Source organism: Phocoena phocoena, chromosome 5 (genome assembly GCF_963924675.1).
Source record: "Phocoena phocoena chromosome 5, mPhoPho1.1, whole genome shotgun sequence".
Classification (NCBI taxonomy): Eukaryota; Metazoa; Chordata; class Mammalia; order Artiodactyla; family Phocoenidae; genus Phocoena; species Phocoena phocoena.
The window spans coordinates 12,907,103-13,051,281 of NC_089223.1; the positions used below are offsets into that span (position 1 = coordinate 12,907,103).

The 144,179-nt window shown below is 36.5% G+C and overlaps 2 protein-coding genes across 5 annotated transcripts; one reads left to right on the plus strand and one right to left on the minus strand.

Annotated features, from left to right (window-relative positions):
- Positions 1–18,103: 18,103 nt before the first annotated feature.
- Positions 18,104–85,915, plus strand: SMARCAD1 (SWI/SNF-related, matrix-associated actin-dependent regulator of chromatin, subfamily a, containing DEAD/H box 1). 4 transcript variants are annotated; one of them, XM_065877406.1, is made up of 23 exons: positions 18,104–18,293; positions 33,166–33,343; positions 40,551–40,722; positions 43,739–43,805; positions 48,548–48,651; positions 55,660–55,761; positions 56,748–56,829; positions 58,314–58,705; positions 67,397–67,596; positions 73,148–73,238; positions 75,745–75,844; positions 76,554–76,613; positions 76,724–76,799; positions 77,547–77,682; positions 78,223–78,360; positions 79,538–79,633; positions 79,730–79,847; positions 80,045–80,166; positions 81,216–81,404; positions 81,964–82,082; positions 82,975–83,157; positions 84,282–84,391; positions 85,854–85,915. In XM_065877406.1, exons 1-23 carry the CDS (start codon positions 18,104–18,106, stop codon positions 85,913–85,915), a joined length of 3,087 nt encoding a protein of 1,028 aa, XP_065733478.1. The 4 variants fall into 4 exon arrangements, with proteins under 4 accessions (XP_065733478.1, XP_065733479.1, XP_065733482.1 ...); XM_065877407.1 differs by having other exon boundaries at positions 48,551–48,651; XM_065877410.1 differs by having other exon boundaries at positions 48,551–48,651; positions 77,568–77,682.
- Positions 85,916–91,747: 5,832 nt separating this feature from the next.
- HPGDS (hematopoietic prostaglandin D synthase) lies at positions 91,748–120,390 on the minus strand. Its single transcript, XM_065878284.1, has 5 exons — positions 120,258–120,390; positions 113,506–113,598; positions 108,032–108,141; positions 103,178–103,276; positions 91,748–91,912 (listed from the first exon to the last, which is right to left on the minus strand). Exons 1-5 carry the CDS (start codon positions 120,388–120,390, stop codon positions 91,748–91,750), a joined length of 600 nt encoding a protein of 199 aa, XP_065734356.1.
- Positions 120,391–144,179: the final 23,789 nt, after the last annotated feature.

Below are 144,179 nucleotides of genomic sequence, written 5' to 3' on the forward strand. Positions count from 1 at the left end.
AATTAATATTCAGGTAGAAACTCATCTGGGACTGACATGGATTCTAGCTTACGATTTACAGCAATGCAGAACACATACTTTTAATGACGTTCAACAGACTTTGGGGACAGGTCCTAACATATGTGCTGCAAATGTTTGTTTCCAAGACAATAATGATAACTATGTCAATTTCAAACAGGAATTTGTTAGAATGAGGCTCTGCGCCAGTATCTGTTGAAAAACTTAAAACAATCATGAATCAATGACCAAAAAGATACGATTCAAAGGAAACTGGCCTGACAAAAAAAACTACTATCTCATACTGTTACATATTTTTTCTTAAATGCACTAAAATTTTTATTTTGAGTTTGTTTTAAACAAATCAGTGTATTTTAAAAATAATCCCTACATTATTAAAGCCATACTGTTTTATAGAAATCACAAGGAAGACAAACACAAAAAATTCTTAAGCAACAAATAGAAGTACAATAACTTTACAAAACTTAGAAGTCTGCAACAGAGCCCATTAGCCGCAAAATCCTGAAATGGAACACAAATATATTTTCAAGCACTACGAATCACTCAACTTAATGTTTTCATTTTCAGATAAGAACCAAAGTCATAATAATGGAAGACAGTACTTTACTGAGGGCTCATATATGCCAAACATAAGCGCTCACCTAAACACCCACCCCTCCTCCTGATCTCCTCAATCTTGCTTTACCCTTTTCTTTCGAAAAGCAATGATCACTTTCTAATATACCACACAATTTACATATCGATTAGTCTAGTGTTAAGTGATTTATCTACCTCCATGCAGCCCAAGCTGGGATTAGAAACTAGATTTCCTTATACCCATTTGAACCAATCAATCCAGTCAAATATTTGTGCACCTATCATGCACCACAACAGAATCCATCCATAGGCCCAGTTGCTCCTTATCTTATAGGGCATATAAAATGCTTTGAGGAGAAAATTGTTTTAAAAATGATCCTAGGGACTTCCCTGGTGGCGCAGCAGTTAAGAATCCGCTTGCCAATGGAGGGGACACGGGTTCGAGCCCTGGTCGGGGAAGATCCCACATGCCATGGAGCAACTAAGCCTGTGTGCCACAACTACTGAGCCTGCGCTCTAGAGCCCCCAAGCCACAGCTACTGAGCCTGTGTGCCACAACTATTGAAGCCCGTGCACCTAGAGCTCATGCTCCAAAACAAGAGAAGCCACCGCAATGAGAATCCCACATGCCGCAACGAAGAGTAGTCCCTGCTCGCCATAACTAGAGAAAGCCCGTGCGCAGCAATGAAGACCCAACGCACCCAAAAATAAATAAATAAAATAAATTTAAAAATGATTCTAAATTTTTTATTGCTTAGAGCTTCTTTAAATATGAATACATATTAATTGTGAATTATTTTGTTATTTTAACGTACCCTTATATTCTATGACTCTCTTTCCTAAGTTACAGAAATGGGTGAGATGAAATGTCCCTTGCAGAATCAGTTCTTTTATCTCAAAATGTTGTCACATTCACAGTTAACTGCATGATTAGGAACTGGAATTCAGACACAGTAAGACCTGTTTGGTTTGTGACTCACGCTATATAGATTTTGGGTGGCTTGGTGCCTCTGGCAGTTCAGACCTGTAATGACAAATCATTGCTGGAATAATGATTTTTTCCCTTCACTTCTGAAATCCTTCATCAAGTAAATAAGTACACTTAAATAGTTTCACTTATGTAGGCCGAATATGGCAAAAATAGATTTGGGATTATGCTGTTAACACACCTTTCCCAGAATTTTCACTAAAAGCTCACATTTAACCAATTACATTTTGATACCTATATTCCCCCTATAATTTAATCCCAGAACTCAACCCTAAGTGCAATATTAAAAGTGTTTGTATATCAAATTGTTAAAAGTACATTTATGTATTTCTTAACTATTTGTCATTTAATCCAATTAAACTTGGTGAGTTTCAGTCTGAGCTCAAGTCATTCATTCTTTTGTTCCCAAAATATTTATAGAGCATCTATTTCGAAGAACACTTCAACAGGCTCTGACATGCAGCTTAGAATCTATGAGCAGTGACAGAGAATTATATAAGCAATTATAATACAGTGTGATAATGACATCTGATGGGGAATCACTGTATGATCTAAGAATACTGAGAATGATTGAGGGAGGGCATGAAAGTCAGTCAGCTAAATGACGTGGGTCGAGACATCACCAGAATGCAAGGAACAGTTTTTTAGGGCAAGAGAACAGTCTGTGTAAAGGCTAGGAACGGAGAGGGAGAACGGTGCATAGGAGGAACTGAAAGTTCAGGATGACTGCAGTGAGGACAGGAGGGTCTTGGCTGAAGATGAGACTGAAGAGGAACTCAAAGGTCAAGGGCCAGAACACAGAATCTTATGAACCATGTTAAAGATGTTGTACCATTTCCTGTAGCAATGGAGAGCCACATAAGTGTGTAAAGCTGATGTGATATTTCTGGAGAATGGATTGGAGACTGGCAGACCAGGTTGTGGGGTTAAAGTAGGAGGAGGAGGGACTTCCCTGGGGGTCCAGTGGGTAAGACTCCGTGCTGCCAATGCAGGGGGCCGGGGTTTGATCCCTGCTCAGGGAACTAGATCCCACGTGCTGCAACTAAGACCCAGCACAGCCAAATAAATAAATAAATAATTTAAAATAAATAAATAAATAAAACAGGAGGAATTAAAGATGTGAGGGATATTATCCAACTGAGGCTAATAAGTGTGGCATCTGAAGTGGTGTTGAAGAATCTAATGATTTTGATAGGAAGGTATGGGAGCAGAAGAGATATTGCAGACAGAACACCCAAAATTCTTGAATTTAAGGGTAGTAATTTCCTATACTAAATAGGAATCAAAAGACTGTTGGGATGCGTGGCAAATACTGTTGATTGGCAATATAAAAGCATTTCTAGTCCCCCCACCCCCCTTTTCTTTGTCACTTTCTACTACAGAGCTAGGAAAAGCAGATTCTCATTTTCCAGGCCTCCCTTTGATCTAAGGGTAGACATGTGACCCAGTTCTGTTCAATCAACTGATCAGGGCAATCTTCTGAGTGGCTTTCTAATAAGGAGATAAGTGAAAAAAGAGAGCTCACTGCACTGCCCCTTCTCTTCTTGCTGTAAATGTGGATGTGGTGTTTGGAATTGTGCAGCCCTCTGACAAACAACCATAAGATGATAATATGTGGATGAAATCCTAAGAATGTTGGAGAAGAAGTTAGGAAAATCTGCGTCCTTGACGATATTTTGACCACTTCTGAGACCAACAACTAGCAGACTTCTTGTAAGGAAAACAATAAATGGCCTTATGATTGAAGCCATGTTAGTTTCTCTGCTTCTTACAGCAAAAGCATTCCTAACTAAAACAGGAAATAAGTGGGGGAAATGAAGACAGGAAGAATAAACTGACACCAAGTTAAGACTTCTTGTTGTTACATAAAAGTGGTCTTCAGGTATGATTTTTGTAAAAGCAAGAAATGTTCTCCAATACAAAAACTGTCTCAAACTCAAACGCTGCAAATTCAGTTAACCTCCTTACTGGTTTGCTGATGATTCAAACTCAAGGCTTTCACTATGTAATTTAAAGTCAAATTTAAACTTTAACAACATATGGCAGAAACAACCACTGACAAAGTGTTAATGATAGATTATTTCATTAACTCAGGCATCCTGGAAAGGGATGCCCGAAGCTGGGGTACAAAAGCAGGAGGATTAGAATGTTGACCCTTACGCACACCTTGAACAGATCTTTGTCAGCCACACTTATCTTCATCCCCTTTGCAGAAGACACAGAAATGTGCATAATTTAGTGTCTATGTGCAGCTATTGCTTCCGGTCATGAAGTCTTATCCCATCTTCTTTGTTTGCCCTATTCCAACTCATCTTTTCAGGACCCAAGTCAGTTTTCATCTCCTTAATGTAGCATTTTCCAGTATCCACAAAGTTAGCTGTATGTCTTCTGTGCCACCAAACTATGTCATTGGCATATTTGTAATACATTCACCCTGTGGTAATATTCTGTTGACAAGCCTGTCTCCACCACTTGACAAGATCTTTTGCTGCAGGGACTAGATCTTACTGCCTCTGTATCCCTAGCACCAGGTATTGTAAGTAGCTTATAAAACATAAAATTATTGAGAGAGAAATTAAGTCAGTGGCTGGCAGGGCCTGGGGAAGGAGGGTGAAGACTGATAACAGGAGGACAAGAGGGAGCTTCTGAGGGGTGATGAAAATGTATATCTTAGTGGTGGCGGTGGTTATATGACCACATATATTTGTCAAAACTCATCAAACAATATACCTAAAAGGAGTGAATTTCACTGTACGTAAATTATACCTCAATAAACATGCATTCTAAAAAATGATACAGGAATAAGAGAGTGAACATGAATGAATGACAAACACAATAACGCATTTACCTGAGATTTAATTTCCTTTCTAGGGATACTTACTTTTTTTAAGCACCATCTTAAACCAGGCCAATGCTTAGCACAAATAAAACTTGAACGGTGGGCATTATAGGTAAGACAATTAGATTTCTGAACAGAGGCACTTCTAGGAATTCCTTAAGTTATTCTATCTAATTTGCCTAAAGAGAAAAGTGACTGGTCAATTCTGTCATTCAAAGACAACTTTGCCATTGATTCTTATATAGTGCAAGTCATTCACAAATCATAAAAATAAAGTAATCCTTTCTAGTACACTAACTCTAAAATGCTTTTCCGATCAGTCTCAGAAGTATCTTATATTGATATTAAGAGGAGAAATCAGGTGTGCTATACAAATTTCAAATGGAGCCAAACTCTGAACTTATAAAACATATAAAATATTTTATCTATGCTGTATTTTATCACATTAGATTTCTGATCTTTTTATACGTGTTTTAAGATTATGTATCTATCTAGAGAGTTACCCTTAAATACCTTTAAAATGGTGGTAACTGACAACAAATTAAACTGATTTTGAGTTAGAGTTGTGATGGATTACTAACCTATCTTTCCCTCTATAAGGACTTAAGTTTAAATTTGTCTTAGAACATAAACTTAAACGTTTATTACTTCTAATCACCAGTGAAAGGTGGTGTGTGTCTATACAGGTGTGTACACACAGCATCCATCTCACCCCTCATGAATTTCTCTGCTCAGAAAAGGCACAAACCTAAAATTAAAAGTGAAACATGAAACCTATGTAGAGTGTCATTGTACATGAGCTGGGGCAATGTCTAGGAGCACATAAAATTCACAGTTGTTTCATTTATTCTTGCTCAGATTTTTAACTTAGCATTTTCTACGGCACCTGTGGGGCAGTAGAAAACAGCCCATGCCTGTTTTCCAGTCTTAGTTCTGCCTCCTACCAGCAAAGATGGCCTAGGTCACTTCCATTTAATCTTTCCCAAATTCTTCATTTATAAGATGCAAAAATAACATCTTCATGAATGTAATCAAGATTAAATTAATTGATATATCTTAATATGTTCCACAATTTTTATCCTGAATTCTTACTTACAGCCTGAAAAAATCAATAACTTTATTGTAACTGGTCATAGCACAAGCTTGTCTACTGGTAGAATGAGGAGTGAACATTGGGAAATTTCAGATTTGTGTTCAATTTGACATATATTTATTAAGCATTTATTATAAACATGACCATTATAGTAGGCACCTGGGATACAACACAATTTCTGCTTCCTCACATTTGTTACAACATGACTAAGTATTATCCCTGTTTTACAGTGAGGAACTAAGGCTCAAAGAAAAAATACGCCAAATAATTATTTAATTGGACTATGTGATGACTGTTAAGTATAATGTAATTTTAAGTGCCTGGCATAGTTCTTGATTTTATAATTAATTATGAACTACATTAAAATGTCATCTAGGGAAAAATGAGTGGCCTTTCAAGCAGGTCTATACCATGATGTGGTTATCATGACAGCTTTGTGGGTCCAGAAATCCTGATCGATGGCTGTCATTATCCAAAGTTGATGTCATCATTTCCCCCAAACTAGTTCCTCCTCCTTTGTTCCCTATCTCAGGGGAACCAACATCAATGTCATTGTTTATCCCAGAATTCTCCTCCCCCTGCCACCACCAATGCCCACTACATCTCCAACTATCAACAAATCCTGCCAATTATATTTTATAATTTTGTTTCAAAATCCATCCTGTTTTCTCCACCTCCACCATCACTTCTTTGGTCTAGGGTCCACCCATATGACTTCATTTTATCTTAATTACCTCTTTAAAATCCCTATCTCCAAATATAGTAACATTCTGAGATACCAGCGGTTAGGATGTCAACGTATGAATTTTTGGGAGACACAATTCAGCAGCCCATTACAACTTACTGCATTATGTCAAGAGGCACATAATGTCAAGTTCACCAGATCTCTGCATTGTAAGGATACAAACTTCCCTTTGTAATTAGCAAATCACCTGTGGGATGAAAACTTGAATACCTTGTGACTATCCTATTCCTCACCAACCTTTCACCCGTTCATTTTGCTATCATCCATTAATGATTCTTGCCTACATTATTATTTTAAGCCTGCAAAGTAGTGGTTTAACAATTTTATCGTTCCTCTACATTTATTAGCCATTTATTAGCTGTCATTCTTTTGTAAAGATAGGCCTTCATTCTTGCTGCACTCCAGCTCAATGTTTATAAACACCAGAGTCAACTTTCTTAACTGCAACTGCTTAAAAACCTTTGATCCTTTCTTCTGCCCTGGGGATTAAGTACATACTCCTTTATATGATCTCTAAAGGACTTCAGCCTTTCCCCTCCTTGTCACCACTTTATCTCCTTTACTGGTTTTTTGTACTCATCCTTCAGGACTCAGCTGTCACCTTCTCCCTAGCTTTCTCCAACAAATCATAAGAGCCCCTCTAGCACTGTATACTTTACTTTCACTATCATAGCATATACTATACTACTTTGTAATTCATGGTTAATTATCTCACTGACAGACTTTAAGCTATCTGAAAAAATATAAGAATCACATCAGTCTTGTTCATTCTCATATTTCCTAGCACCTCTCATAGTCCTTTGGTACAGAGTAGGCACACAATAATGATTAATTAATTACTGGGAGTTATGTAGTATATACAAATCTATGTACACTATAATTTATGACTAATTTATAGAATTTATAAGGATAATTTTAATTAAAAGTTATCTTTCACATAATTTGCTTACTGGAAGCCTAAGCCATTAGGCAAGATGAATTCCACTCTAAAAATAATAAATATTTACTTGGTATTAACTATTGGCCAGCTCCTGCCCTAAGCATGGATTATTTCAAATTTAATCCACAGAAATCCTCTGGTGTGGGTACTATTTTCTCTATATAACAGATAAGGAAATTGAGAGAATATCACACCGCTAGTAAACAAAAGAGATGGGATTTGAACCCAGGTGCCTTTAATTTCACAATGACTTTGTAATTTTTATTACTTTCTTATGAAGAGTTCATCTTCCCCATTATATCTGACTATAAATCTATCATCCATGACTATTTATTGAAGCCCATGTTTTTGGTTCAGTAAAGTTTCTACTTTCAAGAATACAGACATGTATGATGTAAGGCATTTATAATATTATCAAATACCTAAGTAGGAACAGTCCACAGACAACATACACTGCCCAAAAATGTAAAACATTAACATGTAATCTATTCCCAGAACTATGTTTTGACTAAGTCCAAGTAGATGTGGCAGTAAGAAGAATTTTGAATTATGTTTAATGTTTATTGAATTTGAAATGGCTGAAGGAAAGAACTTTTTTTTTTTGGAATCTCTTTGTAAAGACCAGTTCAAGAAGAAAAAAATATATGTACAGGATTGATTACAATGATCTGGTATGACTTAAATACACTGTCAGACATGACATCTGCAGAGTGGCAGATATAAAAGGATAATTTCAAGGTAAGAATTACTACAACAAAAATGAGATGCTGAAAGTACAAATATGGTAAAATTTGGACTTGGATGGGTGAGTTGAATGATTCAAAGTATCAAGCACCATCCTGACACTGTGGGTATGGACAACAACAAAACAGTTATAGAGTGTTGTGAAGAAATTGAATTGCAAGGACACTGGCAGAAAAAGTAAGGTCTTGTGTGTATGTGTGTGTGAACTCAATTTCCAGTTGAGAGTATCCTGACAGTTGTAAGACATGCATAAGTAGAAAAAAGAAGAAGAAGAAATTAGGATGAAAATAATCAAGTAAGGAAAAGTTACAACATGAGCTCTGCTCCTTAATGGGAAGTTACTGAAAAGCAAGCATTATGTACTTTATTTAGAATTTAAATCCTACCTTTTTCCAGAAAAACAATTACAATAGTTAACAAAATATAGCAGGTAATTATAAAAAAGGTGAAAATGCTTAATATTTTTAATCCCCTAAATTGGTAAATGGCAGTTACTAGAGGTTTTATGTTCTAAAAGGCACATACAGGGATGGTATCACCATGGATTCCTCCAGAGTTATTAGGATTGAGGACCTCTTTGACAGAATTTCCTAATGTGAAGACCACAGAGTACTAGGGTGTCCATGAACTTCCTGAAATTAGGTACAATCCATCATGTGCACATGCAGCTTTCTGGAAGGCATTCCATAGTTTTTTAAAACTCAGATTTTCAAAAGAGGTTCATTACCATCCCCTTCACCTCCCCAAATTAAGAATGATTAATCTAGGAAAAGAAGTATTTGCTTACAAAGTGGTAATATTTGTCTTATTTTCCTGTTACCAAGGAAGAAAAATATATTTAGTTTTATGACTTGGCATCTTGTCTTTTCCGTTTCATATTTGCATGTGGGAGGTTAATTTACACAAGTTTCCATTACCAGCCAGGTGTGGTTTACGTTTTTAAGATATCAGGTTTGCAAATCCCATTTTTAATCTCTGTTGCTGTTTATTGTTTGGTTTCTTTCTTTTTTTTTTTTTTTTTGCGGTACGCGGGCCTCTCACTGCCGTGGCCTCTCCCGCCGCGGAGCAGCAGGCTTCGGACGCGCAGGCCCAGCGGCCACGGCTCACGGGCCTAGCCGCTCCGCGGCATGTGGGATCCTCCCGGACCGGGGCACAAACCCGCATCCCCTGCATCGGCAGGCGGACTCTCAACCACTGCGCCACCAGGGAGGCCCTGTTTGGCTTCTCATTCAATTCAATTCAAATTTGGAAGGGTTGCTCCTTCCCCAAATTGCTTCATTGTTTTATTTTGGTAAATATAAAGAAAAAAGAAAAAAAATTCCAACAAAGCCTTTCCTCCTATTTAATGAAGAAATTTGAAGATTGTAGCAAACATTTTCACTGAGCCCATTTCAAAACTAACAAGTAATTGACAGGATTTTGGCAGCTGTATTACTCAGAGTTCTATGGAGAAACAGAAACGATAGGATATACATATAAGTATACAGGAAGAGATTTACTATGAGAGATTGACTCACTCAGTTTTGGAGGCTGAGAAGTCCCTCTGCAAGCTGGAAGTCCAGGAAAGCCGGTAGTGTGGTTCCAGTCCAAGACCCAAGTCTGAAGGCCTGAGAACAGGTGAGAAAGAAAGAAAGGATGGACGTCCTAGTTCAAGCAGACAGTGAATTGGCCTTTCTTCCACCATTTTGTTCGGTGCAGACCTTCAATGGATTGGATGATTGCCAAGGGCAATCTTCATTACTCAGTCTACCAATTCAAATGCTAATTTATTCCAGAAAGACCCTCACAGACACACCCAGAAATAATGTTTTACCAGCTATCTGAGCATCTTTAGCCCAGTCAAACTGACACATAAGATTAACCATCACAGCAGTCCTACAAAAATATTTATTTTAATTTAAAAGGTGAATTCTGGGACTTCCCTGGTGGTCCAGTGGTTAAGACTCTTCGCTTCCACTGCAGGGGGCACAGATTCTATCCCTGGTCGGGAGCTAAGATCCTGCATGCCACACAGTACGACCAAAGTAAACAACAACAAAAAAAAGACAAAACAATATAAAAGGTAAATTCTATTCCCATAGGGACCCCTGAAGCGATAATTTATTTCCGACATCTTAGTCACCACATTTGAGTAGTCCTGCTGACAAAACTTTATTTTATGGTCTGTATTCTAGGAACTTTATCTTAACTACCATGTTGAATCATAAAAAGCATTTTAGTGGGAAGCAGCCGCATAGCACAGGGAGATCAGCTCAGTGCTTTGTGACCACCTAGAGGGTTGGGATAGGGAGGGTGGAAGGGAGGGAGACGTGAGAGGGAGGAGATATGGGAACATATGTATACGTATAACTGATTCACTTTGTTATAAAGCAGAAACTAGCACACCATTGTAAAGCAATTATACTCCAATAAAGTTGTTAAAAAAAATAGGAGTTTAAAATCCCTAACTCATTACAGGAAACTTGAAATCCATAAGAAGAGAATTTAGCTGGTGACAAGATCGGAAAATGTTTTTGAGTGAAAGTGCCTAGCATTATATTGCGTGTATATCTCAAGTTAAAATAGAATAGAATTGAACTGACATGGAGCAATGAGTGGGCAATAAAATGTAGATAGAACGAATGTAGTTCAGATGAAGCCAAATAAAATCCATATTTTATCCCTCCCAAAAAAAAAGCATTTTAATACAAATTAGAAACGATAATGCCTTTCTATGACTAAGTATATATTTCTAAAGAAGAGGTGCCTTTAATCTCATTTATATTACTGAGAAAGAAGAATTATATACTACTGTGGGAAATAATTCTTCTGGCAAAGAACGCAGAGAGAAAAACGTGACAACACGTAAACAAAATCTATCAAGTGTTGACTTTTGGACTCAGCTACTCCAAACTTGAGGTGAATAAGAAATAAGCCTATGATTTCTAGACAGTTTCTGAATCTTGGTATTTTAAGAAGGGAAAATAAGGAATCTTTTAGTTCTAACTGAGAGAATCAGTACATTTGAGACAAAAATGTAGGAAAATGCTTGGATATGTTCCAATTATCTATTACTGCATAACAAATCCACCCCCAGATTTAGTGGTTAGCCATTTTATTATATCTTATGATTTTGTAGGTCGGAAATTTCGGCCAGGCTTACGCAGTGATTCAATTTTATCATTTCTTTCTCATTTACTAGTTCGAATACTTTTATAAAGAGACACTTTCCTTCAATCATTATTTGATTACTTAGTAGAGACCTTTATAGAGAAAAGGCAGGATAAAAGCATGATTCTTTTCCCATACTTTTTAGTTTTCATGATAATTGTCTCCTTTCATTCTCTAAAGATAACCAGTATTTTTTAATATCAGAAAAAACTCATAGATTTAAACATATTTAATGGCTTTCAAATAATTGCAATTTTTATATCTTATTGACGTTCAAATTGCACCATCTTTGGCCTGTAGTAAGAGCCTCTTCAAGTTGACTCTTGAATCTTTTCGACATGATGTTAGTGGTCTTTGATAATTTCCTTGCTTTTTGGTATATGAAGACATTCCAGGCTCATTCTGTACATTTCCTCTCCCAGACTGGAATCTGTCCCTTTTCCAAAAAGTCCTGGTTTCCTTTAGTGGTAAATGATATTTCAAGACCACAGTCTTGGAAGTAGGGATATGTATTAGCCTAATCAGTTCCTAGGCCTTTCCAGTGAACACAAATAGGAAACCTACATACAATGCATTTTTATATATATAGTGTGTATCAAAGTTCCTACAGATATTTTCAGTTCAAATAAAGGACCACTCTGCACTCTAGGATTTGCACTCTAACCTCTAACACATTTAGCTCCTTTCTTCTACTTGAGGATTCTGGTTCTCAAAGAAACAGGAAAAGATAGAGTTATTCATTTGCTTTACCCAATAATATACACATAACAGTCTAATACTAATACACTTACTGCAATACAATTACTAAAAAGCTAAGAAAGTATTTTTTTCATATGTTCCTACCATTCTCTCCCCATTTTAAGAGGTATGCATTGACAGATCATACAGCCATTAAATACTATACTCTTTGCCTTTGAAACTTCATATTGTCTTTGTTCTATAAATAACCATGTAGTTAGTGCTTGATAACTGTCCTCACTTCATTGTCTCTATTGACAGTTTGGTTTTATGAAGCTCATTTTCTAATAGATTCTTCAGGAGTGCTCAAGAGAGCAATATCCACAGAGTTCTGGCATGATGTTGATAGCTGTGTTACCTGTGTCTTTATATTTGAAAGGCACTTTTGCTGAATATAAAATTCTTGGGTCACATTTTATTTCCATGAGCATCCTAAATACAATACTCCATTTTCTTCTGGCATGAAGACTTGCTGTTAAAAGTGTGTCTATAATATAATTTTCTTTCCCTTATAGGTCACTTGCTTGCTTCTGTCTAAATGTTCAAGGAATATTTAAAATTTTTCTTTAAAGTCTAAATTTTACTAGAATATGTCTTGGTGTTGGCCATCGGGTTGATATTCTTAGGTAAATGATGTACTCTTTCAATACATAGTTTCAAATCCTTGTAATTTTCAGGAAATGTTTTTTGAATTATAGTTTTGAGTTATTTCTTCCACACCTTTGCTTTGGCTTCCTTCTGTAGTGACTTCAATTATAATTATGTTGGATCTTCTTTGTTTATCTTCAATATTTATTATTTTCTCTTGAAATATCTTTGCCTTTATATTTTTAGTTTTAATTTTTTTAATCCTTTTCACCCTCTATTTCTCTTAAGGCATTATCTGTTATGTTGTTTATCTACGTGATACAACCAGTTTAATCTACCTTTCTAATTTTTTTTTTCTTTTACTTCTCTTCCTTTCTTGAGGTATGTCACCTCTTTCCTGAGATTTGTAAACTCTGGTTCATGTTGTTCTTCCATAGCATGTATCATTTTGAAGATACTCAGCTTATTTTAAAATTTATTTCTCATTATCTGTATGCTTAGACATTTGGTCTAGTTATTAATATCTTTAACTCACTCAACAAGTATTTACTGAGTATGTACTATGTGCAGACAGTTATTGTAGCCTGAAGTTGAGCCACATTAGCCAATCAAGCTTATTGTTTTATGCAACTAAAATTTTGTAGTGGTTATGCAACAAAAAGTGGACTAGTACACCATATTTATAATTATTAAGTCCTAACTATCTTTAGTCTTAACAGAATACTTTTACACCATGAATTGTCCATTCTTGAAACCTTCATTTTTTTACCCTGTCAGCTGGATTTATGTCTTTAGGAACATTTTAAGGAAGATGTATTCCCAAGAAATAAAATTTGAAATTTTTTTCTTGCATAAATTAATAATATATATGAGATCTAGAAAATTACTGAGTCCCAATCTTTTCCCTCAAATCTTTGTAGATATTGCATAATTACCTTCAAGCATTTAGTTTAACGAACAAGCTTTTGACTGATTTTTTTTTGTCTCTTTGTAGGCTGTAGGGGGTTTTATGGTGGGAAAAAAAATGCTTGCAAGACGTTGTTTTTAATTCTTGAAATTACAAAAGAATTCTTTAGGATATTTTTAGTAGATAGTCTCTTTTAATTGCTGCTGTCTTGAACCCAATGCACTCTTTCACTTGCAGACTAATGAAAACTCCTGAACATTTTCTATTATAGTTTTCATTATTTATTCTGGTCATTTTCTTTGATTATATTAATTAATCAAAGGTTGTTTCTCAGTCTTCTGACTCCTGTATTTATCACTTCTTTAAATCTTATTGATTTCATCTCTTTGTTTTTTTCCTATGCATTCTAGGAGAGAAGGTGGTTTTCAAATTTTTCTTCCATATCAATAATTAAATGTTTACAGTCACTTTTTTAAAATTGTTATGTTTACAGAGTTATAATTTATAAACAGTAAGATTAACTTCTTTTAAGTCTATATTTGAGTAAGATTTGACACATTAGTCACCACCATAATCAGACCACTCTGGGAAAGAGCAGAGTGAGACAGGCAGAGGACCAAGGACTGAACTTTGGAGAATGACCATATTTAGGGTCAGAAGGAAGAAAAATCAGAGGACTGGTTTTCAGCCCCAACTCCTGCTATCATTCTAGAAGATTTCAGGTCCAAATAGAGAGTCCTTCCACTCTCTTGTGCCTATTACGAGATACATTGTGTCTCCATCCCCCTCCCCCCACACCAAATTCATATGTTGAAATTCTAACCCCCAGTATCTCAGAATGTGACTACACTTGGAGATAGGCTCTTTAAACCTATCTAAAGGTAATTAAGTTAAAGTATGGTCGTTAACTGGGCCCTAATCCAATAGGATGTGTCCTTCTTAAAAAAGGAAACTTGTACACAGACAAGTACAGACAGAAGACTATGTAAAGTTGGGGAGAAGACAGCCATCTATAAGCCAAAGTGAGAGGCTTAGAGCAGATCCTTCCCTCATGATCTTCAGAAGAAACCAACACTGCCAACATCTTGAAACTGGACTTCTAGCCTTCAGAGCTGTAAGAAAATAAACTTCTGCTGTGCAAGCAACCCTTTCTGTGGTACTTCGTTATGGCAGTCTGTGTTACTTTGTTATATACTCTCTTAATCTTTTGATCCATCATCAATCAAACTCCCAATCTTGGATCATCATTGTAATTCTGCCAGGTCAATGAATGCTGCAGAACCACCCCACACTTAGAACTGGGAGAGAATGCTTCCTATACTGGACCTTGTGCTTTACAGGGCTCCATTTGGCTCTTTTTCAGCTACATCCAGTCCCAAAGGGCAAGGAATCTGTGAGGGAGATGTTCACTCAGAACCTGTGCCTTGATGTTTAAAAAATGCTTTTGATAGTAGTGTGTATATGTTAATCCCAAACTCCTAATTTACCCCTCCCCCTATCTTTCCGCTTTGGTAACCATAAGTTTGCTTTCTACATCTGTGGATCTGTTTCATATATAAGTTCTTTTGTATCATATCATTTTTTTTTTAGATTCCACACGTAAGTAATATCACATGATATTTGTCTTTCTCTGTCTGGCTTACTTTACTTAGTATGATAATCTCTAGGTCCATCCATGTTGCTGTAAATGGCATTATTTCATTCTTTTTTATGGCTGAGTAATATTTCATTTTATATATATATATATATATATATATATATATATATATATACATATAAAGCTACATATAAATAGATAACCAGCAAGGACCTATTGCATAGCACAGAAAACTATACTCCACATTTTGTAATAACCTATAAGGGAAAAGAATCTGAAAAAGAATATATATATATATAAATACACACACACATACGTATAACTGAACCACTTTGCTGTACACCAGAAACTAATGCACATTATAAATCAACAATACTTCAATTAAAAATTTTAAAAAGTTTTAAAAAAAAATAAACATAAAAAATAATTAAATAGTCATGACCATAGTCAGTGAGAATGAACCAAAAACTTCAGCAAAAGTCACATACCTAATGAATATTTTATTCCTTAAAATAAACATACAGGTTTGTTAAAATAATAAAGTCAGTTCCTGGGGCAGGCGGGAATGCTTTTGAGAACCTGGCTCTCAAAATTCTCTGCTCATAAGGCTCCAAAATGGCTAACAGTGATTTTTTCCCCAGGTCTTTTCTGCTGAGGGCCAATAGTGCTTCTAGTATCTATATCCTTAGACCCAGCAAAAAGGCCCCTAGGTCAGAGAGGTGATGGAGCAGTGGGGTGGGAGTAGGTTTGCCAAATTTAATACAGGGTACTTTGTTAAATTTGAATTTCAGACAAACAACACATAACTGTCTAGTATGAATAAGTTCCAAGTATTGCATGGGACATAATTATACTAAAAAAGTATTCGTTGTTTATCTAAAATTCAAATTTAACACAGCATACATTTTTAAAAATATGCCAACCCTAGGCAGGGTCAGACTTGGACATTTGAGGCGGGTGTCCATATGCATGAACACAAGGCCTTCAATGGTATCAAACTAAGTGGGAGGAGGTGACACAGGGAAGGCAGGATACATGTGCCAACCAATGCTCTTTGAATCTCCCACATTCCGACACATAGGAATTCTAAATTCAGCCTTGCTTTCCAGGTCATTTTCAAAATAGGATGATAGAACGAACATATTATAATTTTACATTTTTTTAGCGCTTGTATTTATAATGTTTCAATATTTAGATATATGGTATGTGGGTCTCCATTTCTACTCTTATCCCAGCTCTACAAAATGTCAAGGAGTTAGGACTGCTGCAGAAAATTGCCCTAAGAGGTCAACAGTAGCATCAACCACAATTAAAAGATGGGGAAAGTGAGACTTAGAGATGTTATATACAATTTGCTCAAAGTCATTCAGCTAATGGAATCCATTTTCAATGCTAGATCTTTCTGAATATAAAGCAAATATTCCTTTTTTTCTATTACACGTACAGCATGGTGACTACAGTTAATCATACTGCATTGCATATTTGAAAGTGGCTAAGGGAGTAGATCTTAAAGCAAATATTTTTCAACACCAAAAATACTTTACTATTTATAAGTTGATGTAACCTTTGATCACATAATTTAACATGCATGTATAAATCTAGGGCATTTCATGGGATATTAAAGATAGGTACAATGGAAATCCCAATTGTTCAGTCGTTGATCCTGAATTTTATGGGCCTATACATTTAATTTTATAAGCGTGCCCACATGTGATAAAATTGTGGGTTCGTGTTCTGCAATTCAAAACACTGATTTATAAACAGAGTGCTAATTTGAGTTTACAGTGACCAATGTATTTGGCAGAATAATGACTTGTAGTAATTCTTCTTCAAGATAAATGCCAACCAGTGGATCAAATTACGACTCAGAAAATTGCCTGTTTAATGTTAGAACAAAGGGAGGAAATATTCTTAACGTAATATTTCCATTAAGATATCGGAATTAATTGTCATATTCCACTCTAGGAACAATCCAGCCAACAGTGCGGAGGCAGTTCATACGCTTTGAAGCTCAACATACCTGGGTTTTCCTCTTAACTAAATTAACTACTTAACATCTGCAGGCCTCAGTTTCCTTATTTTATAAAAACAGCCTTCTTGAGATTATACGTAAAGGCTTTAGAACAATGGTGTTATACTGTCGACATATTATGTAAATATTATAATATATCATATGTTAAATATTCTTATTAGGCTATATATTGTCATTGTGCTATTTATTATTGTTCTATTTAACAACTTTCTGGCTAACCTGAAGAAACAGGCCGCAAGCAAGCTCCCAGGGCAAAGAGGCGGGTATTGGCTACCATGACAACAGCGCGCGCCTAGACATTTTCCACTTACAAGTCGCTGAGGAAGAGAAAAGCCTAGGCTGCGTGTTGCGTCATCACTACGCGCTCATTAGGCTTCTCCGTTCCGTTTTAGGAGGTCCCGGCCCGGCTACCGTCGCTCCACGCCAGGAATTATTTTCGCTTTTCAACCTTTGTTACAGGGCACCGAGGCTGCAAGACCGTAAGTACCAAGGGAAGAGTGACACCGAGCGAGCGAGCGTTAAAAGAGGTGCCGCAGCACACTCCCCACTTCTGAACCTTCCCTGTGTTTTCTTGATCCTATCAGCTTCCTCTCAGCTGGGATCGCGCCGCGTCAACTTCCGGGCGGGTGCCCGCCAGCAGCACGGCCTCCGCCGCTCCCCTCCTTTGGCCCCTTTGTGTCCCCGCAGTGTCGAGGCACGGGCCCTGGCACGTCCTTTTTCGAGGCAGGGAGCATCGTAGTGCAGGGAGCCTCTCACTGTGGGCGGGCGCGCCGCCCGCAGGGGGTTAGCGTGGGGAACGTGTCTGCGCGTGCTGGGGTAAGAGGAGGTTGCACGAGGGTCAGCGTGTGGTTCGAGGAAGGAGGGGCGGGGTGGGGGGGGTGGGAAACGAAGGGGAGTGAAAAGAGCAATGGAAAATTTTAAAAGGATACCGCTGTCCACCTGATTGTTGTGGCCTAACAATGAGGCGCTGCCATGATAGTCATCCTGAGCCACTGGCATGTTTGCGGGCTCTTAATTGCCTTCGGAATGAACTGCTGTGGCTTTGTATTTTATATTGATTTCATGGCCTCTTTTTTCTCTTTTTATTTTCTCCCTGCAGATAGTTCATTTAAAGCTCCCATCCCCACGAGGTGGTGGTTTCTACCAATATGAATCTTTTCAACCTGGACCGTTTTCGCTTTGAGAAAAGGAATAAGATTGAGGAAGCGCCCGAAGCAACCCCTCAACCCTCCCTGCCTGGCCCTTCTTCACCAATTTCTCTTAGTGCTGAAGAGGAGAACGCTGAAGGGGAAGTTAGCAGGGCAGGCACCCCTGATTCAGATATAACTGAAAAAACAGGTGAGTTACAGTGTTGCAAATTGATTCAGCATCGAGAGAGAGAGGTTTTTTCGTTTGTTTGTTTTTTGGGGGTTTCTTTTTTGTTTTTTAAGAAGAAAGGCAGAAGAGCTTCTAATTTTTGTGCTTGATGTCATAATACTGATGCATTGTCCTTCACCATGCCCTTTTACATACAGCTTTGGGACTGCCAAAGGCACCATGTGCCTCCAACTGATTATCCTTCCATAGTTGTTCCGCTTTTATGGGAGTTCTTAGATTATGGCCCAATGATGGAAGCTAAAATCAGAATTTAGGTCAGAGTGGTAGCTAAGGGAGGAAGAACTAGGTGAGTCAGTCCTATGATAGACTTTGAGGATGTTATTGCCAGACGTTTACATTCCTTCCAGTATTTCTCGAAAAAATATTGATCATCTGCTGTGTGTTAGACTTTATTCAGGGTGCCTGAACACAGCCTCTGTGAGCAAATGAAGAGCAGATGACGTACAAATTTTGCCAACCACCTGACTTCCTGGAGCTCTCCAAAGTGCAAATGAATAATTGGTATTCTTCATTGTGAATGAACCATTTTTAACCTCTTCAGCTAATTGTTATGGAACAGTAGGATTTGAGAAGGAGCCAGAAATTAGCATTCCCATCTTAATCTATGTTCTTCGAACAGTTAGTGATTAGAACATATATGATCTTTTACCGTGTTTTAGGCATAGCGGTGAGTGCTTCACATCCTCTCATTTAATTTGTACAACAAGCTTATAAGATATTATTATCCACATTTTGCAGAAATGAGCCCCAGGGAGGTTAAATTGTTAGCAAGTTCGTAGAACCAGAGCTCAAATCCAAGCAGTCTAATTCCAAGTTATATTTTAATGTTTAATTCAGTAATACCTTTTCTTAGTGCAAAACTCAGTATTTCACAAGCAGCTTTTAAATTTCAAAATTGGTAACATATGTCTTCATCTTTGATATCCCCATTTTGTTTGCTACCCTTCTACTTAAATGTAGCAGTGAGGGCAGAGTCCCTACAAGTTATCATTAGAGTAATATTTTAAAATACTTTGGTGTAATTAGAAGTCAAATTTTGAAAGGCTTTGTTTATCTGAAGAGTTCTGAGCTTACCTGATTTCAAACCACTGGAGGATTTAAGCACTGGAGTGACATCCCTGTGTGCATTCTTTGAACAGATATTTGGTTTGCATAACGTGCTGTGGTTAATATCTAAACTTCCAGGCACTTTAATATTTTAACAGTAAATATTTTAATCTGTTTCTTATGTAGTTAGAGCAGGGAAGGCCAGGGTGTAGGCATGGGATTTTGAGTCCTTGGAAGCCTCTGCTTCTTCGTTTTAGTTAAATGGGACATTGGACAAGTCACTTAGATTATCTGAGATCCACAATTTTTTCACCTCTTAAATAAAAGCACTCTGTAAACTGGAATTCAATGAAATGTTTTAGTTATTTATCAATATTAGTAATGTGAAAATTTTAAATCCTTTTTCTAATCAGAAGGTGTTTTTCTGCTTTCCTCTTTTTTTCCTAAGGAGACTTCACTCCATCTTTCTTTATTGGGACTTTTCATACATAAATTACTCTTAAAATTGAGATTGTCTTTAGAAATCATATGGTCAGTCTTGATGACACTTGGAAATATGGAAGTCAGGTTTTTTTCAGGAATGGTGAGGGTTCATCCTACTAGGAATAGAGAGCTTTGCTTTTGGAAAAGATTATTTTAATTGATCCTGTGATTTTTGAGAATCTTGAAAACTAAGGCAAAGTTGAGACTTAACATTGTAGATCCATGCAAGAATAGAAGGGCAAAATGATGAAAGAATCTTGTTTTGTAAAAACAATCAGTCTAGCAGTCATGAGTACTATGTATTGTTAAAGGGTAGAGTTTAAAGAGAGAGAAATCATTTAGGAAGCTCTCATAGTCCAAGCTTATTGATGGCAGTACAGATAGAGAAGAACGAGGTATGAGAGATCACAGTAAGAAAGGGCAAAATTTTACAATTAGGTCGTTGTGTAGGAGTGAGATAAAAATGCATGTTAAGAATTTTAGTCTAAGTGATTGAGGGAAAAAAGGTAGTTCTGTACATTAGAATAGGTATGAAGTACCCACTGTAAGACGTTGGGCATGCCTTTAAAAATTCAAATGAGAATCAAAGGTCCTGCCCTCAATTTAGCAGTAGACCAAATGCAGCTTAACTTAGCATGGGGGAGGGAGATGCAGAATTGCGCATTGGGCCTGTGCGGAGGTCAAGACACTGAAGTTGGATTTAAGATCAGACTGGATATGGACATTGGGAAATTGTCAGTGGGATATGAATATTGACCTTACTTTCTTTATCATCAACTAATAACTTATTCTGTTATTTTGTGGGATGATGCTATATTTATTTAAAATAGTTTTAGGGTCTAAGTCAGGTTATAGGACAGAAATTGTATATGGTTAAAATTACCTGTAATCACTCTTTTTCAGTTAATCCTATTACTTTACATAATATGAGTTAAGATTTAATTTCCTACCCCTCTCCTTCAGTTACTGTGCCACAGATACACTGTTCCTTGAATATGCCAAACCCCATTCAGTCGTTCCTTCTTCCCATTTGCTCTTCCATCTGCCTGTGACTCTGCTTTGTTCCATTAGGGCCTAGTGAAGTGTTACCCTTTTTTAGAAGGTCTTTTCTTGACCACTCTCTCTGAAGTGGCAACCACCCCCCTCCCCCCTTTAACTCTACTGTATTTTTCTATATACATTGCATTATGTATACGTGTCTCCCTTATTAGAATATAAGATCTGTAAGAGCAAAGACCTTGTTCATCTATCCATCCCCATTGCTCAGAACAGTGACTGACTGGTGTATAGTAGGCCCTCAGTAAATATGTGTTGAAAGAAGGAGTTTTGGATGATGATTAGGTGGTATTAGTCCTTTGTACACATTTTAAAAATATTCCTCCTCTTTATGATCTTGAAACAGTGCCGTAGCCATCAGTCATTCTTTAGTCATGGATACTTGAAATTACTTTTGATATAGGCCAGGCTCCCTTAATCCAGCCTTTGGATATGAGGGCATACACTTAACCTGTGGTCACCTCCCCCTGCCTAGGTTTATTTTACTCTCACAGTGCCCAGAATTATCAATGGTTATTACTTACACTTTATTTCTCTTCTTTTATTTGACTTTTCTGGGAGCATAGCAGGTTTGGAGAGAATAAAGCAATGACAAATGAGTGTGAGAGGAGAGAACCTACTATGTTTTACTCGTAAAGGATAAAAAGTTGAGCTAAGCATAATCCTCAAGGGATACCAAGAAGAAAGGACATGTAAATATATATAGTTAAAATAGCACAATGTGGTAACTCATAATAAGGGAAGGTATTAAGCAGTGTAGAACCACAGTCTGATTCACAGTGATTAAATTATCCCTTCTTTCTCTAGAGGATCAGGAAAAGTCAGAGAGAGATGACTTTGAGTGGACCCTAAGCAATGACTCATTGCCTATTCAGTGAACTAGGGATGGCAATATATGTTGCCTTTGAGTGTAGTATGTAAATGGAATAGGTGAGGTTATCTAGGGAAGAAGAGGTGTAGGGCAGTATAGATGAAGCTGAAAAGATTTAGAAACAAAAACTGCTGGGTTGGGAGGGGCCTATATATGCTGTGCCAGGGAGGATGGACTTTATTTGGTACACAATATAGAGCATTTCAGTATGGGAAAAACATTAATGAAGATGTTGCCATAATTGAAGCCTAAATGTAGGGAAATGACAGTGGGGATGACAAAGGAGGCAGTTTAGGGAAGTTTTGTATGGTATTTATTTGATGGTATTTGATGATCAGTTAAATGTGGAGGATTTAAAGGTAACTCACATGTTCCTTGCTTGGACAGCTGAATGATGGGCACTGTCAACTGAATTAGGCAGTAGGATTAGGAGGAAGACACCAAAGCATGTTGAATTTGAGTTACCTCTTATATTTCAGTAGCAAGGTCTAGTAGAGGGTTGGACATTGGAGTTTGGAGCTCAGAGAGTGGTGGGAATCTGAGAAATCAACTTTGGAGTCATCCTTGTGGTAGTTACCAAAAAATGTCCTAAGCAAGATATATGGTAAGAAGCATCAATATTTAATGATGGACAGAGGAAGGGAAACCAATGAAAGATATAAAGGATGACTAGAACAGTCATAGAAAATGATAATGCCCTGGAAGTTAAAGATAGGAGAGTTTCCAGGGTGGTGTATAGTGAACAGTATCAGATGTTGCAGAGAGGTCAAGTTGGATCTCATCAGAGACCACTTTCCTTGGAAATTAAAGTTCCTGTTGACCTTTAGCAGTTTCGGTAGAAAGCTGAGGAAGTGAAGACTACTCTTCCAAGCGGGGAAAGAGAGAAACAGCTGGATGGGGAAGCAATGTCAAGAAAAGATGTTTGAGGAATGTTGAAAATTGAGCATCCAAGGGGAAGAAGCTAGGGGAGAGGAAAAGAATGAGGGAGGGGAGGTATCTGAAGACAGGCATCAAGGGGATGGGAGTGCACACACAGCTGGACTATTTAACTTGGAATAAAGACACATTTTATCCAGGGGAGGGGGAGTGAAAGAGAAAAATAGATGGGTTCATAGGTTATTTTGAGGTTGGGTTGGAGGAAGGTTTCAGTATATGCTTGAAGAATTTCTTGATAAAATATATTCAGTCTTCTAAAGTGGTTGCTCTTTAGATGTGGTTGTCATATAGAAAGTAACCATTGTTAATAAGTGAGAGAAAAAAATTTTAATTATACCTGTTATCAAAAAAGATTTCCAGAGAGCAATGCTCTGCCACTTATGGATGGTATGATCTTGAATAAGACATTATCGTTTTTGGATTTCACTTCCTTTGTCTAGATGTTCTCTGAAGTCCTTGCAAGCAGTAAAATGGATAAGATCCTTTGAATGAAGCTGAATATACCATTTTAGCCTTATGATCTGTAACCATCAGGTATTCCTTAGTCCTTTTTAAGTGTGTGTGGCCAAGATGTGAATCACCATTATATCTTTGGATAGAAATTTTGGTTTCTTAATGTCTTATTAGTGTTAGTTGAAAAGCAGTAATTGGTAAAAGGGTTAGTGCTCAGTTGTTCTAATAGAAAGTACAGTGAGTCTAAATGTCTTAAGTACATTTTAAATGTACATTTTTTGTTTGTGTTTTCCTTCTCTACCTTTTTACTTTCCATGCTTGGCTATTTTCTTCAAAATAAAATGTTATATAAAAAAATGATTACAACAGTATGTAATGAAGAGAGACTCTTCTGTAATCCTCGTTTGGTGTTGGTATTCTTTTGTATTTTTTTCCTGCCTGTATATAGTCTAGCTTTTTTTTTTTTAGATAAAATAGTATTATGTACATACATATTGTAATGCAACTCACTATTAACTAAAAAGTATATTTTTTATACTCTCCATGTCAGTTCATATAAAATATGCTGTACTTCAATTTTTTTTAGTGACCACAGTGTATCTTATTATACACAGATGTATTATAATTCATGTAGCTTCCTGTTTATAGACATCGGTTGTTTGGGTTTATTTCTTCTTCTTTTTGTTGTTAAAAGAATGCTGTAGTGACCATCCTTTTGAATAGATATTTTTGCCTCTGTACAATCTGTGGAAGAATTCTGGGAAATGGAATTGTCAAATTAGAGGGAATATGAGTAATATTTTAGTAATTGCCAAATCACCCTACACAGAAGTTTTACCAATTTGCACCACTACAGCTTGGTTTTCAGATGTCTGCTTTTTCATACCAGGCTAAAATATTGCAAACATTTTTAATTTTTAAAGGGTTAGTAAGCAATTAAATTGCATTATTTTTATTCTTTATTTTTAAGGTTAAGTATGTTTTCATAAATGTTATTAGCAGTTTGAACTTTTTCTGTGTTCCTTTTTCTCATTTTCTAATAAATGATTTATAAGTTTTTAAATTTTATTCTTTTAATTCTGTTTGTTGTTTGTGACAGAGAAGTTTTACATTTTTTATATGGTCAGTTTGTTCATCTTTTTCAAAGCTTACAGGTTTTAGGTCCTGATCTGACCTGGTAAAAGATTTGGTAAAAGAAAGCCATTCCCTACCACCACATTATAAATATATTCATCCATATTTTCTTCTGTCACATCTGTGTTAATTTTCTTCTTAATTGTAGTAAAATGTACATACGTAAAATATGCAATAACTAGTTTTAAGTGTACAGGTCAAAGAGGGTTAAGTATATTCACATTGTTGTACACCCAATCTTTGGAACTCTTTTCATCTTAAACAATTAACAATTCATCTTAAACAAAACTGAAACTCTTTACCCCTTAGACAATTCCTTCTTACCCCCAGCAATCACCCTTATATCTTCTGTCTCTATGTACTTGACTACTCTAGGTACATTATAAAAGTGGAATCATACAGGATTTGTATTTATTTTTGCCTTATTTCATTTTCCCTAATGTCTTCAAGATTCATCCACATTGTAACGTGTATCAGAATTTCCTCACTTTTTAAGGCTGAAGAATATTTCATTGTATATATACCTACATTTTATTATTCATTTGTGGATGACACTTGGGTTGCTTTCACTTTGGGGCTATTGTGAATAATGCTGCTGTGAAAATGAGTATACAGATATCTCTTCCAGACCCCGCTTTCAGTTCTTTTGGGTATACGTGCAGAAATGGGATTGCTCGATCATACAGGAAACCACCATATATTTTCCACAGCAGCTGCACCATTTTACATTCCCACTAACAGTGCACAAGGGGTCCAGTTTCTCTCCATATCCTTGCCAACACTTGTTATTTTCTGTTTTTTTGTTTTGTTTTTTGGGGTGTTTTTTTGTAGCCAAACTGATGGATATGAGTTGTTGTTTTTAATTTTTTTAAACCTTAACTTTCATCTGGAGTTTGTTATAAGGGCTAAAGAAAAGGTGATACCGTTTTCTCCTTTGTTCATTATTTATCATTTACTAGTCACTTATCCCAGAACCATTTATTGACGAATCCTTTTTCTTATATTTGAAATGTCATCATTATAGGCATACCTCAGAGATACTGCGGGTTTGGTTCCAGACCACCACGATAAAGTATCGCAGTAAAGCAAGTCACATGAATTTTTTGGTTTCCCAGTGCATATAAAAGTTATATTTATACTATACTATAGTCTTTTAAGTGTGCAGTAGCATTGTCTTAAACAATGTACGTACCTTAATTAAGACGCACTTCATTGCTAAAAATTTTTAACCATCATCTGAACCTTTGGTGAGTTGTAATGTCTTTGCTGGGGGAGGGTCTTGCCTCGATGTTAAGGGCTGCTGACTGCACAGGGTGGTGGTTGCTGAGGCCTGGGGTGGCCATGGCAGCTTCTTAAAATAGGACCACAGTGACGTTTGCCGCATCAGTTGATTCTTTCACAAATGATTTCTGTATAGCGTGCAGTGCTGTTTGATAACATTTTACCTACAGCAGAATTTCTTTCAAAATTGGAGTCAATCCTTCCAAACCCTGTCACTGCTTTATCAACTAAGTTCATGTAGTATTCTAAATCCTTTGTTGTTATGTCAACAGTCTTCACAGCATCTTCACCAGGAGTAGATTTCATCTCAAGAAACTCCTTCCTTTGTTCATCCATAAGAAGCAATTTCTCCATTAAAGTTCTATCATGAGATTGCAGCAATTCAGTCACATCTTCAGGGGCCACTTCTCCTGAATTTTTTTTTCTTTCTTTCTTTCTTTTTTTGGGGGGCGCTGCTCTGCATGCAGTATTGGGATATTATTTCCCCAACCAGGGATCAAGCCCGAACCCACTGCAGTAGAAGCTCAGTCTTAACCACTGGACTGCCAGGGAAGTCCCAAGGCACCACTTCTAATTCTAGTTCTCTGTTGTTTCTACCATATCTGCAGTTCATTCTTCCACTGAAGTCTTGAAGTCATCCATGAGGGTTGAAATCAACTTCTTCCAGCCTCCTGTTATGTTGATATTTTGACCTCTTCTCATGAATCACAGCTGTTCTTAATGGCATCTAGAATGGTGACTCCTTTCCAAAAGGTTTTCAATTGACTTTGCCCAGATCCATCAGAGAAATTGCTATTGATGGCAGCTGTAGCCTTTTGGAAAATATTTCTTAAATAATAGGACTTTTAAGTCAGAAGTCCTTGATCCATGGGCTGCAGAATGGATGTTGTGTTAGCAGGCATGAAAACATTAATCTCATTGTACATCTCTATCAGAGCTCTTAAGTGACCGGGTGCATTGTCAATGAGCAGTCATATTTTGAAAGGAATCTTTCTGAGCAGTAGGTCTCAACAGTGGGTTTAATATATTCAGTATTTGGTGTTATAAACAGATGTGCTGTCATCCAGATTTTTTTCCATTTATAGAGCACAGGCAGAGTAGATTTAGCATAATTCTTAAGGGCCCTAGGATTTTCAGAATGGTAAATTAGCATTGGCTTCAACTTAAAGTTACCAGCTGCATTAGCCCTTAACAGGAGAGTCAACTTGTCCTTTAAGCCAGGCATTGACTTCTCCTCTCTAGCTATGGAAGTCCTAGATGGCATCTTCTTCCATTAGAAGGCTGTTTGGTTTACATTGAAAACCTCTTCTTTAGTGTAGCCACCTTCATTAATTATCTTAGATCTTCTGGGTATCTTGCTGCAGCCTCTACATCAACACTTGCTGCTTCATCATGCACTTTTATGTTATGGAGACAGCTTCTTCAACCTTATGAACCAACCTCTGCTAGCTTCAAACTTTTTTTCTGCAGCTTCCTCACCTCTGTCAGCCTTCATAGAATGGAAGAGTTGGGGCCTTGCTCTGGATTAGGCTTTGGCTTAAGGGAATGCTGTGGCTGGTTTAATCTTTTATCCAGGCCACTAAAACTTTCTCCATATAATAAGCAAAAGGCTGTTTGGCTTCTTATTTGTGTTTTCACTGGAGTAGAACTTTTAATTTCCTTCAACAACTTTTCCTTTGCGTTCACAACTTGGCTAACTGGTGCAAGAGGCCTAGCTTTTGGCCTGTCTTGGCTTTCGACATGCCTTCTTACTAATCTTAATCATTTCTAGCTTTTGAAAGAGGGATGTGCAACTTTTCCTTTCACTTGAATACTTAGAGGCCATTGGAGGGTTATTAATTGGCCTAATTTATTGTTGTGTCTTAAGGAATAGGGATGCTGGGGACTTCCCTGGTGGTCCAGTGGTTAAGGCTCCACTCTCCCAATGCAGGGGACCCGGGTTTGATCCCTGGTCAGAGAACTAGATCCCGCATGCCGCAACTGAAGATCCCGCATGCCACAAGGAAGATCCTGCGTGCCACAACCAAGACCCAGCACAGCCAAATAAATAAATTTTTTTTAAAAAAGGACTAGGGAGGCTAGAAGAGAGGGAGAGTGATGAAGGAAGTGGCAGGTTGGTGGAGCAGTCAAAACACACATAACGTTTATCAGTTAAGTTTGCCATCTTATATGGGTGCTGTTTGGGCACCCAAAACAATTACAGTAGTAACATCAAAGATCATTGACCACAGATCACCACAGCAAATATCACAATAATGAAAAAGTTTGAAACACTGCAAGAATTACTACCAAAATGGTGTCAGTAAACTTGCTCAGCACAGGGTTGCCACCAACCTTCAGTTTGTAAAACGCACAATATCTGCAAAGTGCAGTAAAAAAAGGTATGCCTGTATTGTAGATTTTGGTATGTTTTTGTTGTTTTTTCTTTTTGTTGTTTTTTCTTCAATAAAATGTTGAAGAAAGTTTAACCTTAAAGTTTAAAGAGGTGGTTTCTTTGTTTTTTCTTTTTTTGAATTTCCAAGTGACTGAAATTTTGCTTCAATGTTCTTACTAACATTTACTTCCAGTTTTCACTTTTTGTGACAGGAAAATGTGGTCTGTAGTATTTCTTTGATGAATTTACTGAGATTTTCTTTTTGGCCTACTACACAATTTCTGTAAAAGTTCAAGTGTACTTGAAAAGAGACATAATCTAACTGTAGATTTAATTATATGTCAAATAATAATGTTTTATTATTTGTATCATTTTTTTCAAACTGGATCACAAACATGTCATAAAGTCAGTTTCTTATATCCTAACTAAATGCATATAACTTTTTTTAATGGAGTAGAATAAATAGAAAATTATCAAAGTATCGCTTACAATAAAGCCTCTGAGACCTTTGTTTCAGTTATATATGTCTGTCTAGCAATCAATGTGTTTAGGGTCATAATCTACAATGGGTCTCTTACAGTGGGTTCCAATCAAAAATGTTTGAAAACACCTTTCTGTATCTTAATTATTTTTGTGCTCTCTTCTCTATTAAGAGTTTAGACAAGAGAGTTAAAGCCTCATATTTGTCTCTGTTGACTTTCTGCTTTATGTATCCTGCATTGTTTATGCATTTCATTATTAGAATGCAGTTGTACCTATGCCAGTTATATTTTTATTGTAGATATAAATTCTGTTATTAAAAAGTACCTTTCAGGTTTAACACTTTGACATTAATAGCATGACTTTCCTTCCTTTACATTTTTTCTTTTTATCTTTATCTTTTCTTTTGGCCTAAACCTGAAATGTTTCTTCTTTCTCATTTTATGTTAGTGTATTAGAAACTACCCTTCAATCTTGTATTCAGTGTATACTTTGTCTTTTTCAAGAGCTTTCATCAGAGGTAGTTTGACTTACCTGAGATGCTAAAGGTCTTTCCCTATCTACTATGGCATTCAAATTAAAACAGTCAAGATTTTATAATCTATTATTTTGGTAATTAACCTTTCAAAGAGGCAAATATATGATGTGCTTTACTAGGTATTCAAAAGAACTGCCTTGAAAGTCAGTTGCCATGTTAGAGAATTGAACCATGTAGAGCAATATACAATTAGAATATCAAAAATGGCACACTTACATAAGTCTGCAGGACGGATATAAAGGTTTTCGTGTGTGTGTGTTTTTTTGAGAACTAGGTGTCTTTCTTTCTTTCTTTGGTTGCACCGGGTCTCTTAGTTGCGGCTTGCAGTCTCCTTAGTTGTGTTTCACCAGCTCCTTAGTTGCAGCAGGCAGACTCCTTAGTTGCGGCTCACGGGCTCCTTAGTTGTGGAATGTGAACTTTTAGTTGTGGCATGCATGTGGGATCTAGTTCCTTGAGCAGGGATCGAACCCGGTCCCCCCTGCATTGGGAGTGTGGAGTCTTAACCACTATGCCACCAGGGAAGTCCCAGATATAAAGGTTTCAGTGTTTTCATTCTGCTTTGGGAGATCACCTTTATTTATAGATGACCTTTCATAATCTCCCAGTAGTGATTTTTTTGTTTGTTTTTTGAGTGGTTCTTGATCTTGGACCACTTAGAAAGGTAGAATCAGTAGCAGTTTTAAATCCTCATTTTGTTTCATGGTAGACTTAGATATGAGAATGGGTAAAAGTATACTGGAAACGTTCAGGGTATAAAATTGTCTTCTCGGGCTTCCCTGGTGGTGCAGTGGTTGAGAGTCCACCTGCTGATGCAGGGGATACGGGTTCGTGCCCCGGTCCGGGAAGATCCCACATGCCGCAAAGCGGCTGGGCCCGTGAGCCCTGGCCGCTGTGCGTCCGGAGCCTGTGCTCTGCAATGGGAGAGGCCCGCATACCGCAAAAAAAAAAAAAAAAAAATTGTCTTCTCATGCATACCACTAATGGGGAATTTCATTTGGAATTACCCCCGGAACCTTGGAATCTTCTTGCATATGGTAATAATGTAGGATCCCATTGCCTTTGGTAGAGAAAATATCATCTACTGTCTCTAAAACATAGGATTTTTTATTGTTTTTATTTGAAAGGATAGCTGTTTTCCCTCATGTTCCTTTAGCGTTTTGTTTATTCCTCTTGCATGGCACAAATTACAACTCACAACATTGCTACTTATGTACATGGCTACTTGGCTCCTATTATTAGTTTCTTTAGGGCAAGTGCAACTGTGACTGGCCTTTTTTTTCCTTCAGTACCCCCCATGTCCTGGCACAGTGCTTCAATACAGAAGGCATTCAGCAAAGTCAGAATTATGTAGTAGCCCATGTCTTTATAATTGTTTCTACTTGTCACTGTTCTTCCCTTCATTTCTATATTTTTCTTTTTTGCTTCCTTCCTGTCTCCTTTGTGGTGCTGCTTAAAGTCGTTGTTTGCTTTGGGTCAGAAAGCATCATTGCATCAGGAATATCTTTTTGACCATTGGCTATTAGATATTTTTGCTGCTGTTTACTTCCAAAAATAGTCCAAACAAACAAATCTAAGCATTTCAGCACTGTTCTAATTCTAGATTATTGACTATATTGGTAAATTGATATTTTATATAGATATGCTCTTACTGTTTCCCTTTAGTCCTCAAAGTGTGGTCTGTGAACTTTTGAGGTCCCTAAGACCCAAAAGGATGTCCATAAGGTCAAAACTATTTCATAATAATATTAAGACATCACTTGCCTTTTTCACTATGTTGGTATTTGCACTGATGGTGCAGAAACAATGGTAGGTAAAACTGCTAGAGCCCTAGCATGAATCAAGGCCAAGATTCCGAACTGTCATTGTATCCTTAAAATTTTTAAATACTAGTTTCACTTAAGAATGTTCTTGATGAAGCAGTAGTTTTTAATAAGATGAATATATAAAGTTCAAGAAACTCTAGTTCTCCTAGTACTCATTAATAGAATTTTTAGACACCCCCCACCATGCAGTAATACATTTAAATGGCCAGTTTGAAAAGTTTTTTTTTTTTTTTTTTTGGCTGCATTGGGTCTTTGTTGCCGTGCGTGGGCTTTCTCTAGTTGCGGCGAGCAGGATCTACTCTTCACTGCGGTGCGTGGGCTTCTTGTTGCATTGGCCTCTCTAGTTGCGGAGCACAGGCTCTAGGGCACATGGGCTTCAGTAGTTGCAGCACATGGGCTCAGTAGTTGAGGCATTCAGGCTCAGTAGTTGCGGCATGCGGGCTCTAGGGTGCCTGGGCTTCAGTAGTTGTGGCTCGCGGGCTCTAGAGTGCAGGCTCAGTAGTTGTGGCGCACAGATTTAGTTGCTCCACGACATGTACGATCTTCCTGGACCAGGGATCGAACCCGTGTCCCCTGCATTGGCAGGCGGATTCTTAACCACTGTGCCTCCAGGGAAGTCCTTGAGTAAAGAAGCTTTTTAAAGAAAAGTGGACAATCCAAATCGTTTGGCGAAAGCCCTTTTCAAGTATAAGAAAGCAGGACACTTAAACTGTTAAAATGATATGCATGAAGTTTAGGTCAAAGTTTTGATACAGTAAAGATCTAAATTCTTAGTTTCATGTATGATTTGTGGCATATCAGGAATACTATGTAAAAGCAGTGTCCTTAGTACCTTTATACTTATTTTACAGGAATTGGACTATAATTTTATTTACATAATTATCAGAACTTGTAAATGTCTTCATACATATGGCAGTTAACATAGCTGTGATTTGTTCCAGAGCAGAGTTTTTCACTCAGGGCACACTCAACATTTATAAAATTGTTCTTTTGGAACAATTTTGTGATTTGCTTTTCAGTAATGTTGCTAGGACTTCATTGCAGGAAGTAAAGTATTTTTTAGTTCACTCCAGGCGATTGGTTATCTAGGCCTTGGTTAATGTTATTTACAAATACGACTCAGGAGCCTTATGATAATGATGGCTATCATTTCATGACAGTTAATGGGGGACGAGGCCAAGAGTTTTAGGGGGGGACTTGAGCATCCCCCAGTTTTGGTGTGGGGGGCAGGGAAGTCCTGGAACCAGTCCCCCCAAACCTCACAGATACTGAGGGGTGATGGTATTCACTAAACCAAGACACTGACTACTTTTACTTTAATATGAATTTCTTAAATCTGATCTCTCCTCAAATGTATAATGGAGAATAATTTTAGAACTCAGCCCTTTGAAGAGAGGAGACCTCAATAGAATATTAATTTGTTTTGCATAGACGGGTGATGCCAACTTCATTAGTTTGTGAGGGCTGCCGTAACAAAATACCACAGACTGGGTGGCTTAACCAGCAGACGTTTATTTTCTGCCATATCCAGAAGTTAGAAGTCCGAGATGAAAGTGTTGGCTGGTTCAGTTTCTTGTAAGGCCTTTCTCCTTGGGCTGCAGGTGGCCACCTTCTCGCTGTGTGCTCACATCACCTTTCCTCCATGCGCACACATCCTTGGTGTCTCTTATAGGGACATCAGTCCTTTTGGATTAGGTCACTAACCTACTGCCTTTTTTAAGTTAGTCACCTCTATGAAGGACCTATCTCCAAATACATTACATTCTGAGGTACTGGGGGTTGAAACTTCAACATAGGAATTTCGGAGGGGACATAATTTTGTCCATAACACTAACATTTGTGTAAGAGCTAATGTTCGTTGAATACTGGCTGTGTGCCCATTACTGAACTAAGTGCTTAATACGTATCTTCTGATTTTACATGCACATTAGCCCTGTGATTATTGGCATCTCTGTTTTACATCTGAGGATGCAGAGACTTAGATTAAGTAACTTAGCTGAGAGATGGGATTGAAATTCAAGTTGTTTGGGCTCTAGTGTCCGTGTTCTCTTAGGCAAGAATTGGGTACTAGGAAGCAAAAGCACAGAGAGAAAAGGGTTAAAATATAAAATACAAACCTGTTTTGCAGTGTCCACTAAGTTCTTGCTAGTAAGTAACCTGTGAATTGGAAAATCATTTAATGCCAGCCCTGGTTGACTATTAATGTTTTCTTTAAAACTTGGGAGGAATTTTTGGTTTTAGGATGGAAACAGTGAATGAAGCTAAAGATTTTTAGCACATGATTTGTAATTATCAAAAACAAATTTGCTTTATTTTCAAGTTATTCAAAATCCCTTTCTGCTTTTTCTCTTTTGCAGAAGATTCTAGTGTTCCAGAAACCCCAGAAAATGAAAGAAAAGCAAGTATATCATATTTCAAGAATCAAAGAGGAATTCAATATATTGATTTGTCTTCAGATAGTGAAGATGTTATTTCCCCAGATTGCTCCAGGACAGTTCAAGAGAAAAAATTCAGCAAAGACACGGTGATTATAGTGTAAGCAACTTAATAGATTTATTATATTTGCATGTATAAGACTTTTTTTGAGAAAAAGTTACTTAAACTGAAAATTTTTGATGACTTCCCCCCTTTTTTGCCTTTTCCTGACTGCATCTTCATCATTTTTCCCTAACTTAAGAGATGTAGAGAGATGTGCGTGTGTGTGTGTGTATGCGTGCGCGCGCGCGTGTGTGAGTGAGAAAGAGAGAGAGACTCTGGGTAACTGATTTTTTTTTTTCCGGCTGGGCCATGTGCTGTGGGATCTTAGTTCCCCAACCAGGGAGTGAACCGAGGCCACGGCAGTAAAAGCACCAAGTCCTAAGTACTGGACCACCAGGGAACTCCCATGGTTCTGATTTTCAATAAAAAGTTCAGTGAGAGCAAATATTTAAGTTTTTCATTCTCCATAGATAATTATTTTCACAAGTACCTTCAGTCACCTGTAACTCCTTTCTGATTTGTTCTTGAATCCTAGAGTCAAATCATTTTAACATTTTTGGGACACATTCATTGAGCTAGCACGGAGCTTTGTATGTTAGATAGAAAAGCAGTAAATAAATTAAAAATGCAGGATGTCAGATAATACATATGATGGGCAAACAGGAAGGGAAATGCAGGGTTTGGGGCCGGGCTAAGGGCATGGTTTCTAAAGCGCATGGTTGGAAAAGGCTACATTAAGAAGATGATGCTTGAGCAAAGACATGAAGGAGCTAAAAAAGGGAGCCATGTGGATATGATGGGAGGGGCATTGGGAGTAGCCTGTTTAATGACCCTGAAGTAGTATTTTGCCTGTTGTTTTTGAGGAAAGTGGGCGGCGGGGGCGGGGGGGGGGTAGTGGTGGCTATGATGCGAAGTGAAGGACCTAAGGTCAGAAGGTGCCGAGTGGGATAGGGAAAGAGCTTTATCATGTTAAGCCCATAGGCTGTTTGGCTTTTATTCTGAACGAGATGGGAAGCTACAGGAACATATTGAGCAGAGGAGTAAAATGATCTGATCTATATGTTTAAAAGTTTTTAAGGCTGTAGGGGTGTCGTAGTAGAAGCATGAGTACTCTTGTGATAACCAAGGCAAAAGATGGTGGAAGCTTAAACCATGCTAGTAGCTATGGGAGTGAATAATAAGTGGTTAGATTCTAAATATACTCTGAAGGTAGAGCAGAGAGGATTTATTGATGGATTTCAAATGGAATGGGAGAGACGGGAGTCAGGGATGACCCTAAGATATCTGACCTGAGCAACTGGAAGGATGGAGCCAACCCTAACTGGGATGAGGAATGCTGCCTTGGGTGCAGTGGGGGAGCGCCTTTCGCAGGAAAGACCAGCAGCTCAGTCTCGGACGTGCTGTGATTGAGGAGACTCTTAGGCATCTGAAGTGGGCTTGTCAGGTAGGCAGTTGGATTTGTGACATTCGGGTTCTGGAGAGAGGTCAAGGTTCCACATCTGAATTTACGAGTTGTCAGGATACTTGATATTAAGAGGTGCATGATTAGATGAAATCAGTAAGAGACACTAGTGTAGCTGGAAAACAGAAGATCTCTTAGTTGAAGGACTTAGGCCAGGCGAACTCTGGATTCTAGGAACAGGAGATGAGAAGAAACTTACAGAAGACTCTTAAGGAGCAGTCATTGAGGTAAGAAAAAAGTCAGAAGGTTGTGTGATCAGAAGCTAAGTGAAGAAAGTGTGGCAGAGGTGCAAGAGGTTAACACTATCCACTCCCAAGATGAGGATTTCCTCTTAAAATGAACTTCTTTGTGTATATAAGCCCTGATGAACATGCCTTTATCCTGAACTTAACTATGAAATAAAAAATAGTGATGATCCTGTGTGGTAAATCCTGAGGAAAATTGATATTATATTAGCACTCCAAATTTTACTTTTTATTTTGAAAAAAATTTAAACTTACGGAAAAGTTGCAAGAATAATCAATTTCCACATCCTTTTAAAAAGATTAAGATTCACCCATTTTTAACATTTCCCCACATTTGCTTGTCACCTTCATAAAATAATAATCAGAATTATTACTGAAACCTTTGCCTCTAATAATTTCACGTTTATCTCCTAAGAACAAGGTCATTCTCTTACATAACAAGAGTAGCATTTCTTTTTTTTTTTTTTTAATTTTTTTTTGGCCAGACCTCGTGGCTTGCAGGATCTTAGTTCCCCGACCAGGGATCGAAGCTGGGCCCCATGAGTGAAAGCTCTGAGTCCTAACCACCGGACTGCCAGGGAATTCCCTCCAAAAGTAGCATTTCAAATTCACAAATACTGATTAACATTGGTGCAGTAATATCATCTAATATATAGTCCTATTTAAATTTTACCAGTTATCCCAATAATGTTCTTTATAGTAGTGCTACTCAGAGTACTGGTTTATCAGTAAGGAATGTGCCCTAGAATGTAAATCAATGTACTCATTCCTTCACCAAGAAAGTCTTGTAATGAAAAGAAAAAAAAAAAAACTGAACTAAGCAATATGCTTAGTAATGTAGTTGTTTTTCCTTCTGTTTTAAGTTCTTTATCTTGTCATGGACAGATAACAAACAGTTTGATTTCGAGGACTAGCAGTCAGTCCATGGATCATATTTTGAGTAGTACTTTATAGTAAAGTTTCTTCCAGCCTCGTACATTGGGTTTAGTTTTTCATGTGTCTTTAGTCTCATTTAATCTGAAAGTTTCTCAGCCTTTTTGATTCTCATGATAATTGGCCTTTGAAGGTAACAGGCCAGGTTTTTTAGGATGTCTCTCAATTTCTGCACCCCTGTTGTTTCTTCATGATTAAATTTAGGTTAAGTGATAGGAGTTACATAAATGATTTTGTGTCCTCCTCCATGTGTTATGTTAGGCACACTGATAACCAGTTTGTCTCATTATTGGTGAAGTGAACTTAACCACTCAGAAGCCTGCCAGGTTTCTCCTATAAAGTTAACCATTTTCCCGTTTTTCATGATTATGTAATCTCTGATGAGATACTTTAAGACTGGGTAAGGATCCTCTTCCTTAGCAGACTTCCCTTCAATAGTTGTAGCATCTATTGATGATTCTTGCCTGAATCCGTTATTACACTGGTAGTTGTGAAATGTGGTATTCTAACTAGCATTCTAGAATTTATACTTGGTCTTCTACTATAGATAGTTTTCCCTTTTCTCCTTATTTATTCATATATTTATTTAGCACAGTAAATACAAAAATGGAATTATAGGTGCGTTTTTGCTCAACTGATTATAATCTATTACTATTATTACTCATTTTGGTGCTGAAATTGCTCAGTTCTGGCAGGTGAGGGCCCCTTTACATAGACTCTGGATTTGAGAGGTTCCTATCATTTTTTGAGCCTTTCCCTTCTGGCGCAAGATGTTGCAGACTAGTGTTTTCCCTACTCCAAGCCTGAAATTAGAATTAGCCATTTCTCCAAGTAGCACTGGTTCCTTTTTAAAGGAATGGTATTTGGAAATCTGTGGACTGGTTGTGTCCTTCCTTTGCTATTGGGTGAAGCAGGGGGTTATGTCATTGCCCTTTTAGCAAGAATGGGCTAGGATATAAGAGAGCCAGAGAATGTTGTTTGTTTTTTAAATCATGAGTTTATAATAATATATTTCATTCTAATCTACTAATACGAGGCTCCTCCTTGCCTCTTCTCTATATTCTTTCTCTGACAGTGAGAACTCTGCTTCCACCAATATCATTATATTTGCTAATTTGTTTAATCACTCAGTGTACATAAAATAATTTCAGAATTGCTGTAATCATGCTTCTTGACCGTTAAGCTCACTATGAGTTTAATATTTGTTTATAAGTTTTATTTTGTCTTTAGATGAGGGTATATGGTTACAGTACTTGGCTTTCTTATTTAAATTTTTCTTTGTTATTCACTTGAAATGTAGTTCAGTTCATTAATTTCTGTTTGTATTCCTTTTAGGGTTTTTCCCTTGTCCCTCGTTTTAAAAATTTTACTTTCAAATATTTAAAATATTAACATAGTGCCAAAAATTAAAACTCCATGTACAGTGCGCTTAGAGAAGTATTAACTTTCTGTCCTTCTCCTTCTGACCCTTTCCTCCTCCTACCTCAGAACTAACCAGTTTGTTTAGTTTCTAGTCATAATTTGTTTTTCTTTCGTTTATCTTTTCTTCTTGTTTCCTACACAGAAGATAGCACTGTGTCTTGTGTTGTGTATGTATAGATATATGTGTACATTTATTCTCTATTTTATTAACTTAGCAGTATATATATCCTGGAAATCATGTCAGCTCATAAAAATCTGTATTCTGTTTCAGAACTCCATAGTACTGCATGGTGCACGTTCCACAGTTACAGTCAGTACCCATGCATGGGCCTTTTTGGTTATCAGGATTTCTTAACCTTGACATTGTTGACGTTTTGGACCAGGTAGTTCTTTGTTGTGAGGGGCTGTCCTGTATGTTGTAGGATGTTTAGCAGAATCCCTGATCTCTGCCGGCTAGATACCAAGTAGCACCTCTCTAGTCAAGACAATCAAAAATGTCTCTAGACATTGCCACATGTCCTCTGGGGGCAGAATTGCCCCCCTTTTGAGAACCACTGATATAGATGCTAGGAACTCTGGCAATTGCTGCAATCTCTCAGGAAGCATTAATAGACAAGAGGAGCTGAAGACAGAATCCTAGGTGGTACTGGCAGTTCAGGGAGGTGAAAAAAGTCAGAAAGCCTTCTACAGAGATTAAGGACAGGCTAAGAGGTCAAAGGAAAATCAGAAGTAATGATGCTGCAGAGCTCCTGGGGTGAGGGTTAGGGTAGGGCTGCCTTTTCAAAAAGCAACAGTGATGGGAACACAGAGGAGAAGACAACCAGTGAAAGGTTCGGGGTGTTCTGGTTTGTGTTTTTAAATCACGTTTGACATTTTAGAGGGTATTATTGCCCTTAGGACAGTTTCACCAAAGTGATGGGGCAGAAGATATAAGCCAGTAAGTTGAGAACAATATAGGAAACGCTGAAATAGAAAATCAGCCTTATAAAATTTGTGAAGGAGAGGAGAGTCTGCTTCTTTCACTGCTGTGTCCACAGTGCCTCGAACCCCTGGCATACTGAATGAAATGCAGTCTTGAATGCACTGTAGGCTTGGGAGGAAGAGCTTAAGGAGAGAAAAGATTCAGGAGAGAAGATGGTAGGCAGTTAAGAGGGCCCTGTAGGATGTAGAAAGGCCTAGAATGAATCCCTTAGCACTGAGAAGGGACTTCAACAGAAGGGAGTAACTTGATCTGAGACTGGATAAAAGAACACAAAATGGTCATTCTTGTTCTTGTAGATTTTTTTCTTTTACTTTTAAAGCTTCAGTCATATAAGAAGATAAAATAATAGCTAATGAACACTTATATATACCACCTACCTGTAACAATTTTTAACGTTTTCCCTTGTTTCATTATTTCATTAATTATTATTATTTGCTGAATATCTTAAAGTAAATTAAAGATACCCCAACATTTCTTCCCTTAATACTTGCTGTACATCCCACTTCCAAAAAACAAGTACTATTATCAGTGAACAGTCTCTACATCATCTAATTCCTGGTTTATATTCAGATTTCATGTGTTTTGTAGCTAGTTTTTCAAAACAGAACCCAAATAAGGTACATTTACTGCATTTGGATGTCATGACTCTTAACTATCTTTTGATCTTAAAATAGTCCACTCCCCTCCTCTCCTCTTTTTTAAGGATTTTAACTTATTGAAGAGATCAAGTCTTTTAGACAAAATAGACTTTTCTGATTGTTTCTTCATGATGGTATTGAATTTATTCCTCTGTTATTTGTATTTCCTGTAAATTGGGCATTAAGTCCAAGGCATGATAAGATTCATTGTCAACATGAAGACTTACTACATCAAGGGCACCTAAGTTTGTCCCATGGAATGGTGATGAATCTGATCACTTGGTTAAGGTTGTGATGGTCAGAAGAGCAAGGACCTTTAAAGTGCTTATCCAGTACAGGAATGGAAAAGGATTCAAACCTGAAAGCTTCCATGTTCTCAGTGAACTAAGACACAGAATCAGTTAGGGAGCGTGAATGTAGTGAGGCAGAGTGAAAATTTAGAGATGAGTACATAAGGAATGAAAAGTCTGGGTGTAATGGAAACGGAGATACATGTAATTGTCTTCAAATATTGAAGGCCAGACAGAGTGTTAAGAGATTTATTTTACCTTGTTACTTTAGAACGGTTTTTCAGAGCAAGGTTCAAGAAGTCAGCCTAGAATCTTATTAAAATACATATTCCTCATCCTTCACAATCTGTTTTGATATGTTTTCAGGGGATTCTTAGGCATAACTGGTGCCCTAACAGGTACAGCTGAACTAACATGAATAAAGTATAGAGAAGTTATTAAAATACAGGTCCTGGATATGTGTCTAAGAGAGCTGTCCAAGAATAGAATTAGCTGCATAGCAAAGTCTGCATTCTCTGGCACTAGGAATATACTTAACTATATTTCTTTCTTTGATTTCTGTAACTTCTGTCCATTTGTTACACTTCTGCTTTTTGATCTTCAGAATGCTTACTGTGGTAGAAAATCAAAATTTCAAAATGAGATTTTTTTTTTGTTTGGAAATACACGAGTGAAATTTGGCTCACGTCTTTTACATAGGATAAACATATGAAGTGAAATGTAATGAGATTACGTTAGTTGTTGTTGCATGAAGCCTTATATAAAATAAATGCTCCCCGTCTGCGGAAGAAGTGTTTTGTTCCTGGTAGACAGTCTGATATTGAATGGGGCCATTCCGATTTTAACACTTAGATTCTGATCACCTAGCTAGGATATGAAAATTCTTTTATCTTTGTACTAGTGTATGCTTCAGAATTTCTCAGGAGCAACATGACAGCACTCATCTTTTTTTCAGGGTACAGGTGAAAAAGTAGGAAAGAGAAAGTGGGTGTGCAATGGATGAGTATGGATCTTAACAAAATAAGTGCAGGTTTTTGCTGTTCTTTTCTATTCCAGCCCAGATAATTTGAGATATGTTCAAAGTATGCTGACTTTGGGAATGTAGATTTATATGCACAACTGTACTGAAATGAAAAAAGTCGTTTTAATCTTTGACAGGTATAGATTGCATTTATTATTGAAAAGAACTGCAAATATACTGTATTTTATATATACACATATATAAAATTATAATGAAATCACCTTAGTAATACATTAAAACACTGTTTTTTTCCCTCTGAAAATATTTTTAGTTCTGAGCCATCTGAAGATGAAGAGTCCCAAGGCCTTCCTACCATGGCAGGTAGAAATAATAATGATATTTCAGAATTGGAAGACCTTTCGGAATTGGAAGACCTTAAAGATGCTAAACTTCAGACCTTGAAGGAACTTTTTCCACAGAGAAGTGACAGTGATTTACTTAAGGTTATACCCCTTTATAGTAATTGGTTATTATAGTTGTATTGATGATTTAAATGTCTCCTATATCCAGTGCTGTATTTAGTGGATAGTCATTTTTCTAAAGATACCTCATGTTTGAAGATAATTATTAACTTTAATATTTAATAAAGGCAAATGCCAGAGATTTACTTGTTGAGTCTCATAGTAGGTGAGGTTTATTCACCTATAAATAGTACAATCTGGGCTTCTCTGTATCTCACATAGGTTGTGAAGTTTTTTGTGTTTGAGTAGTTCTAAAATGGGGACAACCTTCCTCCCCCCACCTCTCACTAGAAACTCAGAAATGTCAGGAGGCTTTTTTTCTTTTTTTCCCCCCGAAATAACAAGGAGTTGCTGTTCACATTTAGTGCATGTGACCAGGGATGCTAAACACCCTACAATACTGAGGATAGTCCTGCATAACAGAAGAATTGCCTGCCAATAGCACCCTTGCCAAGAAATATTGATTGAACTATAGAAACAAAATAAGTGGCTGTAGTTGGACTGTTATAGGTATCTATGTCTTATTATAAGAGCAATTAAATACTCACCATTCCATTAAGTTTTAGATAGAGAATAAATCTCTGAAGGTTAGTAAATAGTTTATCCCTAGCTCTGCCACTTAGTAATTGAATGATCTTCGGAGAATCATTTAATTATGGGTGCATAGTTTTTTCGCCTTTGTATTTATCATCACCACCACCCACCCGCCCGACAATTCCCCTTCCCCAAGCTGAGGCATAGGAGGTACCGTATCTGTGTGGGCTTGGCAGGTAACTCTGAAGTGGTAGACATTGGCACATACCCTTTCTAAGAGGGGTAGCTGCTCCTTAGCTTCGGTAAGATATGACCATGTGAAATCAATGGCGGCCTGTTCTTATCGAATAATTCAGATTTTCAAATAAAGTGAAAAGACTGGATTTTTATTTGGTGTCGATCATCAATTTAACAGCTTTATTGAGATACAGTTTACATGCCGTAAAGATCACCTGTTTAAAGTGTATAATTTATTGGGTTTTAGCATATTTACAAAGTTGTGCAACCATCACCATAATCTAATTTTAGAACATCTTAATCATTCCAGAAAGAAACCTTGTACCTATTAGCAGTCACTCTCCATTTCCCTCCCCCAGTCCTAGACAACCACTAATTTCTGTCTTTATATATTTGCCTATTCTGGACATTTCATATAAGTGGGAACATAGAATGTGTGATCTTTTATGACTGACTTCTTGCACTTAGTATAAGGTTTTGAGGTTCTTTCATGTTGTATCGGTACTCATTCCTTTTTATGGTAACTAAAGAAAGACAAAACCAAAGATACCGTTCAGGTCAAGCAAAACATGTCTGAACCAAAAATGGTCCTAGGCCTGCTAGTTTGAACTCTTTAAGTGTAGATTATATTATTCCTTTGTTCTCTGGTATATTTAATATGAATCTTTTTTTCCCAGATCATTTTGATACCTTCTTACTGTTAGCTAAATGAAACTTTAACGGTATCTTGGGTCTACATTTTCCCCTTCTAGTAGCATAATTTGCCTCCCAAGGGGTTTTTTCCTAGAAAAAGAAGGAACGGATGTAGCCAGTAGTAGCAACACTTAAAAGTGTTGGAAAGAACTTTCAGCAGAATAAACATGATGGAGTAGTAAAATATTCAACATAAAGAAACAAATCTCAGTTTAAAAATACTTTAGCTTGATTGCCAATTTTTCAGGTAGTTCAAGGGGATTTATTTCCTATATAAACATTGATCTCTAATTTTATAATTAGTGGAAAAATAGGATTGATATCAATAAATGAACTTTGTATGTGTATTTCAGTAGTATCTGAAATCTTGGGAATTTAGCCTATCACTTGCTCAAAACAGCACTCTCTTGAAGTAATCTGGATTTCAAGTGATCTCCCATCATTTCAAAAGATTTAAAGGTGACATAGGTTACTCTACAGAGGCTTTTAGACCCACATAAAGTAATCTAGGAAGTTATAAAATATAAATTTAGTCCTAGGCTTGATAAGAATGTGCTTTGACTATTTTGAAAATGAGGAGGGGCTTGCAGGATATCTGAGGATCCGAGACAAGGAAAACTAGTATAGAAAAGAGCATTATCAATGTGTTTTGAGGCTATTTAATTTAATACAAAAATAGCTTATTTTAAAAAGTGAGATCTTTTTAAAACAAGTAGCTCATTGGAAATACAGGAAACTATAGCAAGAGAAAAATATGGGGTATTTAGTTTTTTCTGAAATCCAGAATGTTACAGAACAGTATAAAAAATAGTATTTTGAAACTTAATTATGTAAGCCATATATTAATATGTTCTTGAACAAATTCAAGCAATTTAATTTAGAGCAATTTAGAAATAGAGCAAATTTCAAGAGTCCTTTATCCCACTCAAGAAGTATTAGATTAAAAAAAAATTATGCCAGAATTGTGGTTTCTTTTAAATGTCTGTCAGTGTCTCTCTCTCTCTCCCTCCTTCCCTCCCTCTCTCCTCCCTCTCTCTTTCCCTCTCCTTCCGTTCCTTTCTCTCCCTCTCTCATTCCTTCTCCTTCCCTTTCTCTCCCTCCCTCCCTCCCTCTCTCTCTCTCTCTCTCTCTCTCTCACACACACACACACACACACACACACACACACACACACACACACACAGTGCCTGGACTCACTCATAGGTAGGAAGTTTTTGAGACTTTAGTGCACAGCCTTGCAATTAAAATAACAAAACCTTGAATACAGTGTACATAGACTATGTTTTATTTTTTGCTTTAAAGTGGTTATAAATAAATCTAATATATTTTAAGATATGCTTAGGTAAGTTCAGACCTTTTAGATAAACCAGATTTTCTGAAAATTTATCATAGGATTTAATGAACTTAAGCTAATATGTATGTATATTTCTCCACTCTGTATATTTAATATATTTGTTCTTCAATGTTTGGTAACTTAGTGAAATAATTCTTAAAGTATTATTTTTAAAACATTACTCTTTTCTCATTTTGTTAGTTAATTGAATCAACCAGCACTATGGATGGAGCAATTGCTGCTGCCTTGCTGATGTTTGGTGATGCAGGTATGCCTGACTTAGTTTCAAGCCATGCTGACTTAACTAGCTATATAATAAATATCTTCTCATTTTAATATTACTCTTTAATTTACCAAGCTCCTTCATGAATTCTTATAGGAACCTTAGGAGGTATTAACAGCTTCAGGGTTTTTAGATGAAAATTGTGAAGATTAAGAAGGTTTAAAAAAAAAAAGGTTAAGGGAATTACCTGAGGTCATACAGCTACTTGGGAACTGGATTTTCTAGGTTGATATGTTTTCCCCAAAAAAGGGAAGGGGGCAGTTTTTTCATTGGTAATTTTGCTTGTTTTCTGTAGATCAAATCTCATATCAGTGAAGTTTTGGGAGGTATGTGTTCTTTCTTAAGTGTCCTTGCTAATTGCATTATAGTTTTATTTTATTTTATTTTTTTTTTGCGGTACGCGGGCCTCTCAGTGCTGTGGCCTCTCCCGTTGCGGAGCACAGGCTCCGGACGCGCAGGCTCAGAGGCCATGGCTCACGGGCCCAGCCACTCCGCGGCATGTGGGATCTTCCCGGAGCGGGGCACGAACCCGCGTCCCCTGCATCGGCAGGCGGACTCTCAACTACTGCGCCACCAGGGAAGCCCCATTATAGTTTTATTTACATAAATCTGAGTCAGGAACATAATGTCTTAAGGAACGTCCTAGCTGGTAATCAGCATTCCTACATTTAGTAAATATTTACTCTGTAATCCAGGCTTAGAATACAAAAATAAATACATTTAAAGGAGCTTACATTATAAAAAACACCTCCAGTTTTTTTTTAGTAAACGCTATCTAGATTTTTTTTTTGTACATACCAAACAAGTAAAAATAACCTGTAATCTCACTACCAATAAAGTATTTAAGGAATGAAAGCAAACCTACACACTATTATACAACACACACACACACATTAGATTACAAAGTATGGTTATAGTATTGGTTTACATTTTAAGAAAAATCATTTGATGATTTACCATGGATAACTTGTCAGTGCAATCAGATTTATCTAATGAAAAAATGCCTCCATAACATTCCTCTGTGACTACTAATAAACAGTTAGTTTATTAACTGTTTCTCTGTTAATTCGCATTTATGGTTACATTATTTCATTAACTGTAGTACAAAAGTAAATAGCCTTGTAAGTAAATCTTTATGTTATTATTTCTATAGGCTAAACTTCAAATTAGGTTGTTGAATCAAAGGGTATGCACATTTTAAAATTGAACATGCACTTCAATGTTAATTTTAAAAGTTCTGCCAACTTATGTGTCCATCGACAGTGTGAATGGACGCCCGTTTTCCTGAGTGGGTAGTTATACAAAAATAGAAAACACCATAATGTGTTCTCATGGGTCCATCATCTTTCTTGAACAATTACCTATCTCATATTTACCCCCCTAAATAGATTGTATTGGAGTGGATCCAAAGATGATGATATTTTATCCACATGGTCTCTCATTCATAACCAAATCATACAGTTCTTCCTTTTCCTTTACTTACTAGCTGTATAACCTTGGGCAGTGTTGCCTAACCTTTCTGTCTGTCTCCATTGCAGGAAAATAGTATGATAATAGTATCAAACTCTTAGATTGTTATGAAGAAGTGATAAAGTTATTGTAAATTTCTTATAGTGAGTGGCACATAGTAAGTACATAGTACATGTTAGCATTTCTTTGTTCTTAAGGGCCATCTGATAATAGGAAATGGTACAGGAGAAGGTTGAGTGTGTCTTCATGACAGTATCTCTACTGTAGAAGTTCCTGAAAAATGGTAGGCTCAGTTAACATTTGTTGAGTTGCTAAATGCTTTGGGGCATTTTACATGTTCTTTCTTGTCTTCATAATATCTCAATATTCCAGAATCTTTCCACTGAAAAATTTGTTGGATAACTTTATTCCACAACAGTGTCTAATCTTTTTTCTCTTGAGCAATTTATGTCATTCCACTTTATTCATTAATTTAACAGATATTTATTGTGCACCTACTACTGGATGCCAGATGCTATTTTAGGCACTGAGGGTACATGCCAAAACAAAATGGACAAAACCTCTGCCCTCATGGAGTTTACAGTCCTTATTAAGTTTGAACTTAAGCTGAGTTTTTTTAATTCTCATTCTTATACTAGACTTTGATATAATTTCTTTTTTTTTTTTAGTGTTAAGCGGCAAATTACAAGGAAAGAAAAAACCAGGTTTTTCTTGTTTTTTTTAAGTAAACTTCCATGCTTCCTCTTAGAATGGACAGGATAGTCATATGTCAGTCATCCTTATCTTTAGAATAGTACACTTAGAGGTAATGTATAGAATGACAGCTTTGTCTCACCAACAAAAAGCCTGTAAGACATCTTGGACAGTTCCACAAATCTTGATGTTGAACATTGGTTTTACCACAAATTACAATCTTTTATAGACAGTGTCATCCTGCATGTTAAACAATAAGGGTATCTTTTTTGCATCATCTTCTGAAAGTTTTCATTTATGAATACTAAGTTATAAAAACAAAAATGTGTACCTGAAGCTTTACCCTGCTTTAAAAGGTAAAAATATGAATTTACTGATGTTGTCAGGAGTCTAGCTATTTCTTCCATTTCTCTATATATGTATGAGTAGGCAAAACATTTTTATGTGACTATCATCCTGTTATTTTTGCTGTTTTGTAACCTTCTTTATTTCTAAAAGTCTACTCAGTTCTTTGTAAAAGTGTATCCTGACTTGTCTAATAGCTTACTAATGGGCACTTAGATACTTAATTAAAAAATTTTTATGTACGCCTAAGCAAACATTCTCCATCAGTTTTGTAAATAAATTCCGAGAAAAAGAATTGTTGGACTGAAAGAAACACACATCTAAAATTCGGAGATGTATTATTTAGACTACCTTCCAGAAAGACTGTAACAATTTATAATGTTTAGAAGTGGCTCTTTGCCCACAGTCTGCTACAACTGTCCTTTTAATCTTAGGATGAATAAAAAAAGGGTACTTTATTTTACCTGTCTTTAGTTATTAATGAGGTTGACCATCTTTTCTCTTTTTTTTTTCCTATTGAACTGCCTGTTTGTGTTCTTTGTTCATATTTTCTTTTTGCAGTTTCATGTTTTACTTTTTATTTTTAAATATTGAATTTAAGGAAAAAAATGTTTTTATTTGGGGTGTGAGGTACATGTCTAACCTACTTTTTTTCTTCCTGAAATTGATGATGGGTGCACCCCAAAAAAGGTGGGAATGTATGAGACACGTAATTGGGAAGTGGTATTTAACATGGAATATTAACTTGTTTTCTTTAGATATATGCACAATTTTTGGTTAATAATTATAAATATATATGTAGGTAACTAAGCATTGTGTGCTCTTATGTAACCTTTTGTACTAAATTTTTAGTTACGTGTCTTCTCCCACATATATTTGCAGATTTATGTCTGTAGCCATTTTATATACATGTAAAAATTTGATGCCATATTATTAACCACAGAAAGATATATAAACAGATACTTAGGGCTGAAGAATTCTTTATTGACCAAGAAAAAGCTTTTGTTCTTTTTAAGAAAGGATTAAACATGTCTAGGTGACATGGCATAAATCATCTAGTTTGAAGCTTTTTTTCAGACTTTGAATATTAGGATATTACTAATGGTATTCACTTAACCCCAGCATATATAGATGATAGAGTGGTGGTTATATTTTCTCCTTTTTAAAGTGGATGCTGGCAATTAGTTGGCATATGCAGAATGCACATTTACTTTATGAAACAAAGGGGAAAAAATTTAAGCATGCATACTTAAAGCATGTAATTACTATACACTGAAATGTTGATGGCATTCAGTTTTGTTATAGCCATATTATGAAATTTTCATGCTAACAGCTTAAAAGCTGTCATGTCTGTATTTATTTTCAATATTATATTTCTACAAGTTTTATTTCTAACTGCATAGTTAGGGTACTGATATAATTAATACTGAAATCTTAAACCTTTGTAAGCTTTCAGCAACTGCTTTCATACTAGCACTGCAGTATGTCTCTGGAATTTGCTCTCTGAAAGCGAAGGTACTGAAGAAGTATATGAATGTATACAAAGTAAAAATTACGCAACATAGCCTCTCCAGATCATGTAGATTGAGTTCTCTCAGTCATAACAGAATGTGCAGTTTTCCTGTTACTGTCATACAGCCCTCTCTTGTGTTATACTTTCTTGTTTTTAGGTTAAGAGCATTAATCGCTTGAGCTCTCTGTATCTCAGTTCCTCCTAATTTGTAAAATGAGTTTATACTTACTTTGTAGGTTTCTTGTGGAAAGTAAATGAACAGCAGTTTATAAAAGTCCCCTGCAAAGCCTGGTACAATAGACCATTGTTGACAATTATCTGATGCTATTCAGATAAGCTGATGGGCTCAATTTTTTTTTTTTCACTACTGAACATTCAGGCATTGGGGAGAACCTCTTCCTACTATAGAATTACTTTCAATTTAAAGATGTGTATTTTTAGCATTAAATAATGTGATGGTTTACAAATAAGTACATTTTTACAGTGATTTCTACTTCTGAAAGACTGAAAAGAGGCTCTGTTTATTTTTCCTTCAATTCAGTTAACATTTATTGAATGTATGTCATATGTAGAAGAAATTACATTGGGCCTGATGTCAAGAGAACTGTCTACAAGTACATTCATTATAGTAACATTTTTGCCTTTGTTTTGCATTAATGATTCTTATAATATCTGTGCAAACTTTGAATGTCCTTCTCTGTTTTAGAAGGTGGTGGACCTAGGAAAAGAAAATTATCTTCTTCTTCAGAGCCATTTGAGGAAGATGAATTTAATGATGATCAGTCTATGAAAAAGAAGAGATTGGATCAAGTGAGTTAATTTGAATTGCAACATCAAAATTAGTTGCTTAAGCACAGAATTTGTTGAGTCTGTGGACATACTAAAAATGCACCTCAGTGAATCAATCTTCTCTCTTACAACTAAGAAAATTTATGGTTGCAGCTCATTTGTGACTGGTTTTGCTTTCTTTTTAATTTATCCAGTGTTAGTTGCTTATTTCTGAGTTATAAAATTAACTTAAAAAATATTCTAGTGGTGTGGTAAAATACCTTTTGGGGAAAATATACTTTAAATTTTATTTCATAAAATTTAATAGATACATATGGTTGAACAACACTTACGTAAAACAGTTGTTACCAGTACCAGCACCATTTCATACTCCTCAGTGACAACTACTTATAATTCTTATAGATGACTCCTTTGATATTTAACTGCTTATCTAAAAATAATAGTGGTTATGCTTTTACTGGGTTATTCTAGTGTTCCATTAACTTTTACTTTATGGAGTAGATCTACTAAGAGGCCTCCCAGTGAATCTAGACATAGTCCTCCCTGTCTGTTTTCATAACAGCACAATTTCTTTTTGGTAATCAAAATCAAAATCAGTCACCCCCAACTAGCACAGTAACCTCCTCCTTTGCCTGTGATTTAGTGATGCATGAAGCCGTAAATAGCAGCTAGCAATGTGTACCCTAATTTAATGGGATAGTTGTTGTGTCCCTCCATAGAAGTATTCTTGCCTTGAGAACTAATAACGATAGGAAGTAAAAATTCTTTGAGTTTTAGGTGTGAGGAGCTACTAGTATAAGAGACTAGGCCCACGTTTCAGTTTACAGACCTACGTATAACGGCTGTAGAAGAAATAGCATCATATTGATTGCTGATTCAAAGCACTTACTTTGCTTGTACATCTGTTGAACAGCATGTTAGCCTTGTAAGGTGTTATCAACAGGTTCACGTTCTGAATTTTCATTGTGATACCACTGTTCTGTATGCCAGCTCCTTCTAGGTATTGAGGCACATGGTGAGATCAGTGAATTCCATGAATTCCAGTGAAATTAGCTCCCCTGGGCAGAAACGTTGACCGTTGTGTCACAGTGTACTGTGACTGAGTTAAGCTTTCTATATATCTGTATATGATGCATTAGTTTCCTAAGGACAGTGTAACAAAGGACCACAAACTGAGTGGCTTAAACAACAGAAATATATTGTCTCACAGTTCTGGAAGCTAGAAGTCCAAGATCAAGGCATCAGCAGGGTTGGTTCCTCCTAAAGGCTGTTCCATCCTTCTCTAACTCGCTGATTAGAGTTGGATTTGAGGGGATAGAAAATGAAGTTTTTGGAGAGCTAGAGTCCCACCCTGATGATCTAACCACAGAAGACTTGGAACAGTTTGCTGCTGACGGCCATGTGGATGCAGATGATGATTTGCTGGCAGTCTTTGGTCTTCCTTGACTTGTAGATCTCTGCCTTATCTTCACAGTGTATGTTCCCTGTGTGCTTTTCCATCTCCAAATTTCCTCTTTTTATGGGGACACCGGTCATTGGATTAGGGGCCCACCCTAATGACCTCATTTTAACTTGATTACCTCAGTAATAATTACCTTAGACCCTGTCTCCAAATGAGGTCATATTCTGAGGTACTGGGCATTATTCAACATAAGACTTTTAGAGGGACACAATTCAATCCATAACTGGTGTTGCCAAATCCAGGGGGGTAGGAAAGGCTAGTCCATACTCAGAGTAGATTTCTGTTACTGTCCCTTTCATGATGAAAGGGGTCGAATTTAATCAACTTGCCCCCAGACAGTTGACTACATCTCCCAAGGAATGGTGCTGTCATGGGAACTCATTGTTGGCCTCTGCTTTGGCAGGTCAGGTACTCACCAGTAGCAGTAGCCAGATAAATGTTGGTGTGAGAAAGTCTTACCTTGTTGATCTGTGTGCAGAAACTTAGTCCATGTTGCCATGGCCGTTTGTATATAGACACATTGAGCGTGCATCCAAGTGCATCCAGGCATGCATCCAGTCTTATTTTGGTGTTCAAAGAATGAATCATCTTGTCCACGTGATCATTAAAAACTCCTATGCAATAGATACATTTGCCGAACATTCATATGGGATGCTCTTACCGTTACATTCTGTTCTCAGAAAAACTTCTAAGTCCAACCGTGTACCTCTTCCCTGATCTTCCACTCTTGTTCTTCTCCGTGGCTGTTGTCCATGGTATATCATTGATCTGTACCTCTAACCATCTTTTCTATACAAAATGGGCAGTAAGTTGTACTGCCTGAAGTTGTGTACAGTGCTGCCATCTTCAATGGGATTATATTGTAAGCAGTTGTTCACATTCAGCTGGTTCTAACAGTTATGTAAACTCTGTAAAAGAAGTTCAAGATTTTTCTCCCACTTTATCTGATCATAAAGAATTCTGCAAAGTGCAGTAGATATTGGTTGAAGGAGGCTTTTTTTCTTCTGCCTCCAAAAACCACCTCTCTCATACAGTCTCATGGTAAAAATGTGTTAGCAGCATTTATGGCTTACTATTTAAAGTGAACATTTAAGATACTAATTACTGTAATTGAAGGTGAGAATGCAGATATGGTTATAGAAGTTTAGAAGAGATTTAACATTGGAGCGGCCATTGCCACCATTTTAGAAGCCTGGAGTGATGTAACAAAAGAGTGTTTGCATTATGTATTGTGGAAAATTTTTCTTGACTTGATTTTTGATTTTGAAGAACTTGAACCTTCAGAGAAATATTTTAAAGTTCGCAACAAGCTTTTGGTTTAGGAAAACAAGTTGGATTTGAGGGGATAGAAAATGAAGATGTAGACTTGGAACAATTTGCTGCTGAAGGCCATGTGGATGCAGATGATGATGATGACAGTGACAATGAAAATCAGAAGTTTACACCATGACAGATGAACAGTGAAGTTATCAGGCGTTTTAAATGTTGTTGAAAACAGTTTTACTGTTGACTTCAGCCTTTTCTTTACTGAAGATAGTGGCTTTAATGCTGAACATAGTAGGAGAGTTGTTCATGGCATCCAGTTGAATCTTGAACCTAACAGGCAGCTGTATTTGTTTTATTTTTTTCTTAAATATATATATTTTAAAATTTATTTATCTTATCCATTTGTTTTTTGGCTGCGTTGGGTCTTCATTGCTGCGCATGGGCTTTCTCTAGTTGAGGCGAGCCGGGGCTACCCTTCATTGCAGTGTGCAGGCTTCTCATTGTGGTCTCTTGTTGCAGTTGCAGAGCATGGACTATAGGCGTGCGAGCTTCAGTAGTTGTGGCACGTGGGCTCAGTAGTTGTGGCGCACGGGCTTAGTTGCTCCACAGCATGTGGGATCTTCCTGGACCAGGGCTTGAACCCATGTCCCCTGCACTGGCAGGTGATTCTTAACCACTGTGCCACCAGGGAAGCCCCAGGCAGCTTTAATGTGAGAGGAGGAGGCTAGCAAAGTTAGCAGACATTTATTGATTTTATTTATTTGTTTATTTTTAAGTTAATATTTATATTTTCAGCCATACAGCAGAGATAGCACAAAGACAGTGAGTCCCGCCTTTCCATGACTGTTCATTTTCAAATAACCGTTCATCTACCATTTCACAGTAACTCATAAGCTACAACTCTTCCAATGTTAACATCCCCAAGCAAACTTGAGTTCATATTTATTTTAGTATTTACATATTTCTTAACCATTTAACGTGTAAAATTATGCTACCCTTCTTTTAAGGTTTCTTCCTTTGTTTAAATGTGTCACTAATGAAGTTTTTGAATGTTATACCTCTAACACAATTTTTCTTAAACACGGTAGCTTTTATTTTCATCATTTTGCACGTGCAATAATTTTTGGAAATGGATGTGTCATGTTATAGCGAAAGAGATTGTAGTTGTCAGCAGAAGAGGACAGGACCTTTCTTTGAAGCCATATGGGTCTCTGCCATGATTTTCCTGTTGGGGATTTCCAGAGACTTCAATACAACATCCTTATGAGCCACAGATTCTTTGGGAATCACTGCATTTACTTACTGGTCACAAAACCCAAGTAGCAAAGGACCTTGCACTGCACTCTGGACCTGCTACAGAGCCTTGTCTTAATCTGGGCCCCATTCCTGACAGACTTAAGGGCTCTTCATAAACTGATCAGAGCGGCACACACTGTACTGAAGTATATACATTGCCTCCAGGATCCAAAGAAGCCCACTGAAGTGTTGTGCCTCTCTCTCAGAGGCACCAGTGCCAGCCATTTGTCTTTTTTTTTTTTTTTCCAGAGTGGAATTTGCAGCATGCTCCAGATTGGACCCCTGTATAATTCATGAAAGTGGTGGGCCCAGGATTTGAGGGTGGTTATTTTCTACTCTAGCATGCATGTTTCTTACTAAGGTCATCTAAAAATAGCCACTGCTTCCTGCTTATCAAGTCCAATCTGTGTGACGTCTTCAGTATAGAGGATCAAAGTGATATACTGTGGACTGTGCAAAACTATTCAAGTCCTTGAGTACTGTTTTATGAAAGAGAGATGGAGATTTACCATAGCTCTGAAAACAGTGAAGGTGTATCTATCACTGACCCTGCCCAGACAAAAGCAGATTGCTTCTACTAGTCTTCTCTAATTACTGCTAGAGTAATAGTCTCATAGTTATATTGATTTTCTCTAGTAAAATTAGCAGCTGGTATAGCAGCTACAGTTGGGGTCGTCACCTGTTTGTTTATGATAATCTAAACTAATTCTCTGTGACCCATTCAGCTTTTGTATAGGCCACGGAGGCACATTACCCTGAGATCTGGGATGATGGAGTCAGTCTCTGCAGTTACCTCAGAAATATGGTGTTGCTGCTGCTGCTTCTTCAGAGGGACAATGCTAGTGCCTTAGATTTGGTATTTTCTACAATCATGGCCCTTAATCCATGGGTCAAGGAGCTAATGTGGGATTTCTGGCAGTGACAAATTTGTCAGTTGCAACTTTGCATTCTGAAACCAGAAAAATAACCACAGGATTGATTCATAACCCCTGGACCCACTAAGACGATTTGAGCTCAAAGGTTATGTATCACCTGGCTTCTGTAAAGCTCGAGCATAACCACTGAACTGCATAGGTATTTTCAGTCACCAGGTGTTAGCAGAGCTGATAGAAGTGTGGGATCCGAGAGCAAAGAGCAAATCGGCACACGACCTACTGAATGTTTAATTTGTGCTGTCACATATTTAATTCCCAAAAGATATTTACTGTTTTCCAAATACTTTAACTTTTTTTCTTTAGGTGAAATTCACATAGCATAAAATTAACCATTAAAAATTCAGCGGCATTTAGTACATTCACAGTGTTGTACAACTACCACTCCTATCTAGTCCCAAAACATTTTTATCACTCAGTAATAGCATGCTGTATTTTTTAAGCAGTTTCTCCCCATTCTCTTCTCCCCCTAGCCCCTGCCAACCACCAGTCAGTTTTTTCTGTCTCTGGATTTACCTATTCTGAGTATTTCATATACATGTCATCATAAAATATATGACCTTTTGTGTCTAGCTTCTTTCACTTAGCTTGATATTTTTGAGGTTCATCCATGTTGTAGCATGTGTCAGTACTTCATTCCTTTTTTTAGGGCTGAATAATATTCAGTTTTATGTGCATACTACAATTTGTTTATTCATACTTTGATGACGTTTGACTCATTTCAATTCATGAATGTGCTATGTGAATGACTAAAGTTTAGGAAACACTTAGGTAATGGAAAAACACTGATCCAGGGTTAGACACCTAAGTTTCTATTTGTACCTCAGCTGGCTATTATCCATCTGTGACCTTTAAAAGGATTGTTCTTCGAGTTTCAGTGTCTTCATCTGCAAAGCAAGGTTGGCGGTATGAATTTTTGATGGCTTTGAAATGCTTTCTCCAAATATTAATGTTTTATTATTCCCCTGCTCAAAATCCTCTTGCTTTCTGAATAAAGACTGACCTCAGTTTGGCACTCCAGACCTTTAAGCAATATTAGCGCTGGTCTAATTTTTAAGCTTTATAGCATATCCACGGTCTCTGTGCTCCAGCCGACACAGGCCACTTACTATTACAAAAACACATCAGTTTTCTTCTTCCTACTCCTAACTTACATACCATCTTATGTCTCTGTTGTGTGGAACTTCATCTTATTCCTGTGTGCAAGAAAAGTATCGCTCACAATTTAGATATTTCTCTCTTAGTGAAAGAAAAAAATAGTATTGTTGTTGGATAAGAATGGAGGTAAAAGAGAAAGTATGAAACCGTGCTTTTCTCTCATGTTTGTATAGCTTGTGGTACAGTATCTTAGCAAAGTAGATAAATGCTTTTAGATTGACTAAAATGCAAGATTTTTCTTATATATAAACCCAAGGAATCTTTTTTTGTTTAAATGTGGGATTTTAACCAGTTTCTTCAAATGAAGTTAAGTGACAGAGGAAAGAGATAGTGTGTATGAGTAGCCACAGTTCCCAAATTAATGTTTAATTTATATATTATTTAGTTTTGTATAAGTTTCTTTGTCATTGAGTCACTTTTGTTGTGACTGAGCAGTTAATATTTAAACCATTCAAGACTGAAGTAAAAGTAAACTTTTTTTCTCTCAGTATTTGAAATTTGTAGAGGATATGAAATTGTCAGCATGGATGAAGTGTTTTGGTTTGGTTCGGTTCGGTTCGGTTCGGTTTTTGCCATTAGCTTGGAGAGACTTCAGTATACCTGAATTATTTCGAGTTAGTTTGAGGATCATTCTAGTTGTTTTAGCAGATTTAGCTTATTTTGAGCATTGTATGAGTGAAGTGTGAGTTATTGGATATGTAGTCAGTGTCTTTTGAGTGATCTTAAACCAGTAATATTTTTTATCCTTAAGATATAAATTTGTCAGTTTTCACATGAACAAAAAGAAACATTTTTGGATTCTTCTTGATCGAATGTGAAAACTTCCAAATCAAGTCAAAATACAAATGTGATTGTCTTAAGACTGTTGTTATTGATGATATCTTAAATTGGTTCTCTTTTTTACCTCCCCATTAGGGAGAGGAGTCAAATGAGTCTGCAGAATCTAGCAGTAATTGGGAAAAACAGGAAAGTATTGTGTTGAAATTGCAAAAGGAATTTCCCAATTTTGATAAAGAGGTGAGTAGTCATGTGCAGAAATTTAATCAGTATGTACTAAATGTTTGTATTACAAAATAAGTCTTTTGAGATCAACCATGTGAAAAGCTTAGGGTGAGTTTTGCACCATTCTGGTTAAATATTCTTATTTATCAATATTATAAAATATCTTTGTACTGCTAGTTTACATTATTTATTTACCTTATTTGCTAACTATAGTATCAGCATTATAATGGTAACATCATGGAATCATAACAAACATAACTGTAGTAACAACTGTCATCTCATATAAAATGCAGATCCTCTACAAAGCCATCTATAATCCCAAGTCACTTGTTTTAGCTTTCTTCATATTCTCATCCTTTAAATTTTTCATGAAGAATTTTAAAGTGTAATACTATATTTCAGTGTCTTAATAAGCTTTGGTGTATTTGGTAGATAGTAAAAATACTTTCAGGGTCAGTAAAGACCCATGCCAAGCATGCCAGTGCTAAAAATGCCTGTGTTTAATCACCTTATTGTACTTGAAAACACATTATTTGTTTAACATTGGGAATACATTTACACTTGTATTGATTTATTCAGGTATATATACAGGTAGTATATCTGCTAAATTCTGATGAGCTGAATGCAAAGTCTTGTTGCTATACTGGTTCTTTGCATATGTTCAAATTACATGTTTTGAAGTTGGCAGTTTATAAAAGCCTAGCTGCATGTTGCAGTTTAACTGAGCAAACATTTTTTCATACTCTAGTGTTTAGAGCACTTCATAGCAAGAGTAGAAATTGCAAAAACTATCAAGCTTCCTTCCCTTTGAAGCAATTTACGAAAGTGAAATTAAATATACAGAAAGCATTTGTAAAGCAACATAAAAACAAGTGTGAAATAATCAGATATGAATTCTATTAAGTTTTCAGGTGATTTACTTATTTTTAAAAGAGCATAAAAGTTTTCAATAAGTTGTTAACTTTAGATTTTTAATAAAAAGATCAATGACTTATTTCTAGGAATTAAGGGAAGTGCTCAAGGAACATGAATGGATGTACACAGAGGCTTTAGAATCCTTAAAAGTGTTTGCGGAAGACCAAGGTAATTATCTGTTCTATGTCATTACAGAAAATTCATACTTCCCAATATATTATATCTTAGTATATAAGAAAATAGTAAACCTATTAGCTAATAACCAGAGAATGGGATTGCACGAGATGTTAGAAACCAGTTCCCAAATGTTTTGGCCTGTTCTTTACTGCAGTGTAGAATGAAACAATAAACATTTTTTTCTATTTGGCTAACTTTTTTTTGATAGTTAAGTCCACTTATAAACTACCATGTTTTATTAAGTACAAAAGAAACATTTTTTTTTTTTACATTTTGACAGCTCTTAGGAAAGGTCTTACAATTGCTGGTGTCTTATAATCACTATAACGTAGATGTCCTAGCCTGCACTTACATGAATAGCAAAAGCACCAGTATCAGAAACTTATAAGATGGTTATCACTGGCATGGAAGAAAGTCCCTGATCCCATAGTGGAACATTTTTAACGTTAGGCACCAAAGGGCAGAGAAGTAGTGGGGAGGAGTTGAATCACACATGTTTAGCAACATCCTTAAGAAGGCCAGCTTTTTAAAAGGCCAACACAATGGCTTTAGGTTTTTTGTTGTTTTTGTCTGTTTTTAATGAATTATTTTAGGAAATGCTACACAACAAATGCTCTCGATGGCACAGAGAATGATAGTGTGTGGAGAAAAGAAAACCACCAATATTACCAATTCTGAGTCTGAAAAAAGATTCAGAAGGGAAAGATTATGAATGTGAAGAAGTGTGAAGAATATTCAGTTTATTTTGCTTATTTTTTAATATGTGTACAAGAATGAATGTATGATAATATGCAAGTCTAAAAGCTCTTGGACTGAGTAAAACATAAACATTCTAAATAACAAAATACTGTGTTATAGAGTAACTGTTCGTATTTCTTACTAGTACATAAAATAAGTGTACCTTCGATCACAGGCATCTTAGAAATCCATGGAATATGATAGCGTACTCAGTGATAAAGTAGTGGTGCTTTTTAATAACATATTTAAATGATTTTTGGTAATGATGAACCTAGAATAGTGGAGATGGGTGTTGGAAAAATTAGTCATATTATGGATAGTTTTAATTTAGGATGAGCATTATTTTTGCTACACCCATCAGTTTTGGCCTGGGGGTGTGGCTGCTAAATAACATCTGGGACATCTTATGTCTATGCAGCTGCCATTTATATTCTCAGGATCTTTGATAGAAAATGAGGATTTATATTTAATTCGTTTAAAAAAGTTGTCACCTATTTTTGAAACTATTTCAATTCATTGTATAACTTCAAATTCTACTTCAGTATTTCTCTTTAAAATATATCAAGATTTAACAATAAATTATAGTTGAATTCTGTATTAAAAGAAGCATGAATACTTGTATAAATCATTTTCTTGAAGTTTTATTTAATTTTATCTTTAATGTAGTTATTTAATTTATATTAATTTATATTTAATTTATATCTTTCTAATGTAGTTATTTTTGTCTTTGTACACAGATATGCAATATGCTTCACCAAGTGAGTTTCCAAATGGAAAAGAAGTTTCTTCAAGGAGTCAAAATTATCCTAAAAACGCAGCTAAAACAAAACTGAAACAGAAGTGTTCCATGAAACCACAAAATGGTTTTAACAAGAAACGAAAAAAAACTGTATTTAATCCTAAAAGAGTTATTGAAGACTCTGAATATGATTCAGGTTCTGATGTCGGTAGTTCATTAGACGAGGACTATAGTAGTGGTGAAGAAGTGATGGAGGATGGCTATAAAGGTAAAATTCTTCACTTCCTTCAAGATGCTTCAATTGGTGAACTTACTTTGATTCCTCAGTGTTCTCAGAAAAAGGCTCAGAAGATAACAGAACTCCGGCCCTTTAATAGTTGGGAAGCTCTGGTAAGGCTACATTCTTTTGCTTTCCCCTGTGTGTGTGTATTTAATTCACAGTACCGTTTATAGTCAAGGTATCTTCAGCCCAGGGAAGCATAGATGGGTGGCCTTATCCTGTGTAGAGTCAAACATTACTTTCATTCTAAGCCAATAGTATTTCAAATAGTGTCATATGACCTAATTTTGAATGAATTAAGGGGTGATTTTCCTGAAAATCCCCAAGCTGATTGGCTGGGCGTACTGTCACTCATTCTTTTGCATAGAAACTTGGTTCCTTTCACTGCAGAAGAAGAAATTAGAGCTTACATTTAGGAAGGAGTTGTTTGCTAGCCTGTTCTGATCTGTTACTACTGAGACACAATGCAGAAAGCAAGAATGTGGCGGAAGTTTTACTACAGCTTCTTGAAGAGCAATAGCAACGTCCAGGGGAGCTCCATGATTTAAAATGCCAGCCTAAGTGTTTTATGCTTCACCACAAAGAAGCAATTGTTTATTTTATTTTTCTTTTAAAAGTGACAGCTCAATCTCTAACATGTTTTTCTTGGTTAAACAATACGGCCATTTTATGGAATGTAGCAGGCTGCAGCGTTTTTAATTGGAAAGATAGAAAAGTGTGTGGAAGCCTAGAATTCAAGCGTTAGGTGAAGGGAAGGCATAAGCACTGGTAAGTACACTTTGCATGATCATTTTCTGGAATTTCATTTCCTGTAAACAAGTTTTATCTAAAATACCTGTATTTTGAGTTTCATAAATGTCAACAGTCAGCAAATCTTATTCATACAGAGAAATGTAAGAACTCTGTCTTTTAAAGTTTGCTTCATATTGTGAAAATGGGGGCTTTTATAGCATGGATTCTAAACAGGCCCTCCTGTGAAAGCAGTATGGATGATTTTTTACAGCTTTAGAATGTGAAGTCACATCAATCGTGACTCTTGATGTTTTATGAATTTTTAGGAAGTTTTATTCCCTAACTTAGGGAGTAAAGTTGCTTTGTGATTAATCTTATACTTGGGACAAATCTATGTGAACTGAACCTAAGTTCCCTTGATGAGTATCTTGAAGTGGCACGGTGGGAAGGTCCCTGAACAATGGTTGTAAATAGCATTTTCTAAAAAATTTGAAAAATATAGAAACATTACTAGTATTTCATGGCTTTAAAAATAAATAAATAAAGATATTCGTTTTGCCTAAAGCCTTTGCTTTTCCAGAGAACATCTGTCAAAGCAGGCCCTTTCAAAACTTGTTCGGCTTTGCCTAAGTGATTTATTTGTTAAAGTATTTGCTGAAGGGCGTTCTTGTTCTTGTCTTCATTTTCTTCTTTCTTTTAATCTTTAATGGCCTCCTATGTCATTACAGAGTTGGGTTGCTCGGGCTCGTTGGGATTCTAATTTACTTCATAAGGAATGCAGTTATCTGCACCAGTGTGTTTAGTCAGTGTGACTACTTGCCCACGTATCTTATAGTAAAAAGTGAATTATACCAGAGTTATATGTGCCAGATGCTTTTAAAAATATTCAGTAACTTAACATGTAGAAAGCAGATTTCCCCTACTAATTAATTGGCATAGTTTAAATTAGTCTTGACATGAATTTGGAGATTATGCATTATCTACTTAAAACTCCTATAGCATCTTGCCCTCTTTCTGAAAGTTGAATAGAGACTATTTTTGCTAGCCATTCATCTAAATGTTGATTATTTTATGTAACAGTTAAAAAGTAAACTTGCCACTTGAGTTTAGCGAATACAGGGCTTAGCTATTCTGAAAAAGTTAGTAAACACAAGTTCCTGGAAATGAACAGTTTAGCAAGTCAGTGTATGAGTTTTGAGTTTTAATTTGTTTAGAACTTTCAGCTTCTACTTTCATTTACTTTAGAATTTTGAATATGACTGATTTAAAGATCAATTTAATGTCTTAAAATCATCAAAGGAAAGGTCAATATTATGTACATTTTGTTAAAAAAAATTATATAATTAACTCCTTCCCTATTAATCAGAGAGGCTTGCTAATGTACCTGTGAACTACTTCAAAAATAAAAGAAAAAGCATTTACTTTTGTCTTCATAGCTGTTTTTAGAAATTCTTAAGAGAATTAATTGAAATTTTGTTCCTCAGTCATACTTTAATGAAAATTACAAGGCATTATATATTAAAAACAATGTGCAGATGTCTAGTAAACTCTTAACATTATTGTTGAATCTTATTAGTTTAGTCTTCAGGATTGGGGAATTTGGCAGAACTTTAAAACTCATTAATATTTCATTACAGTGCATATTGAGCCAACAAATCAAAGTAAGAAGTCTCCATAACATTGATAGGTTAAATGTAATCATTGGTATTTCATTGTGTTATTTTATTATAAAATTAATTTGAATGTGAAAATTATTTGAGCAGTGCCTTTTAAAACAGAAGTTGAAAAGTTGTACATTATGATTATGACTTTATTGTCAAAGAATTACACTTTTAGAAAATTTAAATGTTCAGATATTCTAGTCACCCTTATTTTATTTATATGAGGAAAACTTGATTATTTAACGAAATAAGTTCTTTATGTTAAGGGTATTTATGTTTGCAGCTTTATACCCTTTTTAAAAATCAAAATCTAAATAGTGTTTGTCAGATTTTCTTCACAATTTTTCCATTTCTCTTATTTTTCTGCTTCATAGCAGTAAAGTATGTGCTTATGGTAAGAAATCACATCATTAAATCATGTAGACTTTGGAAACAAAGCCAGCCAAAATGTCATTAGTTTAAAAATGTGTACTGTTAATGTGCTAAAATTGGGGGTTTTATTACCAAATTTCACACGTTTGATGGCATCAGTTCACCAACCACTTAATGAATTTTTATCTAACTTCGTGCAAAATAGGGTGGCGATGCTATTACGTCTATTATAACCTTATTATGTTGCATCTTTGTACTTTAATCAGAATCGTAGTGTATACTGATCAAATCAAGATTCATGAATAGCTCATTCATAAATAGCTCAATCTAAAAATTTTTCGTATATGCATTTAGTTCCTTAACATTTAGATCAGCATAAATGCAGTTTTATTTGATTGTTAACCAGGCAACCCGGGTTTACCTCATGTGGAAACATTACTCGTCATTGTGCTGCTCCCATCCACTAGTGACTTAGAGCACAGGTTTTCTTTTTTGCTTTATTGTAAAATGGCTGTCTAAATTTGTGACTCGAAGAATTGTAATGCATACTACTTCCTGATAGGGTGGCTTCAGTAAAGTGTGTGATTACTGTATTCAGGCTTTGTTTTCATTTTTGTTAAGTTTGATAAATATTTATTTTAAAATTATAAATGCATTTTGAGTACTTTGTAGGCTTCTCCCAGGTATTTATAGTATTTAAGACTCCTCTCCTCAATAATGTTACTTCTTAGGTGGGGAATTAAATCTGCTTTTAAACGATTTCCCCCTTCCTATAGAAATGCAAAATTATTTGTACTGTAAGAGTGACACATGGTGGCAAGAGATAGGTACTTCAGTCTGTGAGTGATTTAAAAAGATAAAGACCTTAAAGTAATAACTTGACTTTAATCAAAGAGATTAGTTATCAGGGCCATGTTGATGTTCTTTTTTCATGTAATTATCCAGTTAAGTAGCAATTACTTTTTTTCTCTTTTTTTCCCTCTGAGAAAATAGCTTTATCATTTTTTTGAAGAACGATTTGTTTTCTTTGTCTAAAATTGAAACAGTATATGCGAGAACAAAGAAGAAAATCAAGTTTAGCCAAAATTCTACCAAAGATACTTCCCACTTAAGACTTTATTGACCATCCATCTGTTTATGAATATGTTTGTATATTTCATATTATGTAATGAGGATCGTATTTGCTGTGCTCATCAACAACTTTAGATTTACTAGTGGATCCTGCATTTACAGAGTACTTTGTATTTCTTAGGTCTTGTTTTAGTGAAGCTAAGTAACTTACAGGATTGTTAAATGCTTTTTGTCTTCAGCAAGCAGTAACATAACAGTAGAGTGTTCTTACACCTTTCCTTAGGGGCAGACACCCATTTTCCCTGCCCCCCACACTCCTAATAAAAGTGTTTTGGAATTAAATGTTGGGCTTTTTTAAATGTTTTTATTTTTTTATTATTTATGCGTGTATTTAGATCAAGTTAAAAAATTCTACAGGCTTGTTCTCCCTGAAAATCCATATCCATCCCCTTCTCCAGCCTATTTCCTGTACTACAGATAACTGCTTCTACATCTTCTGTCTGATTCTTATCACTTCCATATCTAGGAATATAAAGATAATGCTTTTTAAAAATTTTTCAGTTGCAGGCCTTATCTTTTGACATGACATAGACATTATAGCATTGTGGTAGGATTAGCTCTCTTCTCACTGTCTGTCTCACTTCACATGCCCATTTCCCATTCCCCAGTCCTATCAATATGTTAATAATGCGGTAATTTTGAAAATCATTTTTTAGTATCTACATTGTTAGACTATGCAAATGCCTTTTATAGCTGAGCCATGTAATATACTACATGATTACTTTTTTTCCTTGCTCAGCATTTTGTTTTCCCTACTTACTAGTTGTCTTGGTTTTTCTGTTTTCTTAGTTTTGTATATACTTACTACTTCGGCTCTAAATTCTTCCCTAATTGTCTAAATTTCCCCTCAGTTTTTAGAGACTTCATATATTTTGTCAGTTTCATCTTCTTGAAAAAGTCTCTTCTGGAGTCTTATGACCTACCATAGGGGAACAGCTGTGATATTGGAATTTCATTTCCCCAACATCCTGAGGAATGTTGTTTTTCTCTCTGTTGGTTCTCTTGTTTCGGAATTCCATTCATGCCTCTTTATTTATTCCCTTGGTTTTGTAAATACCATACGTGAGGGTGAGTAAATAATATAGTGGAGCTAGATGGCCTGGTTTTGAATCCCAATTCTGACATTTTCTAGCAACTTACACGACCTTAAGCAAGTTCTTTCTCTGTTCCTGTATTTCTTCTTCTCTAAGTGGGGTGTAATTATGATACTGACCTCTGGAGAAGGCTAAGGATTAAATAAAGTTAAGTGCCCATTCAATTGTCTGTCTCTTAAAAAATGTTAGCTGCAGATATCCACAATATTTTGTGTTGGAAGTTTTGTATATATTATTAGTGAAATGTTAAGAAACAATTATAGTTTTCTGCTCTCCCCCAATATCAGTTCTAGTCATATTGAGTCAAACTTTTTTGGATCAAATCATTTTTCTCTCTCTCTCTTTTTTTAACCCCCTCTGTGCTTTTAAACAGATTTATGACTGGTCACATTACCCACAATATATTAAGACACATTTTTCAGCCTCCCTTTGGTAATTTGACAAATTCCTGTCCAGTGAGATGTAAGCAGAAGTATACCACGATTTTGGGAAAGCGTCCTTAAAGGATCTCTTCTTCCTGTTGGTTGAGATGTCAATGGGATGAGGACTCACATGTTGAGGATATTGAAGCAACAGAGTAGAAGAATTCTTTTTTTTTTTTTTTTTTTTTTTGCGGTACGTGGGCCTCTCACTGCTGTGGCCTCTCCCGTTGCAGAGCACAGGCTCCGGATGCACAGGCTCGGCCGTGGCTCACGGGCCCAGCCGCTCCGCGGCATGTGGGATCTTCCCGGACCGGGGCACGAACCCGTGTTCCCTGCATCGGCAGGCGGACTCTCAACCACTGCGCCACCAGGGAAGCCCCCTAAAGTACTAGATAGATCTAAATTCTAATCCAGCAGCAGTAATTTGGGTCATCTCTAATGTTGGTTGGTTTGTATGGAAAGGGGGTAAAGAGAGTTGGAAGCCTCACGGAGTTAAGTTGAAACTTTGACTTTAGAAATAACCAAAATGTCAAGTTCATTAAAAGTCTCAATCAAACTGTTGCAGCATCATGAAGTAAGAGTAAGAGTTGCTTTTTGCACACCCCTTCATTGCCCCTACAAAAATATCAAACATAAAAATTAGAATACTAAATGAACCCTCATGTACTCATCACCAGGTTCAGTTATCAGCTTATGTCTGATCTTGTTTCATCTATCCTCTCTGTTCCCCCCTCCCCATCTCCCTTTCCCTCTCTCTCTCTCCCCCCTCCCTCCCCTCCCCCTCCCTCCTTCCCCCTCCCCCTCCCTCCCTCCCTCCCCCTCCCCCCTTCCTGTAAAATCTTTGGTGAAGAAGCTGGATCATTTGTTCTATAGCTTCCCAGTCTGGGCTTTTCTGGTTATGTTTTCTGTGGAATAAGGATTAGAATTAAATGCTCCCATCAGTACTATTACATGGTTGGTGGTATGTTCTTTCATCAGGAAACGGTAATGTCTGGTTGTTTCTTTTTTTTTTAATGTATGTTTCTCTCTTCTCTAGGTTCTGACATACTGAATTGATCTTCCTTGAGTCAAAACAGTTCTTTCTGATTTCTGGACATCCTAGATCCTAGATTATATTACTCTCCTTTTGAAAAGTACCCATGAAATTTTGTTTTTTCCCTTATAATACCAGTTGTTAAGACTTAAAATTGTATGTTGCATGTCTTTCCCAATGACTATAAACCACACGAGGACAAGGGACTATGTCCGTATACCAGGTACTTTCACCAGCCAGGGTAGTACTTAACTACAAAAGAAAAGAAAAGAAAAAAACCCAACACAATAAATGGCAATTGGTTGCAGAAAAAAGGGTTTTTTTTTTTTAAACTTTTATTTTATATAGGAGTATAGCCGATTAACAATGTTGTGATAGTTTCATGTGCACAGCAAAGTGACTGAGCCATACATTTACATGCATCCATTCTCCCCCAAATTCCACTCCCATCCAGGCTTCCACATAACATTGAGCAGAGTTCCCTGTGCTATACAGTAGGTCCTTGTTGGTTATCCATTTTAAATATAGCAGTGTGTACATATCAATCCTACCCTTCCCTCTGTGTTTTTTAACTTTTAAGGGTTTTTTTTGTTTTGTTTTGGGAAGTACTAGTTTTAGTGAAAAGAGAAAAGCATAGACTTTGGAATTTTTTATCCTGCTTTGTGACCTTGGAAATTGAATCTTAGTTTATTCATCCAGAACTGGTGGACTGATCTTGCAGTTGTGAGGACTGCATGAGTTAGTGAATAAAAGACACCTAGTAGTTTCTGGCACATACAAAGCACACAGTATATTGTTCCTTCTTTTTTTTTTTCCTGGTTATTCTCGTTTGTTCTTTCACACACAGCATATCGCAAACACGCTACCCCACAATAGGCATGAGATTGGTTTTTTGGCCTATAATTTTGGGGTTCCATTTAAAAATAAAAATATTTTAATTAAAAGTTCTAGTAGAACCTCATTAAAATCTTCAAGGCACTGATTCTTACATATCCTGTTCTTTATGTTTAAATCTTTTTCCCTGGAAAGTACAGAGTGGGAGATTACATTGTGATTATGAATGTTGTCCTTGTGAAAATATAAAGTAGTGTACAAATAACTTTTTATTTCACGATGCCATTTTGTGGCATGCTAAGTTTTTGGTTTGTTTTGTTTTTTATTCCTGCAGTACAGTAATAACATGGCTTTGGAATAGATGAGTTCAAGTTTCATTTCTACCAACCTACTCTAGGTTAGATGTGAAAAATACATGTTAGTATAAACTGCATTTTTTATGAAATTTTCTTAGTATATCCTCTAAGTATTGAATTTCTGTTGCTTGAGCTTCTCTGTGAACTTAGAAATACAGTGTTCATGGGGATTATTTAGAGCTGTTAATGAGATTCTTGTCATAACTTGAAAGAATATGCTAAATATGATACTATGAATCAAAACCATGTGTGGCTTTATTCTAACAGATGGTTTTAGTTTCCTTTGTTCTGGATTATGGTATTTTTCTTTTTGCCCAACAAACAGCTTTCACATAGCTACTGGGCTTTTTTCTAATCCTTTACACTAAAAATATTTTTTTGTACAGTTCCTCAGGATATATTTTTTCAGCTATCTATTTGGGAAAATTCTAATTCTGTTACAGCTTTTACCTTGTAAAGTATTCAGTGTCTCCTTTAGAAAAATAAATACAAATACATTTTGAAAGAAATTCTGAGTTTTCATACAAACCCATTTATACAAGTCTTGTATTGAAATTGATACTATTCTTAACTTTTATCAAATTATTGAATTGGTCACGGTATACTTTTGACTCACATAATATCTTTCCAAGTAGTAGTTGTCTCAGTTTAGAGAAAAATATCAAGTGACAAATAATTATTGGAGTTTTGAAAGCTTGAGGGGTTGTACTGTGATGATAGGGCAAAGTATGTTTCAGGAAAATTAATCTTATATTCATAGGAAGTGACAAAAATGGAGGCAAGAGATCTAGTATGCAGTTTTTATATTTGGCACTATTACCTTTGGTAATAGTCATAAATCCAAGGTTTTGAAGACAAAACGTGATAGGAGACATTAACAATTACTTCAGAGTTTCTCCCATAAGAGAACAGCTACCAGGGTCAAGGTAGCAAGCTTGGGATGGTGCGTTCTGAGGGAAAAGGTATGTTTTATTTCAACATGATGAGTTTGAGGTGACAGTGGGATTTATCAAAGTGAAACGTGAGAATGCAAATGCAGGTTCTCTTCACATTTGATTAAGGTCATTAGTAAAAGTTTAACAAACTTTTTTCCCTCACAGAGAAAGAAATTGGCTCCCTATTTACTAGATCTGAACTGTTAAATTGTTTTTCTTTTCATGCCCTAGTTCACAAAGATGTCCAAAACGAATGGCTTATCAGAAGATTTGATATGGCACTGTAAAACACTGATCCAAGAAAGGGATGTAGTTATAAGGCTTATGAACAAATGTGAAGACATTTCAAATAAATTGACAAAACAAGTTACCATGCTCACTGGAAATGGAGGTGGATGGAACATAGAACAACCCTCCATTCTAAACCAAAGGTAATACTTGTTGTATGTACCTATTCATCATTTTATCTCAGTTGTATAAAAATGTTGAATTTATTCCTGTATTGTGCCTAGGAAACTTAAATGTGCAAATGGTAGGAAAACTAATGTTTAAAAGGGAAACCCAGGGTTTCCTATAATGGCATGTAAGTGGTATATGAATTGTTTTTCATTGATCGTCACCCCCCCTCCCCCCAATCAGGATATTTTACTCCATTATCACATTGTAAATTAGAGGGAGGAGATATTATGGTCTTATGTAACCTATGTTTTCCTTGTCTGATGACAGATAATTTCATATATAATCACAGAAACTGAAAAGGTGGTTTTAGCTACCTCTTAATTTAGTGCTTCAGAGTCAGCTGCTCAACTGCATCAATGTAAAAATTTGTTAGTTCAGTTTCTTTTTGATCATAAGTGAAATGATTGAAGTATCATACATATGCGATTAAATGCTTTCAAAAGCCCAAAATTTTTAATCGTTTTGAGGTAAAAACACATAAAAATTGAAAAGGACACTTTTATTAAATAGATTATATAAGGAAAACTTATAAAAAGTATATATTTAAAAAGTATATTCCCCAAACTGCTACTGTCAGTAAAATACCTTGTCCGAGTTCTTGCAAAAAATAAACACTAAATTGTTTTCACTAAAAAATTTGTCCAACAACCAGAATGTATGAAGATGGCGTTTTGTAATTGTGAACACCCCTCCTTTGCATGATGTTGGGATATGGCGGGCGGGGCGTTGTTTTGAACTTCTTTTAAAAGTTTATTTTCAAGTTGTTTGGGAACTCAGGACTATTCAGAATGCTTCCTTTTTTTAAAAAAAAGTATAAAATTGTTTACTGTGATAATACATACAGAGGCAATAACATGGAAATAGTCGAAGTTGCTAAGGTCCGAGACTAGTTAGAATGATTGATGGTGTATCCATAGTCTGCAGTGTTATGTAATTTTTAAAATGAATTATTTCTGTTCAAAATATTTCTGATAGGTATTTAATAAGATTAGCACTAGGGTCTCATTAAAATTATTTACCTTAGTTGGTGATTTTATATACTTCTGATATTTTTCTAAGTTAATGATCAAAGCATATTTGCTGATCATTGGTTAATTAAAAGTCAAGATATGAAAAAAAAAATCAAGATATGGTAACTGGCCTTTAATAGTAAGCTACAATCTTTTCTGTGCCCTTCTAGGGTGCTATGGGATGGTGTAGGGAAACGTGATGCAGTTCCCACAAAGAAGCTCTTTTCTCTGTTGCATAGAAAGAACTATGACCATGTCAGCAAATTCATCTCCTAAAAGTGTAGTTGGAGCTGCTCCTTCTTGTTCTACAGCATTGGATATGGGGAGTTCTTCACTCTACAAGGCTTACCCAGTTGAGTCTACTTTATCATAATTTGGAGTTTAAAAAATCAAGTGCTTTATTGCATCACTTAAAAAATTTCTCTCTTAAACCCACAAAGTCCTATTACTTGTAAATAGTATGATCAGGTAATAAAGCTATCCTTTTTATTAGACTGAGGATTTTTTAAATGAAATATTAAACAGGTGAGAAAAGTAGTTTGGGGGGTTTTTTAGGTGCTTCTTGGATTTAGTCCCAAAGTACAACTTCTGAAAACCTGTATAGATAGTCTCTTTGGAGTTTATTTAAATGCACTTTTAGGGGGTGAAATTTGTTGTCTTGGTTTTTGTGTTTAGCCAATGTAAGTTGCACAAGCAACTTGCAGATTTTTACTTGGTATACTGGCCAAGCATAATGGCTGCTTAGTATAGAAACATTTGAAGTACTTTCCTTGCCCTGGGAAAGGATTTATTAGCACAGAGGAAAATATTAAACTATCCTGAAGAATAAGCTGTTGTGCTTTTGCTTAACAGAACAAATTCTTTATAGTAAAGTTTATTTTGAAGCAAAATTATATTAACTATTTTCCTATTAGAAATTTTTAAGAATTATAACGGAAGAAAAATAGCCTTTTAGAGGTTAAAGGAATACACACATGCTGTAACTCCCTGTTAAAAATAAAGTCTTTGCAAGGGAAAAAATTCTCATGTGTATCTCAAAACCATTATATTCATAATGTTTATTTTAAAATGTCAAAACTAAAATTACCTTAAAATATAATACAGTGAGGAAATGTTAAAAAAAAAATACCTCAGTATTTCTCCTATTTTATTCCTATCATAGATGTAGCCATCTCTCAAGCTTTAGCGGTTTATCTAAAATTTATCAGCTTTAAACTGTTTTAACTGAAAAGGTTTCTCACATGTTCAGTATAAAATAATATTTAATTATGTGTGTCCTGTCTTTTTCTGGGCTAAATCTACTAAGGTTCTTGTGAACTTGTTCGTCCTCAGCTTGACAGGGTGATTCCATATCCTGTTTCTGAACAGTTACTGGGAAACCATTTGACAATGATGTGAATGCAAATCAGTAGTGCAGATGTGTTGACTAACTCAGAGTACTATGATAGAAATATTTTAGTAGTTTGGATACTACTATTAGTACAAACTATTATTTTGTGGTAGTATTTTCAGCATTCATGACATACTTGAGGGACATAAATTTTTGGTCAGCTAGCATCGCTAATCTGTTTCATATGAACTACTTGAAAAAGTTTCTGTAGCCCTGTATTTCTGCATTTTAAACTTAAATTTAGCACATTGTATATACTCCAGTTTTCTATTTCAGGCCTTTCTCACCTTTCAGAATAATTTTGATACTAGTTTTCTCTGACAGGAAATTTAAACCCCATTTAATTTTCACTCTGAAAAGAAATTATAGTAACTCTCTGGAAGGATTTTTTTTCCCCCGACAAAACAAGTAACTTTAAAATAACATGCTACCTCATTTTCTTTCATGACCTCAGAAAATCTTAAAATCACTTTTTTCCTTATTGGGAGGTAAGAAAACCTTCAGTTTAAAGATACCTGTAGTCCCCTTTTGAAAAGAGATCACTTACCTAATTCAAAAGGCCCAGGCTATAGTTCTTACCATTTGGATAACCCTGAGCAGATTACATTCTTCTTTGTAAACTAGTGGGTGGGGTTCATATGCAATCACAAAAATTTTCAGAAAACTGTTGAATGTCAAAAGTAATGGAAGGTATGATTGTATAGCAGCTAAATATTAGCGCCTGCTAGAGAACGAATATAGTTGCCCTGTTTTAAAACTTGTCTTAACAAGGGAATTGGAAAGCTGTTTGCCAGAACTACATTTCCAGTGCTCCTCTGGCTTTCTGAAGAAAGGGTGTGTTGTGGGCAGCACTGTTGTGACACTAAGCAACAGAAAGTTACTTGTAATTTACATAAATCTAGCAGAGGAGCAAGTACACACACATACACACTTATATTTTTAAACAAATACTTCAATATAACAGGTATTTAATGTCCTGATCAAAACAGCTACCATAGCTGCTTTGTGAATGTGGATGAAACAATTTTATTTGAATGAAAAATTCAGTGCTTCTCAAAATTTCCTCATCACTTTTTAAAATTTTATGTATAGTGAAGAATATTTTAATAGTTAGACTCGTTCCTCAACATGTGTTGGTGATAACATATATTCAGTAATTTTTGTTAAGAATATTTCTTGGCTATTTGTGATAAATTTACATTGGGGTAGCATGTTGGCCCTTGGGATGCATTTATAAGTGATGTAATATGCCTACCGTATCAAGTTTCATCATTTTCATGGAATGTGAACCTTAATGTGTGGGGGATGACTAAGACAGTAGGAAGGACTCGGGACAATAATGAAAATTCTATTTAAAAATAGAAAGTGTCGACTGTAGAGTGGGTGGGTCAGAGAGAAAACTTTCATGTTTGCTGTTTAGTGATTAAGGGCTGAGCTCTGGATCAGAACTGGATTGAGTACCGGCTCTGCCACTGCAGACATGGATTTGGATAGCTGTGACCTTGGGCAAGTTACTTAACTTCTCTGAATCCCAGAGAGAACTTCTCATCTCTAAATGGAGATGATGATAATAATAGTATCTGCTTTATAATGTAAGATTAAATAAAGTAATAATGCATGTAAAGCCCATGCATGTAAAGTATAGCGTCTAGAATTCCAATACTAGCATTTACTCTACCAGTATAGTAGAATTTATCTGGACCTGAAAATTAAAATGTCTATGATAATATTCTGTTTATTATTACTTTCATAGTGGCATAGAAATTATATTGGCCAAGAAGGCAAAGACATTTTAAAAAATGAACTGTAAAGTCTTCAGCAGTACTGCTGATTTTTCCTACCTATACTTTTAATTTTTTCAAATGAGAATTGTTTTATAGATTGCGTACCCCACAGTTGAAACATAGATTCTGATTTAAGATGGATATCTTTCTACCTCACCTCTTTGATCCCTGTTCTAATTAAAGTGTCTTGATTTCAGAATTTGACCCCTTAACCATTTATCAGAGCCATTTATCAGACCCCTTCTCCATGTGCAGATAGGATCTGTGTAACAGGAAATTAAGGGGATATGATAAAAGCTGTAGAGTGAGAAGCATGGCCTTGTCCTAAGTTTTTATGTTAATGTGGGGTTTATGCTTCCCTAGTGAGTATAAGAATAAGCTTTTGCATGAGGTAGACTTTTATGAGTTAAAATCTTAGCCATAAGACTTTGTAGCTATGCAACCTCAGGCAACTTACTGAGCCTCGGGTTTTTTCATCTGTTAAAAAATAACTACCTTAATAGAATATTAAAAGATTGAATGAGGTGATGCTAGAAAATGATAGTTTTGTATATCTGTATATAATAGATGTTCAGTAAATAACTGCTATTAGTTTTTAACCACTTGAACTTTTAGAAAAAACTAACCATTTCGTCCATTAGACCCCTTCCATGTTGCCATCCAAGCAAGTTACTCCCAGGGATTAGTCTGTTTATGTGTTCACAAATTAAATAAGATTTTTGACACATGCCTGCTGCTTTCTACTCACTGGTCTTTATTGATGCCTGGCAAATTTACATTTATATGTAGTTCAAACATAAATACACACATACATACATACATCCTCCAGAATTATACATACCAGTGATATTAGAGGTGATTGGCATTCAGTCAGAAAGTTTTATTAAATCAGCCTGGCAAAGTAGCAAATTATGCATATGTTTTTGTTCTAATACTTTAAGTTCCTTACTGTGCTAATATTCAAATCAGTACAATACATTTTTCTAGAGTATAAATATTATATTAGTAATATGTTATCATTGTTAATATTCTGATCATTTGTGGAATTAATTTGGTGGCATTACATTACGACTGAATATGAAAATTTTTTGGTAATTCTTATTGCCAGAAACAACAAATACAGAATAAAATTTGAGAGGTTTTTTAAAATGTATTATGTTTTGGGTTCATTTTCTTAAGTAAGTGTAAATAGCTTTTAACAGTAAGTTGAAAGGTAAGACTATAACTAGATACTTAAGTTTTTTGGTGCATTGTAAACCTAAACCTCTTCTCAGAAAACTAGTAGAAAAAACTAATAGAGGTATAAATCTATAATATCTGGTAACTCTCTCTTTACCAGTTTGTCACTCAAGCCCTATCAGAAGGTTGGTTTGAATTGGCTGGCATTGGTACATAAACATGGACTTAATGGCATTTTGGCAGATGAAATGGTAAGTAGTACTCTATTTCTAGGATTTATCATTAATAGGCATCCTTGCTGCCATTCAAAAGATGAAAATTTCCCTTGTCCCTGTTAGTTTACTGCTCTTACCAAGGTATAATCCCTCTCACTCCTCTCAGTTTTCTGTTGCTTATCTTAGTTCTAACCTCCTTACTTTCCCCTCAAAAATGAAAATAGGTTTTTTGTCTTTCTCATCAAATTAATAAATATATGTGTTTTTAAAATTAGATGTTACATAAAAATACACAGGAAAAAAAACAGAATCACACATACTCCTGCCATCTTAGAGTAAGTACTATTTTGGTATATATCTTTTCCCAGAATATTTTCTTTTGTAGGTGTGTATGTATCCATATCTACATACACATGTACATATATATGTCATATTAAAAGAGATTTTACTACATGTGCTTTTCTGTAGCTCCCTTTAAAATTTATCATAGATACCTGTCCTTGTTAGTAAATAAATCTACACGTTTATCATCACCATCATTTCAGTCATTTTACTTTTATTAGATGTTTCTGAGTTTCTGTTCTTTTCCAGATCACATTTTGCTTGAAGGTAAGCTTAGGAAGTTCATTACAGCCAATAGTCCAAGTATTGTCATGTAGAAACTTGACCTTTAATCTAACCTTTACCTTCCTTCCTCCAGCTATGCTTTTTAAAAAGTGTTTATTAAAAATGAGTAATGTTCAGTGGAGAAAATGTTTATTGAATATGTGTATTACATTGTGTATTAGATTTCCAAAATAAAAATTAACAAAGGTAATAATCCTTGTTCTCTAGCTAGCTTCTAGTAAAACAATCTTTAGTTTTTCAAGACAGTTTCCACACATACCTCATACTGTCGTTAAAACAGAGATGCTATTTATCTAATATAAAAGTGAATAATATATGCAGAATTTCAAAATAGTTAGAAATTACGTATAGAATGTAGAGTAGTACAGTTGTGGAAACTGGACTTGGAAATCAGATCTGGGTTCTGGGTACCAAATTTGCCTTTCGTGGGCTCTGTAATCCTTACCAAATGACCTAATCTCTCAGAGCCAATATTAATAAAACATAGGTAATTCCTGTATCATAAGATTATATTTGGTATCAAATGAGGTATATTATGTGAAACTGTTTTTGTAACCTGTAAAGTACAATATTTATGATAAGGTAGTGGCTGCTAGGGCTTCCCTAACAAAATGCTAAAGACAGTGTGGCTTAAACAACAGAAATTTATTTCTCACAGTTCTGGAGGCTGGAAGTCTAAAATCAAGGTGTTGGCAGGTTTGGTTTCTCTTGAGGCTACTCTGATTGGTTTGCAGATGGACACCTTGCTGTGTCCTCACATGGCTTTTTCTCTAGAAACATCCATCTCTTCTTTTATGATAGAAGTTGGGTCCCTACCCTTGTGACCCTATTTAACTTTACTTATCTCTTTAGAGGCTCTATCTCCAAATAAACCCCAGCATTGGGAGTTAGGGCTTCAACATGTTTGGGGTTGGAGGCAATTCACTTCCTAACAGTTGGCAATGTTTAGCTCTCCTAAGGAGCTACATTTCCTCAGGAGCCTTTTTGTTTTTTTTAATGCAATACTTTATTGATGTATAATTTACTTGAAATAAAATGCACAAATGTTCAGCTTAGTGACTTTTTACATATATGTACACCCATCTGACTGTATGTGACATAAACATTTCCATCACCCCAGAAAGTTCCCTTATGCTCCTTTTCAGTCATTACCACCACTACTATTCTGACACCTATGACTATAGAATAATTTTTTTCTGATTTTGAACTTTATATAAATAGATTTATACAGTATATACTGTTTGTTTCTGGTTAATTTGGTGCATAATAAAGTTACTAAGATTCATCCTCTTCTTACATGTATCAGTAGTTTGGTTTTTGTTTTTTTTATTGGCTTGTGGTAGTTCATAGTATAAATACGCTACAATTTGTTTATCCGTTCTCCTGTTGATGGTAATTTAGATTATTTCCAGTGCGTGGCTATTATAGTAAATCTGCATCGATATTCTTACCCAAGTCTTTTTGTGGACATATGCTCTCGTATCTCTTGAATATATTTTTAGGAGTAAAATTGCTGGGTAATAGGATAGGTATATGTTCCGCTCCAGTTGGTCATGGGAACATCATTCTCCAGCCAACCAGTATGTATTAAGTAGTTGCTTTATATTAACAGTTACCAAAATTATATCCTTTATATGCAAGCAGAGGTCTTCTATATCAATGTGTATTACATATTAACTAGCAGTTAAAATACATTCCTACTCTTAGCTAAGTTGTAGTATCACTTGGAGATTATGATCTGTTTTATGTGTTATTGAAAACTAAGAATATAGTAGAAATTCTCATAGAGTTGCGTGGGGAATCATAAGTAAATAAAACCCAAAGTATTCTTTTTCCTTTCAGTTTCCCAATATTTATTTGGGTTTTTTGTTTGTTTTTAAATCTAGTATATTGTCTTTTAAACTTTTCGTTTTAGGGCCTGGGAAAAACTATTCAAGCGATTGCATTCCTAGCGTACCTCTATCAGGAGGGTAATAAAGGTCCTCATTTGATTGTTGTTCCAGCATCAACTATAGGTTTGTAATACTGTGGACAACTTTACTTGACTCAGTATTATTTTATACAAGGGGAAGAAAGACCGTGTGTGTGTGTGTGTGTGTGAGATTTCTTAGTTTGTGAAGGTGAATATTCATTTCTTTGGTTTCCTTACACTTTTCACCCCTTTGCATATGTGTGTTTGATTATACTGGAAGTCTTTTTAAAGAAAATAACTCCAATATAAGTCAGTTATTCAGCTTATTATATAGATTATCTATAAATTATTATAGATCATGTACCATTTGAAAAGATCATTTGTTTTCATAATACTTTTAAGTTGTTTTAATGAGTAAGAGAAACACTTTTGAATTTATAATTAAACATTTATTAAGAAAGAATGTATGCAGATCATCCCCACTCAAATTACTTTCATTCTTTCTCAATTGATTGAATGTAGACAAGAGAATGTATGTACCAAAAAAAAAAAAATCCTCTTTAAATGGGAAATCAGTAATCACCTATCAATATAATGGTTGGCCCTCTGCTCTTCATTTTGATGCCACCTCAAAATCTCAAAGTCATTTTAATCAAGAGTAAAATTGTGAAGAGTCTGTGATTTTTAAAAATTATCTTCTATTATTTTATAAAAATAATTTCTGGGTAGAACTTCTCAGACTTTAGTGTTCATTTCAGTGCACACGTCTACCTGTTGTAGCAGGTGCAAGTAATATCTCTTTTGTTTCATAGATAACTGGCTAAGGGAAGTTAATTTATGGTGTCCCACTTTAAAGGTGCTCTGTTACTATGGTAAGAATATGTCATTATGCTTTTAACTTTGGAGACCTCTTTAAAATCTTAGCAAACAGTAAAAGTACAATAAATACAATCAGTGTGTGTGTGTCATTTTTAAATTCTAGGTTCTCAAGAAGAACGTAAACAGATTAGATATAACATTCATAGTAAATACGAGGAATACAATGTAATCGTGACCACGTAAGTATTGAGAAAAAATTTTTTTGGAAAAATAATTTTGTACATCCACCTAAATTTTTTTAAAATGTTTAAAAAATATTAGTAGTAAAATAAAGGAGAGTTTATGCTAAGAACTATGCAACAAAAGCAATAGAATGAGTTATGTTGAAGATTCGGGCATTTTTCAGTTTGGTGTATAATACCATGATAGCAGTCTTTTGTTAATTCTATAGGAGGTCATGATTAAAAGAATTCATCGAAAATTCATCTTTTCTTAATAAAATGGACTCCATTTTCATATATAGTCTTGCTAGCTGCTGTTAACTGTTATTTCTTGGTTTCACTCTACTAGTTTAATAAAATGGTGTTATGTTCTTAACAGAAATGTCTTAGCTTCATGTTCTTTTTTCTACTGCTTCTTAAAATATAACAGTTCATAAAGCAAAGTGTGTAATAATTGCAGGTTACATATAAATTGTACCCAAATTGGCCTCTTCCTAGATGTGTAGAAGTTGTCTAATTACATTATAACATATGAATTGTCTTTTAACTGCATATTGCAGCTTTTGTAACTTGGTTACATGTACATCAATAATTTTGGATATAAGTACGTCAATATTTATTTGAGTACCAACTGTGTCTAGTGTTATCTTTTAGCTACTGGCTATTAGAAATATGTACATAAAAATAATTTGTCAAAACATTAAATCTCACGAGTCCATGCTCTTAGGGGTATGATCTTAGAGATTGTTTTTTCTTTGGCAACAGGTATAATTGTGCAATCAGCAGTTCTGATGATCGTAGTCTGTTTCGTCGGCTGAAATTGAATTACGCAATTTTTGATGAGGGCCATATGCTAAAGAATATGGGCTCCATCCGCTACCAGCACCTTATGACAATTAATGTAAGAGAGTGTTCTGTGAATTTGTCCAATTATGATAAAATTTCAGATTATGTATTTTAATACATATAGTATTTTATATCAGGGACCAGCAGTCTTTTTCTGTAAAGGACCAGGTAAGTAAATATTTCATGCTTTGTGGGCCATTCAGCTTCTGTCACTTGTTCTTTGCTTTTTCGTTTTTTTTTAAACACCGCATTTAAAATGTAAAAACCATTAGCTCATGAGCTTCAATTTGCCAACCTTTGTTCTATAGGACAAACTTTATGAATATCAGATATAATCTGTCTTCTTCCATTGCCTCATCAAAAAGTAATGTGGGAACACAAGTTACCTACTTAATAAAATGAGACTTAGTTTTACACATTCTACCTTAAAGTACAATATATGATAATTTTTCTAAATTACTTATCTTTTATGACAGAATGTTATATTACTAATAATGGTTTTAATGTTTTTCTCCCTCACTGAGGGGGAGAACAAGAAGGATGTGGATCTTTAAAAAAAAAAAAATACTAATCTAAAATTTACCTTTGTTCACAGGCAAATAACCGTTTGCTGCTCACAGGCACACCTGTGCAGAATAACCTGTTAGAACTCATGTCGCTGTTGAATTTTGTTATGCCGCACATGTTCAGTAGTAGCACCAGTGAAATACGAAGAATGTTTTCTTCTAAGACAGTAAGCATAAATTCATATCTTTTTCTCAACTATCTTACTTTGCGTTTTACCTGGACCGTTTTTCTGTTTTATCTCTTTTTGTTTTCATGTAGCATATGTGCTATGAAATAAGTTTAAGTAGTTGATATCCTATGTTCGGATGAGTTGGGAAGTCAGCCAGAATACAATAGGAAATAAATTGGTGGCTTCTATAATCATTGTCTAAAAGTTTTGGTTTTTAATATCCTAATTTTCTGAAGAATGACAATTTAAAATTAGTGGGTAGCTCAGATATATAATATGTGAGCTACCATCTTCTTTATTAAAATTAGGTAAATTAGCATTTTTTAATAGGTAAACTATAAAACTGGGCAAAAGTAGAATATCCAGAAAATTCCTCCACTGGGAAATATGTTTTGAATTAAAACTCCATAAATTAAAAAGTAACAATTTCTAAAAGTCACAGTAAAGAAATCCTATTTCAAAGAAAATCTGGTTAATTTTTTCCCTATTGCTTAGAAAAAGTAAGAGTGTAGTTTTCAAAAACTCTCATTTTCCAGTACAGCAATGGTAATATAGATTCTTGACACACCCAAATCACATGTATTCTGCGAGAATTTTCTGTGATAATCTTCTACTGCAAACTGACTGCCTTTCTAACTTTCACTAATGTATTCCATCCCACTTGATGGCCTAGCAGATCATAGGATGTGGAGGATTTCTTAGAATAAAATTCCTCTTCTCCAAAATTAACAGGTTTTGACTAGGAACCGTCCGATTTCTGTAGACCCGCACTAGCTTTCTTTTGGGACCATTTTCCACAAATAAATACAAGTTTTCTACTTATCTCTCTCTTCCCCTCCACCCAAACTATCTTAAACACACACATATTTTTTCAAGAGAGTTATCTTTGTAATCAGTGATGACTTATCAGTTATAATTACTTCTGAACACCATCCTAGTGCAGTTCAATTTCATTACCTCTGCAGAGTACACGATTACATGTCACAAAACCTCAAAATACATGTGGAGCTTTAAGAAATATATTACAGCCCAGAATTCAAGTCCATCTAGAATGAATTGAGTTTCTCTGGGAAATAACTCAGATTGTAGTGAGGGAGATTTTCATGTTGTGTAATACTGTTATTGTGATCATTTAAATGAATAATTTAAAAGGTCATTTTCTTATTTTACTTAGAAATCAGCAGATGAGCAAACTGTATATGAAAAGGAGAGAATAGCACATGCAAAACAAATTATAAAACCATTTATTCTCAGAAGAGTAAAAGAAGAGGTAACTCTTATCTGCATATTTTTATTATGATTGGTTTTTTAAAATCTGTTTTCTTCTTTATTTGAATGGTCTGCTTCAACTGTTTTCCTTTCACAGGTTCTCAAGCAGCTACCCCCCAAGAAAGATCGAATTGAGTTGTGTGCAATGTCAGAGAAGCAGGAGCAACTCTATTTGGGTCTTTTCAACAGATTGAAAAAATCTATCAATAACTTGGGTATAACCTGATTTTCACAATTTTATATGAAAAATAATTCTGTACTAGGGCTGCATTTTGTTTAGTCCTGTGATAGTGGGATTTGCTCATTTTTAAAAATTAGTTGGAATTTGAAGAAATAGTTTTAAAACCTTTTGTTTGCATTGAGATGTATTTCAACAAACAGCTATCAGCTTGTTGTTTTTAATGTGTTACAGAAAAAAACACAGAAATGTGCAATGTCATGATGCAATTGAGAAAAATGGCCAATCATCCTTTATTACATCGCCAATATTACACAGCTGAAAAACTCAAGGAAATGTCTCAGCTTATGCTAAAGGTAAGGATTTTGTGTTATGCTAAAACTAAGCTTTATTAACACTAATAAACATGAGGTTCATTGTTAGTCTAAAAATCAGACCATTGAACCTAGTAAGCATATTAATTAACTACGTATTTAAGAAAAACATTTTTAACACAGAGTTCAAAATAATTTAGGGGACATAAGAGCCAAGGACGACTGACAGTCTACATCAAGAGTCAGCCAGCTATGGCCTTAGGACCAAATATGACAATAGCTATTTCTACAAATAAAGTTTTGTTCTAACACAGCCACACCCTTTTGTTTCTTTGTTTTCTGTGACTGCTTTCTCAGTATGAGGGCAGAGGGGAGTAGTTGCAAAACATTATTTTGCCTACAGAGCCTAAAATATTTACAGGAAAAGTTTGCCAGCTCCTGGTCTGGACTTCCATAATGCACTTCTTTTATTTATTTTTCACCAAAAATATTCGTCAGATTGTATGTCCTGGATTATGAGTCATTTTTCTCCATTTATTTTTTTCATTTTATTTCTTCTTTATTGTATTTTGTCTACAGTTTTAGCTGTTACTCTCTATTTTTGTCTCATTCTCCCTTAACCTACCCCTATTTCTCCTTGCAGATCATTGTGTTTAAAGCAACCATTTGCCTTTTTAAAATTTTTTATATTAAACTTACGGAAAATTTCAGACATGTAAAAGTAGAGAGAATTGTATAATGAAATCTTCTACGCATATGAAACCTTCACCCATTTTCTACAGTTATCATCTGGAATGACACAACTCTCTCGTTTCACCTCGAATCCTCTCCAGGATCATTTTGGACCAAATTCTAGACATTTCATCTGTAAATTTATCAGTGTGTTATCTCTAAAACAATAAGAACTTACCCCCTTTATTGTACCTAAGAAAATGAATATTAATTTCCTTTGGTAAATCTGTTGCACTAAAATGTTTTATGATTTAGATATTTTATCAGATGTAAACAATTTTATTAGGTTGTTCTAATCATATTATAAATTATTATCTTCATTTTGAAGTATATATTGTTTTGTTTTGTTTTGTTTTGAGGAACCTACACATTGTGAGGCTAACCCTGACCTGATCTTTGAAGATATGGAAGTTATGACAGACTTTGAATTACATGTACTTTGTAAACAGTATCGACACATTAATAACTTCCAGTTAGACATGGACTTGATTTTAGATTCTGGAAAATTTCGAGTTTTAGGCTGCATCTTGTCTGAATTGAAACAGAAGGTACTAAAGAAGAATACTGCTTCTTATATGTTTCCCCAGTTAGTTCAACTTCTTTGAAACAGTTCTGGCATGATTTGACTTTCTTGAAGCTTTAGCCTGTGTTCTACATTCTTCTAAAAACTGGTGTTTGAGCATTTTTTGGATATATTTGGGCATATGTTTTCCTGATTACTCTTCTTCCATCTAACAGAAGTTAGTAGAATATATCTATATTGATGTTTTTTAAAAATAATTTTGTCATTTCATAGGTGACAATCTATATAGTTGCTTCAAAATTAGTATTTTGAAGATATTGATACTATGTAAAACAAATTAATACTACAATTTATATGTGAAATAGATTTGTAAGATCACAATCTAAGTAGTACTTAGTAGCTATTCCCATTCATTAGTCTTAAAAATAAATTTTAGGTCAAAGTTTAGAAGATAATTTACTTATACGTAATCTAAAATAAGAAACTTACTTTAGCTATGATTATTATTATTAAAGAAGCAGGTTTTCATTAGATACTTATAATTTTATTTTTTATGTGTCTAATTAATATATGTATTTCCACAGGGTGATAGAGTTGTATTATTTAGCCAATTTACCATGATGCTGGATATTTTAGAGGTTCTCTTAAAACATCATCAGCATAGGTACCTCAGATTAGATGGAAAGACTCAGATTTCTGAAAGGTTGGTATACTTTAGTTTCAGAAAATCTCTCCACCTTACCCTCAAATAAGAGTAAATGTTAGAATTTTAAATGTCTAGGGCATTTGATGGAATTGTATTGCTTTGAGTCTTACGTTTGGTTACTTTAAATCATTCATTAACTTAAGATGAAGAAAATTTAATTTTTGGTCTGAATTGTATACAAATATATTTTGAAACAACTACTAGAATTATATATTTGTGTTTTCTCTTTAAAAATCATTTTAAGTCTAAAACACTTTATCTTTAAACCAAGGTTATCTTAAAATCTTGGGCTTTTCATATTTTAAGGGTAATTGAGTAAGTTTGAGTTTGGTTTTTTGTTTGTTTTCTTTTTTAATTCCCAAAGTTTAAAAAGATTGTCTTAGTTGAAATGCTTTTTCTAGTGTGTTTAAACTGCATCATATCTTTGGTTTATTTTTTTTTATCAGCCAGAGTAAATTTTTTTTTTCCTGCATTAGAGTAAGAAAAGAAGTCTTGCTAAAAGAGAATACATCATTATAGTTTGATTTTGAGATTCTTAGTTCATCGGGTATATTGTCTATGAGTCACAGCTGGCAGACTCTGAGAAGGTTAAAGATTGAAAAGCTGTGTGCAGAATTTAGAAAAGCCAGAAGTCACTAAACAAAGGACAAAACAGTCCTTTAGCAATTAATCAAATCTGAATAGTTAGAGTTAGTAGGGAGATAAATGGTATAGAAAAGAAGTTGGCGAATTGGATAGGTCTTTTCAATAAAATAGCTACAGGAAAAATAACTAGAATGCCAAGAGCATGTATTTACATCTTCAAGTTTATTTTCCATGTGAAGTGATTGTTTTCAGTTTTAATTATATACCCTTTTGTGAGATTTAACCTAATATATTTGTCTTATAGGATTCATCTAATTGACGAGTTTAATACCGATATGGATATCTTTGTGTTTCTGCTGTCAACAAAAGCTGGTGGCCTAGGAATAAACCTGACTTCAGCAAATGTTGTTATACTTCACGATATTGACTGTAATCCTTACAATGACAAACAAGCAGAAGATAGATGCCATAGAGTAGGCCAGACTAAGTAAGTGTTTGCAGTTGAAATTTATTTGTAATCAAATGCCAGTTTAATTTGTATAGAACATTAGGATATGATCTGTCAGATGTCCTGCCTTAGTTTTTATATTTTCAGCAAAGCATGGCTTCCGCTGTATTTTATACCAACCAGTGTTGAATATGAACTCCACCATGTAATCTATTCATATTCTAGTCATTAAAACAGGGAGTTCCCTGGCAGTCCAGTGGTTAGGACTAGGTGCTTTCACTGCCGAGGGTGCAGGTTCAGCCCTGGTCAGGCAACTAGGATCCCACAAGCCATGTGGCGTGGCCAAAACAGTAAAAAAATAAATAAAAGAAAACCACCTCCCACCCCCAGTCCAAGTAGTTATGCAGCAAATGAAAACTAAGTATTACCAGTGGTCCAGCCCCTTCGAAAAAGATTAGTAATTACTAATTAGTAACTTGCTTGTTACACCATGTAAGAGCCAGATAGACTGGGTAATGTGCATACGATTGCTACCTTGTTACCTCATAGGAAATAGATTATGTGAGCTGTAGATATTTTAGGTGAAGGTTAAATTAGACATTGGTCACAGGACATAAAGAGGTGAAAATACCTATAATTTAGCTCTGTTCTCACATGTAAACAGCAGACAATCAGTGTTTTCTTTGTGGAGTATTTTACTGTATTTCCAAAAGACATTGGTAAGTTCATTTATGAACCAAATATTTATCAGTACTTAAAGGTGGAACTAAAACCTCCCATGTAATCTTTATACTTTACTACACTTCCTTACTTTTTGTACTAAATTATTTCTTGGAAACGGATAAGCAAAGCATGTTCTTTTTAAAAATAGAATACCCTACCTCAACCCAGAGCTGTTTCTTGTAATACAGTTCTACCAGTAATTTTAAAGTACCGATATCTTTTTCTCATCTCTTGAATCAATAGGAAAGGATGTTTAAAAGTGACGTGCTCAGAAAATGTCAATCTCAAGTAGTTTGAATAAAAGAATTTAAATTTATGGATGTATTTGTTAAACAATTTTCAAATTATTCTTATTGCATTCTAAGGTGAGTTATGTCGTTTATATATATTAAGTAATTATATATTATGTAACCAATGGACGTATCTTGTATTTTCCTTAGAGAAGTACTAGTTATAAAATTAATAGGCCAAGGGACAATCGAAGAATCCATGCTAAAAATTAATCAACAGAAATTGAAACTAGAACAAGATATGACCACAGTAGATGAAGGTAAGTTATTTGTCAGCATAAACTTTATTTATATGAAAAGGCATCAACTTAGCAGTAGCAAGGGGATAATAAAGGTGGTTTGAGTCCTTAACTTGGCATGCAGTTTAGGCATAGCGTGGGAGAAGACAAGCGTACTTACTTCAAAAGTACTGTAACTAAGATCATTTGCCAGAACTGATACAAACGCTTTGATTTTGAAAAATTCTGTCTCTGACATCAAAATATCCCAGAAATAAATTAAAATTGGGTCTATAGTTTTAGCTACAATTTTATGATTTACTTACTAAGTAATATTTATGAATCCAAAGATTTAAAGTACATGGCGTAATATTGTTATTAACTCTCACATTTATATTAATTTCATTTTGACGAGCCAAATACTCATTTCGCTAGAGTGCAATAAAATGCATTTATTCAAAAATTGAATAATTTCAGATTAAAGAGCAGTTGGGTACTAGAAACATTTGTCAAATAAGAGAATCCTCTCCATTTCCTCCATCTTTGTGAGGAGAATAATTTTTAAGGTTTTAAAAGTTTAAATTTTATATATATAGTTCAAAATTCCTAAGATATTAAAGGGCAAACAAAAGCCTCCTTCTCACCCTATCACCCAGCTTCCCCAGAAAGATGACACATTAGGGTTTGTTTTTTTTTTAATTGTATGACTAGTTGTTTCTGCGTCTTGCTTTTTTTACTTGATGTTAAGTTTGGATTTCATGGGCTATTTTCAAATCTATGGACGAGCTTGGAGGCAAGCATGTCAGTGAATTCCCTGAGAGTTTATGCAGTAGTTTTTGTTCCTAATCATGTTTTTTACTGAAAGGAGAAGAGTAGATAAAAGTAGTCTCTTAAGTTTAGACTGTAACTGGGGTCTCTGTGGTGACAGAGAGAGAGAGAGAGAGAGAGAGACACCTGGATAAGTGTCTAGATACTGGGGTCTTGTTTAATTGAAAAAACAATTTTTTTAAGACAATGATTGTATCTTTGGACTGAAAATAAGTGTAGATGAAATGATTTCTGTTTGGTTGGATTTGGGAGTTTTGTCTTTATTTTCACTATTCAGATTGTTACATTAAAAAAATTTTTTTTTGTATATTTTCTTTTATTCTCTTTTACATCTTGCATTGAATTTTTTGGTAAATGTTTTTATTTAGTGAACCTGAGGAGTAAGTACTATGTGCTGTGTGAATAGGATATGATCCAAACTTATACCTGCATATCTCTGTCAAATCAAAAACAGAAGCTGTAGACTGCTGTGCTGGCAATGTGAACACAAGCACAGAGGAAGTTGCCCTAACATATGTAGGAACACGGGAATATTTTTAACAGGGAGTGACACTGAATCAAACTGGGCCTTGAAAGATTATTAAGAATTTCACCAAAAGTAGAGAAAATTAGAGAGAAGAAATACGTTTCATAAAATATTTTTATCAGAATTTTAACACCAGTTTCTGACCTGCAGGTGACGAAGGGAGTATGCCAGCAGATATAGCCACATTACTAAAAACATCAATGGGCCTGTGAAATAAGAATTGTTAATTCCTAACTGATGATGAAATATCAACTTGGTGCACTCAAGGACATTTACATTATGATGACCATGGGGTTTATGAACATTTATAACTTTTTATAATTTCCATATTACATTTCTCATAGTATGGACAACTTTTTTGCCACTAACTGAATTCTCCAGATGCTCACATGTGAAATTTCAAAAAAAAAGCCACAGATACGTAGTCTTGAAGATGTTAAATAATCATTTTACAAAACAGTTTTCTGAATGGGGATTAGTTGGTGATTGTTTGTAACAAATACGCTAATGCTTTAGAAATGTCAGTATTTTTGTAATTATTTCTACCTCCAAATATATATATATATTGTCTTTCACTGGATAATATGTGTAGATTTTTACATGTGCCTTATTTGACAATGCTTATGTCTTGTTTTTGCTCGTCTCATTTGAAGTTGTTTTTATTATGTTAAAGAATGCAGCTGTATAGATTATATAGCTTTCATTTTATTGCTATTTGAGACAGATGTTCACCACTGTCAACAAGAACTCAACATGAATTTAAAGGTGGCATTCCATATACTAACACCCCCAGGTCCTCCCAAGTACTTCTGTTAAAACAAATTTGTTTGGCTAGGCACTAAGTTGTTTTCCAGTGAATAGTAACTAAAGAAGCCCTTATCTTGCTCCATGGATTAATTCCTTCTGTTCATTTCCCAACTGCACTAACTGTGCTGTTACTCTGCCTATTCTTGTGCATGTTTTCATTGATTTCCCTCTCCTGGCTTTTGCTTCTCTTGAAACTGTTGCCCAGTCATTCTCCAGTTCTCTTTACTCTCTAAATAGTAGTTTATTCCTGCCACATCTCCACACATCAGCAAAAATATTGGTGACATTTTTCTAGCCTGGCAGAACAGATTAACAGGCTATTTCACTTCAAAGCAGACTGAATGTGACTTCATTTCAAGGCAGCATTAGGTACTGCATGGAAATAGGTCATTAAATTCTTATCAAAATATAACTTAGCAGTTTGCAGAATTTCCAGTATGGGACCTCCTAAAGAGAGCCATTGTTCAATTCCAAATCAGTATGGGTGACAAAGTGAAATTTAGAAGAGGTAAAGTTGTCTACTTGATATTTAACTCTTTATTAAGTCTTTCTTTAAATTTTTGCCTGTCAGTCTATATTGCTGTTTTATTATACATCAGTTTCTTTGTATAACTTGTGAGTTTCATGTGTTTTGTTTTATTATGTAAATATTATTATAAATAAACTTATTTATAAATCAAAGATTTGTTAATTTTTGGAGATTATACTTTCAAGACCTCCTGACTTCCTAAATTTTTAAGGTAATATAATCCTCGACTTAGAAGGCTAATGAAGCTCTTACATTGATTCTTCAGATACTGTGGACTCTGAAAGCTGATGAGTCAGTAGACTTAGCCAATCTTGCAAGTGTATTGAATATACTCAACACATTTTAGTGTAATGGGCTGAAGGGACCTGCAAATAGTATTAATACCTCCTTCTGCATCACAGTACCCAAATGGCTTAGTGAAATGTTGAGAATATTCTAAAAATCGCATAATGGATTTCTCATAACTTTCCTGTACTAATGTGTCTTCAATGTCTTTTGTTGTTGTTGTTAAATCCATATTTTTATTTTAATGAATGTAGTTGGGTTCTCCCTGTAATGCCATATTATGTTTTTGGCATAATAAAAATATTTGTGATCATAAGTTGTATTTTCGCACCCTTAGTAGTTTCTAAACTTTCATCCCTTTACCCTTAAAAATGCATAATACGGAAGGACTTCCCCGGTGGTACAGTGGTTAAGAATCCACCTGCCAATGCAGGGGACATGGGTTCGAGCCCTGGTCCAGGAAGATCATACATGCCGCGGAGCAACTAAGCCTGTGCACCACAACTACTGAGCCTGCGTGCCACAACTACTGAAGCCCATGCACTCTAGGGCCCACGTGCTGCAACTACTGAAGCCCAGGTGCCTAGAGCCCGTGCTCCACAACAGGAGAAGCCATGGCAATGAGAAGCCCACGCACCACAATGAAGAGTAGCCCCAGCTCAGCACAACTAGAGAAAGCCCACGCACAGCAACAAAGACCCAAAAAGAAAAAAACATAATATTGAGCACAAAAGAGATGCTATTGTGTGCTTAATATCGTCTTTCTCAGTAAACTGGTACTTATTACTTTGGGTGTATTCTCATTAGTCCCTTTATTGGACTGATGTCAGTAAATATCATAATCCATTGTCAGTAAAGAGCCTGTGAAGCCGCAGTTGTTGGAGTAGTATCTTGGCCGACTGAAGCAACTTATGTTTTTGTTGATACAGGTCACACACAGATAGAAGACGTATGTGTTTTCATAACTGCATTTCTCACCCCATAGACTTGTAACTTTATACCAATAGATAAGCTATGTTGAAACATTAATATTGCTCCTAGTTATTGCTGTTATTGTATAGTGGTTAGATAGGAGCATCAGGAGACTTGGTGTCCATTTGTGTGACCTTAAGCAAGAGACTTAAATGGTCCATAAAATTAAGGAATTGATTGTTTTAACTTCCCAAAAGGTATGGTTATTTTTCTGATTATAATATGCAGTTCCATTTCTGCTCTGATTAATTCATGTTCTCTCACACTTGCTTACTTGCTCAGTGAGGAGATGTTTAATTTAGATATAGGATGGGGTAATGGAATGTGTTGTCCTTTCAGTGAACAAAAGATGACCTAAAGGTTATGATGATGCTATGATTGAAATATTTCCTTATAAAACCTGCTGTGGTTGCATTTTCTATTGGAATTATAATTATATGTAAACAAGTGGGGCTGATTATCTTAGAGTTTTCATAATTTAGATAAACATTGTATCAGTTTTACTAAATTCTGTTTTCAGTAAAGTTTGTCAGAATGTAATTATGTGGAGGAAAATGAACGTGCATAAGAGGGAAGAAAAGTTTCTACCTTCATTAGAGTATTATTTGAATTTCTTCTGTGAAAGGTAAGTTTTTTCTCTAGACTGCCTTGATGACATGATTCAGTGCTTTGCAAATGAGAGTCGTTTATAACCTACTGTCATTTCTTAACAGCCACTGACAACGGTAAGAAGATGTAATCCAAAGAAGCAAGGTACTTGGGAAATACACTTTGTTTTTCTGTGTAATCCTTAATAATGTGTACAGTATTTAACTTCCTTTTCCTGAATTTCATAGAGCATTGTTGGGAGGAAAGAAGCACCTTCAACAAGGTCACACTTAGATGGACTTGACTTTTCTTTCTTCCTCCCCACAACCTCTCCCCACTTTTTGCTTCTCAACTACATTCTCCTTCCTCTGCCCTGCAGTTCACGGATAAGGCCATCTATTTTGTTAATGTGTTTCCTGATACAACATGGCATACTAAGATTAGACTATTCAATATTAATAATATTAACAGGTAAATTGAACTAAAATGTGATGTTCCAATATAGTTATGGTTTAAAATAGGTTGGGATAATCTAAATATATAGTTATTTGGAAGATTTCTATATAAATGGTTTGTTTATATGGGCAGTTCTTGCACAGTAGTGTGGGACTGTAGAAATTATTCAAGTTGAAAGTGTGTAATCACTGGGGAAAATGATTCTTCCATGACCTTTAAGAATTTTGTCAGCACATTATAAATGTGTAAGTGAACAAAATAGTAAAACTAATATTCAGTACACTGTAAAATATTAGAAACACTGAGGAAGTATTATTTTTGTAAAAAAATTTATCAGAGTAGTTTCAACAGTACCTTCTTATAAAACTTGCAAGCACACGTTTTTTTTTTTTTTTTTTTTGTCTCTTGGTAAATAGTCATAATCCTAAATTTGGATCAGCTTCCAACATTTTATTGCTCTTTCAATGTCATGAAATATCCCTGTTCTTTTTTCTTTTTAAATAGACTTTATTTTTTCGAGGGGTTTTAGGTTCATAGCGAATTCAGCAGGAAGTACAGAGAGGTCCCGTGTACCCCTGCTCCCACACAGACACACCTTCCCAACTATCGGCATCCTGCACCAGAATGGGACATTCGTTACAATCAGTGAAAATGCGTTGACACGTCATAATCACCCAAAGTCCATAGATTACAGTAGGCTCCACTCTTGGTGGTGTACATTCTATGGGTTTGACAAATGAATCCATTATTGTATCATACAGAATAGTTTTACTGCCCTAAAAATCCATTTAAGTTTCCTCCGTATCCTTTCATGGCTTGATAGATCATTTCTTTTTAACACTGAATAATGGTCTCTTGTTTGCATGTACCCCAACTTACGTATCCACTAACCTACTAAAGGATATTTTGGTTGCTTCTAGTTGTTGATACAGCTGCCACAAACATTCATGTGCTGGTTTTCATGTGGACCTGTTTTCAACTCCTTTGGGCAAATACCAAAGAGTGTGATTACTGGATCATATGGTAAGAGCATTTCAGTTTTGTAAGAAACTGCCAAACTCTCTTCCAAGGTGTATGTGCTGTTTCGCATGCCTATCAGCAATGAAGAAAAGTTCCTGGGGCCCCATCAGAATGGGACATTTGGGTGGTGTCAGTATTTTGAATTTTTGCCCTTCTCATAGGTAATGGTATCTCCTTGTTCCTATTTGCAATTCCCTAGTGACATATGATGTTGAACATCTTTTCATATGCTTATTTGCCATCTGTATATCTTTGATGAGGTGTCTGTCCAGGTCTTTTATCCATTTTGTAATCAAGTTTATTTTATTGTTGACTTTTAAGAGTTCTTTGTGTATTTTGGATAAAGTCCTTTTGCAAATGTTTTCTTCCTGTCTGTGGCTTGTCTTCTCATTTTTTTTTTTTGTATTGAAGTATAGTTGATGGACAATATCATATATGTTACAGGTGTACAGTATAGTGATTCACAATTTTTAGTTTTTTTATTCATTTTTACTGGAGTATAGTCGCTTTACATTGTCTTCTCATTCTTTTGATCTCAATTCTTCTAACGTGAAGGGTTTTTTGCCAGTCTCACCTCCTCTGGGATATCTTCATCTTCTCATTTATGTCAATAAGTTGGCCTTCACCAGGTTCTTCTGGCTGCATATCTAGAGTCTCTTGAACTGCAACAGCATCAACATTTTCACAGCCAGCTCTTTCCATTTATGTTCAATTTGAATTTCCACCATTTTCACTTTTCATTTCTTTATTGCACTTTAATCTTTGTTGGTGAGTTCCCTTTTTCAAATACCCATTTTTGTAAAATCTCAAGTGGGTTTATCACTGAGAAACAACACTTTGCTGTCTGTGCACGCATGACAGATGTGCAGTGACCAATCACTAACAGATTTTGAAAGAAGTGGCATGATTGCTCATATATCTATCTGTTATTTACATAGTGATTTGTGGACTGAAGAGCTAGCAGCAAAGTTTATACTTTATGCAGTTACTCAGTTAATATAGCGTGGAAACTGAAGTCCAAACCTTTTCAGGGTTTGTTTGGTTTTTTTTTTTGGAAAATGTGATATGTAACTAAACCATTGTGACTGAAATTCATGCATGTCAGAACTAGTGCAAAGCGAAGCCTGCCTGTATTGGAAACTATTTTTCTTCAGTTATAAATAATGTGAAGCTATTCTGAATAAAAAGGATACTGGAAACAAAACCCTTTTCTCCCCCACCCTTTTTTCCCTTTTTTTTTTTTTGATAAGCAGAATATGGCAGAAGTGAAAGTCTTGATGGAGCTGGGGAGGGGAGTGTGCAGGTTATGCAGCATGCTGAGGTAGCTTCGTATCTGATGAGAGTGATGCTGTGAAGAATAACGAAGTTGGGAGGCAGCAGGCATCACCTAGAGTTTGGTTTGGGGCCTCCTCATTATCCAGTTGGCTATGGCAGGAATGCTTTGGACTTTCTTACGTAATGTCACCAGCCTGGGATGGTTGTCCAACAAATCAGGTTTAAAGACCAAAAGTGTGGTACTGCAAATTTCCCAGTAGAAATCTGCCCAAGTTACCTAGTTTAAAGGAAACAAATTTTCATTAGAACATAAAAGGCCTAACTTCTTAATCTAAAAATAGTTTATTTTTAATTCAAAATAATGTTATTACAAAAGCAGAATGCGTGTATTATAGAAAATTATAGATAACACCATACTCCCAACACACAGAGGTTACTCACATTAACACCTCTGTATATGGTATTTTTTTTATGCATGTGTGTGTATTTTTACTAAAATGAGATCTTACAGTACATGCTCTTTTGTAACTTGATTCAATCTCCATCTCCCTGTGACAATACATTTTCATCTCATTTAACACACCATCATTACTTTTCCATCTGTTCCAAAAATGTCCTTTATAGGATAAAGCAGGATCCATTGCAGGACCATGCATTTCATCTGGTTATGTCCTTTAACTCTCAATTCACAACAGTACCCTTTTTTTTCCCATGTCACTGAATTATTGAAGATTCCACACTAGTCCTGCAGAATGTCCTGTCTTCAGGATCTTTATGATTATTTCATCGGTTCCTTTATATGGCAGAGTAAAAAGGAAGAGAGTGCAAGTTATCTTTAGAGAGTTCATAGTTTCAAGTTACATATTTTTGGCTAGCATACATTATATTGAATCACATCAGAAGACATGTCTGACCATTAGTGTAACCCTAAGATTGGCCACTGGACAGTATTAGGATGATGGCAGCATAGGCCTACTCTTGTATACCTGTTTTTTTTTTTAATTTGTACACTTGTTTTGTTCTTTTATGACTAGATACTAATCTGGATGACATTACTTTGCCTCCATATAAATCAAAGAATGAAGTTTAAATATGGATTATTCTTAGTTTTCCTTTTGTTTGGAATTTAGTAATGCTGATTTCTAGTGTTTTATGAACTTGCTTACTAAACACCTGTCAACTAGGAGAGTCTACTGGTTAGAGGATTCAGAGTTCAGTCAACAAATATTTATGGAGTACCTACTATGTGCCCTGTACAGGTCAAGCTCCTGGGATTGACTAGAGAGCAAGATGTGATGCAAGCCCCTTCTCTGGTGCAGCTTTTACTTCAGAAGCAGGAAGACAAACGTCAAGTGTGGTACAGGGGATCGGCCAAGATGGCGGAGTAGAAAGGCCCTGAGCTCACCTCCTCTTACAGGCACACCAAAGTCACAAGTGTCTGCAGAACAGCCATCGATGAAGTAGACCAGAATCTACCAGAAAAGATCTTCTACAGCTAAAGACATAAAGAAGGAACCACACGAGATGGGTAGGTGGAGCTGACGCACAATATAATCCAGTCCCTTACCCCCAGGTGGGCAATCCACAAACAAGAATACTTATACTGCAGAGGTTCTCCCATAGGAGTAAGAGTTCTAAGCCCCATGTCAGGCCCCCCAGCCCAGGGGTCCTGCACCAGGAAGACAAACCCCCAGAGCATTTGGCTTTGAAGACCAGAAGGACTTAATTTTGGGAGTTCCAAAGAACTAGGGGAAATAGAAACTTCACACTTAAAGGGTGCCCATAAAATCTCACACCGGGACCCAGGGCAAAAGCAGCAATTTAATAGGGGCCTGACCTACTTGCTGGTCTTGGAGAGTCAAGGAGGCAGCTGCAGCTCAAACTAGAGACATAGAAACTGGCAGCAGCCATATTTGGCAGCTTTCTACCATGTAGGCACCATTGTAGGATCCTCCCTCCAGCTCATGAGTGCCGAGACCTGGCCCTATCCAACAGCCTGTAGGCAACAGTGCTGGGGAGCTTCAAACCAAAGAACTAACTGGGGGTGGGGGAGGACACAGCCCCACACATCAACAGACAGGCTACCTAAAGACTTCTGGAGCCCAGAGCCACTCGAGACATGCCTCTAGACCTGGCCCTTCCCACTAGAGGGTCAAGACCCAGCTCCAGCCACCAATAGGCAGGTGCTGGCCTTGCGCTCAGGAAGCCTGCATTAGCCTCTAGACCAGACTCATCCAACCAGCGGGCAGACACCAGATGCAAGAAAACCACAATTCCACAGCTTCTGGACCCAGCCTGCCCACAGCAGGCCAGACCCTGCCCTGGGACCAGCTGGGCCCTGGCTCTGCCCACTGGCAGGCCAACACAAGCTGTGGGACACCCCAGACCCCAGACCCAACTGTATCAGGAACTGCCTCCCCCCCCTCCACAGCAATCTGACACCAGCTCTAGGATCCCTGGGCCCTGCAGCAAGATTCCCACATTCCAGGACCAGTTGTGACTGCCAATAGTCCAGCACTAACCCCTGGACCTAGCTTCACCCACCAGTGGACAGGAACAGCCACGGAGTCTTCTGGATCCCGGCTCCATCCACCAGTGAGCCAGCACTAGCCCCAGGACCCCCTGGGGTTCTGAAATCAGCCCTCTTGTGGCCAGGCCCCACTAACCAGCAACCAATAAGACTGGCAAGGCCTGGCAACCAATAAGACTAGGGACAAACTAAGCCTACCAGACCACCCACATAGCCTGCTGACCACAATAGAAAGACCCTCACAGCCCTCCTGGGGAAACACCAGAGCATATAGCTTGGGTGACAAAAGTGGAGTGCCCTGCTGGGACACATAAGACGTCTCCTACAGAAGGCCACTTCTCCAAGTTTGGGAAATGTAACCTACCAGATACATAAAAATACAAATAGCAACTTAGACAAAATAAGGCAGCAGAGGAACATGCTCCAGACAAAGGAACAAGATAAAACCCTAGAAGAACTAAATGAATGGAGATAAGCAACCTACCCAAGAAAGAGTTCAGAGTAATGATCATAAAGAAGATCAATGAACTCAGAATTGATGCACAGGGAAGTTAGAAGTTTTTAACAAAGAGTTTGAATATAAAGAACAGCCAAACAGAGATGAAGAATACAGTAACTAAAATGAATACACTAGAAGGAATAAACAGTAGACTAAATGATACAGAGGAATGGATCAATGAGGTGGAAGACTGAATAGTAGAAATCACTGATGCTGAACAGAAAAATGAAGAAAAATGAGGACAGTTTAAGAGACCTCTGGGAAAACATCAAGTACACTAATATTCGCATTATAGGGGTCCCAGAAGAAGATAGAGAAAAGGGGACCGAGAACATATTTGAAAACATAGTAGCTGAAAAATGCCCTAATCTGGGAAAGGAAACAGTTACCAAGTCCAGAAAGCACAGAGAGTACCATACAGGATGTGTGTTCCCAAAGAGGAACACACGAAGAGACGTTGTATTTAAAATTACAAAAAGTAAGGATAAAGAAAGTATTAAAAACAGCAAAGAGAAAGTGAAGAGTAACATACAAGGAAACGCCCATAAGGCTGTCAGATGATTTTTCAGCAGAAACTCTGCAGGCCAGAAGGGAGGGGCACATTATATATAAATCTCTTATATATATATATAGTGATGAAAGGGGAAAACCTATAACCAAGAATATTCTCCCCAGCAAGCTCTCATTCTGATTTGATGGAGAGATCAAAAGCTTTACAGACAAGCAAAAGCTAAAAGAGTTTAGCCCCTCAAACGAGCTTTACAACAAATGTTAGTAAATTCTCTAGGCAAAAAAGATAAGGACACAACTAGAAACAGGAAAATTACAAAATGAAAAAGCTCACTGGTTTCAAACATACAATAAATGTAGGAAATCATCCACACACAAAGCTAGTAGGAATGTTAAAAGACAAAAGTAGTGGGGACTTCCCTGGGATTCCAGTGGTTAAGACTCTGCCTTCCAATGCAGGAGGCACGGGTTTGATCCCTGGTAGGGGAACTGAGATCCCACATGCTGTGGGGTGTGGCCAAAAAAAAAAAGACAAAAGTAGTAAAATCATCAATGTCCACAATAAGCAGTTGAGGGATACACAAAACACCTAGATGCAAAATATGATATCAAAAACAGTAATCATGAGGGAAGGAGAGTACAATTGCAGTGTTGTTAAAATGCATTTGAAATTAAGAGATCACAGCTTAAAACAATCATAAATATATACAGAGAGAGAGACTGCTATATAAAAACCTCATGGTGATCACAAACAAAATCTATTATACAAAAGAAAAATGGAATCCAAACATAACACTAAAGATGGTAATCAAATCACAAGAGAAAAGAAAAAGGGAAGAAAGACCTACCAAAACAATTGATAAAATGGCAATGGGAACATACATATCAGTAATTACCTTAAATGTAAATAGACTAAATACTCCAACCAAAAGATACAGAGTTGCTGAATGGATCCAAAAACAAGACTCATATATATGCTGCCTGCAAGAGACTCACTTCAGATCTAAAGACACACAGACTGAAAGTGTGGGGATGGCAAAAGATATTCCATGCAAATGGAAATCAAAAGAAAGCCAGAGTAGCAATAGTTATATCAGACTTTAAAGGCTGTTACGGGCTTCCCTGGTGGCGCAGCGGTTGAGAGTCTGCCTGCCAATGCAGGGGACATGGGTTCGTGCCCTGGTCTGGGAAGATCCCACATGCTGCAGAGTGCCTGGGCCCGTGAGCCATGGCCGCTGAGCCTGCGCGCCCAGAGCCTGTGCTCCGCAACAGGAGAGGCCACAGCAATGAGAGGCCTGCATACAGCAAAAAAATAAAAAAAATAAAGACTGTTACAAGAGACAAAGAAGGACAGTACATATTGATCAAGGGATCAATCCAATAAGAAGATATAACAATTGTAACTATATATGCACCATGCACCCAACATAGGAGCACCTAAATTCATAAGGCAAATATTAACAGACATAAAAGGAGAAATTGATATTTATAGAGCATTCCATTCAAAAGCAGCAGAATACACATTTTTTCCAAGTGCATATGAAACATTCTCCAGGATAGAACACATGCTAGACCACAAAACAAGCCTTGGTAAATTTAAGAAAATTGAAATCATATCAAGCATCTTTCTGACCACAATGTTATGAGGCTAGAAATCAACTAGAAGAAAAAAGCTGCAAAAAAAACACAAAGCGTGGAGGCTAAACAATATGCTACTAAACAACTAATGGATCACTGAGGAAATCAGAAAATACCTAGAGATATATGAAAAGAAAAACACGACAATCCAAAACCTATGGGATGCAGAAAAAACAGTTCTAAGAAGATTATAGTGATACAAGCTTACCTCAGAAAACAAGAAAAATCTCAAACAACCTAACTTTGAACCTAAAAGAGCTAGAGAAAAGAACAAACAAAACCCAAAGTTAGTAGAAGGAAAAAAATCAGATAAAGATCAGAGCAGAAATAAATAGAGACAAAAAAAATTAGAAAAGATCAATGAAACTAAGCTGGTTCTTTGAAATGATAAAACTTTAGCCAGATTTATCAACAAAAAAAGGAAGAGGGCCCAAATCAATAAAATCAGAAATGAAAAAGAAGCTACAGCCAACATCACAGATATACAAAGGATCATAAAAGACCATTACAAACAACTATATGCAAATAAAATGGACAACCTAGAAGAAATGGACAAATTCTTACAAAGGTACAATCTCCCAAGACTAAACCAGGAAGAAGTAGAAAATACGAACAGACCAATTACCAGTACTGATATACGATATTTGTTTTTCTCTTTCTGACTTACTTAACTCTGTATGACAGATTAACACATATATGTGGAATCTAGAAAAATGGTATAGATGACCTTAATTGCCAAGCAGAAATAGAGACACAAAGAACAAATCTATGGATACCAAGGGGGAAAGGAGTGGGGTGGGAGGAATTGGGAGATTAGGATTGACACATATACGCTATTGATACTATGTATAAAACAGACTACTGATGGGAACATAATGTATAGCACAGGGAACTCTACTTAATAAACTGAAGTGTCCTAAATGGAGGGGATATATGTATATGTATGGCTGATTCATTTTGCTGTGCAGAAGCTAACACAACATTGTAAAGCAACTATACTCCAATAAAAATTAATTTAAAATTTTACCAGTACTGAAACTGAATCAGTAATTTAAAAACTCCTAAGAAACAAAAGTCCAGGACCAGATGGCTTCACAGATGAATTCTACCAAAAATTTAGAGAAGAGTTAACATCTATCCTTCTCAAACTATTCCAAAAATTTCTTGAGGAAGGAACACTTCTGAACTCATTCTGTGACGCCAGCATCACCCCAATACCAAAACCAGACAAATATACTACAAAAAGAGAAAATTACAGGCTAATATCACTGATGAACATAGATGCAAAAATCCTCAACAAAATACTAGCAAAATACCAGGGATGCAAGGATTTTTCAGTATCCACAAGTCAATCATCAGTGTGATACACCACATTAACAAATTGAAGAATAAAAACCATATAATCATTTCAATAGATGTAGAAAAAGTTTTTGACAAAACTCGACATCCATTTATGATAAAAACTCTCCAGAAAGTGGGCACAGAGGGAACCTACCTCAACATAATAAAGGCCACATATGACAAACCCACAGCTAACATCATACTCAATGGGGAAAAACTGAAAGCATTTCTTCTAAGATCAGGAACAAGACAAGGATGCCCACTCTTGCCACTTTTATTCAACATAGTTTAGGAAGTCCTAGTCACAGCAGTGAGATAAGCAAAAGAAATTAAAAGGAATAGAAATTGGAAAGGAAGAAGTAAAGCTGTCACTGTTTGCAGATGACATGACACTACATAGAAATTCCTAAAGTCTCCACCAGAAAACTACTAAAGCTCATCAATAAATTTGGTAAAGTTGCAGGATACAAAATTATTATACAGAAATCTGTTGCATTTATATACACTGGGTTATCAGAAAGAGAAATTAGGGAAACAATCCCCTTTACCATCACATCAAAAAGAATAAAATACCTAGGAATAAACATACCTAAGGAGGTAAAAGACCTGTACTTGGAAAACTGTAAGACACTGATGAAAGAAATTAAAGATGACAAAAACAGATGGAAAGATATACTATATTCTTGGACGGAAGAATTAATATTGTTACAATGACCATATTACCCAAGGCAATCTACAGATTCAATAAAACCTCTATCAAAATACCAAGGCATTTTTCACAGAATAAGAACAAATAATTTAAAAATTTGTATGCAAACACAAAAGACCCTGAATGGCTAAAACTATCTTGAGAAAGAAGAACAGAGCTGGAGGAATCACACGCTCTGGCTTTAGACTATAGTGCAAAGCTGCAATAATCAAAACAGTATGGTACTGGCACAAAAACAGACACATTGATCAATGGAACAGAATAGAGAGCGCATAAATAAACCCACACACTTATGGCCAATTAATCTATAACAAAGGAGGCAAGAATATACAATAGAGAAGACAGTCACTTCAATAAGTGGGTCTGGGAAAACTGGACAGCTACATGTAAAAGAATGAAATTAAAATATTCTCTAACACCATGTGCAAAAATAAACTCAAAATGTATTAAAGACATAAATGTAAGACCAGAAACCACAAGACTCCTAGAGGAAAACATAGAATAATACACTTTGACATAAATCGTAGCAATATCTTTTGGATCTGTCTCCTAAAGCAGATGAAATAAAAGCAAAATTAAAATATGGGACCTAATTAAATGTAAAAGCTTTTGCATAGCAAAGGAAACTATTGACAAAATGAAAAGAACCTACTGAATGGGAGAAAATATTTGCAAATGACTGATAAGGGGTTAATATCCAATGTATATAAACAGTTCATACAATTTAATAACAAAAAGACAATTAAAAAATGGACAGAAGAACTGAATAGACATTTTTCCAAAGAGGACATGGAGATGGCGAACAGGCACATGAAAACATGCCCAACATCACTAAGTATCAGGGAAATGCAAATCAAAACCACAATGAGATTGTCACCTCACACCTGTCAAAATGGCTATCATCAAAAAGAACACAAATAACAAATGTTGGCGAGGATGTGGAGAAAAAGGAAAAGGGAACCCTCCTACACTGTTGGTGGGAGTGTAAATTGGAGCAGTCACTGTGGAAAACAGTAGGGAGGTTTGTCAAAAAACTAAAAATAGAACTACCATATGACCCAGCAGTTCTCCTCCTGGGTACATATCTGGAAAAGATGAAAGCTCTCATCTGAAAAGATACATTCACCCCAGTGTTCATACCAACATTATTTGCAATTGCCAAGATAAGGAAGCAACCTAAGCAACCTATCCATCAACTGATGAATGGATAAAGAAGATGTGGTATACATATAAATGGAATACTACTTGGCCATAAAAAGAATGAAATTTTGCCATTTGCAGCAACATGGATGGACTTGGAGTATATTATGCTAAGTGAAATAAGTCTGACTGAGAAAGACAAATACTGTATGATATCACTTATATGCAGAATCTAAAAAATAGCACAGACTAGTGAATATAACAAAAAAGAAGCACACTCACAGATATAGAGAACAAACTAGTGGTTATCAGTGGGAAGAGGGAAGGGGGAGGGGCAATATAAGAGTAGGTGATTAAGAGATAAAAATTATTATGTATAAAATAAGCTATAATGATGTATTGTACACCATGGGGAAAATAACGAATACTTTATAATAACTATAAATGGAGTATAATCTTTAAAATTTTGAATCACTATATTGTACACCAGTGACATATAATATTGTACATCAACTATACTTCAATTAAAAACAAAAAAAATCGTAAAGTGATAAAGGTGATACAGACAAAGTAGAGTGATGAGAGGGAGTCTCAAGTGATCGGGGAGAGAAGTTCTTTAAGAGGTGACATTTAAGCTAAGGCTTGAATGATGAAAAAAAGATCCAGACATGCAGTGATTTGGGGATTAAACATTTCAGGCAGAAGGAGGAGCAAGTGTAAAGGCTCTTAGGTGGGAGTATGACTTGTGTCCGAGGAAAAAACAAAACACCAGAGTGTTTGGGACACTTTGAGGAAGGGAGAGAGCACTAAGAGATGGGGTTAGGAGATAGGTTACAAAGGAATTTTAATAAAAAGCAGAAGGAAAAAAATATTTTACATTCTTAGAAACTGTTCAATCAATAAGGGCAGAGAAAGGAACATAAAAGATATGGCAAGTTTGCTTCTCTGTCTCCTCAGGACTCAGCAGACAGTGATTAAAATAAGTCACAAGAGCATGTCAAAAAGCAGTATCTCGTCTCCTAGAATGGAGTCTCCTTGAAAGCAGGGACCCCAGCTTACCACAGCTTCTAAATCAGATTTAGATTTGATTTTTCTCTTGGCAAGACTACTTCGTAGGGGGCAGTGCACTCCTCTGTCAGTAGGCCCGTAATGTCTGGTTCTCTCCTTTTTTGTGATATTAACAATTGTTGATAGTCAATGCTTAGATCCATTGATTCATCATGGGTTGGAAAATGGTGATGATTTATTTTAAACTCTCCTTGTTTATTTGTTTATTTATTTATTGGCTGCGCTGGGTCTCCGTGCAGCACTTGGGCTTTCTCCAGTTGCGGCAAGCAGGGGCTACTCTAGGTTGTGGTACACAGGCTTTAGTAGTTGCGGCACGCGGGCTCAGTAGTTGCAGCACGAGGGCCCCAGAGCATGTGGGCTCAGTAGTTGCGGTGCACAGGCTCCAGTAGTTGTGGCGCACTGCATGGGCTTATTTGCTCTGTGACATGTGGGATTTTCCCAGATCAGGGATCAGACCTGTATCCCCTGCATTGGCAGGCAGATTCTTAACCACTGGACCACCAGGGAAGTCCTCTTTCCTTACTTATTAACTAGAATACCTTTATGTAGGCAAACGTTGTCCATCAATTTTTTTTTATCTTGAGGTATAATTGGCATAGGAATGGCACGATAAATGCTTTATTCAAACCCCTCAACTTTTTTGTTTTTAACAGTTTTCGGAATACAGACAGTCTCTGGCTTATGATGGTTCAGCTTACAATTTTTTGACTTTACCACGGTGCAAAAGTGACACATGTTCAGTAGAAACTGCACTTTGAATTTTGAAGTTTGATCTTTTCCCAGGTTAGTGATATGCTGTATGGTACTCTCTCATGATGCTGGGCAGTGGCAGTGAACCACATAATCAGGAGGGTAAACAACTAATACACCTACAATCATTCTGTACCCATACAACCATTCTGTCTTTTACTTTCACTACAATAGTCAATAAATTACGTGAGATATTCAACACTTTATTATAAAGGCTTTGTGTTAGATTATTTTGCCCAAAACTGTTGGCTAATGTAAGTGTTCTGAGCAAATTTAAGGTGGGCTAGGCTAACCTATGATACTTAGTAGGTTGGGTGTATTTTTTGACTTAACGATATTTTCAATTTACGATGGATTTATTGGGACATAATCCCATCATAAGTCAATGAAAATTTGTAATAATTTGGCTCCATAACATCTTCTAAAAGTCACCAATGTAGCTTTGTTTGGTTTTGAGGTGTGTGTGTGTGTGTGTGTGTGTGTGTGTGTGTGTGTGTGTGTGTGTGTGTATTTGGTGATGGTGGTTGTCATAAACTCATGGATTCATTCATTTTGATTTGTTTCAATCCATTGCAGTTAATATTCTTATTGTGGCTTGAATTTTCTCATCTTTGGCCAGTGAGAGCTTCTACAAATTGACTGCTAAGTCGTTCTGACACAACTCTGGTGGCGTGTGTGGGGGGGTTTGTGATAATTTATTTGGTTCTATTATGTCAAAGTATTCCCGGCTCATGTTTTACATTTCCTGTCCCAAACTGAGAATGAGCTATTTCTCCAAGAAGTTCTGGTTACTTTTAGTATTTAGAGACCAGAATCTGGGTCCAAAGGGTGGCCAGAACAACTAGACTGGTCATTTTTTCGAGAAAAAGAGACACAAGATGCTTGTTGTCTTTACCTTAAGAAAAAGTACATCGTGAACTGAAACTGGTGTACAATTATTATTTTTTTGTCCCGAGAAAATATCTATAATGAGATGTATAGTCAAATCACTGTGTTTTTAAAAATGACGATGTTTCTTAAGATAGTGTTTCACTAATAGAGGCCACAGGTACTTCTCCACATACCCTGTGCACCAATTTGACACAAGTTCATTTGTTTCACTTTGCTTTAGTTTGTCAGTGATAGCTTTTTAAAATGTTTTTGTTGTTGTTATATAATTATATAAAATATTTTAGTTCATGTTTCCAAAGTTAACTCCACTGAAAAAGTTTTATTCAGAGAAGTTTAGCTTTTGTCCCTGCTCTCTAACCTACTCCGTCCCTATGAGTAACACTTTTTTCAATACATTTTTATAAAGTTTTTGGTTTATCCATATATGTATATGCTTGTATTTTTTTAAGATGTAAAACGTACTCACAGAGTTACCAATAAGCCACTCTTTTTCCCCTAAGTATGTGTCTAAATCTTGCAGAAGATGAGATGCATCACATGTGAGTAGCTCCTTAAACATCTGATCCTAAGAGAGGGAGAAAAAAGATTCATTTAAGCATAATAAGAAGAAAAACAAATGAGTTGAAGAGGAAGTAGATTTTTCCATCTTCTTTCTCCCACATGAGTTCAAAAAGGAAGTAGCTACCTGTTATTGGTGGTTGTTGCTTGCTTGTTTGTTTTTTAAAATGAATGGCATGGAGATTCAGGTCTGATTTTCTATAGATCTTATTCTTCCCTTTATTACTCATGGATTAAAAAATAAATATTGTCATCAGTTCTTATTGTTTCTTTGTATATAATGACTAAATATTTCATCAATAAAATCTTTTCATGGTTTTTTATCTTAATTTTTGTTAATGAAAATTACTCCATTATATTTTTACATTTCTAAAATTCCCTACCTTTTTTAGGCTCACTCCCTTTAAAGTGAAATAATTTAACTAAAGGTAAAGAAATTAATTTATTTTGTAAATAAAATTTATTTTGTAAGACTGTTATTAATAAAATATTATTATTTTGTAAGATTCCTCCAGTTTAGCAGTCTTTCATCTCACAGTTACACTTAACAGAAGTAATCCATAATGAATAGTAATGTTCTTGGGCAGATTTCCTCTGTTTGGCTTGACATTGTACCTTAGGGTGAGATTTCTCTGCCTTGACTATCATCTGTAAAATGAATCCAAGGTGCCCCCTTTTGATATAATATGTAAGATATTATTACAAACCAAATAATATCCTTGGGAAAAAATAACAGATATATCCATTTAAAAAAATTATCTTTGTGTTTTTACTTGAATCTTTGAAGACCAAATAATTTATTCATGGCCTCTTTCTTGGTAAGAAGTATTTGTTTGTTTATATACGAAAATCAGGCTAGTTTGTATTGTGGATATGGAATGTAAGCCAAACTCAAAATATTATAAAATATACATATATCATTAATATTCACAAATGAATGAATATTATAAAATCTGTAATAAAATCAGCCTCTATTAAGATAAGTCAAATAGTGGATAAATCTCTCACCAATTTACTTCCTGTTACTATTATGACTTAGCTGGGTAATATAGATTATTATAACATAATGCCTTATATTTGTAGGGCACAGTTTGCAAAAGCATCATTACAGATTTACATAGGTTTGCCACATTTCAGGTACTAAAGGTTGGGAAGTTTGTCATTATTTTGACTTTACATGCTTTCCACGGTTCTATACCACCTTTGTACATAAGGTTCTCTCTCTATGGTTAAGATATTCATAGTTCTAAATAAAATAGTGTGAATCCTTCAGTCCCTTCCACAGAATCTGTGAGCTAAGAGGCAATGGGCCCAGAAACACGTGACATTTCCCATAGCTTAGCTTAGATCAGCATCAGTTGGGGAGGTAATAGCCAGCTTGGCTGTCCTAGAATAGCTAGAAACAGGAGGGAGTTAAATGGAACAGGATGTAGATGCTGTACAGCTTTCCAAAAACTCCTGTGCGTTCACCTGGGTGATTCTGCTACTTTTTCTACTGTGCATTTCCACAGCTTAAGGTACACCAATGCTTTGTATATGCAGTGCCAGATAAAAATCTTATCTCTGCTCTCTTGAGTTCCTTAGCCCAGGTTCTCTTTATGTGTTTGGTGAGAATCATATCACTCAAATGAAATGTAAATTGCTAAACAGCATAACCATTAGTATTTAAGAGTCATTTTAAAGAATACTCACCAAAATAACCTAAAGAAGATAAAATTTTCTTACATATCCTTTTTAAAATGCATTTTCTGATAAACCCTAGATAGCCATTCCTCTACTTGGTGGACTCAGAAATTTCCTCCCACCTCCCCCAGAGAGTTATAAGGAAGGAGATTTTTGCACATTGAAAAGTCATTGCTATTGTATTCTATCAAATGACATTTAGAGGATTTAGGGAGGTTTGCATATTTCTCCAAAGCACCATTTTAAAATCCACACTGCCCAAATCGTTTAGGATTGGAAATGGGCCACTGCTGTCCCTTCAGTCCTGCTGATCCATCACCCTCCCCCCCCCCCCCCGCAACCCCCTACCCTGTTCTTCAGATGAGGAAACTGAAACAGACACATTGAATAACCACAGAAACACTAGTGATAAATTCAAGGATTATCAGTGTGACCAATGCTCAGAGACATACTTTGCCTTTAATTTTTTTTAATTTTAAATTGGAAATGGAATTTTTAGCATGAAACATTTATAATTATGTGTACTCGATAGATTTTTAAAGAACATATAAGAAGAGGACTATTTTCACTGTTCATCCATCTTTACTGTATCAATATTCTGCTTTTGAAAATTTTATCTGACCACAAGGTGGCAGCAATGCAACCCACTACGGAGAGACTAAGTAATGAGATGCAAAAGAACTGTGTATTTTTCATTGTATTCTGGCCAGGTCCTGCTTATTAATCAGATAGTCTAGCTATTCGCAATTATTTCTGCAACATGTTGTCCCTTCATATGATTTATTCATGAACTTGGAATATGTCCTGTGAATTTGTTTTTCTGAGGTAGGTGGCATGTAAGAGCATTGTTATTCTAATACAAAGGTAGAGTTCCCCTTATCATAAATGTTCAAAGAACATTTTCCTTTGGGAGAAAAGGAGAATGGAAAAATAGAGAAGTAGAGAAGGGCAAGCCCACATGGAACAAAAACCTTTAGATACTTTTTTTTCTAAATTGAGAGGATTATGCATCTACTTGTCTCTGCATTTATAAGGATATGTGGAATGTAGATGTCATGTCTGACAAAGAAAAGGAAAAACAATGAGCACTGAATTATATAAAAACACGATAATAACTAATATTTAGTGAACACTTTCCACCTAGCCGTAGGTACTTATGCTACCATTTAATCCTCCCAACATACTTTGAAGCAGATTCTATGATATCCCTACTTTACAGACATAGAATGTGAAAAGTTGATAGGGAGTTAAGTGACAACTGGTAAAAAGAATCAGGATTCAAGCCTGGCAGTCTGACTCCAGAGCCCAAATGTGTTTTTATCCTCAAAGATGAGTTTTTATTTAAGACCTTGTTCTGGTCAGTCAGGTATCTGTATATATACGTATGTGTGTGTGTGTGTCCCCACACACCTTACATTTATGTCAGGGAATCGGTAAATGTGAATACTTTTATGTTCCAAATATCTCTGTTTAAATCAGAGGGTCCTAATTAAACAGTATTTAGAATAAATATGCTTAAGTAAGTTGATAAGACTGCCATTTGTTCTGTGCTGTAGCTTTTGGATACAGGCCTTAAGCCATAACATGTACATAAATACTCCTGCACAGCTGTTTTGAATGGCTGCTACCACTGTGGCATTACATCCAGTGGTTAAGAACATGGAGTCTGAGCCAGAGTGTCGGGATTTGAATTCCTTGTGTACCACTTACCAGCTAAGTAACCTTAGGTAAGTTATTTACACTACATGAACCTCACTTTCTTCATCTGGAAAATGAGGATAACAACAGTTTCCAAAATTTTACATGAAGAAGTCTTGAGGATAAGAGATATGAATACTGGAGATGTAAACAAGGGAGTAAATAAAAACAGAGGACGTCATCCAGGAAACAGGACTCCAGCTCAAGAGAAAGACGTTCCTGGGATGGCAGTGAAGGGAAGTCCAATGATGACAGCTGTGCAAAAACCTAGACAGCTCTACAAAGGAGAATGGAAATCTCTGGCTCGATAACTCCAAGAAAATAATGGAAACAGTAGATGATCTGATATCATTGACTTTGTGAAAAATTGCATTGGCAGGCCATTGGATAGTGTGGGAAGGTTCAGCAATAAAAGTAAAAAAGAATTAAGCAAATGAAAAAAAGACAATTACTAATTTGAGGAGGAAAGTGAGAAAGGAAATATAATCAAAGTATACCACAATGCACAGTTTTGTACAATATCTGCATAGGCATACTAATGTAATGACTGAATATAGATTTCACCACAAATTTTTTTTTTTTTTTTTTTTTATGGTACGCAGGCTTCTCACTGTTGCGGCCTCTCCTGTTGCGGAGCACAGGCTCCGGACGTGCAGGCTCAGCGGCCATGGCGCACGGGCCCAGCCGCTCCGCGGCATGTGGGATCTTCTCGGACCGGGGCGCGAACCCGTGTCCCTTGCATCGGCAGGTGGACTCTCAACCACTGCGCCACTAAGGAAGCCCCCTCACCACAAAATTTTAATATTATGAGTTTGGGGGAAGGGAAGCAAAGAGAATGACTATGTAAGAGATAAATTCTAATTACTATAATAAGTCTATCAGAACTATCTAGGGCTTCCCTGGTGGCGCAGTGGTTGAGAGTCCGCCTGCCGATGCAGGGGACACGGGTTCGCGCCCCGGTCCGGGAAGATCCCACATGCCGCGGAGCGGCTGGGCCCGTGCGCCATGGCCGCTGAGCCTGCGCATCCGGAGCCTGTGCTCCGCATCGGGAGAGGTCACAACAGTGAGAGGCCCATCTATCTAAAATTTGTGAATCAAAGAAAGCCATATTTACATATCCTATAGAAAATATGGAGATACATAAATCCTAAAGAAACAGCTAAAAGTGTTAAAATGAGCGTTGCATCTGAGGAAGGGTTAATATGAAGAGGTAAGGCTGGGAATCACGGTAGTAATTTGTTTTAAACCTTTTAATATAATTTGATATTTTAAAACTAGATGTATGTCTTACTTTGATAAAAAGGAACTTTGAAAAGCACCTAACATAATGTTTGGCAAGTGGATATGATTAATAGCAGTAACAGCAAACTGATCACATTACTTTTATATCTTGTTTTCTCTCTGCCCAAGGAAAACGAGACATGAAATCGTCCAATGTGTCCACGACTGCATCAACTTGACATTGTTGCAATTCTGTTTTTCCAGCCAAATCTATGGAATAGAGACAGGCCATTTTATGCCCAAGAATATGCTCAATTTATTTTACTATACTAAAACTTTTTTTAAAATAGGCAATATATTAATATGGTTCGAAAATTCAAAACAATATAAAACAGTATCCAGTGAAGGCTAACTTCCACCTCTGACCCATTCACTTCATTTTGCTTCCTTACCTACCTACCATATTGGTAACCATTTTCATTCATTTATTTTGTGTTCTTCCATTGTTTCTTAATGAAAATAAGAATAGGTATCCCACTCAAAACACACCTCCCCCATATATCCTAGAGGTCTTTTCTTACAAGTCCCTTAAGGGCATCCTTGCTCTTTTTTCAGGTACGTGGGATTCCTTTAAGTGGAAGTGCCACAATTTATTTAACTAGCCTCAACTGATTAGGTTTGTTTCCAGTCTTTTGCTAGTGCAAGTGATACTACAATAAATAACCTGTACATACATTATCATTTATCTTGTAGAAAGAATTACTGTTACATGTGCAGATAATTTTTTGTCAGGAGCATTTGTTTGCTTCCTGGGAATTATAAGTTTAAAATAATAGAAGTGTTGTTTTTTTTCTTTACTGCCATTCACTGACCATCATTTTGCTAAGGAATCATTCTTAAATGATTCAGTGTAGAAGCATTCTAAAATAGGTTGCATTTCAGCCAAGGGAACTGTCAACAAAATGAAAAGACAATCTACTGAATGGGAGAAAATATTTGCAAATGATATGACCAATAAGGGATTAATATCCAATGTATACAAACAGCTCATACAACTCAACATCAAAAGGACAAATAATCTAACTAAAAACTGGGTTGAAGAACTGAATAGATATTTTTCCAAAGAGGACATGCAGATGGCCAACAGGCACATGAAAAGATGCTCAACATCACTAGTCATCAGGGAAATGCAAATCAAAAACACAATGAGATATCACCTCACACCTGTCAAAATGGCTATCATCAAAAAGGACACAAGTAACAAATGTTGGCAAGGATGTGGAGAAAAAGAAAAAGAGAGCCCTCCTACACTGTTGGTGGGAATGTAAATTGGAGCAGGCACTGTGGAAAACAGTAGGGAAGTTTGTCAAAAAACTAAAAATAGAACTACCATATGACCCAGCAATTCCACTCCTGGGCATACATATGGAAAAGACAAAATCTCTAATTCAAAAGGATACATTCACCCCAATGTTCATACCAGCATTATGTGCAATTGCCAAGATAAGGAAGCAACCTAAGTGTCTATCAACAGATGAATGGATAAAGAAGATATGGTGTGTATATATATATATATATATATATATATATATATATACACACACACACACACACACACACACACACACACACACACACAATGGAATATTACTCAGCCATAAAAAAGAACGAAAGAATATTTGCCATTTGCAGCAACATGGATAGATTTAGAGGGTATTATGCTAAATGAAATAAGTCAGACAGAGAAAGACAAATACTGTATGATATCACTTATATGTGGAATCTAAAACGTACAATAAACTAGTGAATATAACAAAAAAGAAGCAGACTCACAGATATAGAGAACAAACTAGTGGTTACCAGTGGGGGCGGGGAGAGGCAATATAGGAGTAGGGGATTAAGAGGTACAAACTATTATGTATAACGTAAGCTACAAGGATATATTGCACAACACAGGGAATATAGCCAATATTTTATTATAACTGAATGGAGTGTAACTTTAAAAATTATGAATCACTATATTGTACACCTATAACTTGTAACTTTAATAAAAAATAAAAATATAAAATAGGTTGCTTTTGTACAAATGTATAAATTTACTAAAATTCAAGGAACTGTATATACTGACAATGGGTGAACTGTATGTAAATCACGCCTCAATAAAGCTGTTAAAAGTGAAAGAAAATGCCTTAGTAATTAGCGTTCTTCTGTAAGCTATCTATATTTTCACGTATGTGATATTCAAAGACTGATTCTTCTTTCTGACCTTGCGAAATCCCTCCGAATTGTATAAGGTCTCTTCACTCATTTTCACCCCTACTTTGACTTCCACACTCAAGGCTTCAGCTGTCAATTTTATACAGATGACTCATTCAACAGTTTAGTCCTAAATTCCAGAGCCATATTCTCAGCTTCCTTTTTTTTTTTTTTTTTTTTTTGCAGTACGCGGGCCTCTCACTGTTGTGGCCTCTCCCGTTGCGGAGCATAGCTCCGGACGCGCAGGCTCAGCGGCCATGGCTCATGGGCCCAGCTGCTCCGCACCATGTGGGTCTTCCCGGACCGGGGTTCGAACCCACATCCCCTGCATCGGCAGGCAGACTCTCAACCACTGCGCCACCAGGGAAGCCCTCTCAGTTCCTTTGGGATAGTTCTCTATGTATCCTTTGGGGTCGGCCGCAACTGGGGCTACAGCAGTGAACAAAGGAGATCAATTCCTTGCCTGCATGGCACTTACGACTAACTGGGAAAGACAGACAATGGAAAGGATACTGCAAGTTAAGGAACTTTTTCTTTTAAGAAGAGGACGAGGAAGAGGATAAGGCCAAGGAGCTATGGGAATAAGGAACTATGTCCAGGTGTCGTCTGCCTGGCCCTTACTCTCCTGCTCAAATAGACTTCCCTCCACATGCCAGTATGTCTTCTAACCCTAGGATGATTCTATCTTCACAAACTTTCTCATATTTCCCAAATAGGCACCCCTGCAGTCATGCCAAACAAAGTATGGCCAGAATAATCTTCCTAAGTTCATAGCCATGGTTATGTTGTTTTCCAGATAAAAATTTAAAGTTGAAGTCAGACAGAGAAAGACAAACACTGTGTGATCTCACTCATACTGGAATCTTTAAAAATTACTGCTAATAACTAACTCATAGATACAGAGAACAGATGGTTACCAGAGGCAGGAGCAGGGGTAGGGGCAGTAAAATGGGTGAAAGTGGTCAAAAGATACAAACTTCCAGTTAGAAGATAAATACGCCCTGGCGATGTAATGTACAGCATGGTGAGTATAGCTAAGAATACCATCTATTTGAAAGTGGCTAAGAGAGTAGTTCTTAAAAGTTCTCATCACAAGGAAAAAAATCTGTAACTATGTGAGGTGATGGATGTTAACTAGATTTACTGTGTGATCATTTAGCAATATATACATGTACTGAATCATTATGTCATACACCTGAAACTAATGTAATGTTATATGTGAATTTTATCTCAATTTAAAAACAACTCTACAGGGGCTTCCCTGGTGGCGCAGTGGTTGAGAGTCCGCCTGCCGATGCACGGGACACGGGTTCGTGCCCTAGTCCGGGAGTATCCCACATGCCGCGGAGCGGCTGGGCCCGTGAGCCATGGCCGCTGAGCCTGCGCTTCCGGAGCCCGTGCTCCGCAACGGGAGAGGCCACAAAGGTGAGAGGCCCGCGTACTGCAAAAAAAACCCCAAAAAACTCTACAATTGTTTAAGGGATGACATTAATACTCTGGCTCTTTCTTACCAGAATCTATTTTTCCATCCCTTTCTCTTTCTGCTTCCGCTCCACCCAGCAAATTTTGAAGTTCTTTTCTTTTTCTCCTGCCATTTTTTCTGTCTGGAATGTTCTAGTCCAGAGATTCTCTAAGTGAGTTCCATGGACCAGCTGCATAAGCATCACCTGGGAAATTGGTAAGAATGCAGATTTCCCACCCTAGGCCTATTGAACCACAATCTCTGGAGACAAGGCTGAACAATCTGTTTTAAGGAGCCTCCAAGTGATCCTGATGCACATAAAATTTGAGAAACACTGCTCAAGTCCAAATCTTTCTCTTGAAATTCTAGGTATCTTTTCAGGCTCAACTCAAATGTCATTTCCACTTCAAAGTCAAATTTCCATAGTCAGAAGTCATCTCCATCTCTTATATTTAGCTATCTATCTATCTATTTATTAATTTATTTGGCTCTGCTGGGTCTTAGTTGCGACACGCAGGATATTTTTAGTTGCAGCATGTGGGATTTTTTTTTTTTTTTTTTAGTTGCTGCAAGTGGATTCTTAGTTGTGGCATGTGGGATCTAGTTCCCTGACCAGGGATCGAACCCAGGCCCCCTGTACTGGGAGTGCAGAGGCTTAGCCACTGGACCACAAAGGAAGTCCCTCCATCTCTTTTAAACTTCCAAAATCTTTTGTTGGCTGAAATGTGTTAGTGTAACACAAATTTTTGTATTTTTAACATACATACATTACTTTGGTCCAAAAATGAAGGTCTAGTAATTATGGCCCATTTTATTGGTAAGATAACCATGTCTCGGGCTTCCTGGGTGGCGCAGTGGTTGAGAATCTGCCTGCCAAGGCAGGGGACACGGGTTCGAGCCCTGGTCTGGGAAGATCCCACATGCCGCGGAGCAACTGGGCCCATGAGCCACAACTACTGAGCCTGTGCATCTGGAGCCTGTGCTCCGCAACAGGAGAGGCTGCGACAGTGAGAGGCCCACGCACCGCGAGGAAGAGTAGCCCCTGCTTGCCGCAACCAGAGAAAGCCCTCGCACAGAAACGAAGACCCAACGCAGCCAAATAAATAAATTAATTAATTAAACGAATTTAAAAAAGAAAAAGATAACCATGTCTCTACAGCTTGGATCATAGTGGTTTTGGGGGTAGCAAAGAGGGTGTCAGTGTCAGGAGTGGGACATGGTGATTCTGCAGGTTATTTATAAAGAAAGGGTCTTTAAAAGAAGCCAAATGTAGCCTTTCACTCAGAAAGAGTGTTATGAGAGTGTGAGGGGAGAGAGAAGACAGCAGAGCATAAGATGGGGAAAGGCACCAAGTAAAGATGAGAACTAAGTTTCCCTTATTACTCCTCATCTCATCACATTAGCGCATACGCTAAACAGTCCAGTAGCCAACTACCCACTCAGGAGGCCTCAGATGGCACTTTATGGAGGCAAAGAAGACTCCCCTTCTATTTTTTTTAGCATGATTAGGATGAAAGACATTGGGTACATGATTTTAATAGTATGAGTCATTTCAGCCTCCCTATGCCACACGTATTTCCCATTAATTAATCTTCTCTGATAACCTGTGATATGCATGCTAGCAAAAGTTTGGGTTCAGACACATCTGTCTAATTTTTCAGCTAAATTCCAATAAGGGATTGAGGACAAGGAAGTGTGGGGCAGGAGAGACTGTAGGCAGTATAAAATTAATTGTCTAGGGAACTCAGGGGAAATTAAACTGGTAGAGATGGTATATTTATACTTCTCTGGCACTGAGTCCCATTCTCCTTTGCACTATATTTTAATCCCATTCAGTAATAACATTACTTAATGAATATTGAATATATGCCATGTGTTTTTATTTCAGTTATCAAAAACTACACACAATATATTACCTGTATTTTTGGTCAGATATCTTGCTATTGCTAGGCTCTGGTGAAGGTTCAATCCATCGACTTCCAAAATGGGAATTTTGCCAAATGGAAGAGCTTAACATAAAATGAGCAAAGAATCAACTTCCAGAACAAAATCAAGTTATAATACTTCCATTTTACTGATAATTGTGGAAATAAAACATGATAGTAACGTTACAGAATTCTTGAATATTTATTCTAGAAGGGACATTAGGCATCCTCTAGTGGAATCTTTACATTTTACAAGTTTAAAAAAAGAGAGTTGTTAGAAAAAGAAACAGACTCACAGACATAGAGAACAAATGAGTGGCTACAAGTGGAGAGAGGGAAGAGGGGAGGGACAAGATAGAGGTGGGGGAGTAAGAGGTACAAACTATTAGGTATAAAATAAGCTACAAGGATACATTGTACAACATGGGGAATACAGCCAATATTTTATAATAACTATGGGTGGAGTATAACCTTTAAAAATTGTGAATCGCTGTATTGTACATCTGCAACTTATATAATATTGAACAGCGACTATACCTCAATTTTTTTAGAAAAGGGGAAAAGAAGAGTTGTTAGAAGAGCTGCTATAGACTTAGTGACAGAACTGGGTCTAAACCCCAAGTTTACAGTGATACTATCGATATATATTATATATTATCTCACATACTTACTATATAATTTTTTTAAACTTTTAAAGCCTTATTAAATTTTCAGTCCTCAGAGATTACATTAATTATTCTTTAAAATCATAGTCTGAGGAATATGAAGAGTTTGATATTGAGTTATGATGAGGAACTTAACCAAATTCTTATTGATCATTTGAAGTATATAGTAAGCGACAAGCATATTTGTACAAATATAGGACAGACTCATAGCAGGTGTATTAATATTTATCTGTAAATCCTACTTTGTTTTCTTATCTAAACCTATTATATTTTTGTCAGAGAATAATTTATTATTCTTCATTATAGAAAAATTCTAAGTTGAAGATAAATAAAAATAATTCTACCACACAATGATAAATATTTTAATTGCTTTCCCATATATATATCAAAACAAAATCATAATGTATATATGTTTGTAAACCACTTTTTTAAATTTGATGATACCTTTTTAAATCTTTCTAAATCAATAAAACATCACTTTTTAAAGCATACATTTTGCCATATGAATTAATCACAATTTTCCCAACCAGTGCCTTAGGTTGGGACATATAATTATTTTGGAAAGAGGGAAAAGAATAAAGTGCCACTCATAATCCCATGACTGTAACACAGCTCCTAAAATCAACCTTCAAGCGTCTTTCGTTTGCACTGAATAAGTACAAGATGAACTATAGTTCACATCAGGAATAAAAACATCTTTGAACACTTACCTAATAAGTGTGCCAAGTACTATTCCAGGTGTTTGAGATACTGCAGTGAGCAAAACAAAGTCCCAAATAAAACTGATACAAACTGTGATGCCTTATTTGAAGCAAAGTATGTAATCAAGAGGGAATTAACATGCCTGACATTTTGAGGGGAGCTTCCTTTTGTGCTAGGCATTGTACTAAATATTTAATGTGCCCATTCAGTCTTCTGGTACTTACAACAACCCTATGAAGTAGGTATTAACTACCATCTCATTTTATAAATGAGGAAATGAGATGAAGAGAGGTTATAGAAGTAGTCCAGATCACACACCTGATAGAGGGGAGAGCCAAGTGAGAGGTGAAATCCAGTTGGAACTCTTACTCAGCTGTTTTCTAGTTCTAAGAGCCATGTTTTTGAAAGACATTAAAAATCAAAGCAAGCCCAGAGGATAGTATCCAAGTTAGAGAGGGTCTAAAAATCACATGATATGAGGATTGGCTGAAGAACTTCTACCACTCTTCACTGAAGAGGACAGAACAAATGAAGTGGAACATAAAAACCATCTCCAATATGGCATAGCTATCAAATGGAAAAATAATCTTACTTATTTGGACTATCTCTAAAATGCAGAATGGGAACCAAGAAGAAATTTTTAAAGAGCATATTTTAATTAATTAATTAATTTTTTGGTGGTGGGCTGCGTTAGGACTTTGTTGCTGCGCGCGGGATTTTCCCCGGTTGCAGCGAGTGGGGGCTACTCTTCGTTGCGGTGCGCGGGCTTCTCATTGCGGTGGCTTCTCTTGTTGCAGAGCATGGACTCCGTAGTTGTGGCTCGCGGGCTCTAGAAAGCAGGCTCAGTAGCTGTGGCGCAAGGATTTAGTTGCCCCACGGCATGTGGGATCTTGCCGGATCAGGGCTTGAACCCGTGTCCCCTGCATTGGCGGGCAGATTCTTAACCACTGCACCACCAGGGAAGTCCTAAAGGGCATATTTTAACTCAAGATGAAGAATAATTCTGTTACCTTTGGAGCTATTACAATGGAATGTGTTTTCTTATGAGGTGGTAAGCTTTCAGCTACTGGAAGCATTTTAGCCAAGCTTGGAATAATTGCCAACAATTGGAATATAGGCTGCATCTAACAAGAAGCAACTTAAGAAGACAAATGCTAAGTCCTTTATTTGGTTCCAGAAAAAAAGAATTTCATGGTGTTGGAGTTGTAACTTAACAGGAGCACCTGTCAAAAAGCTTTAAGAGATTTAGTGGTGCTGAATGCAAGGCCTCAGTATGATATGGCTGCCAACATAGCTACTGTGATCTTGGTAAAACGTCTTAGTAAAATGTGTACACTTGTGCCAGGAGTGATGGTCCCATTCTGCTCTGTGCTGTTCCTATGCTTGCAGGCACAGGCACTACACGTAAATTAGCAGACAGAGTCTAACAGAAGCTTGTTCTACTTGGGTGGTGAGCAAACCCAAACCAGGGGAAATAAATGGAACACTCCAGGAAGAGAAGAGAGTTGTCCTTTGAACCTAGATGTGATTGCAGATCTCAGACAGTCCATAGGAAACAGTACCTAAATCAAGAAGTAGAGTCAGGGGTGGGAAGGGTGGACTGAATTTCACAATAATGATCAGAGAAACGATCAAGGAAGCTCCAAAAGTTGACATCTAAATAGAGATACAGGTAATGAGTTACCTAGGGACTCAATTCTGAATTCAGCCAAAGACCTTCCTTATCTTCAGAGCGTTTTCATTAAACTGACTGTACTGCAATGGCTTTTTCTCTATGATGTCTTGAATTTACTAAATGTCTTATAATAACTGGATGTGAGAGAAAAAATAATTTGTTCTCCATGGATTAAAATGGTAAGTCCAAGACCAATGTATGAAAGCCACATGGACATAATTTCAATTTTGTATAAGGAAGATTCTTTTAAGTTTTCCTCCCTCTTCTTTCTGTTCTCCCTTCCCAGAATTTCATGGAGATGTTGGACCTCCTAAACTGTTTCATTCTCAATTTTCCTTATCTTTTTTCTCTTATTTTTCGTTTTTATCCTATTGTGCTTTCTGGGGGATTTACTTAGTTTTCATCATTTTATTGATTTCTTTGTATCCGACATTCATTTCCAAGAACTTTTTGTCTCCGTACATTCCTTTAAGATTGTATAGAATATCTTCTCTTTTCTCTGAGGATTTTATATTTTTGAACTTGTTTTCTTGCTATACCATCTTGACATCTCCAGAGGTGTTTGGTTTTAGGTCTGTTTTATATTAGAGGGTTTTCGCAAATATGGGTTAACTTTTGACTTGCCATTACTATTTAAAAGGGCAAAGAAGTAAAAGCTCACTGGAATCTCAGTGTGCATAGGAGGGGCTTGCCCACAGATTGGGCTAGGCAAATTCATTGAGGGATCCCCATCTGTTCAGTATCTGTTAGACATTTTTCTTAGACTGATCAGCTTCCCCAGAGAGAATTCCTCCCATTTCCTGTGTGAGGGATATTAGTCTGGTTGCCATTGATTGTAGAGCAGGGGAAAGGGCTGTTGGTCCCACCATCTAGTTTCTAGACTTCCACTGAATGCCATGTTTACTGTAGCATTGTGTCCGAGACATGCCTGGTGTCCTAGAATCCTCTGGTCCATCCTCTTGAAAGTAATCTCTATGCTTCTTCCAGGGAGAGAGAGGGAACTTGTGGTCATACTGCTTCTTCATATTTTTCCAGGCAACCCTGTATCAGCTCAGCTCTTAAAGTTATCTTTTGCAACCAATTCCTGACCCTTTGGAGGATCTCTGGGGTGATTTAGCTTGCCTTCTCCTCCTCCAGGCTTATATTTGAGCATCACTGGCCTTAATGGTAAGTCACCTTACCATTCTTTGGCCGGTTTTCTAGCTTCCAGAATTTTGTGCTATCATATTCAAGGTTGATTTCTTTGTCCTTGGGGGGGTGGTGACTTTTTTTTAAGTACTTTAATGTTATTAAAGGAGAGATTAAACACATGTGTACAATCTACCAGGTTTGACCAGGAAGAAAATTTTAATAGAAATATCCAATGATATTCTAGATTATAGCAGAGGGGATGGTCATAGCGAGTTTCAAACACTAGAGAGCATCCCTAAATTGGACAGGAGATGATACCAGATACAATTTGTAATAGAAACTGCTTTTCAATATCTATTCTTTGCTTTTTTTCTCAAAGTAATAAAATCCTGGATTTTTAGCTGGGAAAATGGTTGTCCACAATAAAGTCAACGTTTCCCAGCTTCCTTTGCAGTAATGCATGACCATGTGACTAATTTCTTGCCAAACAGATATAACTGATGTGATGTGTGCAACTTTCTGGTCAGGCTGTTAAAAGGAAGAGATGTGTTCTCTTCCCTCTTCTGCGCTTTCTGTGAGTTGGGATATGGAAGGAGGGTGAACTGTTCACACTGTGGCAATAAGAACCCACTACGGGTGCAGATGAACAGAAATGAAAGAGCCTCATCATTGACAACATCACGGGGTAGAACTGCTATACTAACTTGGGCTTTTATGCAAAAGAAATACATTTTTATCCTCTTTAAGCCATTTTTGTGTTGGGTGTATGTTAAAGCATTTGAAACTGTAGTTTAACCATCACTAACTTGAAGATCCCTTTCAATTCTAAGAATATGTGAAAACATTAAGAAAATGCAGTAATTCCATTTTTAATAACATAATGAAAAGTTAAGGTAGAATAGGGTATAAAGAATACAAAGAACTTATATCTAAAAACTAAAAGGCAGAATTTGTTATATGTAATACCTCCACAACTTGCTATTCATCTTGACTTATTTAATGGATAAATTTAATATTCACCTATTTTATGTCCACAGAAGCTCATGTACAAATTCTGATATCAGAAGAAATGCTCGGATATTAAAGGTAAAGTTTCAGAAGAACAGGAAATAAGATATTCTATCCCATCGGAGAAGAGTTCTCTGATAAGAAAAGGAGTAATTACAGGGGCAATGACTTCAGAGAAACTCATGCTTCCAAAAGTCAAGTGGCAATACTTATTGTGAATACATCAATTATCATGGTATTATTTTTGTTGGCATTATCTAGTGCAAATAACTTGGGCTATAGTATTAGATGGACCTGTGTTTGAAAATCAGCTGTACCTTGCTAGGGCTGTGAACTTGGAAAAAATACCTAAACTCTGTGTGCTTCCAACTATAAAATGAATAGTTAATCCAACTATAAAATAGAAACAATAATACATCCTGTGTTGACGTGCTAGAGAAATTAAATGAAATAGGGTCTGCAGACTATCCAATTCTGATAGCCTACAAATGCTATATAGTTGTTTTCTTCAGCTTCATTTTTATCTGAAATTTTAATAATCTAGCATAAAAATATAAATTTTAGACACTTAATATTTAGTATTTCCAGGGAACATGGCAAGCATCTAGAGGATGACTTACAACTTAACTGAAAACCACACACTTTTGTTTGTTTAATAATATTTCTAATTCTTCCTCACTGTCCTGAGTGCTAAGTAGCATGTGTTCATTGTGTTACCCGCCCAATTTGTAAATTTGCTCTTTCCTCTGATCAGACAGACCCCAGTTTTGTTCACGTACCCACCCCTCTCTTATATGGTCACAAAGTCTCATGAAAACTGCTTCCATCCCCTACTTCAGAGGTGGACTAGATGATTCTAAGGTTCCTCCCACTCCCTTTGCCAATGATTGGTTCAGAAATGGACACGTGACCCAATCTGAGCCAGTGAAACATGAGAGGTTTGCTGAGGTCTCCTGGAAAGTTTTTCCTCATTCTTCTGGGAACACTTAAGGAAGCAGTGCTTTCTCCTCTAGCCTCTCAAAATTGCTTTTCAACACTGCGAGGCTGGAATTGCAGCAAACATATTGCTACCAGCTTCATGATTTAGCCAACACACTGAGGAGGAAAAATGGATAAAGCCATCCTTTGAAACCTGGCCTACTTCTGGATTTTCAGTTATGTGGTACAATTCATTTCCTTGTTATTTAAGCTATCTGAGTTTTGTTTTCTGTTACAGCAGCTCATCTTATCTACCATCCAAATATTATTGATATCTGAGTAAGGCCAGGCTAGTCCAATGGTCAAAAGTTTGACTTCAGTATTTCCTCCATTTCAGCTCTTTTGATAAAGCTTCATGTTGTGTTATTTTTATATGCCCCCTCTGTCAGGTTTGTGTCTTCACCTCAGTAGGAAATTTTCTGGGTCACAGAGCATTTATTTAACTTGCCTGAACTGCTGCTTCTCAGTGTAAAGCTACATGAGATTTTAAACCCTTTCTATTTTCCTTTCCCTGAGGAAAGACAAAAGGTTCTAGAAACATTTTCTCTACATATATTTCCATGAACTACATTTGTGCTACTTACTTGACTTGATTTCAGGCCAATCAGATTGTTCTATTCTGTGGTCTTCATACTTTATGTCCAAATATGCAAATATATAACGAATAATTTCTGCTCTCCCCCTCATATTAAAATAAGTGAGTTTGTAGTTTGGCATGGTGCGATTCTGGAAGGAGAAAAATAGAGGAATTATTTTAACAGCCCTCTAGAGATGTTTCAACATTTTTCTTGGAGGACTTTTTGAAAACTTTCTGGCATCTTCTGAGATAACCAGAGATATTAGAAGATATTTCAAAACCAGAATTATAAATCACGACCCCAATAACATATGGAGAAAACTTGATAGAAATAAAATCTTGACTCTCTTTAAGAACTAGATGGAATATTCCAGTGAAATAATCAAATTCCAGTTTTATTTGTAAAAAGACATCGGAGTAATAGGGTATCTATATACCAAACTTCAGAGAATGGAGTAAAAGACTTTGCATTTTAAGAATTTTTTGTCCTGCCTTTAGACACATAATGAATGGTGTCGACATTTGGTTCGTTGTTTGCTTTGGTGACACAGCTGAGTTTGTGAGGACAGCTGGGTAAGGATTGCAAGAGCAGGGTACACACACAAGGCATGTAAAACCAGCCATGTCAACCTGTCATCTCCTCTCTTCCCTCCCCTGTTGCTTTTCCCTCAGGGAATCCAAAAGACTTGAGGAAATATTTCTCTCTTCTTTTGCTGCATCCATGCTTCTGGGTTTTATGGTGTTGCTTACACATACAAATATACCCCATCTTGGGGACCTCTGCTGGGATGGGACAATGGTAGGCATACTTCTTTATTCTCTTTATAGAGGAGCGAGGAAGAAAGAAAGCAAACATTTCTTACGTTTTACAAAGTTTGCTAAAGCCGGCTATATTGGTTAGATAGAGGTCATTATAATTTTGTGAGTTCGTGATTTGTACTATTTCATTTCCATTGTTTATAAGCTTTACAGTTAATGATTTTAAGCACTAATAGTAGAATGTATTATAATCTTATAATGATTAGGCAACTGAGAAAGAAATATTTTCATTTGAAGTTCAGTTCTTCCACTTAGTTTCTGTATAACTTTGGGCTAGTCAACAAAATCTCTCTGAATTTCAGAGTCCACTTTTTATAAATAGAGATACTAATATGGATTTGGGGTTTTAATGAGGTAACACATGCGAAGCATTTAGCAGAATGCTAAACACTTAATTATTAGCTGTTAATAACTTTGAATTCATTCTATAGTCAAGAATCAACACCACGATTACATCACACTAAAAATTAATAATTATAGTAATTCAATAAAAATCATAAATAACACTTATTTAAAGAGGTGAGATTAAATACTTTATTCTCTACTAAGGAAGTCTTTCAGAGATATTAACAGAATATTAGATTAAAAGTTGAGCTCAGGGCTTCCCTGGTGGCACAGTGGATAAGAATCCGCCCGCCAATGCAGGGGACACGGGTTCGAGCCCTGGTCCGGGAAGATCCCACATGTCGCAGAGCAACTAAGCGCGTGCACCACAACTACTGAGCCTGCGCTCTAGAGCCCGTGAGCCACACCTACTGAGCCTGCATGCCGCAACCACTGAAGTCCGTGCTCCGCAACAAGAGAAGCCACCGCGATTAGAAGGCCACGCACAGCAACAAAGAGTAGCCCCCACTCGCCGCAACTAAAGCCCGCGCAGCAATACGTAAATAAAATAAATTTCTTTAAAAAAAAAAAAGTTGAGCTCAAGTTGCAAAACAAAATCCATCTGAAGTCACATGACATAAAAGATCAAACACAAATCATAAAAATCTAGATTGCTAAGCTCATATCTCAAGTACATGTGTATCTCAAGTGTCTGTGGAAAGGACGACCAGAAATAACCGATTGCCTATCTAGACCCCCTCAGGATCCAGGAAATGATGGTGATGGTGATTCCTAGAGAATCCGTTTCTCTGGACCCGGGTTTTCCATGTGTAGATATTGTGGACCGGGTGCTCCTTGTTAGAGACAGAGTCACCCTAACATTCCACGTCCTGTCCACTTCCATTAGCTAGTCTTGTCACCACCCAAGTGAACTGTGACACATGCCACACATCAGTACGTGAGGGGATGTTCTCTGTCGAGAATTCACTAGAGTAAACTAACGAAAATTCCAAGATTTATGGCCCCAAATTCCTTTGAAGGAGAAATATGTATATAGGAAATTCACATCTGGGGCACTAAATGAAGTGCCCATCAGAACAATGAGACTGTTTTCCAAGTTTCTTGGAAATGCTGAGCTTAGAGATAGTGGGAAAGATGTGAGAACACAAAAATAGTCAATAAAAAGTGTAAAGTAATAAGTTTCCTTCAGAAAAAAAACATTTTACAGAATCAGAATAAAGGGAACACTCTTATGTAGGAAATAAAAAACGTAATTGTTACTGTTCCTTGGTCTATTTTAAAGATTGAAAGAACAAAAATAGCTTTCAGAGTGGAAGTGTCCTTCTGAGTTGGAGTTTTTATTTGAAAAGCATTTTACGCAATTTTTTAATTGAGTTTTTTAAGTTGTCAGTGCTTCCAAAGAAATTATGTATTTCTTATCAATATTACGTGTGTACATAGATTCATATATGTCCATAGGATCAACATTAAACATTAAACATAACTTTTCCCATTTGGTCAAATACCACATAATTCTGCATGAAAATGAAGGGGTTGTTGCTTGTTGTTAATTTGCAAAAGCATGCTATTTTATATTGTATTTCATTCAGGTAAAGGAGACATTTAAAAATTCCTAGCCCAGGCTGGTAGCTGTCTATATTTCTCTGCAAATAGATCTTTAAATCTAAGATTTACCACAGGCCGATGCTTATCTGTCCTTATCTTATCTTATCTACCACAGGCCAGATGCTTACATCTGGCAAATGCTTATCTTTCCTTCAAGAACATCCTTCAACTGTCATAAATGATTAATGAAGCTGTACTTACACACAGTTCTGTAGGTACTTGCATAATCATATTTTCTACTGAGCAAAAGTCTGGCTTCTTGACTTTTAAAGGTAGAAAACTCCAAACTTGAAGACTTTTGTCTTTTTAGGATATAAGTGCACATGGTATAACACACAAAAAAATAAGTACTAAAGGTAAACACTGTTGGAAACATTTACTGACTCTAAAGATCCTATATTTTATAAGCTTTCGCATGAAAACTACCAGGAGGAATATTCCATGTAAATGTTTCAATGGCCAATCAAAGCATAAGGAAATTTACAGCAAAGTCTAAAGACAAGTACAAGAACATATTTTGTCCCTCATAGCATTTAGCAGTATATCTGTTAACAGTAAATCTCACTTTGCTAAAGCCTTTTTTTCATAAGGATCATGAACTACAAGGATGAAGTTAAAACATATCCCTACCCCCGCCAAGGGATGCAGTGAGGATCAAGCTTAGGGTAGAGCAGGTGATGAAAAGGAATGACCAGTTCTGGAGGTACCCCTGCCACTTATTACCTGAGTGGCCTTGGGCAGGTCACTTGTTCCTGGCTTTACTTTCCTCACCTGTAAGATGGTAACGAAAATATTGTGTGTAAAGTACCAATACAGTGCTCCGTACTCTGTGATTTGATTGGACTCAAGATCTTGTTCTTTGATAAACCTATTCTGCTGTAGGGACATAAAGAGTGAAAATTACATACAAAGAAGATATAAAGTTAGACTTAAGAGCAAGATAAACGTTGCCTGGACCAGATGAACAGAAACAAAATACAGTGAGCAGGACACGGCATTCTGAGAGAGGCATTGGGCAGCCAGGAGCTTAGCTTCTTCAGAATAAAGGGGAATAAAACCCCTCCACACAAGATGACGGGTTGGAGGGTCATACTGCTTGAAACTAGAGCCTGGCAGGCTTTTATATAAAATGTGTGAAATGTCAAATTGCAAAACTCTAGCAAAACTGATAAGGAGGAAAATATATGAAAAGTCACAGACAGTTAAAATTCCAAATAAAAAGGGGTCATAATAGCAGATAAAATACATTAAAAATCATAAGCTAACACTACAAATAACTATCACTGACTCTGAACACTTAAATGGAAACACATAAACTAACGCAATCAAATCAAAAAGAAACTGAAACCCTGCATTTAACAAGGAGTAAAGAAACAGAATTGGTAATTAGTCACATCCATGAATGACACCAGGCCCAGATGATTTTACAGGTGAATTTTACTTAATCCTCAGGGGAAAGATAATCCTTATCTTTTTACAAGTAGTTTCAAAGAATAGAAAAACGGGAAAAGTGCAAAGATGTTAAAAGAGGAAAATTATAGGGCTTCCCTGGTGACGCAGTGGTTGAGAGTCCGCCTGCCGATGCAGGGGACACGGGTTCGTGCCCCGGTCCGGGAAGATCCCACATGCCGCGGAGCGGCTGGGCCCGTGAGCCATGGCCGCTGGGCCTGCGCGTCCGGAGCCTGTGCTCCGCAACGGGAGAGGCCACAACAGTGAGAGGCCCGTGTACCGCAAAAAAAAAAAAAGAGGAAAATTATAGACTAAGCTCACTTATAAACATCCTAAATAACTTATTAGCTATTCAAATTTAGTAGTGTATAAAAAGATATTAAATATAATGTGGGGCTGCACCCTGTAGGCCTGCAAGCCTTGTAGTTACCCAGCCTCTACAAGACCAAAGAAAGAGCCCGGGGTCAGTGACAGAAACATCAATGGTTATTGAATAGAGGATCTTACAGGTCTCAAGCGAAAGGTCCTGGAGAAACATCCCTCCGTGTAATGCAGACGGCAACAGGACATAGCAACCATCTTTGCTGCAGAGAAGGAGGCTACCATTTATAGGGGGGAATTGACAACAGGTGAGCTCATCAGTTACCACGGAAACCAGCGGCGGGGCGGTGGGCAAGCACCTGGAGAGTTTCTGATTAAGCCGTATAATTAAGAGAACTGGGTAGTCATGTGAGGGAAGCGGGGCCTGGTCGAGATGGGGATGTACAAAGATCTTGAGTGGCTTGACCATACATGTCATGACAAGATGAGGCTTATCCCAGGAATGCAAGATGTTTCAACACCAAGACATTCATCTGTATAATACACCACCTCAATAGATTCAAAGGGAAAAACTCTAAGCCATACTGTCTTCTCAACAGATGCTAAATAAATGCTTAATTAATAAGCATAAACTTAATCACTCATTTGTGATCAAAATTCTCAAAAAAACAAAGACAAACAAAAAACCCAAAGCTCTTAGTAAACTGGGAGTAAAAGAAAACTTCCTTCATCTAACAGAGTCTCTACAAAAAACAGAGCAAACGTCATACATAATGGGGAACAAAATGGAAGCGTTTTCTTTAATGTGAGGGATAACCAGAAACCCCTCTTACCCCTACTTAACATGGTCCTGGATGGCCTGGCTAATTCAAGATTAGACAACAACAAATAACGCACGCAAGGAGTGGAAAGGAAGAGACAAAACTGTCCTTATTTGCAATAAAAATGATTGTCTATATTCAAAATCCAAGAGACTCTACAGATAAATCTGATCCTAAATTTCAAATGGAAATGCTAAGGACTAAAGTAGCCAAGAAAAATTAAGAGAACAGAAAGAGAAGACCTGACCTACCAGATAGCAAGGCGTATATAAAGCCACATAATTACGGTCATGTGATGTTTGTTCAGGACTAGATATAGGGAGGTGCATGAAATCTCGAAACAGAACCTCAGATATACGACAGACAAGATATTACAGTGGGGGCATAGAGGGCCTAGACTTAAATGGTTTGGAGACAAAAGAGGAAAAATATACATAATGAGACCTTGAATTCCCATAATACATAGAAATAATACCCAGGTGGATTATAGACCTGAATATGATTTAATTGGCCTATGCAAATTCCAGTGTCACGCTGGTCTCTTACTTCCTGTTAGCTTCATTTCTGAGCCCTGCCACTGTCATTCTGTGTTAGGAATCCCATGTAGGGGAAGCTGTGTCTATTTCCTGAAATGATATAGAAACAAGAAGGAAAAAGTTTGATCGTGCTTAAGGATCTCCTTTACATCTAAAAATTAACCACTGTTTTACTCCCATTCCAAAGCAAACCATGTGAAGTTCCTGATTCAGCAGATAAATAAAAAGCTGACTTAGACTTCTTTTTGAAAAATAAGATATAGGGAATTCCCCGGTGGTCCAGTGGTTAGGGCTCTGCACTTCCACTGTAGGGGGCATGGGTTCGATCCCTGGTTGGGGAACTAAGATCCCACAAGCTGCGTGGCACGGCCAAAAAATAAATAAATAAAATAAATCATTAAAAAAAAAGAAAAAAATGTATACAGTTTCTTAAGGAGCATATGGATGGATGACTAGCAAATACCCTGGATAAAAACTTCCACATATGAACTCATATGAATGTAGCCATTAAGTACAAAAGAAAATATAGCTTTTGATATATGCTAAACTAGTTTAGAAATTATTTTACATAGAAAATAATAGTGTTTTCAAAAAATTCTACCTTGGGTATTTCCTGTCTTTCTCCTAGGTTTGTGGCTCTTTTTACTTTATATAACATGGATACATTTCAGCTGATTAACAAAAACAAAACACAGGAATGTTTAATCCCAGAAGCAATTTTCATGCAGTCAATGAACATACAAACTATCTTAATAAAACCATTTAATTTTAGCTAAGCCTTTATTCTAATCTGTATATTGCTATAAGAGCACAGTAAAACACAGTCTCAAACATTCTAGGGTCTCTGCCAGAGAAGTGACAACAATCCAAACTCAACTCTCTGGCAAAGGAGGCTAACGTTCAAATACTTTGTTATGCACCTTAAAGATTTCAGCAGGTAATTGAGAAAAGGGATAGAATTGTGCGAGTCATTTTGATGGACAGAAAGCTTACAAATAAGGAATTAAGTAGTAACCATTTTACAATTCAATCCAATAACAGAGTATAAGACAGTCACTCAGACAAGTATAGCATATGACAGTAATAAAAATAAACCTAAAATGCAGGGTGAAGACTATCTCATTTCTAATCTTTGTACAGTTCAATCAGATCACTTACTTAGGCTGTGTCTCTGTGGAGTCTCTAGTATCTTCTGTGCTCTTGTACGTGACTGTATCTTGGGTTTATATGATGAGTAAGTTACAGTCACAAGCCAATGTGAGAAGAGGTGACTTACTGCCACCTAAGTCTCTTCCTTCATTTCTTAGATGAAATATGCCTGCCAAAAAGCGCAAGTCTGCAGACTTCTAGTTATCCTTGGCATTTTATAGGACCTCTGTGTAGAAATAACCTAAGGTGTTCGCATACAGTTGGTAAAGTCAAAGTTATAGGTGCTGAAGTGTGCCTATAGCTACATGTTCATTTATTTTTCAAGTCTTAGAACCACAGGCCCTAGGGGAGAAAGAAAACGTGAGTATATCTCTTTACAGATACAACAGGGATTGCTTCCTCACTTCACTAGATCTGCTTGGCGAGTCCTTGGCTGGCCACCTCGTCACTGGAGCGCTCCTCAAACAGACTCATCCTTTCCCTGCTCGCTGTTCATTTACCACAGCATCTGACAACATAATGTATTTCATTGGTTCGTTCTCACCCTCCCCCAGTGGAATGTAAGCTCCACAAGGGCGAGCACTTCATTGTTTGCTGTTGTGTCCTTAGTGTCCACAGGAGTGCCAGGCACATTATAAGCACTAACATATATTTGACGAATGAATGACCCCGATGTATATTTCCCCACAATTCATATTTTTACAAAGACTCTGTAAATTCTCATTGCTGGTAGTGTATTTCACTTACTATGTTTTCTTAGAAGGGCTGAAACTAAGTCTGCCTAAAACCAAGTTCCTTAACTGAGTTTGTAATTAATTTCTCAATCCAAAATTGTATACCCCTTCTTGACCCCCTGACCTCAGTGCTGTCCTAACAGAACACTCATCAACCGGAGTCAGATGACTAAGATCGCTGTTGTCGATAACATCATGAATGTACTAAAATGGCTATTATACATATCATCGTTGACGTACAAACTAAGGTGGATTTTCAAGGGCAAGGTGAGCTAACAGACCCCCGAGCATGGACCACCTGGCCAGACACGTCCTATGACTCCCAAAACTATGATTAAGAAGTGCCACAGAAATGGCATTAATTATAATTAATGATTATAATTATTATAAAATAATTAATCAAAATTATTAATTAATAATTAATCCCAGCCTCTTTGTTCTTCCCCTTAAAAAATAAAAACCCTAACTCAAAGACCAAGTTGGAGAGATCTGAGGCTTGTCTCCCACTCCCTTGCTGGTGCCCTGCAATAAATCCTTCCTCTGATGCAAATTCTCACTGTCAGAGTTTGGCTTTCTGTGCTGTGGGCACATGAGCCCTTCGCTCGGTTTCAGGATCATGTGGTTTAAAGTAAACCTGGAGGGGAAGATTCCCCTACATCTTGCTGTTAATCCGATACAGATTAGTAACAAATGCCTAAATGTTTTAGAAATTTATTTTTTCAGTCCTTAGTGCAGGAATTAATTCCAGCTACAATATTAGAACAGCACAGTGAAAAGATCCAGTGAAATACCTGTCTGGGCATTATTGAACCTGCAGATTATCCATGAAACATTTTAATGACAGTCTGACTTTCAACTTCCAGAAAATGACACTCATAGGCAAGAATAGCAACCTATAAATCACGTAATATTTCCTCTTCTAAGTGCTTTAAACTTTGAAAAGTGTCTTTTCATCCATTTATTGTAAATATAAGAAATGAAATTAAATATATTAGTCTGTAAAAAGTCTAATTTAGAAGACATAAGTACAGCCCCTTACCTGCCAAAAAGATATATGTAACTCAAAATCAAGCGCAAACGGAATGGAAGCTATACAAAATTAACACACTGTATTTGTTACCTTTCACTAAGTTTTAACTTACACTTTAAAAAAGTCTTTTTGTCCTCACCTCGATTATTTTTAATCCCCATTTTAAAGATAAGGAAACAGAGATACAAGATACAAGGAAATTAGATAAATTGGCCAGGAATTTGGGATGGGATAGGCTAGGATTAAAGCCTAGGCCTTCTGATGACACATTTAATACTCTTTCCCTACATAATGCTTCGGTGGAAAAAATATCAGATATGCACAAAAAATAGCACTTTCCTGTAACAATTTTCTGCTTTACAACCCATTCTGCTTGGCTGGTGGAAAACAAATCATCGGTCAGGGGAGGGTTGGCCATTTGATCCTTGGTCATTGATCAACACGGGCTGTCCTGGAGTCTGCCCACTGGCTTTGTGTGTGTGTGGCTTTTGTACCAGCAGCACCCTGCTGCTTCTGCTACTTCCCTATCCTCATTCTGCTCAAATGTGGCAGTTTAGTCACTTACAATGCTGCCTAAGGTTCCAGCTGCCCACCACCCAACACAACTATCCCTTCAGTGTGGTCTTGCCACCTCCTGGGCAACACAGTAGGGTCCTAGCATCCCTCTACTCAGGAACCACAGATTTCCCTCCCTCTCGTTCTATCCCCAGCCCAGGTGGGGATACTGAAGAATCTCCTAGCCTACTACCAGCTGTGGTACTTTGGGCATGTTATTAACCTGTCTGTGCCTCGATTCCTTCATCTTTAGATGCAGATTTCCTCTACAACAAATATTTATTGAGTACCTAATCATTGCCAAATACTGTTCTGGATAACAGAGGTAAAGCAGTAAACAAAAGAAGACAAAAGTCCTCACTGGCACGGAGCATTCTTACGATATTAGTAGTAGCTCCCTCATAGGGTTTTGAGAGCATTTAATGAGTACATACCTATGTGCTTCAAGAGGCGTCTAATGCGTAGACACCTGTGAGTGTTAGCGATTGTTAATATCATTAGCAATTGTCTGAAGGGAGGATTGATTTCCTCCAAGCCTATGCTGACGGATTCTTGCCCTCTCGGTGGTTAGGTTTTGGAATTAAGAGCCAGGAAGAAAAGCAGTTGCTGGGCCACTTTTATTTTTCATGCTGCTTCATCCTTTCCCAAGGAAATATGCACAGAGCCAACTCTCTGTTTGAATGGAGGGAAGAGAAAGGTGAGAAATGCAGGGTGAAAACCCCGTGTGGATCACCATCTCACACTCTCCCCATGAGGTGGTTATTTCTTCAAGCCACGTGCCCTTCACGGACACCTGGTGCGTCCAGATTGGACCCTATGAGAAATAACTGTGAATAAATGTGACAATTTGTTACACAATGTCCACACAATCACTGGAAGGACTATTACAATTTGATTGAATATATCTTCCTTTTCTCTAGCGGTTCCTATGTTGGAAAACTCTTACAACTCTGATATAATTAGCAAGTTCCCAACTGCTGTTCGAAACCCAACATTAACTCAGAGTCCAATTTTATTCTTGTTTTCCTTATTCTCCAACCTGGGTAGTAGTGTGGTCATACAAAGTACTAATGAGACTTCAGGTCTGGAGTACTGCCGGCTGGAGCCCTGGAATTGGAATCCCAGCCCTACTTCTATTCCCCCTCTGGAACCTTAGGCAGATCCCTCAGCGTCAGTTTTCTCCTCTATAAAACAGTGATATAAAACTCATTCTTGGGCTTCTCTGGTGGCACAGTGGTTGAGAGTCCGCCTGCCGTTGCAGGGGACACGGGTTCGTGCCCCGGTCCGGGAGGATCCCACACGCCGCGGAGCGGCTGGGCCCGTGAGCCATGGCCGCTGAGCCTGCGCGTCCGGAGCCTGTGCTCCGCAACGGGAGAGGCCACAGCGGTGAGAGGCCCGCGTACCGCAAAAAAAAAAAAAACAAAATTTTTATTTCTCAGAGTTGAAAGGATTAAACGGGTTAATATATTCAAGTCACTCTGCATTGCTTGGCAAGTGGTTTCTGCTTGATAAATATTACTGGTTATTACATATTTCTTTAATGGAAAAATAAATATAATATTTTAAAAATAGCTCACATTATTAGTTCCTCTTTATTTATTTTGGTAAAGGGGAAGTGTTCAACCAAACCCATTTCTACTTTTCTAGCTGCACTGTTGATGGAAAAAGAAAGAAGTCTCCAGAAGAAGACCACAGAGCTTCCTTCTCAGCTTCTAAAGCTTTTGGGTATATTTTACTTAATCAAACAATTTCCTTTTCACAGTCAGTTATTTGAGAAACTAAAAACATCTAAAACTAAAGTATTTAAACCTGGGATTGAGAAGGCAGGAAATGAAGAATGTTTCTTTTTCTCCTCCTTAACCTATTTGGGTAATTGAAATGTGCTTGCAAATTTTTAGTGTCTGTGTTTTGCCAGATTTCCACACTGATAGCACTATTTTTCTTACCTGGCTCCTCAGGTACTGTGAAGAATAATAAAGTAATTATCGCCAAGAATGTGAGTAAATGTTTTACTGCCTAGCCTTTTGGCGGAAAGAGGATTCCCAGATACAAGCGAATAATATTAATAAAAATAGCTAATATTTGTTCATTCCTTCCTGTGGGCCGGCATTGAACAAAGGGCTTGCCATGTATTATCTCATTTAATGCCCACAAAATAACATCACAAATAGTTACATAACTTGACTGTGATTACATAACCGACTAGGGCTTGTCATGAAAGTATTTCTAGAAGTAAAATTTCTCAAACATTTGAATCTTATTCATGAGATTGCATCTTTACTCTTCTGTCAAGAATGGGGGCAATAAGCATTAAAACAGAGTAAGTTAACTTGTTTTTCAAGATTTTTCCAGATTTAATTCCTGTCCCCTCTGTATCATCACAACACACACTAAGAGGAAGGACCATGCATTAAATCGCACCTCTGCCTCCACCCTGTCATGTAAACACAAAGCAGTTCACCTCCTCTCAGAATGGCAGTTCTAGGAAAGTATGAGTAGGCCCCGTGACCTCCAAAGTCACTTTCTGCTCTATTGTTCAATAACATAATTTTCCCCTGAAGACATTTCTCTGTCTTACATGAAAACTAAGTCCAAAAGGACACAAAGTTCTGGATTGAGGGTTACAAGGACATAAGCTATTTTGTCCTCTAATCTAGCAGCAAAGACAAGATACTCAGATCAAAAGTAGGTCACCCTCTCTGATAATCCCAGGATGGATTTCCTATTTATAGACACTAAAGTAATGCAGACAGGAGTGTAATTTAGGGAGAATTTTTTGGTGACAGTAAACCCTTTCCTAGAACTTATCGAGAAGCAAGCAGCCAAGCTGTATCTACTAAAATGATTTGCATATTTGGATTTTTTACATATTTTGAAAACATATTAATGCAAAGAGGTGTGTTTTTCTCATGAAATCTAGCAAAACAAGATTTTGGAGAAGAATGTATCCAAGAATTTCCAGGACTCTACAAAGGACTAATAACAGCAAACACTGATTATTTGTGCTAATCATGTACCTAGCACTAATGTTTTAATTTGTCCAATTCTCAAAGCAGCAGAGCCAATATTTTAGCTAGCTAGAGTGCCTTCAGAGTCTTTGCTATTAATCACTGCATTATCTGGTCTCATAAACACATCACTAGAATGAAATATATAATAAATATATATTTATAATAAATATATTTCTATTATATTTAATATAAATGTATTTATAAATATATTAGAAATACAGTTTTAAAATTTTATTAATTAAATAAATTTTTAAATATTTCTGTGTATGTTACTTATGTCTTTGTTTATTTGTTATTTATATTTCTTACTCTTTCAGGCTTCTATAATTTGCTGATACTATTTCTTAGTATTATTTAACTATCTTTAGCCTGGCCGTACATATCAAGCAAACTTCTGATCTAAATTCTTTCTCTTAAGCATGTTTTTGTTTTGGTTTTTTTTTCCCATTTCATTCTAGAAATTGATTTTGCATGCCTTTGTATGAAATATGTAGGATTTCTAACAGAATCTTTCAGACTGACCTGTAATGCAAGGTGAGGAAATTGCTTAGAACAAAGGAAATCAGGAAATCTTGGTTTTGCTGACACAACTAACATCTGCTGTCCTGTGTCTACAAGGGAAACAGAGCTCCAGTGAAAGGAGAATTCTAAGTGATGAATACAGAAATTAGATGAAGCTTCAATCCTTGGAGCACAGACTTATACAAGAATATAAACATAAATACAGTTTTTATAAGCAAAGGAGAAGCAGCTTTCATCTATCGCGAAGGAACAGAAAGATCCAGAAAACAATAAACAAAGTTATGCTAAAAAATTTTTTCTGGCCTCCAAGTTACAGTTTTGCTACGTGACTACTTTGGTCCTTCATGAGCCTGAGCCATATGGAGAGAAAACATCAGTTGTTAAATGCTGGAACCTAGTCCACAAAGGCTGGAAATGGTATGTTTCCTGGCAGTATGTACATCTTGTTAATATAAACAGTTTCAATAGCTCATGGGAAGCTACAGGCCTCAATTAGGATGAAATACTGTAGTCTGGAGGAAAAGACCCAGAATTGTCTCTAAGGCCTGGGGTTTTGAAGAATTTATATAAATGGTAAAAATTTGACATCTGTAGACTGATGTCACAACTGACAGAAGATAGATAAATGTGATTCTGAAAAGAATTGAATGCTTCCTAAATGTTAAAACGGTCCCTATGGCCCGTGTAACAATGTCAGACACCACGGTGCTGTGATCACAGCATTTTTGTTTAATTGCTTGCAAGGGTGGTTTTGACCATTTGGCTATTCACTTCCTTTTCAAAATCCATTTGATTTCCTCTCAAAGTTCTATTTCTTTCAAAGAGAGCAACTGCCTCAATCAAATACTTGTGTTTAACCAAGGAATGAAAAGCACAAAGAAATGAGTAATTAACATGAGATTATCGCTCAATTGACATTCACACAACCAACATGTATTGAACACTGGTACCAGCACTAGTAGATGTCTCCTGTAAAGATTTTTTGTTATATAACATGTGCTTTTGGGTGTCTGGTAAGAACACTTTAAAAGAAAAAACTTTGTAAGACAATTTTCAGGTTTCCATCTCTATCTTAGATAAAAGATGCTTTGATAGACAGGTGCAAGTATTCCCTTTCCCATGCAAATTTATCCCTCTACTGGTTATGCTATTTGTTAAAAGGACCCAGTTCTCTATAATTTGATGTAACACTTGGAAAGATTTGATAAACAACTGACAGTAATTTTGTGATTTATTTGGCAAATGTATTTTTAGTATATTCTAATAAATTATATTTTGTTTTTTTAGTGGTTCATGAAATATTGAGTGACCTAATTCCATTTCCCAAAAGCCCAGAGTAAGGAGCAGATCTTAAATTAATGGAGACTTGCTAACTGCAGACATTTGGCGAGGCTCAATTTGAAAAGCCAAGTTTCTTTTCTACAAAATAAATAGAAATTCATATGAAACTATGTTATATTGACTTAAACTTCATGTTAATATGCTACTATGTTTTTGTAAGTGTTCAGAATCAAATCTTTGTCTTTTATTTTATTTCTTTGAATGTAGTGGTAATCCTACCTCAATTTTAACTTTCTACTTGTTTTCCGTTTTAAAACAGCAGATAAGAGACATATGCTCTGGGCAACAGCAAAGTCTCTTCAGTTACACAGCTCGAGCAGAACTGCTCAGATGAGTATCAGCTACCAAGATTAAATCGCTGTTCATGGTTCATTTTATCAGGTTTTAGCAGATGCAAAGTATTACATTCTTTAAAAAAAAAATCAAAGCCATCTTTTATCTTTTACCGAAGTCAAAGGCATCTTTTAACACCCTATGAACTTCAAAAAGTGAAGTCTGAACTTAAGCTAGTTGAGTGTTTAGTTTTAGTTCTCATTCTTTGGATCCTATTCATTAAGCCCTATTTATAAATTCAAAGAAGCAGGATAACAAAACTCCTGAAAAATGTGCTTTTAAAAGAAATGTGTCCCACCACCACTATACCCACTGCCACACCACCACCACCAAAGAAAGAAACATTTAAAAAACAAGTGTTGAAGATTTTTCGTGCGTTGTCTTAAAAGTTGTATAGTGGATGTGCTCAAATTAAATGTATGGATTGATCGCCTTTTCAGAAACTGAAAAATAAAATTCTTATACATCCTTTACTTGAAGTTTTAAAAATTTTCTCTTTTTCATTATTCACGTCTAGTTTGAATCTTATCGTTTAAATTTCCAGACTTGTTCTTTCAAACAGCTGGTTAGGCATGACATATTAACAACACTTGTTAATATCCCCAAGCCCGACTAAAAAGACAGTGCGAGTATACAGAAGGTATAGTCAGAAAGGACAAGAAAAAGGGGAGGAGTCAAGCATATAGGAAACATTTCAAAAAATATTGTGGCAGACAGGAAGCAAGTTGGAGGAGAGGCACTTGATTAAATCCATGTAGTCAAGTAATGACCCAAGTTTCCCTAAAGGTGGGGAGGAAGACATATACTGAGGAGATGGCATCCCAATAACCCTGAAGAACCCACGAGACCCTAGGATCCCAGGACCCACAAAAGTGAACTTGAGATTCAGGGCAGAAAAAAGGGGATTGGTCAAAAGCCAGCAGAGAAAGCATTAGAGCCCTGGTTGCATTATTCTTTCTCAACCACCTCTGCCCACCACCAACTCCTCTGTCTTTAAAAGAAAAGGAGTGGAGAGAATCTTGAGGAAACAGAGGCTATGCAAGGTATGAGACAGAAAATCAAGTATTCTAACTATTGAATAATATTTTTATGATATATAGTTTTGGAAAATAATTTCCATAAAAATTGAAAGTGAGAATATTGCAATCAGTTCAAGTATCTGGTATGCTTATTTCATAATCGTGAGAGTTGTAAGGCTGTTTAAGACACACAGCAAGTTTGTAATACAGATCTTATCAGACCCATTGCACAGATGAGAAAATTAAGCCTTACAGAGATTAAGCCATTTACCCAAAATCAAACAGCTATTAGGCAGTGGTCCTAGTACTCAGACTCAGTGCTGTTGATTACAAGCCTAATGCTCTTACAACTACTCCAAAATGCTTCGAAAAGTTTTGGTTTACAACGACTCTGAACAAAGAGAAGATTCTTCAGGATAAAGAAAGATGTGTAATGGAATATTCCCTGCAATTTTAGAACTTCTAATTACTTCATTGTTTAATTAGATTGATGAATTTGAAATGTAAAGGCTAGTATAAATACTGTTGAATATTATTTTTTCCCTAAAGCTGCAAATACACAAAATTAAATTTAGAACTGCAAATTAAACTGAACAATGTGGGTCAATCCTTCCCAGTGTTTCTTGTCTTTTTTTCTGTTAGTCATTTCCTCTGACACTTGTTTTTCTCTGTGCCTATTATGTTCTAAACTCGTCTCCTGATGGAAGTTTTCCTGTGGTGAATAATTGAAACCAAAGTACCTAATATGATTTCTACCCATTTAAATATTAGCTTAATATTTTTTGTATTCTTTACTGACCTTTGTCAAGTTGTTCAAATAGCAATTTGCATAATCACATATTGATTCTGTATAGGAGTAGGTGATTTTGCAGAGCCATCCCTCAGGAGAGTTGGACTGAGGTGGGGTGTGGAGAATTGAGTAGGGTGGGTGCGGGCCTGGATTTGCGGGAAGATCTGGAAGGAAAAACTTTACATCATGTCTTTTGTCCATCTGTCTCATCCAGCATTTTCAGGCAGGTTGAATATAATGAAAAGTCTATCGAGAACAACCGTAAACATGGGGGAAAATGCTTTGTGAAGAGCATATGCAAATGGGGGAGGGACAGTGTCACCTAGCATAAGTCAGATGACGTTAAGGATGGAGCTGAGGTCCTTGAACATGCCCCAGCCTCCATAGTCTGTTAGCGGCAACTGGGAAGCTTCTCCTCTGCCACCCCACTGCATGCCTGCCTGACTGGGAAGACCCTCAAAATTATGAGCCTGGGTCGACCACCTCAGGTTACTTTTTACTAGAAACTTCTGGAAAATGCTCAACATCACTTATACTGCACATCTTTTCCTTCCATGCTGGTTTCATAATATCTGCTAAACGGGCTTCTGACAAAGTGTGTTAAGTGCTAAGGTTTGCAAGCTCTGGGTAAAAAGCTGCAAATGTCAACCTTTTCAAAGGCCCACAATGAAACCCAAAAAGTTTGTTAAAGTGACTTGCCTGATAACCTTCCTTTTTTCATTTTTTCTGTTTTATCTTTATTTTTAATCTCATTTTTTCCTTCCTGTAGAGATATTTTTTAACATTTCACAGTAAAAGCACATTTTTCAGTGTGGAAAAGAAATTCATTACATTGGTGGTGGTAAATTTGTTACTTTATTGGTAAATTTAATCTACTACGTCACTGTGCAAATTTTGTGATTATGTACCACAGATGAAATGGTCAGTTTAGCTCTGCCATGTATATAATGATAATATTCAGGCAAAAGCAAGACACCAAAAATTTTTATTCAATTCGTTTGGCCAATTTTTTCTTTTCTCCCATAGTAAATATTTGGTACATAAATTTTTTCACAATTTATTTTTAATTTTTAGAAGGGGAATTGCTGAGTAACTGGTTATATGCATTCTAAATGATAATACCCATTGCCAGACTGACATTCACAAAGGTTGCACAAACTCATTCTCCAGCTAATATGAGTTAATGTTAATTATTTTATTCTTTTTCAATCTTATGAGTAAAAACATCTCATAGTTGTTTTTTGTTTTGTTTTTTACTTTTAAAATCTTTTTAGTGTAAAGTAAAATACATACACAGAAAACCACACAGAACAAATGTGTATCTTAGTGCATTATAATAAGGTAAACACAATCCTAACTACTAAACAGATCAAGAAACACAACTTTGTCAGCCAACCCATTATTTCCCCTTAACATACTCCTTCCCTTTAAAAGTAACCACTATCCTTACTTTTTATAGTAATCCTTCCTTGCATATATTTGTGGTTTTATTATCCAACTAGGCATGTCTAAAAACTGTAGCTTAGTCTTACCCTTTTTAAAAATTGATATGTTTCTATTTGTTTCCATTTTATTTATGTTTTATTGAGGTAACATTAGTCCATAACATCGTATAGGTTGCATGTGGACAACATTATATTTCTACTTCTGTATACACTACAGCATGCTCACCACCAAAAATTTAGTTTCTACCCATTACCATACAGTTGATCCCATTTACCCATTTTACCCTCATCCCCTACCCCTTCTTCGGTAACCAATACTGTATTCTCTGTACCCACATGTTTTTGTTTGGTTTGGCTAATTCATTTATTTTGGTTTTCTGTTTCTTTCTTTGTTTGTTTTTTATAATACACATGTGAGTGAAATCATATGGTATTTGTCTTTCTCTGTCTGACTTATTTCACTTAACATAATACACTCAAGTTCCATCCATGTTGTTACAAATAGCAAGATTTCATCTTTTTTATGACTGCGTAGAATTCCATTGTATATATGTACCACATCTTCTTTATTCATCCATCCATTGATCAACACTTAGGTTGTTTCCATATCTTGGCTATTATTAATAATTGTAATGAATATAATGGTGCATGTATCTTTTTGAATTGGTGTTTTCATTTTCTTTAGATAAACACCCAGAAGTGGGATAGATGGATCTTATGGTAGTTCTATTCTCAATTTTTTGAGAATCTCCATACTGTTTTCCATTGTGGCTATACCTATTTACACTCCCATCAACAGTGTGTGATGGTTTCCTTTTCTCTACATCCTCTCCAACATTGTTATTCCTTGCCTTTTTATAACAGCCATTCTAATGGCCATGAGGTGATATCTCATTGTGGTTTTGATTTGCATTTCCCTAATGATTAACAACGTTGAACATATTTTCATGTGCCCGTTGGCCACCTGTATGTCTTCTTTGGCAAAATGTCTATTCATGTCCTCTGCCCATTTTTAATTAGCTTTTTGTTGTTGTTGTTGAGTTGTATGAGTTCTTTATATATTTTGGATATTAATCCTTTATTGGATATGCAATTTGCAAATGTCTCCTCTCTTTAAGTGATTTGTCTTTTGGTATTGTTGAGGGTTTCCTTTGCTGTGCAGAAGATTTTTGGTTTGATGTAGTCCCATTTGTTTACTTTTGCTTTTGTTTCCCTTGCCTAAGGAGACACATGCAGAAAGATGTTGCTAAGACTGATGTCAAAGAACGTACGCTTATGTTTTCTTCTAAAGGTTCTATGGTTTCAGGTCTTACATTCAAGTCTTTAATTTCATTTTGAGTTGAGTTTTGTGTTATAGTGTGAGATAGTGATCGTTTCATTTTTTGTTTCCCACACCATTTATTGAAGAAACTATCCTTTCTTCATTGTTTATTCTTTACTCCTTTATTGTAAATTAATTGCCCACATATGTGTAGATTTATTTCTGGACTCTTAATTCAGTTCCATTGACCTATGTTGTTATCTCTCTGTTATTCTGCAAATACCATGCTGTTTTGATTACTATAGCTTTGTAATATAGCTTGAAATCAGGGCGTGTGATACCTCCAGCTTTTTTTTTTTTTTTTTTTTTCCCTCAGAATTGCCTTGGTTGTTTGGGGTCTTTGGTGGTTCCAGACAAATTTTAGAATTTTTTGTTCTATTTCTGTTAAAAATGTCACTGGGAGTTTGATGGGGACTGTATTGAATCTATAGATTGCTTTAGGTAACATTTTAATAATGTTAATTCTTCCAAAGCATGGAATACATTTCCACTTATTTGTGTCTTCTTCAATTTCTTTCAACAATGCCTTACAGTTTCTAGTGTACAGGTCTCTCATTTTATAGTGTTTTAAATTAGCATGTCTTTGATTACAGAAAAGGTTGAACATCAGAAGGTTGAACATCCTATGTTTCTTTATCATTTATATTTTTTCTTTTGTGAATTTTCTACATTTTTTCTATTAGGGTTTCCAACTAAAAAGATGGAAAAAATTCTTATTGATTTGCAAGAATCTCTTTATATGTGTTACATATGTGCTATAGAATTATTCTTTCCCATCCTTGTGGATTCACAGTAGACAGAGTGTAATTTCCCTCCATTTGACTTAGGACTTCACCATGTGATTTCCTGTGCCTAATGTAATACCAGCACACATGATACAACCAGAGGCTTTAGAAGTGCTTGCACAGTTCGGATTTCCATTTTGTTCCCCTGCTCTCTGCCATAACATCATGCCCTGGGTAGCCAGTGGTCTCAGAATGAAAACATAGAAAGCCTGAAGCAGAGCTACCCCAGCTGACCTGTAGACTTGTGAATGAGGATACTAAAATGTTTGTTGTTTTAAGCCACTGAGAATTTGTTATGCAGCATTATGGCAGCACTAGCTGCCTAATACAGTGCTGTAAGCTCTTTCTCTAAATATCAATGTGATCCTGTCTGCTAATTACAAGAAAGGGAGGAATTTCAAAATAAAATAACATATAGAAAATATACTGTTCTTTTTCAAGAAAAAAGGTACTCCAGGAACACTTTGTCCATGAATAGTCACCAAGGTTGGCAAGAGAAGTAATAGCTTCCAGCAAACCAGCCAATGTAGCAGAGTGTATAAGAGGCCAAGCAGAACAATTAATATTTCTTCAAGAAATATCTAATAGTTATTGTATTAGTTAAGGTTCTCCAGAGAAACAGAATCAATAGGATTTATTTATTTAAAGAGATCTATTAGAAGGAATTGGCTCATGCAATTATGGAGGCTGCAAAGTCCAAAATCTTCAGGGTGGGCTGGCAGGCTGGAGACCCAGGAGAGGTGATGCTGCAATTCCAGTTCAAAGGTCATCTGCTATAGAATCAGAAGAGCCAGTGCTACAGATGAAGTCCAAAGGCCATCTGCTGGAGAATTCTTTCTTGCTCAAGAAAGCTGGTGTTTTTGTTCTATTCAGACCTTCCACTGATTGAATGAACCCAGCCACATGAGGTAAGGTAATCTGCTTTCTTCAAAATTTACCAATTTAAATGTTAATCTCATCCAAATCTTCCCTCACAGAAACACCTAGAATAATGTTTGTCCAAATACTAGGTACCCTGTGGTGCAGTCAAGCTGACACATAAAATTAACCATCACAGTCATTTTGAGATTAATATTGACCATCAGGCTAAATTTGGTATTTTGAGAGCAAATATGAATCCAGCGGACTCAGGGTAAATAGCAAGACAAGCCAGTTACAAAGGCATTGAAATCATCAACAAGAGGGAGACAGGAGTCCAATTAGGAGACCACACACCAGTTATCTTAACAGAGAGAATTTAAGAAATAGAAATACTCACTAGTTACTGAGGGACCAAAAAGGCAAAAAATTACCTTAGAATAACGTGGAGTTAGCATATGCAGGAAGCAGTTACCACTTCTGGCCTGGAGGAACAAAGGGAAAGGGGTTATTTAAACTTTTAAGCTTGAAGCAAATGTCCATGTTGCTGAAACTCAGACCCTTAAGTCCATGGAGCTGGGAACACAGACCTCTAAGGAGTGCTGGGCGGGGGGGGGGAGTCAGCGGGAGTTAGTGTCCCTGAGTGGGCAAGGTGAGGCTGGCCTGTGAGTGTTCGAAAAACCAGGACCTGGAATCAAGGGCTACTACTGGAATGGACTGCCACTTTCAGAGTGAAGAAGTGTTGCTTGATGACACTCAGAGATACAGCCAACAAGAAGAAACAGAAACTGTACGTTCCTCCTTCCTCCTCCAGTATGAGGTCTCCCTCTAGTGCCCTCTCTTGTCAGAGCCTAATAGGCCACTAGCTGCCAAGGAAAAAGGTGGTTCAACCAACCCCAGTCCACTTCCAGCTGAGTAAAGAAGGGTGGGTTTGTAGCTGGGAGACATTAGCTTAATAATGGCTGTGACCTCCAGAGTGGAGTAGATGCACCTGGGAAGATGCATAAGAAAATCCATTAGGAAATGGGAAGAAATCTATTTGCATTTTTTATCTAAAAAAATAAGAAAGAAAGAAAGCTTTATTAATTTTAAAGTGCATATTGATAGCGAAAGCTCTCTTTGGGAACATTAAATGGAGAAAAATGAAAACAGAGAATGTCGCCAAGAGAAAAAAAAAATCTAAACAAGACAGCAGGAGGGAAACTGGTCTGGCTAAAATGCAATGCACTTACACTTACATGTGCAGCGGCAAGGAAGAACTAATGCAGTAACTGAGAACCTTTTTGTACAAGTAAGTCATATTTGTACTAGTGGACACTAAAGAAAATCACATAGGCTTTGTGGATACCTAGTGTCCAAGTGTAACATTAAGTTGGCGTGAAAGAAGGATTCTCCCTATTTCTTTGCGGGATGCATCATGGCTCCAGTGCTCAGAAAACTGAAATATACACTCTGCCATTTGGCACACTCAAGATTTTTCAGCCACGGAAGCATCAGGACAAGCACTCTTGTCAAGGGCAGCACCGTGCTCACATTCTCTCACTGTTCAGCCACAGCAGAGAATAAAGAGACACTCCCTCAAGTTGTTTGTGCCACAGGCAGCATCAACAAGGAAGCCAGGTCAGAAGAGCTGGAGTAGACTTCTTATACACAAGGGAGACACATATTAGGGACACCTACAAAAACTGCAGATTTGGGGAGAGGGAGGCTAATAAATCAGTCAGACAGAGGAAGCACTGAACCTGTTAAACTTGCATAATTAATGTTAATGTGATCTCATTTGTACCCTCATGTGGTGGTATCAAGAGATGTGTGTGTATGTGCGGGGGTGGGTAAGGGTTTATTCTTTCATTCTAGAAACATTTCTTGAGTTCCTTCTGTGTGACTGGCACTGTTCCAGAAATCAGTGGTACAGAGATGAACAAGGCTGACAAGATCCCTTCCTTCAAGAATTACACACCGGGACTTCCGGGGTGGCGCAGTCATTGAGAATCCGCCTGCCGATGCAGAGGACAGGGGTTCCAGCCCTGGTCCAAGAAGATCCCACGTGCCACAGAGCAACTAAGCCCGTGAGCCACAACTACTGAGCCCACGTGCCACAACTACTGAAGCCCTCGCGCCTAGAGCCTGTGCTCTGCAACAAAATAAGCCTCCGCAATAAGAAGCCCGCGCACCACATCGAAGAGTAGCCCCCGCTCACCGCAACTAGAGATAGCCCGCGCGCAGCAATGAAGACCCAATGCAGCCAAAAATTAATTAATTAAAAAAAAAAAAAGAATTACACACCTAAGGAGTCCCTCTGAAGTAGGAATGGCCCGGAACTTCAATTTCCTGACATGCTTGAGCTCTGTAGGTGTTACGGTTCATGTCGTCTAAGAATCCTCAATCTCTATGAACTGGCCCCTAAATTAGATTCAGAATCAAGGTAATCTCACCAAGTCTACAGCCAATTCTGTAATATTATAATGCCTGTTCTAAGCTAAACTCAAAACACAAAGCTTTCCTCCAACTCAAGAAGTCATATATTAACTCTATTAACTCCATTCTATACATAATATTTAGAGACCTGCTGTCATCTTGAAAGATATGATTATCTAAGCTTGGTAGGAGAGTTGGACACATCAAACCATTCGTGTTCTCTTTTTCTCAATTTCTTCAGATGTAGCTTTTAAAAAATAGGGCCACTATGATAGTAGGTCTAAAAATTATTTGATAAAGTGGAATAGTGATCACTCATGTGCATAATTGATATCACTATTTTTACACTGTGGAATTCTTATACTACTTTACATTGGATGTAACTATAATCCAAGGTAACTTTCTGCTCATCAACACTGCTTTACATCTATTCCCAGTAGGGCTGTTTTCCAGTGCTCCCAAGTAGACAATTAAAAAACAGAATGAGCAAAGCATGCATTCGAACAAATTGAACTTATATTGCGAACTCAGATACACATTCTTTTAAGGAACTGTGAAGTAATCAAAAGTTTCTTTAAAAAGACATTTTTAGGGCTTGCCTGGTGGTGCAGTGGTTGAGAGTCGGCCTGGCGATGCAGGGGACACGGGTTCATGCCCTGGCCTGGGAAGATCCCACATGCCGCAGAGCAGCTGGGCCCGTGAGCCACGGCCGCTGAGCCTGC

Coding starts and splice junctions, on each gene's coding strand:
- SMARCAD1 (XM_065877406.1), top strand. CDS start 18,104: ATGAATCTTTTCAACCTGGACCGTTTTCGCTTTGAGAAAAGGAATAAG. Junction 67,597..73,147: donor CCCTCCATTCTAAACCAAAG/GTAATACTTGTT, acceptor TCTCTTTACCAG/TTTGTCACTCAAGCCCTATC. Junction 75,845..76,553: donor TGTTCCAGCATCAACTATAG/GTTTGTAATACT, acceptor TTTGTTTCATAG/ATAACTGGCTAAGGGAAGTT.
- HPGDS (XM_065878284.1), bottom strand. CDS start 120,390: ATGCCAAACTACAAACTCACTTATTTTAATATGAGGGGGAGAGCAGAA. Junction 108,142..113,505: donor ATATCTGACCAAAAATACAG/GTAATATATTGT, acceptor TCTATTCCATAG/ATTTGGCTGGAAAAACAGAA. Junction 103,277..108,031: donor AGAGAAAACAAGATATAAAA/GTAATGTGATCA, acceptor TCCCTCTCTTAG/GATCAGATGTTTAAGGAGCT.